The sequence below is a fragment of the Rhipicephalus microplus genome, chromosome 4 (assembly GCF_043290135.1).
Source record: "Rhipicephalus microplus isolate Deutch F79 chromosome 4, USDA_Rmic, whole genome shotgun sequence".
Lineage (NCBI taxonomy): Eukaryota > Metazoa > Arthropoda > Arachnida > Ixodida > Ixodidae > Rhipicephalus > Rhipicephalus microplus.
In genome coordinates, this window is record NC_134703.1 from 221,874,175 (window position 1) to 222,018,353 (window position 144,179).

General features: G+C 44.0%; 1 protein-coding gene across 3 annotated transcripts; it reads left to right on the forward strand.

Annotated features, from left to right (window-relative positions):
- The first annotated feature begins 20,778 nt into the window (after positions 1-20,778).
- Positions 20,779-109,110, forward strand: LOC142814763 (uncharacterized). 3 transcript variants are annotated; one of them, XR_012895084.1, is made up of 6 exons: positions 20,779-20,962; positions 23,703-23,958; positions 39,256-39,301; positions 93,276-93,341; positions 105,203-105,317; positions 105,764-109,110. XR_012895084.1 is itself a non-coding variant. In XM_075894012.1 (4 exons), the coding sequence occupies exon 4, from the start codon at positions 66,711-66,713 to the stop codon at positions 68,073-68,075; it is 1,365 nt and encodes a 454-aa protein (XP_075750127.1). In that variant the 5' UTR covers positions 20,779-20,962; positions 23,703-23,958; positions 39,256-39,301; positions 64,681-66,710. The 3 variants fall into 3 exon arrangements, 1 of the variants encoding a protein (XP_075750127.1); XM_075894012.1 differs by lacking the exons at positions 93,276-93,341; positions 105,203-105,317; positions 105,764-109,110 and adding an exon at positions 64,681-68,075; XR_012895085.1 differs by lacking the exons at positions 39,256-39,301; positions 93,276-93,341; positions 105,203-105,317; positions 105,764-109,110 and adding an exon at positions 26,520-34,104.
- Positions 109,111-144,179: the final 35,069 nt, after the last annotated feature.

Consider the following 144,179-nt stretch of genomic DNA (forward strand, 5'->3'; position numbering starts at 1 on the left):
CGCATAGCTTCGTCATTCATTGGCATCACATAATACCAAATTTAGTATTTGTGAAGCTAGCGAAACGCCCGCGAGCAAATCGTCAGTGTGGCATGTAGTCATGTTGTAACATGACACGCATGTCGTGGTTATCATGCTTGGATGTGTCATTTACTTGTTTTGGTCCGTTTGCTTCACGTAATACCGAGTTTGGTGCATGTGAATCTAGTGAAACGGCTGCGAGTGCAGCATGAGCGTTGCATGTATTCATGTTGTTTCATAAGACGCATCTCATATTTATCATGTTTGCTACAGTATCGTACCTTCGACACCCAATTACGTCCCGTAATACCAATTTTTGTATAAGTGAAGCTAGCGAAATGGCCGCCAGTGCATCATTAGCTTGGCGTGTAGTGATGTTGTTACATGTCATGAATTTCTTGAGTAACATGTTTGCACCAGTCACATACCTTCGTCTTCCATTCACGTACTGTAATACCAAATTTGGTCTATGTGACGCAAGCCAAATGGCCGCGAGCGCATCATGAGCACGACATGTAGTCATGTTGTTACATGACACGAATGTCATGAATTTCACGTTAGGGTCTGTCACTTGTGTTCGTCATGTAGTCGTGTCTTATCATGCCAATTTTGCAACATGTCATATGAACGAAGCTACCGCAGGAGGAGCACAAACATAAAATGCAAATTATTACATTCATGAGATACATGTCATGATAGTCATGTTATGAAATCAAATATGTTCATACCATCATGTTATTTCATACTAAGCTTGATATGGATATTTTTATCAGAACGGCCAGTAGAGCTGAAAGTCGTAGGTGGATAGATAGATAGATAGATAGATAGATAGATAGATAGATAGATAGATACGCTCAAGGTAACCAAAGTTCGCTGAGAAATGTTTCGCGTTTAAAAAGGCAGCAATTATCGAATGGTATTATACACGGAACTGTCTCAGAGAACTTCATACAAACTGCAGTTCAATGAGGATATTCTAGATTGCGCTGTAGCGCTACCCCCCAATTGGCATTTTTAAGGGTTCTGCCTGCGTGCGCGAGGAAGGAGTGCCTCCCTCAGTCACCTGGATAGTCGCCGTACATTGTGGATTGTTGGCCGGGCATGAATGAAGCAGAGCCGCGGGCACGTTGAAGAAGCTTGCGCTCGGCTTCGTTGGATCGCGTCTCATCGGCGTTACCCGCACGCCGTCTGCATTGTCGAAGGCGATCGCACGCATCAACAGTTGGGTGCGATTTGAAGGTTACCACGCGAGCGTCGACCAGCCAAGCATCCAGAGCCCCTAGCGGAACGTTTAAGAAGGATAAAAATCAAGATTTCGCTTTCTTCTCTCCCTAGTTGGCTGTTCTATGCTATGATATTCACCCCGTTACGAACTCGCCCCCCCCCCTTTCTCTCTATTCTTTGTGTTTCATTCGTTGCGATTGATTGATTGATTTGTGGGGTTTAACGTCCCAAAACCACCATATGATTATCAGAGACGCCGTAGTGGAGGGCTCCGAAAATTTTGACCACTTGGGGTTCTTTAACGTGCACCCAAATCTGAGCACACGGGCTTCATTCGTTGCGATCAATCGTAACTTGGTAGGCTGTTATCTTTCCGCACGACAACAACGTAGGTGGGAAAGCTCCTGTCAACCTTCATTTGAGTGACGTGCTATGTCACGCAAAATATAAGCATCGCATCGTAATACTGACTTCACCAGCCAATAGAATTGTGCCAAACGTTTTCGCACAGGGGTGTCAATGCTGCAATGCTAGATGCGACCCCAGACCACATGGCGCAAGAAAATATCTCGACGGCTTACATTAGAGGAACGCCGTCAAACTATTTCTTTGGGAAGGTTTATGTCCCAGCGAGAGATTTTCCGTAAGCTGAACCAGCCACAGAAGACAATCAACCGCATTCTTAGAGCATTTTACCAGGAAAACCGCTTGGAAGATGGCATCATACCTAAGGAGGCCTAGAAAAACAACTGAGGAGAAAGATGCCTTGATAGTAGCTGCCGTGGTCAAAGAACCTTTCTCGACAACGAAGAAAATTAAAGAAGAGCTTGGCCTTTCCCTCAGTCTTTCGGCTATCCGAAGAAGACTTCACGCTGCCGGTCTGAAAAGACACGTGGCGGCTGGAAAGCTGCTTTTGACCAGTGAACTTCGAAGGAAATGTTTCGACTTCGTGTGTCAGCATGAACTTTGGAGGGCTGAAGACTGGCAACAGGTCATCTTCAGTGATGAATTGACGTTCACCTCTTGCTCGAACCAGTGACTTCGTGTTTGGAGTCTGTGGCCGCCGGTGAGGTTTATATTTCTTGTGTATCATTTCACACAGACAGCGGTTCGGCACCGCTATTAGGTTTAGGAGCGTACTCATAATCATCACAATCCGCCGCAGCATCACCCCAACTAACCTAACTGCAGCAAAGGTCTCTCCCATACTACTCTAGGTAACCCGTTTCTGTTGCCGGCCATGGTCCCGTAATTCATTCGAGCTTCCTAACCTCCTTCGTTGAGCTGATTTCCTGCCGTGCCAAGCTGTGCTTGCCTTTTCTTGCAATTCACTCTGCTACCATTAATTACAATTAATTATCCTTCTCTCTCATTTCATGTTCGGCCCACTTCCCCATTTCGACTAGTCAGTAACTCACGTTTTCTCAGATCCACTATGCCATTTTTGTACCTCAACAAAAGGGTTTTTTACATAGTTACCACGCTGTGAATGTTGTGCATAGAGAACGGATTTATCGCTTTTATTGTAGGTACGAGCATGAAAACATTCGCAGTGTCGGTGCAAGCGGGCGTGTATCGGTCAACGTCTGGGGTGCAATAACATATGCCGGTCTGGGTCCGCTCTTCCGCATCCCTGGAAGACTTACGGCCGAAGTCTACAATAAGATCATCGACGATGTTCTCCTACCTTTCGCCATCAATGGACCAATTTCTGACGCATGCTTTTATTTCCAACACGATGGCTGCCCTGTTCACAATGCATCCACAGTGCAAGAAAATTTAAATGCTTCTGGCATTGCACAGCTCTGCTGGCCTCCTAAAAGCCCCGACCTCAATATCCTCGAGAATGTTTGGGGACTATTGGAGGCACAATTGGCTCGCGCCATTTTGACAAACAATGACGCAGACATTTTGTGGAAACATGTTGAGATGGAGTGGAATGCTCTCAGACAAGACCCTCATTTGGTGAAATCTCTGTTTACTTCTATCCCAAAAAGGCTAAACGACGTGAAGGAGAGCTAGGGCGGCGTATCGAAGTATTTATTGGGTTGTAAGCACTGAATGTACTGTGACAGTGAGTTTAGAGAGACCCCTGAGTTTTTTCGTCTCCAATTAAAAATATTTGATATAAATTTTTGTAGTGTCTGCAAAAAACATCTCATTTTCAGATGTTCCTTCGTTATAATGATATGTGGTAAGTCATGCTTTCTCGTCCGAAAATCGCGATGCTCTGAGTCCCCCAAACTTCTCGACGACCGTGACCCAAAAATAAATCGTGTTTGAAACAATCCTTTATATTTTTTGTCAAATACGGGACTCTGCGAAACAAAAAGCAAAATTAAAACTGAAGAGAGCCCGCACCTTATGTAGTCATCACGGGCAGTTTTTGCCACAGCAGCAGTGACGTAATGCACACGCTAGATGCAGCCTTCATGCCGTCCGATTATTGATATTAGCGAAGAATGCGTTGCATGAAATACTACCCCCTTCTAATATCGGAAGCCAGTAACGAAAAAAGAAATGAAAAAACACCTTCCTCGGACGGGAGTGACCGCAGCTTCAGGAATAGCAAAAAGAGTGAGGGAAGATTGCCTACTGCTTTCCTCTTCTGAAAAAATAATTCTGGGCCGTGGTGCTGTTCTCGCTCTTGATCGACGCATACACAGACGAATGCACTGATGGACGCTCGCACTGATGTACAGACCGACAGACAGACAGACAGGCAGGCAGGTGGGTGGGCGGACGGACAGAAGCACGGGGCAATGTATGATAGCTTCGCACTGCTTATTATCATTCACTCCGTAGATATGGTGTGATTTTTTATCTTTGATTGGCCCTCCGCGAACGTGATTTGAAAGCCACGAACACAAAATACCAACCTGAGATCTCTTTAGAGACAAGATCCGTGACCTGTTTTATGATTGATCTGGTCGTCGCAGTAGTTCGGAAAAGTCTCTCGCCACACGGGCCCAGTCTTCTACGGAATCCTACATGTCCTACATTCTTGACGTCTTGGCCCCTTGTAGCAAGGCCGACCACTGCATGCCGGAAGACGAGAGGGTAACCGCGTCCTAAAAGGAATTGCCGATGATGCTTTTAACCTGCTGGTTTTTAACAATGTCACGAGCATCGACACGATCCTTACAGAATGCCGACGTCTCCAACGAGCTAAAGCTCGCCGCATAGCTGATAGCATCGTGCACCTTCCGAACACAGCAGCTACTTCGTGTGACGACCCCTTCCCTCAGGCCCCTCAATGTGACAACCTCACGAGCCTCATTCGTCGAGAGGTTGAGGTAGCACAACCGGTAGCCGCCCCATTGCCGACGCCTGAGCTTTCCCCGACATTGATCTCATTGATACAGGCTGTCATTTGCCAAGAAATATTGAATGTCGTTTTACGTTTTATTCCTCCCATATACTATGCTGATCATTTTATCGTCCCCCTTCTGCTCCTTGCCTTGCTTACCGACAGCGCAACCCGTCAGAATTGCGTACCCTTGATGACAAGCCCGAATGTTTTAACTGTCGGTACGTTTGTACAATCGCTCTGCACTGCCGCAACCACTGGGCTCCAACATCACATTATACCCGCCACCTCACGCTACTTTCGTCCGACAGTCGTCCTCACCATTTCCTTCATCTATGCCGAGCATATTCTTCGCTCTCGCCGCATCATGTCTAGACCTCGCTACGACCAGTCACTGTCCTTTGCTCGTCGTTAGTCCTAGTCACTCCCACCACGCCCAGCTCTCTCCCCGACTTATTCACAACACCTCCGACAGAAACACTTACACTAGACCATGTAGCTTTTAGCTTCCAGAGGTGGAGCTGCATTGATGACCTTAGCATGAAATCCTCGCTTAACGTTAACGACGAACCAGAACCTTTTCGATGTTACTGTTGGCAATGTTCGTGTGAGCGTGTTGATAGATACTCGCGCACATGTGTCCATTATGAGTGCTACCCTTGGCCGCCGACTTAATGAAGTTGTCACGCCAGTTCTCTACCGAGCTGTACGTGTCACCGATGGAGGAACCACCGCAATTCTTAGCATGTGCTCTGACCGAGTCTATGCTGAGAGAGAAGCACTGTCGTTATTTTTGCCGTTATTGAACATTTCCCACGTGAATTCATTCTTGGTGTCGATTTTATAGCCACGAACTCTGTCTTCATAGACTGTTGAGCAGGCTCTCCCCACCTCGATTTACCTCTCCTTCTCGACCCACCTGACACACCGCAAAGCCGCCTCTGCTGCATTGATTTCACACACCTTCCGCCTAACTCTGTGACACACGTCAAATGATCCTCGACACCACCAGTACCTGACGGTAGTTACAGGGTGGACATGATTTTCGCCGTGGTGCTTACGCATGCGGTTGCTATGTGTATATGATTCTGACGATTACTGGAAACCACACCTGCCTTCCACTTGTCAGTCTACCACTCACCGGTCAAGTTCTACCACAGGTTCAAAGCTACCGCTCTTCAAGACGACCACGTAGAGCCCTTCAGAGTGGACGATTGCTGCAGCTCAACCAGTGGTTGAACTTCCTCACGTTCCTCAAGCGTCTACATCGAGCGGATGGTGTCATTGAACTTCACATCTGACCAAGCTGCAGCGCTTTGCCACGTTCGTGAGGGCTATCGTGGCATTTTCGACTTTGCCAGTACCACTTTAGGCCAAACAAGCGTCGTTACTCGTCACATCGATACTGGCCATGCGACTCCAAATTCCCGATGATAGGAATATGTGGGGTTTAATGTCTCTAAACGATCATATAATTATGAGAGACGCCGTAATAGAGGGCTCCGTAAATTTCGACCACCTGGAGGTTGTTTAACGTGCACCAAATCTGAGCAGCATTTTCGCCTCCATCCAAAATGCAGTAACCGAAGTCGGGATTCGATCCCACCACCAGTGGTTAAGCAGTAGAGTACCTCCGATATTTGACCACCGTGGCCACGCCATTCGCTTACGCCCATAGCATATTTCCACGTCGAAGCGTGCAATATTACAACGGTAAGTCGACAAGATGCTTTCTAAAGTCATTATTGAACTTTAATGCAGCCACTGAGGTTCTCCCTTTGTCCTTATAAAAAAAAATTGCAGCATATCCACGGGGTTGATGATAGAGAGTGGGGCGAAGCATACGTCCGTGTATTCGTTCTTGCTTCGGTCCGTCGATGCGTCCATCTATGCGTCCACCCATAAGTCCATCCGCCCATCCGTGCGTGCGTCTGTACGTGCGTCCACACGTCCACCCATGCGTCCGTCCATGCGCTCGTCCATGCATCCACCCTGCGTCCGCCCATGCGTCCACCCGTTCGTGCAGCCATCCATGCGTCCGTCCATGCATCTGTCTGTGTGTCCATTCGTCCATCTAGTCAACACTCTAAGTACAACAATCTCGCATCTTTTCATTATATATTCCGCAAATAGAAGGACCACCATCCAGCAGACATTCCAAGGACTAAACGAGAGGTGGCACACGCCCACTTTCTTACGGCGGGTGCTTCGTGTCCACTTCCAACCTTTAACCACCTCGAGTTCATGGTATATACTAGTTCACTGTATTCATGGCACTGCAGCCCAACGCTCGCTAAACCTTTCTGAAACAAAGGAGGTTACGTCCAGCAAGTATAACGTAGCAACCTTTTCTTCTCAGATACTGCTTAATGTACATGCTAATGGCTGCTAATGGTGAATGAGAAACAGAAGAATTTGGCTTTTAGTTAACGCAAACGCTGCGATTTTTTTATTGTTCAACAACGCACAGGAGAAATCTACCACCAGCACCCCCTTGGAGGTCAAAGCGTAAGACATGTTACGTACTACGAGGGACGAACGGGTGCCGCTTTAAGGAGCTTCGCCCCTAAAACAAGGATGGAACATGGCACTTTTGCGTATATTACCATCAGCTCAACAAGATTACGAAAAAAGATGTTTACCCTCTGCCCCGCATCGACGATGCCCTAGACCCCTTATACGATGCTACTTATTTTTGAACTATCCACTTTCGGGCAGGCTACTGGCAGACAGCCGTCGACAAGATGGACCAGAAGGAGACCGCATTTATCGCTCCTTGTGGTCTTTATCAGTTTAAGGTGATGCTATTTGGTCTCTGCAATACGCCAGCCACTTTTGAAAGAATGATGAACTTATTGCTTCAAGGGTTTGAATGGTCCAGCTGCTTGTGTTACTTTGAAAACGTCATTGGCTTTTCGCCCACATTCGTCTCACATCTTGATTGTTTTCTTCGCTCAACGTCTTATCTCCGTGCTTGGTTTCCTTGTCGATGTCCAAGGCGTGCGTGCAAACAAAAAGAAAGTTCGCGCAGTCACACACTTTTCTGTTCCGAGGACGACAAAGAGATCCGCAGTTTTGAGGAGTTGTGTTCCTATTTCAGATGCTTTCTTAAAGACATCGCGACCTTTGCACATCCCCTCAGAGACCTCTTCGAGAAAGACACCTTGTTTTAAAGGGGCTCTGACCAAGCGTCATTGTTTTTTAAGCTTACGACCCTGCTTACAACACCACCAACCTTGGCTGCCTTTGATCCGTCAGCTCGTACTCAGGTTCGCACGGACGCTAGTGGACACGGCATAGGAGCTCTGCTATTGCGGTACAACGGGGACCCGGGCGTATTGCTTATGCAAGCCGACTGCTATCTTCAGCTGAGCGCAACCGTTCCATGAAAGAGCGCGATTGCCTCGCTCTTGTGTGGGCAGTCGCCAATACCATTGCGGGCGCTCATACAGTGTCGTCACCGACAACCACGCCCTCTGCTGGCTAGCCTCCCTGATAAACTCAACAGGACGTCTCACTCGTTGGCCCCTACGTATACGCCTTCAAGAATACAGATTCTCGGTAATGTATAAAACAGGGCGATGGCATCGAGATGCGGATTGTTTATCCCGCTACCCTGAACTACTATCAGGGACGTTTTACAACGAAAGCTGTTATCATATCGAAACTCGGGTCATGCGCGGCGCCTTATTGGTCCGTCGCTGCCACCGACAGTGTCCGTAACCAAATCGCACGAAGTGAAAAAAAAAAACTATTGTACCGATTGAACAGTGGGGCTCGTACCCGGGTCCGCTGCGTGCCAGTATAGTAACCTACCACTGAGACACGCCGGTACTTAAGACTTGCTGGCAAAGTTGACTTAGGCAGACTTTATATCGGGTTAGCAATCACGTTATTATGACTTAAAAAGCATTTTAGAACAGCGAAAGAACAACCAGTCGTCGCACAATGCGAATGGCGCAATGAGTGGGTCACGCATTAAAAAAGCTTGTTTTTGATTACTTATTAACTCTGGCGCATACCCACCTCAGGCATAACTCCTCTTCGTCGTCAGCCACTGCATGAACGAATGGCACAGGATTACCTGCAGGTGTTTAGCGGATACAACGCTTGTCGCAAAAATGACAAAAAGAACATAGCGAATACCGGCTTACTACCCCGAAGTTTTTATAATAATACCGTATTAGGTATCAAGAAAGTGTGCTTGCAGCAGCTTCCCATTGAGTGTATTTAAAAGGCTATGAAAGGCCGCTCTTCTATAGACGACAGCACGCCGATCTCACACTCAGGCGCCTTCAGCGGTATACCCTCGCTCCCAGAGACGCCATAATTTATTTGCAAATGCCAAGGCACGCCTTGCTAGCATAGCATGCAGTGGCTTTGGGAGTTTAAAATGCGAAAAAGCGCCTGTTTACGCTGCGACCGTTTACAAAATGTCATCTGGGTACTACTGAGCTGTCATCTGGTGCGACAACCAGCGCAAGAGGAAGAGATTGGTGAGCACCACCTGTGAAGTTCACAGCGCATCGCGGGAATCGTGCCGGTGCGGTGTTTTGCAATTTCCGTCCAGAACGAAAAATGCTGAGTTTGGCAACCTTATTGGTTATACCCGCAATCAGCAGGAAACAATACGAGCCCAGTGAATTGTACGAGTAAGAATACTTATTGCGTTTTTTCAAGTGCGACTGCAGCTGTTCCACTTTACAGCAGTGATTTGCGTACAGTATTCCTGTAGTATGCGGCACAAATTTATTTCCGTACTCATTCGCAGGCCGCTTGTCAATAATATAAATAATAATAGTATTAATAATAGACCACATGTATTGTTAATAAAATGACGACTCACGCGTGGAAGCATGCGCCGCGCATGTTTAGTACAGCCATAACAGCCCACGGTCGCAGTGAAAAGAGACGAAGAAATGAGACGAATGAAAACAGAACAGCGCGGGAAGCATGGCTTCCGACTCAGTCGAACTGCGTCATGCCTTGACTGCAACTAGACGAATATACATGTTCTTTCAGCCGGCGTCACTGTAGCTCTTTAAAATCTTGCTCTGGCTGGCACTTTCGTACCACGTGTATGTTCCGAGTGCCAGGTAGGACTGGCAATTGATACACATGTGGTGTATGAGCATACGTTGGAGTCGGATTTTAGCGCTACGTTGACGCCAGCTTACAGCACAAATTCTGCTTTGTTTAACGCTATTCGCGTTTCTTTCAGTCTTTTAATACGTACCTCATAAGGTTGCTGCCGCAGTATAGAAAGCACGTGCTGTTGACATTTCGGACTATCGAGACAGGTCTCCTCGACATTTCACATCAAATCAGCATCAAATTAATGCACAGAAAACGCGCGAAACATGATTAAAGCCCCACTCGGGTTGTGAAGTTTCACGTTTGATTTAGGATACTAATGATCTGAAGTAATAATCAATGGCCATGTGGTTCAGAAGCTAGAAATTTGGATCATTACCTGTAAAATTGCAGGCTAACAACTAAGCATAGAAATTAACTTATGAAGAAAGGCGAGAACGGGTTAACCACGAAAAAATCAATTATTCAAAGACAGAAGAACACTAAAACTAATGAAATGTATGCTTAACAAACCCAACAGTCATATTTTGACAGAGTAGTAGTCAGAATGAAGGAAGCATAGAAACTGCTTGGGAAGGTACAAAAAAGATGCAAGAATAATAAAGACACTGAATCTAGAAAAGATTAGAAAGCAACAGGAGTCAAGAAAGTAGAAGTGCCCGTTGCATGCAGATTCAGGGTCTGAATGTCCAACGAGACGGAATGTCGTATGGGTCACGTGACGGGCGAGACTGAATGTCCAACGTGCCTGAATGTCCAACCGAGACTAAATGTCCAACGAGACTGTCCAACGAGCCTGAATGTTCATCGAGACGGAATGTCCAACGAACCTGAATGTCCAACCGAGACTCAATGTCCATCGAGACGAAATGCCCATGGAGACCATCGGCAGTTTCGTCCGTCAGCCCAGAGACCATGCACCTTCGGAAAAAGCGCAGGGCATAGTGTGCCAAATCTCATGTGCCTACTCCCGCTTCGTACGTTGAAGAAACCGCGAACTTCCCTGAAGGAATGCGGCAGTACAAGAATGACCTCCGTCAATGCAACAGCGTACAGAGCGCAATGGCTTAGCTCTTCGAGCAGTTTGACTACCATGCCAGTCCCGATGGTGCGCTGTCGAGCTTTTTGCCTTGTTTTCTACGCTTCCTTTATTCCTTGGGATGCATAAAGAGAGCGAAAACAGATACGAGAAACTTAAATCTGGGAAACGACTATGCCACCAAGCTTTTTGCAGTATGAACTGCATGAACATAATCATGGGTGACGGACCATCAAAAGTGCTTCGGCACTTCAAAGCTGACTATAATAGGAAAGGCGTCTGAAAAAAAAATACAAAAACACGGGCGTTACTTTGTTGTGTTAGTACGACTGAACTGCAGACGTGTTGGAAAATTAGGGAATATCTCAAACGGTGACTGAAGAATTCGAACAAGTCATTAACGTTTAAACACCCTTCTGATTACCCAGACGTAACAGATTTTTTTTACCACATTGCAGCTGGAAGAAATTTCTTTTTGCGAGTGATAAAGCGTCACATACGGCATAAACGCTGCGTTCTTATCTCCTTCCTTCGTGAAACCTAACCCCTACAATGTTCAAGGTACCCTAAATAACGCAATTGCTGTTTATTATGTAGCAAAGTACATGGCAAAATCTGATGGTCTCTGTCGATGCTACATTTAACAAAACAAAATTTGGTGATATGGTGCATAGCTGTCGTAAGTTTTCAGTGCACAACAATGCCCTGATAAGACGTTCACAATTGCCTGTCCTCTCCTCTCGTTCTTGTGAATAAGTTGTTTAGCATTCATAACTTTCACACTAACCACAATTATTCATGGAAACAGACAGACAGACAAAGAACTTTATTGGGTCCTGAGAAACGCTACTCCTTTTGCGCAATGTCGCGGGCCGCTCCAACGTAGGAACGGGAAGGCCTACCCTCACCGCCACATCGTGGGCTCTCTGAACAGCCCGTAGTTGTGGTAGCAACTCTGAACTTCGTAAGGCAGAGTTCCAATCTTTTTCTGTGAGCCGACTTGGGCCCCGTAACGAGGGGCACTGCCGGAGCATATGTGCTAAGTGACTAACCTCACCACAATCTGGACAAGTAGAATCAAAAGCCTCTGAAGAGACTATGCTGAGGAAAAATAGGCTTCGATAGGACCTGGTCTGGGACATTCTAAACGTGATGGCCTGAGGTCTAGAGAACTTGTGCGGAGGAGCAAATGACCACCTACTCAACTGGTAGTGCCACTTCACTGAATGTTAGTAAAGCGTCCCTGAATATGTCACTGCCAACCTGCGAGCCTACGTCCTCCCCAGCGCGGAGGGTTAGTGCGCGCGCCCGGGAGTAGGCAGTGTCATTCAGGTTTACTAGAGTACAGTAGGGGTTCGAGATGTGCAGGAAACCAGGTAATGGTTTGTGGAGACTGTGCCCTATTTTCAAGTAGTTTAAATACTTCAGTACAGACGGAACCAGAGGCGAAAGCCTTGACTACTGACCTTGAGTCAGTGAAGATTTGTGATCTACTGTCATCCAAAAGGGCTACAGCCAACTGTTCGGCTCTTGAGGGAGTAGAGACCCTAACTGACGCAGCATTAATAATAGAACCCATATGATTGACGGAAATAACAGAAAACCTAGCTGAGAGACCGTACTGAGCGGCATCGACAAAACACACTGAAAGAGGATCATTCCTGGTGTTCTTCAGAAGTGTGATGGCCCTAGCCGGGCACCTTCCTATGTAGTGCTGAGGATGGACGTTTCGTGGAAACGGAGAGACCTGAATGGCAGTACGCTGTTCCTCCGACGGTTGAAGACGGTGATCCTCTACAAGCGCTGAACTGAAGCCTAGGACGGCCGGAATCTTCCTACCAGGAGGCGTAAACGACAAGTGCATTAGCTGTGCAGCCTCTTGGGCTTCAATGATCTCATCTAGGGTGTTATGAACTGCTTGCTGCATAAGCCGTTCAGTACTTGTTCGCGCGGGGTTGCCCAACACCCCCTTCACGCTTTTTCTTATGTTTCTAGTTTATTCATGGAAAACATGAATCGGCATTTCAGGCCAAAAGCAACTCAATGCAACAGATAGAGAAGGGGCGCTGCTCGCGAATCGTGCTGCTTTGTAGCCTTTTAAACTACATGAATTACGAAGCCGGGGCATTGCACTCATTTTTCATTGATTTGGTACAAAACTGTAGATCAAGCTCATTGTGAATCACGAAGTCCCATAATGAAGTTTAAATTGGGCTGACGGGCCTGTCAAGCTGCTTGTATGCAGCTTTTGTCGTCAGCCTTTCAATGTATTCACGATAAATAAATAAATAAATAAATAAATAAATAAATAAATAAAATAAATAAGTTGGCCTGGAGTGTCACATGTGTCCGAACATGCTGCACAGCCCCCTTTCATGCCCTCGTATACAGCCATGTTCGTATATTTCGAGCGATTATGAGACACACAATAATGCAATAATCGAGAATCATTCAGTTTTTCCAATTGTTAGTATCTTGCTTAGCTACACGTTCTTCTCCCCTCTAGAAAAAAATTACGTGAGTTTCATAGCATGCATAAACATGAGTTGCTGTTTCTACTTCATCAAAGACTGTCATCGGTGTGCTCTCTAAACATATCACCTACTAACATCACAAAAACTTACGGGTTTCCCGGAAAGAAACTCCTTATGCCTAGATATTCAAACTGGAATTTTCAAATTCTACCGCCGCAAACATGATTAGCTCCCGGACCAAATACACTGTGAAATGTGCTACATTTAGCAGTGCACAATAAATGTCATTATTATTATTATTATTATTATTATTATTATTATTATTATTATTATGTTTATTATTATTATTATTGGTGTTGTTGTGCAGAAGGAGGTCATCGTGTTTAACCTCGCGTTTAGATTACTATGTACCCTCCCTGAAGGTAGAACATGCACCTTTAACCAATCTCTGTCATTCGGTAAGTTACGTAAACACTGGAAGATTGGCAAGGTAGTCCCAGTATTCAAGGGCAGACGGGCACTCACCCCGATTATATCGACCCATTCACTAACATGCATATCCTACAACCTACTTGAACATATTGTAGCTTCTCATATCTATGAATCGAATAACTTGAATCGAATAACTTTTCCCCCTAATCAGCGTGGCTTCATGAAAGTGGCTACTCATGCGACACTCATGTATTCGAATTCACCTATGACCTTCACTTTAATATAAACCGTAACGATCAAACCAATTGCCTCTTTTTCGACTTCGCCAAAGCTTTCGATACTGTCCCTCTTTGTCGTTCAATATCCAAATTGTCTTTACTCTGTATAGATTCACTAACACTGTCTTGAATACGCAACTTATTCTCTTCCCGTCAGAATTTTACGGTGGTTAACGACATTTCACCTATATTCTGGCATTCCCCAAGGCAGTGTACTGGGTAAATTACTGGTTTTAAATTATCCACGCGTGTTTCTCATTTTCACTTTTGTTTCTTTTGGTTATCGCCCACAAGGCCCGTAAGGAATGCTCAGTGCAAACTGTGCCTGATTGTTCAAGAAGGTTCGCGATAATTGTAGATTGTTCTGTTAAGACCGTGCGCATGAAGCGAACACTCTTGATAATTACAGAGCTTGCGCGACGACCAGTGATAGCGCTAGCGTATTCGACGACACACGTATAAATGCCGACGCGCGTAATCACTTGTAGTTGATCGACGACCGATCCTCTGTTCTCCGCTATCAGTGCCAGTGTCTTGCTAAATTCTGACATTTATTTTACGTGGCCACACGTTCAGCCCAATAAACAATTTATTCTGACCACTCTGTCTGCTTCCTTCATCCACATCACGACCCCGTGACAATATACAATAAATAGTTGCCCACTAACCCTTAAACCTCAGTTAGGTTGTGCATGAATGATTGCGTCATCCACCTCAATATTCAATCTGTTGACTATCATTTTGCTCTTTCAAATAACCTTAGTCTAACCTTCAGCTGGTGTGAAGGTTGGCAAATGCCCCTTACGCCTCTAAGTGTAACTTATTCTTGTTCAGAAGAAAGCGTACTAACTCACCCTTTCTCTATACTATTAAGAGTTCTGTTGGTTCTGTCACACTATCGTACAAATATCTCGGTGTTCACCTTTTATGAGATTTATCTTGGACTACGCACATAGCAGCTGTCCCTTCAAAAGCCTCCCAGTCAGCTATCTTCGTATAAACTTGCTCAACGCTCATTCTAACGTACGCGCATTATATCATCTAACTAATGTTCGCCCACAATTGCAGTATGCTTCATCGACATATCACCATAACAAGACTACCTTGTGCGTATGTTGGAAGCCGTCCAGAATAGGACAGGGAGATTCATTGCTGGTAACTACGACTGTCGTTCAAGCATAACCCTAATGAAACAAGACTTTGCTTTTATGTCACTGGATGATGATATGTCGGGTTTAACGTCCCAAAACCACCATAAGATTATGAGAGACGCCGTAGTGGGGGGCTCCGGAAATTTCGACCACCTGGGGCTCTTTAACGTGCACCCAAACCTGAGCACATGGGCCTACAACATTTCTGCCTCCACTGGAAATGCAGCCGCCACAGCTAATATGTCTCTGCATTAACGCCACGTCAATTCCTTTTTATGTTTATTTCATAGGTACATAAAAAGTAATTAATCCTGCTGTTCACCCCTTCATCTTCTTCTGCAAACATTTCGACGCATTCACAATGCTCGTTGTTTCGTGGGTGTTCGTTGCCAAACACAGGGACCTTATTACTATTATCTCAAGCCATAGCACACTGGAACGGCCTTCCAGAATGCATTGTTTTCATCTCTAATAGTGAAATGTTTTGTGATAATTTGAATTCGTTCCATTTTACTATTATATAAATTTGTTGCACCTTGCTTTTTATTCTTTGTTTTCTTTGTTTGTTTCTTTGTTCTTTTTTACTTTTTGTCTGTATTTTTTGCAGTGCATTTACTGATGCTCCCCTTACTCAATGCCTTTTAATGGGCATGAAAGGTATTTTGAAAAAAAATAATTAAACACTACTGGCATTGAGTATACGCGAACGTAAACTCGTCTTGTCTGACCGCGTTCCGACCTCCATTTTCGCACTCAGGTCATTGAAAGCGCCGTATTTGAGCACGAGCACCTGTGGCTGCAACGTTCGCGTTCACAAATTCTGTGCTCAAACATCCTCGGCTGCATTCTTTGCTAGTCGCGTAGGCAATGTTTCACACGAATCTCACTGTTGCGAGAGCGACATGAGCTGGCACGTGTTGTGGACTACAATACAATGACAGCCCGGCCCCCTAGAGTGATTCACAATTACAGAAATACAAATGACATTTTCGTTCCTGATACTGGGGAGTCCCGTTTTCCGAACGAGACCGATAGTCTTACGAGACGGAACGTCAATGGGTCACGTGACGGGCGAGACTGAACGTCCAACGAGCTTAATGTCCAACAAAGACTGAATGTCCAACAAACTTCAATGTCCAACGAGCCTGAATGTGCAACCGAGATGGAATGTCCAACGAAACAGAATGTCCACCGAGATGGAATGTCCACTATTGGACATTCCGTCTCGATGGACATTCCGTCTCGTTGGACATTCAGGCCACAAGCGTTGCATGCATTGCATGTCAATAAAAACGGTATCACAGCACACTAACGGAGTGAATGATGATCAGTGAGTCGTAGCACCCGTCAGTCTGTCCATGCTTTCATGCGTCCGTCCTTTCATTCGTCCATACGTTCGTCCTTGCATCCGTCCGTGCATTCGTCTGTTCGTACGTGCATCCGTTTATGCGTCCATCCTTGCAGCCGTTCGTCCATTCGTGCGCCCATTCGTCTGTCTGCTTGTAAGACCGCCCATGCTTCGGCTCACTCGTCATCATTCACCTCATAAATATGCTCTGATTTTCAGTTTTTGTTTTTTCTTTGTTCTTGTTTACCTAATTTTTCAATTGATATTTTAAAATTGTTTATGTAAATAAGGTTTTCGTATATTTGTATTGTTATTGTTGAGCACGTTGAGCAAGCGGCTGACTGTTCCATGCTATTGATTTTTGCTGCATTATGGGCTGCTAACGTCCAACCAGAAGGCCGTGGCCGTGGACACGTGTGCTAGGCCAAGCGCACAGCGTCGTCTACGCCTACGAGAGAGGTAAGCACCAGCAGCATTTTCACGTCACCTGCTACCCAAGCTACAAAAAAGACCCCTTCATCTTATCTGCCGCCCAGTTGGTGGTGGCACGTTGAGCAAGCAACTAACTGTTTCATGCTATTGATTTGTGCTGCATAAGTGAGTGCACCAGTACCTAGTATACATCACCACTTTTTTTCTTTTTTTTTCACTATTGCCACTGCCGCCTGAATGTTTATATTGCAATATAGTCTCGCCATGCCTACCGCGACCGATGTTGTAAAGGCTATTAATGGCTTCAAGTGCGAAATGCGCGCCGAAACCCAGATGACGAATCAGCGCATAACATTTTGTTCTAGCACAGCGGATGATTTCAAAAGTGCTCTAGTAGAACTACAAACTACAGGTCAAGAGGACAAGAGACGACTGTGCCGTTTTGAGGCAAGAAAAAAGGACCTAGCCAAAAGGCTTACTAAAGCTGAAAACAAACTCCTAGAACTAGAGCAATACAGCAGACTCAGTAATGTAGAAATAAAGGGTTTGCTACTCACGGTTAAAGACATAGCCACGGAGATGGCTATGACAATTGCGCAGACGTTCAAGGTCTAGCAGACTTTGATATCGCCCATAGCGTCAAGACCAAAAACAGTAATGATGCTAATCTTATCAGATTAACGACTCGAACGAAACAAAACCTTTTTCTTGGTGCTGCAAAGAAAGCAAACCTGTAAACTACTGATATTGGCTTCACGGAGCCCAAAGAGCGGATCTACGTCAATGAACAATTTGACACCACACAACGAACACCTTCTTGGTGCAGGTATCCGAAAGAAAAGAGAAACGTCTTAGAAATGCGTGTGGACAAAGAACGGCAGCATACTGGCACGCAAAACAGAGACTTCCGATGTCTATACAATCAACTGCAAAGCTGATTGCTTGATTGATGTATAGTGCTTAACGTCGCAAAATCACCATATGATTATGAGAGACGCCGTAATGGAGGGTTCCGGAAATTTCAACCACTTGGAATTCTTTAACGTGTACCCAAATCTGCGCACACGGGCCTACAACACTTCCGCCTCCATCGGAAAGGCAGTTGCCGCAGCCGGGATTCAATCCTGTCACCTCAACTGCAAAGCTGATTTATTGAGAATGGCGTAGTTCAACGTCATAATAACTCATACATAACTTGTTTGTTCTTTTCTGAACTCTGAAAAATTACCCGGGTACCACACCTCTTTTTAAGCCTTCACAGCTTAATACACACGCCGACACTAAAAAAACAATTTGAAAATTATACATTTCAACATGCAGTCTGCTGTGAACAAAGTTGATCAACTGGCCCATTTTTCGGCAGGCTTGATTTGTTGATTGATTTGTGGGGTTTAACGTCCCAAAACAACCATATGATTATGAGAGACGCCGTAGTGGAGGGCTCCGGAAATTTTGACCACCTGGGGTTCTTTAACGTGCACCCAAATCTGAGTACACGGGCCTACAACATTTCCGCCTCCATTTTTCGGCAGGCTTAACAAACTCGTTTTCACGTCATCTGTTTAACCGAAATGTGGTATCGTCATGAAACTGATGTTCTGCGCATGCCCGGCTATAATTATTTTTATGGTAACCGTACAGCGAACGTGGGGGAGGTGTCGCGCTACTGTTGAAAAACACGTATGTCTGTGAAGTGCTATCTGATAACTGCTTTTGTAACGCTGATATAGAAATACTTACTGTGCAGTTGGCCTGTCAAACATTTTCTGTCCTTTATCGCCGCCTTCAGAGAAACTTGCCCACATTTTTCGATTACTTTAAACGTGAGATGTTATTTTACATTAGGAAAATTTTCTTCTTGTGTAGCTGAAGACTTCGAAATAGATACGAGCACTTCCAGTCCCGCGCTGCAACAGCTGTCATTGCGCATTCAGGCTGCCGGTTTGCACAGAGTAATTATTAGTCCTACACGAATCACTGCTACTTCCTCTTCACTGCAAGACCCTACTATTACTAATAGCAATAGTGCACTCCTTTTCGGCCGCATAGCAGTCGATAAAAGAGACCTCTTGCCAATTTTTGTGTTTCTGGAAACGGAAATTGATTCAAAAGCAAATGCAAAAACTCAGCGGCAACTTTTTTCTCTATAGGGGCTCGAACAATTCAGGAACCACATTGCTGTACTGAATTGGGCTCCAGTATACAAATAATATACAGCTGCCAGTTTCCTACAGCAAATTTCCGGAAATTTTTTAATACACAACGCGTGTTTTTTTATTGTTGCCATAAATGCATCTAAGAATGCTCGTAAACCCTGGATGACCAGTAAGCTTACGCAACAGCCTAAAAAGAAACCCAAGATGTTTGCGATGCTCATTAAAACTAGAGACACAGACGTACTAGCAAAGTACAAATCACTGCGCAGCCACTTGAAGAGAGAAATTAGAGTAGCCAGAACTACTCGTTACAATAACTTATTCGATAAAAATCTTTCTAAAAATCGAAAGAAAAATAGAGATGCCTAAATGTGATTTCACTTAGAAACGCGATTAGCAGGAATATGACAAGTCTAGTAATTGAAGGCAACGAAACGTACGGCTCACATCTCGCTACCTCATTTGTTAAATTTTTCTCTGAGGTAGGTCACAGTGATTTCAATGCTGGAATCTTTAGTTTTCTATGCGACAAACTAAGACCATCCCTATTTTTTGCACCAACGAATGAAACCGAAGTTTTTTCTCTGTGCAGAAACTTCAAAGATACTTCTACACAGTAAACCGATTCTGACCCTTAAGGGTGCAAAAAGGGTGCCGACACCCTAAGCACACCCTTTGAGCACCCTATTCGCGTCTCAGCACCCTACAAGCGGAACCTAAAGGGTGAACACATCAAAAGGGTGGAAACTAGGGTGCAAAAAGGGTGCAACAACTAATGGGTGCTGATGAGCACCCATTAGGGTGCACAGTCGCCGACAAAGCTTTGTGAGTAACGTGGTCATAAAGCATAACCAACAGCTTTTAGATGTCTAGTGGTTAGACACCATGGTCTCATTAATAGCCCCACCGCAGTAACTGATATCTGAATAGCGATAGTGCCCGGCTGAACGTAAGTTCTGCACTGGTTCTTGCATTCTTGCTGCCTCTTTCTCGTCGCCTCACGGCCGGCGCTGACCAAGCCATGCGCTACAAGCTCACTAGCCAATGGCGGAGTACGCAGCTTGTAGAGCTACAACAGGATTGTGACTTACACATAGCCTCGTTTGCGGCTAACACTGAAAACAAAGCTTCGTCCATGACAGTATATATAAATCATACATTTGTTGATGCAAAGAAATACAAACCAACAAGAGCGTGGTAGATAACACAGTTTTTGTGTTGTACAAATATTTGTTAACCTTACAATGTATCAGTTGACACGTGTTACCAATTTTTATGGCGGGCTATGGACTTTGACGTTCTAATATTATAACATTAAAGAAACGTTTTCTTGATTTTGTTCATAGAAATATTCTTCAAAGCAAGTTAAAATGAGCCTTGACTAAAACATTTTCCTAAAGAAAATTCACTAAAGACAGCTAAAATATTGTTTGCCAACTAATACGCTTATTTTGATGTGACAAATTTTGCTTGCTGCCTGTACTTTGTACTAATATACAACCGCTTTGACACTGTTTTTAACAGCCAGCTTAACCACTCAACCAATGTACAGATGTTAACAAGGTATCGGTATAAGAAATACACAAGCAAGCAAACGTTTCAAATTTCGCGCGCTCTTTCACATTTCAAATTTTGCGCAATTACGCGTAATGTGATTTTGTCATTTTCAAAGGTAAAAAAATATTCTATGCAATACGCACTAGCGTATCTTCTACCTTCACTATTTTTTACTTAAAATTTAAGCAGAAATAATCTATTTACTCATCATATAAAAAGTTATGTGCGCAAATGCGGATCGGTGGCGTCAGCAGGACAAAAATGGCGGTATCTTCCTGGAGGCCGCAACGGCCGTGTGCCGAGCGTTTAAAGTCGATTTTTTAAGTTGTTCAAAGTGTGCTTGCGCTGTCTTTCGTGTTCTGTCGGTGCTGCTTGTTACGAAGATGCACTATACTCAAGAGAGGACCGGCTGCTTTGTACCGTCGAGCGCTCGCCAAACTAAAAAGGTAGGTGGATGTTTCTGCTGTCGACGCTTTGTTTTTTGCTTCTCCGGCCAGGCCGCGGCGGCGTGCCCGATCCAGGCTGTTATGCTCCTCCCGCGGTTAAAACCGAAAGCGCCATAGTATAATAACGTTGTGAACTAAGGTTTTTCTAGCTGGTAGACGATAAGTGAGTTTTTATTAACGTAGCGAGCCTGCTGGCGTGCCTGATTTCATTAGGCTCAAGTCTAAGCTCAGGGACGTTACGCGCGGATGAATTTTTTCTGTGAGGAAGGAGGTTAAAGCAATGTGCGCTGTGATGCTGTAAGTCGGCGGGCGATGCTCTTCACGCTATGAATCTTTATATTTTTGCAATGCCGTCGGACGCCGTTCGGGGACGGCGCATGGAAGCCGTAAGCGTCGTCTGTGTGTCGCGTGCGTTGGAGTATTCCGGTGATTCGCGTTGAATTAGATCTTTCCGTATTTAATTTAGAAGAATGGAGAAGAATAACGTGGTGTCCGCGTTGGTATTTACGCGGCCTTGTTCGTTTTCTGTGCCAAAGAAGTATATGAAGAAAGTTTTATATGTTACTCGTCCTCTTTTCAACAACTACATGATCATTAAATGTGTGTGACTACTATAAGGTAGATGTGTTTTCCTGTGTGACCAAATGTGTTTGCATCCACCGGGCACGTATAACATTAAATTACCATGATATTCAGCTTAATTAAGTGTGCGTAAACTTGACACAGCGTGCTGTAGGTGCGGTTCTCAAAGCGTGCAAATACGCCTGGGTCAATACATTTTCTCTATGAGTGGCCGAATATACGTACCTTAGCTGTGCAAGCGCTCGGTTGAGCAGTAGTTCACTCGTTCGAGTGCAATTTTGGTGGTACTGCTTGTTCCCCCCTGCTCACATATCATTGCATTCTTCTGGTTTGTAAAAGAATTGTGGGCGCTGCAGCCCGCTTTAGAGTTAAAACTTTGCCGAATATCTATACGTCTACAAACATTCTAAAACTAAGTTATACCAAAACTTCCGATGACACTTTCGAATACAAGTGTAATGCTTTACCTGATATCATAAATTCTTTATGACCTCGCTGCAGATTTACAAGTGACCTGTGATATGTGCAGTGTATGAATGCCTAATTTATTGCTCAAAACACAATAAGGTTATACATCACAGTACGCGTGCATATGTTGCTGCTGACATGCAAACTTGTATTTGTATATTGTATTTGTAACTTGTATATTGTATTTATCTAAGAATGAACAAATCTAAACTGCCGTTTTTTGAAGATGTACGCATCAGACCAATTGAATAATATCAAAAATAATGTTCACCAAGTGATTGTTGTTTATTGCCTTGCACCGACGTCACTAAAACCGCCTTGTTAGTACTTAGACCACATGGTAGGATGCAAGATTCATGACGTCATATTGAATGTTAATGTCACATGATATGCAAGGTAAATTGTTATTAGCATACAGAGGCCAATAACGTTATTGTCTCATCGTTATCATAATGAAGCAGGTTAGGCAATATGTGATTCTGCTGCCTTTACGTCATGTTGGGAAACCATTACGTTATGTAGCTATCTGCAGTGTCTGAGATCCTGGTTGCCGGTCAATATTGCAGAAGATTGCCTGCTTCATTGTGATGGCATGGGGTTCAAGATTGATGTTTTGTCTTAGCGTTTCCACTTTTCCTCCCCTATGGTCATTAGACAGCTTGTGCTGTTTGATTAGAAGTGAGGAGTAGTGCCTTTTTAGCCAACCAGAACAATTTAGATCAATGATCACTATGAAGCAGCACACAATATTCATTTAGTGAGCTCAATTTCAGGCAAATTATAAACGTCCGAATATTAGCTGTTTGAAGGAAGCTTTATTCGTTGAACTCATGAGAATAAATGGTAGAGAAGGAAAGGCAGGGAGGTTAGCCAGACCAGCAAAGACGGTCTATCACCCTACACGGGGGAACAGGGAGATTGAAGTCCTGTCGGAGTGGTCTGGTCGCTAAGGTACTCGGTTTCTAACCCGAACGTCGCAGGATGATATTCCGGCCTTGCTGGCTGCTTTTTCGATAAAGGTGAAAATGCTGTAGGCCTGTGTTCTCGGATTTGTGTGCACGTTAAAGAATTCCAGGTGGTCGAAATTTCTGGAGCTCTCCACTACCTTGGTAAAAAATTCATGTGTCAGTATTGCATTATTTTATGCTTTATCTGAAGTGGATGCATATGCGCATATGGACATGTATATGTAGTGGTATTGCAATTTTACGGAATAAAATATTCATATGGTGCATATTGCATGGCATTTACTTAAGAAACACATCACATGGGTATCATAACTACAGAAATGCAAATGTGCCTCTATGGATGCACTCGTGCATATATTTGGTCAGCTTCAAGAAAAGAATTTATCGATTGCAGGCAACAGCATTACTCACGCATGCTTATCTCTTAATTACGTGCAGTCGATACAGCTAAAAGGGGTCTTCATCTAAAAGTTCTAACTTCATCTTCGTGCACGAGTGAGCTATAAAGGTGAACGAAAATTCACATGTATGACATCGACATGAAAAGCTCTGCAGCAGCATGTTTTTCGTTGTATTTACACTGCAGCATGCCCTTTTTGTATTTCTCTGTTGCGTGCCACTAAATATGTTGGCCATGCGTTTCTAGCCATTCACTGCAATTCGGCAAGCAGCGCATGCAGTCTAGACAAACCTCACTAAAATAATTTTTTGCACTGGTGCAGAAATTCTTCGGCACGGTCTGTCATTTCATTTGAGTGAGGCTGCTCATGGAAATTTCCTGACACGGTCAAGGAGCCCAAGCACCAGCGAACTCTGAACCATTGTTTCAAGCATCAGCTCTGTTCAACCTGCTTATGCGCTGTGCCTCACCAAGCTACTGGACGCTGCCTACTTATATGAAGTGCTCTTCATATTCTCCTCAGTTTGGCAGCAGTGTGTGTGGTCTTCACAGTGCTTGCCAAAATAATTTTTGCACAGGTGAGACACTTATTTCCTGCTTTAATTGTGTTAGTATTACTGCATGCACTCCTGCCAAGCAAGAGTACCAATGTTTCCTGTGAATTGTTTGTCATGGTAAACAGAGGATTTCAAGCACAAAATTCATACTGAACTTTGGTCCTTCAAGAAGTGTGGAATGAAGGTGGTGACAGTGTCAACGCGCTCTCTTTAGAAATAAAGGCTTTGCATGAAAAGCCTGTCGCACCTTGAAACAGGCACAAAAAACTTCCAGGTGAAAATAAGCAACTTCAGATGAAAATTGAAGAATTTACACTGTATTCAAGGTTGAACTATCCGACATCAAAGGCGTCTCAGATGAGGGTTTGCTTTTGACGCTGTCCGAAATTTTTGGGCGATGATGGAAAAACCATTACTCGTGATGATATTCACACTGCAGACAGAGTAGGAACAAACAAGCCTAGTTTGAAAAAAAATAATAGTGCATTATGAACGATGTTACAAATGAAATGTTCTGGATAACACAAAAAACTTACGTCTGTCTACAGTGGCCTTTCCTTTTAGATCAAGTAGTCCTATTTATGTCAACGAACACTTGACAAGACAAGGTAAGCAGTTAGTGAGAGCACGAATGCAAAAAAACAAGTTGGATGGAGGTACATTTGAATGCAAAGCACGAAATTTATAGCAAAAAAAATTGGAAACATTAGCAATTTTAAAGACTGCCTTCTTAAAAGTTCTGGCAAAATGCTGTGTTGATGCCTTCAGAGCCACACTTTTCTTGAGCTTGCAATGTCAGTAAACTATGACTGACATGGCAGAATTTTGATACCTAGATAGTGAAAAATTGATACCTAGATAGTGAAAAAGGCCACCAGCTATCTTCAATGCCTTTACCTTAAATGCTCTTAGCATTATAAATAAGACTAGTAGCCTGTGTCTCTATTTTGATGACATGCCGGTAAAATTTGATGCCATTCTTTTGACATAACCCTTGTATTTTTTGTGCGATATAGCCCACCAAAAATACCAGGGTACAATTATCATGGCATTGTGTAGTTCATGAAATGGGGAAATGGAATAGCACTGTACATCTAACGTTAATTTTTGGCCGATGTCAATAGACTTCCGTGTGTTAAGCCCTGTGTTGAGTGTCTAGTAGTCAACTTGGGAGTTTTCTTTTGCAGCAATTAGCGCGCCTGCATTAGGTCATAAGTAGGAATTTTGAGTTTCTGGAAACTAGGTAACTTGATTTTTCGGTCACAGATGCACAGTCGATTTTTCGCTCACAACCAACGGGGCAGATGCCGGCGGCGGGTTTTCTGCGACACGAGCTCTTCAACGCTATCATGTTAAAAAGCTGACATAGGCAGCATTGACCAAATGAATGCAAAGAATAAAGTCAAGTGTCCTAGCAGGAATCCAAACCTAGTATTCTGCTTGGTAATTAAGTATTCTACCACAGAGCCATGCCCGGCCTCGGTTATACTTTCCAAATAGCCTCAAATGTTTGTGTAACATCAACTGCCGTTGCAGTACTGGCTATCAAATTTTATAACTATTACATGTGCACTCCTATGATGCAGCAGTGAGGTCGAGTCAAAGTCAATTGTAGTCAGGCACCATCCTGTGAAGTATTTGTGTAGCAGTGTTGAGGGCTACCATCGGCGCGAGTGCCAGCGCAAACACCAGTGCTTCATACCAGCCTACCACTTCTAGTGTGGCTAATATCCATGTTTCTGTTGGCATCGTTACGAAACAGCAAATAACTGCTAATGTTGTCAAAGGTGTGACATCTCCCCATAACAAATGAAACATATGAGGCTGTTTAACGTATGTGTGTGCGAGAATTTGTACTTATATTGAGCTCCACTTCATAAGATCGCTCAATAAAAAAATTAAAATATGCATGTTTCGCATAACATCGATTACCAAAGTATGTGGGGTCTGCCAAATTTTTAGCATCAATTTTGTAATTTAAATGCTATCATAAACAATTATTCATTGAACATGAACAGCTGGACTGCAACATAATAAGTTTTAGGTATTAGGAAAACTGAATATGTTCATGACTACAGCATACCTAACAGGCAAATACTAGTACTACATACATGACACACTATTGTAGAGCTAGACTAGAATATTGCTTATTGGCACTTTACAATTCTTTAAAAACCCTAATTTACTTCAGTGTCTTATTCGATTTGTTCAAATCGGATGTGCGCAATCACTTGATGAATAGCTTTTTTACTCAAACCTAACTCATGTTTCACGTGTGCATCATGCTGAATCATTGCTCAGATGTTTCTTGTGTATAAATTTCCTTTCTACTATGCTGTTTGTTTATGTGAAATCTGTTGTACGTGCTACCCTCTGTAGGCCCATAGGTACTGTCAAGTTGTTTACACAGTTTTTTGCCTGGGGGACCTCCAACAAGCATGTTTTCCGTTGAAAACAAAGCAAATTTTGATGCTGACTTCTACTCACATCGAACTAAGAACACTCCAGCATGACAACGCATATTGTATCTTGGACAGTCTGTCTTGTGAAACTCTTAGTGATTACTTCTGTCTTTATTTTAGGCTTCCGGGTGCGGATGTGCAGTAGAGAAGGAGCGCCCTGACCACACTTTTGTAAAAGGAACCAAGGTCGCCTGGGCAGCTGAAGATGGATTGTGCAAGTGTTTGAATGATCACATTATATTAATCCAACACCACTTGCATTACTTTGCCAATATTTGTGATTTTGTAACACACAAGTTTAGAAACACACACACATATATAAAAGGAGAGCTGTAAATAGGCCTTGAGCAAGTTTGTAGTCAAAGCTTTTAGCATGATGACCAAAGCATGTTATATAAGCCCACATGTTTTACCACACACCTACTCTCCTATCTATTTTCTTTTTCAATTTTGTGGGCACCGGCAACACCCTCAATAAGCGCCTTTGGACTGCTGGTGCCTCTAACTTATATTTTGTTGTTCTAAATAATTTATTTGTTACCTACTATGCAAGGAGGGAAGTCAGAATGCTAAAAGTTAAAAAAGAAGTCTCGTCACAAAAAAGATGTCTACTCGTAAGAAAAAAGATTTGAAAAAACAGAAGATTGATCCTCACTCACAAAGATCTCACCATTACAATCGATGCAGAAGGTCATAGCTCATGTTTACTATTGTCAATCTTTTTCGGTTGTATGCTATGTACAATAAAATAGTGACTATTGGCATCATGTTAATTTATTTGTCATAAATTTTTGTTGGGGCCTAATATCTTGCATTCTCACATGCATAAAAGCTCACGTCTGCTACACATAATTTAAAAGAGCGCAATGTGGTAAGGTTCTGTATTTAGTGCATATTATCTGTGTGTCTTTCAAAGTGAGTATATGGCATTTGAAATAATCACCAGTATTCGAAACTTGTGAATTTTTAATTTACAGGCATGCATGTTTGTATGATGACCAAGCATCCATAAATTGTGCATGCATGTGTGCAGCAAGGGGCCTTGAATAGATTACATTCATTCTGGACCAAAAATGGGTAGCACAGGCCATATACGCACTCTGGGATCAATTTCATGATTATTAAAACACACATATTTATTCAATATAGCTTGCTTTAAGGTATATATTTACATATTGTCTACTTCCACCTTGAACATTGCACCATGCATCCGGCACTCTGCCGAGCGCTTCTCGAGGGCACTTTGGTAACTAGTACACAAACGTACAGACAGCTGTAAGTGGGCCTCCACTTTGTTGACTGCTGGATAACTTGGTTTCGCCAAATCACACTTCCTTTGTGGTGAAGCTAACTTTGCTCTTGCAACAGTACCAGCTTATCTAAAATTTGACACTGTTCTTTAGAAGTGCAGCTTCTTCTATCCAGAGCAGCCAAAAACGAAAACATGAACAGCACGTGGACAGGGTAAGGCACAATTGCAGCACTTCTCGATAACAGTGCCGGATTCTCTATTTGCCTACACATAGAGAAAGCAAAACACTGGAGCCAACTTACCAGTAGCTTCACTGCAGAGACACTGTGTTTTAAAAGACGATGATGCAAAAGCCCCACCTAGAGCTGTCACTGTGTTTCAGTGCTAGTTTCATAAGCGCCTGCGGAAGGCACTCTGTGGAGGGCCGGCCGCGTGCATGGTGCACGTGTTCAGGGTGGAATGGACGACTTAGTACATGTGTTCAAGTACTAACAAACTGTATGTGGGCTGTCACTCAGCATGGTCTACAGAGTATACAGCAATCTGCATTTTTAGCCATCTCCAGCGTCAACCCTAGATTTGGCCCACTGGTACGTCGATGTGGAGCACCCTTCCAGCACCCATTTGAAAGGGTGTTATGACATCACAGCACCTCTTTTTAAAGGGTGCACTCATTACACCCTTCAAAATTTTTGCTCTGCACCCTTTCCTTAAGGGTGCTGAGCTCTGCACCCTTTCTTAGCACCCTTTTTTGAACACCCAATAGGGAGCAAAGGGTGTTCGTCTGGCGACAAGCTCATTTACACCCTTAAGGGTCAGAATTGGTTTAGTGTGTAGTCTTGATACGCCCAATACTCAAAGTGGGCCAGTGAAGTATAGCTCACAATGGTGGAAGCTTAGGCTAGTTGATGCGTAGTGATATTTGCAAGTTATTTCAGTGTGTGAACTTGAAAAAAAAAGGTACAGGGTAGACAGAAAAAAGCACTGTTTGCAGAACATGAAGATAAAATACAAGCCTAGTCGATGCATCAGTATCAAAGCACGTGTGACGGGTTCTCGATGGCCTCAAAGCCCAGCCAGCGCTTTTTCTGTCTACCCTGTCTTTTTTTCCTAAGTTCGCGCCCTAAAGAACTTGCAGTGAAGTATGTTCTGGATATATTTACGCCTTGTCTAACATACAATTGTAGCACCGCACTTACATCAGCTCATTTTCTAGCTGATATGCAACTAGCTCACCCTGCAGGGTGACCGTGATTTATAAAAAAAAGGATAAGCGAACATTTTAGGAAGATACAGGGCCGTGTCTATTCTTCCGTGTTTCTTTAAGGGGCTTGATTAACGTAACCGCGTTCGTATTAACGACTTTTTTATTAAACACTCCGCAATAACTAATAGTCATTGAGGCTTTTAGCAAAACACACCTACGAAGCATGCGCTACTTCTTCGAAAAGGTTATATATTTACAAATTTTGAGACACAGCTCTTAACTCTTGGTATTTTTGTTAATTTCAGCATAGGCCTTCCACTGCCTAAGTCATAATAATCTTTTTGCAAAATGAGAGTACTACGGTGTACGTCGACACGCCCTTAACCTGTTAAAGTCATACCTGGGCTCATGGTCTGAATATGTAGTCATTAACTATTACGCCTCACCTGCTCTAATTATTCCGAATGGAGTCCCTTCACAGTAGCATTTTCGGGCTGCTGCTAAATAATGTATATATAAATGATATTCATAACGTCAGCTTTCTTGTGAAATTCTTTATATACGCAGACGACACGAGCGTATTTTTTCCCTCTAATGATGTATGACACTTGGAACAAATTGCAAACGACGTGTTTTCATCACTTGCTGTGTGGTAATCAGTTAACTCTTCGAAAATAAACAAACAGAAAACGAGAGCAGTACTTTTCCTACCTAAAGGAAAACAAGTGTTTCTACCGCCCTGCTTATACCTAGGCAATACTGCGATAAAGCACGTGGGCACCTTTAAATCATTAGGAATAACACTCAGAAATGCAGTGTCATGGGATGCACATGCTAATCATCTTTCCTCAACACTCTCCGGATCATCGGAATCACTTCTCGTAACAGATATACTTTTAAAACCAAAACAAAACATACTTTGTACTATGCATTTTTCATTCCCACATAAGCTATTGCCTGCTAGTTTGGGGCAATACAACGTTGTCAAACATACCATAAATACAAACCCCACAGAAGAAAATACTCCGCGCAAGTATATCTTCCACAAAACCAAACATATCTTCCTACAATATAATATTGTACCTGTAAACAAACTATTCGACTACTGATTTAGAGGTTTTGATAAAGCAATCACAAGAACAATTACTCCATTTTATCTAAAATTGTTTCCCTTACGCTTTGCCACTCATCAATTGATACAAGAGTACAAAGTAGTTAAGTATTGCGAAAGTGTAGAAAAATTATGGTTTTTCTATGCTGTGGTATACTCTGCCAAAGTTCTTGAACACATCATTTTATGATTGCCTAAATACTATGTTTCTTTCTGCCCTTCGCCAGAACTATATTCGGCAATATATGTCACTGTAATATCAAATGTTTTCATGTCTCTATATAATGTATCAATCTATGTTATTGTTTTACATTGAAATTACCATTATGAAATATGACACATAGTTCTTCTTGTCATTCTTCAAGGATTCTTACTAGAACTATTTGTACAGTGGTTGTTTCTGCTTAGTGCCCTGCTGCTGACATGGAAGGATAGCCAGGCTCGTCCAGCGGCGTAAAATTCGCTGCTTTTTTTCTCGCCATCTTTAGTTTGTATGCACAAACTGAGATAAAAATTTTTATTGATTATTCATTTTAGTTTTTCTATCACATTTTGATTAAACTATATTACTTTTTGTTTGGTTCTTTGTTCCTTTATTCTTTTTTTCACTTGACATATGTGACCACTTTATTCTACTATCATTGTAAAAAGAACAAAAATTATTTTATTAAAATCGAAAAGAAAAACATTCTTCATATTCAGCTCTCGAAAGTCCTCTCCCATGCATAGCCTGCGGGTTTCTTTCTGCTCTGAATTACAAGTCAAATGCTTATTTTAAATGATTAAATGTTTGATAAAAGTCTTTACAGAATGTTTTAAAAAGATACATGCTGTATTTGATGGCAGTGATTTGCTACAGGTGAAGTTATGAAAACACTAATAAAATTTTCGCATGGTGTTGTACAGAAAACCTCTGTATTATATTGTTGAGCTTAGTACTGGTAGAATACTGATGTGGATTTAGTGGCACCCACATCATGTTATCGGCGGGGGGGGGCAATAAAAAATAAAAAGTAAGGATTTGGAAGAGAGCATGGTCGGTTCACCGTGGTGCCTTCGCAGAAGATTTTGTTCAATTCAAAGGAGAGAAAATGTGTCTTAGAGCAATGGAACGCAGGAATCTGAGTCAGAGGTACGGTTAATCGGAGGACAGCCTGAACAAATGACTCGAGACTTTTTTCTTTGGTCCAATAGGTGCTCAATTTCTAGAACATTGTGGAGACTAAACGAGAACATACCATTCCTCTCTTATTAGAGAGACATAATTGGTCGGATAATTATAATACAGAAGGAGAGCAAAGAAGGTTCTCCTGCGATGGGACAGGCCTTTTGTCTTGGCCCCTATGTGAGGTGAACATTTTTCGCCCTGAATGTAGTCACCCTGGAAACGAGAACAGGATGTCCCCCAAAAACAAAGAAAGTTCAATATCATTCCTAGATGGGCATGTTCATCGCTGGAAGTAACTTGGGAAAGAATTGGGTTGAGATGAAAATAATAAAACAAACGCATCTTTGAACGAGCGTTTTCTACGTACAAAAACAACACGTGTTACACGCTTTAAACTTACTAAATGAACTTGGCGCCACGATTATAGAACACGAAAAAAGAGTGGACACTCCGTGAAATCTGGCATCAGGAAGTACGTCGCGACTACATAGCACTCTAGTGCTCTCAAAAAACACCAGAAGACGCACGTGGGGAAAACAACAGTTGTCCCTAATCAAATGGAATAATGTTTACAAAATAACTAATGCCCACATTTGGCACGTTTTTATACGTAAAAACAATTTATTCAACATATCTTACACGGTTGTTTTTGTTAAGCCACATCGCCAACAACAGCATCTACGCGCTGACAAGTGTGGACGCGCAATGAACCGCTCCCACTACTGTATATATTTTCGATCAGAAACGCATGTAATCTTCAGCGCGTTTTCCATCAATGAACGCAGTTTTTCCAGAGTACCAAGCTGATACCAAGTTAGTGCTGGTGAATGGTATTTTCACCATTTTTCAGGACTTCTCAATTCGACGCTAGGCGTGCTTGTTTGGCGCGTCGAGGCCTACATATTAAATCAATTTCACCCATAAGGGTGTAAATGAGCTTGTTGGCAGATGAGCACCCGGTACTCCCTACGGGGTGTTGAGAAAGGGTGCTAAAAATAGGTGCAAAGCTCAGCACCTTCAAAGAAAGAGTGCGCAGCAAAAATTATTGTAGGGTTTATTGAGTTCATCTTTTGAAAAAGAGTGCTATCAAGCCAGAATACTTCTTCAAATGGGTGCTGAAAGGGTGCTCCTATCTGACGTACCAGCGGGTCAAATATAGGATTCATGCTGGAGATCGCTAGTAATTCAGAGTGCTCTATACTCTGTAGACCATGCTGTGTGACAGGCCCCATACAGTTTGTTTATATCAGATGTACAATCTCCTCCATTATACCTTGAACATTTGCACCATGCAGCCGGCCCTCGACGAGATGTATCTCGCAGGCACCTATGAAACATGCACTGATGAGCAGTGACAGCTCCAGGTGGGGCTTCTGACATCATTTTCTTGAACACCATGGGTCTGCAGTGCAGCTGCTTATAAGTTGGCTTCACCCTTTAGCTCTTTTTATGGGTAGGCAAATAGAGAATCTGGCACAGATGTCAGGAAGTGCCGAAAATGTGTCTTTTATCATCCAGGTGTTGCTCCACGGGTTTTTTTTGTTTTTGTGCTGCTCTGAATAGAGCAAGGTGCTCTTAGTGCATTTCTTGAGAACAGTGCTGAATTTTCGATAAACATGCACTGCTGCAAGAGAAAAATTAGGTTCACCACAAAGGAAGTGTGATTTGGCGAAGCCACCGTTCTCTAGTAGTCAACAAAGTGAAGGTATAGCTGTCAATATATTTGTGCACTAGTTACCGAAGCGCCCTCAGAAGCGCTCAGCGGAGTCCCGACTGCGTGGTGCAATGTTCAAGGTGAAAGCAGACAATGTATAAATATATACTTTCAAACAAGCTAAAATAAATAAATATGTAAGTGCATTTCAATATTCTTGAAACTGATCCCAGAGTGCATATATGACCTATGCTACCCATTTGTGGCTCATAAAGAACGACTTCTATGCAAGGCCCCATTCTACACACATGCATGTCCAATTGATGGATTCTCGGTCACCATACAGACATACATGCCTGCAAGTTAAAATTTGGAAAGTTTGAATACATGTGATAATTTAAACACCCTTATATTCACTTTAAGAGACATACAGATAAAATGCACTAAATCAGAACCTGGCCACATTGCGCCCTTTTAAAGTATGTGTGGCACAGGTGAGCTTTCATGCTTCTGAGAGTGCAAAATATTTGGCACCAAAATAAATTTACGGAATTTAAAGTAACATGATGCAAACAGTCACATACATATTTATGGGTCATAGCATACAACCCTAAAAACATTGACAATAGTAAACATCAGCTACGACCTACAGCACCTACTGCAACGGTGAGATCAGTGTGAGCGACAATAAATCTTTTGTTTTCTTAATTTTTCATGACTGGACATCTTTTTTAACTCCTAACACTATGTCTTCTCCCCTTGCATTGTAGGTAACGAATAAATTATTCAGAATAATAAAACTTTAAGTTAGAGGCTTCAGAAGTCCAAAAGGTTCATATTGATGCAGTTTCCAGTGCACACACAATTTAAAAAGGAAATGGATAGGAAAGTAAATGTGTGGTAAAACATGTGTGCATCATAACATGCTATTGTGATCATGCTAAAAACTATGACTAAAAACTTGCCGAAGACTCAGTTACAGCTCTCCTTTTATATTTTTGTGTCTTTCTGAACTTGTGCATTACAAAATCACAAAAATTGGCAAGGTAATGCAAGTGATGTTAGATTACCATATTGTGATCACTCAAACACTAGCACATTACAAAATGACAGCTGTTTACTTTTGGTTTCACAATCCATCTTCAGCTGCCCAGGTGACTTTGGTTGCTTCGACAGAAGTGCGGTCATGGTGCGCCTTCTTTACAGCCCTTCCGTACCCGGGAGCCTAAATTATGACAGAAATATTCACTAAAAGTTTCTCAAGAAAGAGTATTAAAGATACAATATGCTCCGTCATGCTGGAGTGTTCTTAGTTCTGCGTGAATAGAAGTCAGCATCAAAATCCGCTTTGTTTCTAACCCGAACCACTCTTGTTTAGAATATTCCAGGCAAAAAGCTGTGTAAACAACTTGACAGCACCTGGAGGCCTACAGAGGGCAGCACATACAACAGATTTCACACACACACAAAAAAGGCATAGTAGAAAAAAATATAAAAGTGACAATATACAGAGAACGATCCATCAATGATTCAGCATGATGCACACGTGAAACAATAGTTAGGTTTGAGCAAAAAAGATATTCAAGTAATTGCACACACTCGATTTGAACACACTGAATGAGGAACTGAAATTATTTAAAATTTTTAATGAATTGTAAATTGTCAATACGCACTATTCTAGTCTAGCTCTACTGTAATGTGTCATGTATAAGGTACTAGTGTTTGCCTCTTAGGTATGCTGTAGTCATGAATATATTTAGTTTTCCAAATACCTCAAACTTTAAAAGTGCGAGTCCAGCGAGTGTTCATGTTCAACTAAATGTTTTTTGTAATAGCATTAAAGTTACAAAGTTGATGCTAAAATGTGGCATATCTCACATATTTTGGGAATCGGTGTTATGCAAAGCATAAGGATGCAACCTTTTTATTGAGTGATATGTTACGAAGTGGCGCACAATATATGTACTGTACAAACTCCCACACATACATACATGAAATCGCTACATATATTTTATATTGTTATGGGTAGATGTTACACTCGTGACAATATTACCAGTTCTTTACAGTTGTGTAACAAAGCCAACAGAAACATCAATATTAACCACACTAAAAGTTGTAAGCTCGTATGAAGCACTGGTGTTTGCGTTGGGACTCACGAGGATGGTAGCCCTCAACACTGCTACACAAATACTTCAAAGAATAGCACCTAACAACAATTCACGTTATTTCAGCGTTACGGCTGTATCACATGAGTGCATACGTAATAGTTATAAAATTTGATAGCCAGTCCTGCAACTATAGTTGATGTTACAAGAACATTAGGGTCTCTTTGGAAAGCATATCCTAGGCCAAGCATGGCTCTGTGATATAATACTTCAACGCCAAGCAGGTTCCCAGCAGGGTTTCATTCCTGCTGGGACACCTAAATTTATTTTTTGCATTTAAAAGGTTTGTGCTGCCTACGTCCGCTTTTTTTCGCCGTTCCTGGTATATATAAAACACCCATCGCCTGTGGAACATGCCCGCATACAGTGACACATACCCACCTCTCAGTATGTACCACTGTTTTGTGGAAAGTGTTCGACGGCGTATGCGACCAGACTGCGACATCATTCGTGTCGAAGCTAGTGCGTTGTATTTGTGAACCCGTCTTACCCTCCTGTCCTAGTTTTCATGTACCCAACGTTAAGGGGGTGATGTTGATAGCACCCTGGCATGGGCGGCTAGATAGATGGATATGCAGATAGAAGCCAAAAGTGCTTGCAGTACTCAAATCATGCTCCGCACTTAAAAACATTTAATGTCATCACAGCATATGACAACTTTAGGTGAATCGGTCTCAACTTATAAATAATTGATGCAGACTATACACATCAAAGGCCCTATCACTTGCCCCTGGAGCACCCTGTAATTCAGAATAGTAACTCGACATGCGGAGTGGCTGATGTTTTCACACTGCTTCCTGATGCACAAATTTTCATGAGTTCAATGGGGACGCAATGTGCCCCATAGTCATGCAGTTTCGACCGAACAATGCTGTGATTCACCCAGTTTGTTTTTCTTAAATCGATAATTAAATTTCCTTTTTTCTTTTGATAATTAATTTCTTTTTTGAACAGCAATAAGCCAATTCGGTAGATTTTTCTTTCTACAAGCCACACTACGAAATTCCTTCACTATTTAGTCAAAATTTTAATGAGCCATTCATTATTAACATTTTAAGATACCTTGGGCAAGATGGGCAGAATGAATATCAGCAGTTGGTTCGCCGTTTCTCTAACAACTTCACCTTTATACATGGGTTTCACACATGCAACTTTAAGATCAAGGGGAAATGTATTTGTTTCTAGCATTTAGTTAGCTACTAATAATAGCGAGCCGGCAATGATCTGAGCAACATGCTTAATCAGGACGGCGCTCAGCTCACCCAAGCCATCACTGATGTTATATCTAATCCTACAAATAAAAATCGTGGCTTACTGTTTATCAACCTCGTAGTGATTGACTTCACCAGTGCTGAACGAGTCAGAAGCAGCACACTAGTCTAACTACTGCGACGATTCAGAGGTCTGTAGTCGCCACCATCAGAGGACAAAAACTCGATCATGTCTGTTTGGGTTTCTACATCTGTCCTATGTGGAGCAAAAGCTGCAATGTTAATTAGGCAGTTTACTTTAGCCGTATTAGAGGAATCATTTTCTTTCGGAATTTTCGTCGATTGGAGTAAATTCTGGCTAATATACACAGATTGATACTAACAAATTTTCGCTTTAAGTCATTGAAATGTGGTTTGAATTCTGCAAGCAAGACAGCATCAAGTGACAAAACAAATCGATGGTAAAGTTTGTTTTTATTTTTTGTGCAAAGTTGGTTGTTATCTAAGGCTTACGTATCCTTTTGGTTTTTCTAGTATTACACACCAAGAAAAAGTGTTTTTTTAGCTGAGACAAAGACGAAACCCATAATCAGGATCACTTTTAGTGTTATGCCGTTCCATGTCATTTCATCGTCGCAGTAAAATTTTTTCAGTGAAACGGAGTTAATTTTGTGAGAGCTCAAATTCGAAAGGTTTGTCTGTCTTTGCCGGGCTTGTGGTATAACTGCGAAAATCAGAAGGAGGTCACTGTTATCAAGGAATGAATCAGCAATTAACAGTGGTTGAACGATACGCCAGTGGCACAAATATCAGAAAATGTTCAGCGATATAAAAAGGTAACGTGATGAGGCTTGTGCAGGATAAAGTGCAAAGGACAGATTCAAAATGTTAACTGAATGCGTCACCGTTAGCTTATTGATGTTGATATAACCAACTACTGAAATGCTTTGTGCATTATTGAAGATTAGGTAGTAGTTTATAGAAACTCAAAGAAATCCTTCCTATGTCCTAATAGAGGCGTGCCAATTGATGCAAAAACAACACCCTTAAGTCTTACTACTAGGCACTCAACACAGGCCTAAACACATAGACGTTCATTGACATCGGCCACAAATTCACTTTCGATGTACAGCGCTAATCCTCTTCCCCATTTCACGGCCCACGCAATGCCATCATGATTGTACCGTGGTATTTTGGTGGGCTATATCTCACAAAGAAAACCAGCAATATGTTAAAAGAATGGCATCCACTTTTACCAAAATCTCAAGGAAATAGAGACACAGGCTACTAGTCTTACTTCTAATGCTACGAGCACTTAAGGGTAATGCATTTATGATAGCTGGTGGCCCTTAAGCTCGAGCGTTGAAGATGTCACTATATAAATATCAAACTTCTACCATGTCGGTCGCAGTTTACAGAAATTGCAAGCTAAATAAAAGTGTGGCTGTGAAGGCATCAACACAGCATTCGTTCATATCTTCTAAGCAGCCAGTATTTCAATTACTGATGTTTTTAATTTTGTGGCTATACATTTTTCCCCATGCATCTAAACGGACCTCCGTCCTACTTCTTGTTTTTTTTAATTTGTGCTCTCACTAACTGCTTACCATGTCTTGTCAAATTTTGTTGACATGGATAGGACCACTAAATCTAAAACCAAGAGCCATTGTAGACATACGTGTTTTTGGCCTTAGCCAGAACAACACTTCTTTTGCGACACCGGGCAAAACGCACAACTGTTCTTAAAACCAGGCTTGTTTGTTCCTACTGTCACGAGTGTCAATATTATCAAAAGGTAATGGTGCTTCCATTACCACACAAAAATTTTGGACAGTGTCAAAAGGCAAACCCTCATCTGGGACACTTTTTATGTCAAGATAGTTCGCCCTTGAATTCAGTTTAAATTCTTCAATTTTCATCTGTAGTTGCTTATTTTCACCTGGAAGTTTTTTTTTTTTGGACTCTTTCATGATATGACAGGCTCTTCAAGCAGAGCCTTTATTTTAAAAAAGAGCTCGTTGACACAGTCACTGGCTTCGTTCCAAACCGCTTTAAAGACCAACGTTCACCATCAATATTGCGCTTGAAATCCTCAAGTGCTTTACACAGATCCTTTCTGCTTGCCATGACAAACAATTCACAGGAAACACTGGTACTATTGCTTGGCAGGAGTGCATGCAGTAATACAAATATAGAGTGAGAAATAAGAGTCCCACCCGTGGAAAAATAATTTTGGCGAGCACAATGAAGACTGCACAGACTACTGCCAAACTGAAGAAAATATGGAAATACTTCGTATATGAAGGCAGCGTCAAGTTTTAGTGGGTCACAGCGCATCAGCAGGGTAAACATGGGTGAACACAGCTGATGCTTGGAACAATGGTGCAGAGTTTTCTCGTACTTGGTCCTCTTGAACTTGCCAGAAACTTGCTTTAGGCAGTCTGACTCACACAAAACGACAGACCGTGCCGAAAATTGTCTGCACCTGTGCAAAAAAATCATTTTAGTGATCGTTGTGAAGACTGCAAGAAGCGCTTGTCAAACTGCAGTGAATGGCTAGCAATGTATGGGCAACATATTCAGTGGCTTGCAACCTCAAAAAGGGCATGCTGCAGAATAACTTCAAGAAAAAGAATGTTCTTGCAGAGCTTTTCCTATTTGTGATGTCATAGAACTGAATTTTAATTCGCCCTTTTGGCTCACTCATGCACAAACGTGAAGGTAGAAGTCTTAGACAGAGGCAAGGGCTGTTAGGTGTAAGTGTCGACTATGTGTCATGAAAGAGTTAAGCATGCGTGAGTATTGTTGTTGGCTGCGATCAATAAATTCTCTTCCAGCTAGCCAAATGTATGCATGAGTGCATCCAGAGGGACACATTTTCATTTCAGTAGTTATATATGATAACCATGTGATATGTTTCCTAAGAGAACTCCATGCAATAAGCACCATATGACAATTTTATCACAAAACATCGCAATACCATTGCATATGCATAACAGTATGCGCATCTGCAGCCACTGCAGATAAAACATAAAATAAAGGAATACTGACACAAAAACTTTGCACCTTGTACTTTTTCTTCATCCAGTGGGTATCTCGGACTTACGCTATGGCTAAGAACCTCATCTAAAAAGGTGCGTAATGGCTGTTTATTAAGACGTTTTTAGAGCACTCAGTCGTCTCGGCTTTAAAGGAGCATTGAGATGGGCTGGAGCAGTTCCGGTAACAAGGTAAACGCAACTGGTCTTGTGACACATATCGCTTTTCTTGTCAATGCAAAACAGCTCTTAAATCTCACATGCTCGTTGATCTCTGTATTGACGAAGTATTGTGCACCTTCGATAACCCCCCTCACCAGGGAATTTGTGAGTTTGTCAACTGAATAATTGCTTAGTCACAGTTTTTTCAGACGCAGAAAAGCTTAACAAAAATTACGAGCGACTCTTCTAATTTCCCTCCGTTTGAAGTTTCCTGTGCTACAAATACCCCCATGAATAGGATAAATGCTTGGTTGTAAGTACAGCACTTTGTCTGTCTCTGTCCTTGTCCTGTGTTATGCGCTGTTTTTTACTTCGTTCATGATGTACCAAGCGGCACAAATAAGCACTTTAGTAAAGCAGTATAATCACACATTGGGTAGCCTGCTTCATTGTGATAACGAAGAGGCCACAACGTTATTGGCCTGTGTATGCTAAAAGCAAATAAATATGCATAGGATGTCAAATAATATTTGATATGATATCACGAACCTTGCACCCTACCGTGCAAAGCAAGTACCAACAAGGTAACTTCAGTGATGTTGGTGCATGCCAATACACTACGGTCACTTGGCGAATATTATTTTTGACAATCTTTATATGGTCCGATGCCTACAGCTTCAGAAAAAGCAGTCGAGATTTTTTACGTTTTTAGATAAGTACACTGTCTAATTTTACAATTCAGAAGCAACATGAGCATTGCATAGGCATGCACACGGTGAAGTATGTATAACCTTACTGTGTTTTGAGCAATAAATCAGGTACTCATACCCTGCACATACCACAAGTTCTTTGAAAATTTGTAACAAAGGCCTAAAAAATTTCGTATATCAGATAAAACATTATGCTTGTAATTCGAGAGTAACTTTGGAAGTTGTGGTACAACTACTTAGGCAGCACACCGGCGTTGGACCAATCTTGGACCCGTATCGGCTAACGTCGGCCACAATATTGGCCCAAGTTTGGCATCTCGGCCAAGTGCAACTTCTACCGATGTAGGATCGATGTTCAAGCCGATCTGGGGCTGACGCTTTGCCGTGGCATTTGCCAATAACCAGCCGACGCCGGCCCACTCTACACATGCCAATGAAGGCCCGTCTTTTCGCCGACGTAGTTGCCAACATGCATCCAGCATAGGACCATTCTCGGGCCACTTTGTTGCCAATTAAATTCCCGTATTACGCCAGCATTTGCTTTACGACGAATATCGGCTACCAGTGGTTTGCCAATATTCCACCGTTCTTAATATGGGCTTTTTACTACTGGCATTCCTTAGCACGTAAATTTTATATTACGCCCCCAGAACTTCCCCTAGCAGCTTATAGCAGCCCCGTACGAGCTTCATGGTGTAGTATACTTCAAGTCGACTGACCAATGGATGACTAGCGTAGAAACACTACACGATTCCACTAAATCGTCCATTTTTGCCTTTTTCTTGCTTTGCTATTACCCTCACCACATGTAGAGCATAAGACTGCACAAGTCTAATTACTGTCGAGGTTTCTCCACACATTCTTCCTCGGTTTTGCGAGAAATTGTAACATAGGCTGTTCCATCAAGTATTAGCTGGAAAAGCATTAACTAAAATAACTGCTCGCTGTAAATATTCCGCACACAAGCAATCTATGCATAAGAATACCAGAACGCAATTTTTTTAACTTTTTTTTAATTATACCAAGTCATACAATTTATTTTTCAGTTCAGCTTTTCAAGTTACTGCTCTTCAGTAATGCAGCCCAAACTAGGAGGTGAGTTCCGCAAGGCTCTATGGGCATAGGTCTGGTCAGGGCAGCAGAGGTGGGGCGACGATTTAGAGGCTGCAGCAGGAGATGAGGCAATGACGGTGGGCTTCCCAGGATCCTGCAAACAGCGATTGAGCAGGAAACCAACCATCACAGGCTGTCGCAGATCTCTGCTCTGAGGGGCAGCAACGATCAGGCTGCAAATCTATGAACACATGTGAAGTGCCTTTCCTAACCTCCATCGCGGCCAACTTCAACAGCCACGTCTTGATAAAATGCTGAGCTTTTTCAAACACCTGCATACGTGAATAGAAATAAACACCTCAAAATAGGTTCTAAGCACTGCAGTATAACATATATGCAAGCTAAAACAATAAAAAAACAATAACAGCAGACGTTATCATGAACTATACAGATCAAATGCCATAGGGCCATCAGGAAAAGAAATGAAAAAATAATTCAACAGTCATTGTGAAAAAAAATCTTCCGCAAAAATCTGCCAAAATATTTAGAACTCGGTTTCAATGAAAATTTATTAAAAGAAGCTTGTTTGGCTATTTGACAAATAAACACAAGGTCTTTCATGATTTCTAAACATGAATTACAAGGTTTCAAGCCAGGTGAACTAGTCTACAGCTATAGTCAATGGCTGTATTAATTTATAACAGGACAACAAGACACACGACCGCACGAACTTTCAACTCTGGATTATTCTTGGGCACACATAAGCTAATACTGCACAAGAGGATGACTGACCACCAGATAGACAACACAAGATGAAAGAATCTATGCAAACCTGATTTCAGCACTGACATTTGTGGATTATTGCAAGACTCCTGTATAAATTTTAATATGGTATCACCAAATGCTATGAAAGATCTGCTGATGTGGTTTCCAATGTGGTTATTTTCGCATTAAATCAACCTCCGTAATTCCACGTGGTTTTTGAGACTTGCATTGATCCGAAGTCTTGGTTTCATAGGAGACCAGGACTAAATAAGTGGCTCACCAAAAAACAGCACTTGGCAGAGAGTCGCGACAGCACTCAGCCATTTTCGCCAAGACGACCGACTGCAGGGAGAGCACGCACTTGTGGCGCTACCGTGCTTCATTTTGGAATGAACAGCTCTAGAACCATTGCGCCAGTAATTCTGCACTGTTGTTTAAAAAACTGTGCGAAGGCTTCTCTCACATAAATTGCACTTGAAAACGGAGAGAAGCTCTGCAAAGCGGACTGAATTTATGAATGTGCCATTGAAGAGACAGTGTTGTGCACTGATGAACACCCTCGTGATCATTTTCTGGTTGGGATTTTGAGCTATGGTAGTACCGGCGTATATACCCGTACAGCGACGATACTACACTGCGCACTCTTGTAGTAAAAAAACGAATAAGTAGTGGCAGCGGCGTCACTTCCTTTTTGGCGGTAAATGTATGTACGGGGACGTGGACGTTAATCAAGCATGACCACTGTGATAGTATAACACCGGTGGTGTCGCGGTCTCATGCTTGATAGCGCGGGATGGATCTCCGACCACAATGGCTGCATTTAGATGGGGACAAAATATAAAAAGAACACCCGTGAAATAAATTATCTGTGCGCATTGGAGAACCCCTAGCGGTCACAATCTTGGTACGCACCAGACAGCGTACCTCAGAATGATATCTTGTTGGCACATTAAAGCCTAGGAATTATCGATGTTGAACAGACATGTTCATTTTAGGCCGACACAGGCAAGCGGGAAAAACTGAAACTGTGTGTTAGGTGAACTAAACAACAAGTAAACATAGAAAAAATTTGACACTTCTCTAGCAACGCATAAATTCCGATGTTACTTAGCCACGGCAGCAAGTGAGAAAAACGCTTACCGAATTGGCTGGCTCCATAAAGCTAAGCTTTGAGTAGTCCTCTCCTTTGTTCGAAACAAGAACCCTGTCTTTTGCACAAATTAAGTTAATTAGAGGCACTTCGGCATCGAGTTTTCACCACGAGAGTGTCTTTTATAAGAGTTCAGAGGCGTACGAACGTGGCCCTACACAAGTGTTGTGGGCAACGCAGCTTTCCTTTATACGCAACTTTTTTGAAAAAAAAGACTACCTGCCTATCGTTTTGTTCACTACACGCAGCGGCATCAGAGAGAGTTTGGTGATGATGGTCAAATGAACGGACGCATGGGAACATTGTTGGTCTGGAAGTTCACTACTCAACGCTCATCGGGCCAGATAAAAAAAAAAGTTTACAATGCCGTTTGTTGCATAATATGCTGGTTTCATTTCCGGCAAAACACCGTTTAAACTCGACTGTTTGGCCCTGGTTTCCATTGGTGGCTGTCTTCACTATCGAATAACTATAGCAGACACGTGCCGTCCGGTTTAAAAACAAGCCCGACAGCACTAGAAAAAGAGCGAAGGCAGAATTTTGCTCGGCTGACCGCTTGGATGCAACACTGCCTCCTCTTTCTACATTCTCCCTTTTCTCTATACGTCCTACTTTTACATACTGTTCCACTTGAATACGCAGCAGTACCGCCAGTGCCCTTTGGTTTTTTTTTTTGAGAGCAATGTATTTCCTTAGTGCGCAGGGAACGTTTCAGAAGGAAGATATAGCATAGATTGATATGTGGGGTGTAACGTCCCAAAACAACCATTTAATAATGAGAGACGCCGTAGTGAAGGGCTCCGGAAATTTTGACCACCTGGGGTTCTTTAACGTGCACCCAAATCTGAGCACACGGGCCTAAACCATTTCCTCCTCCATCGGAAACGGAAGATATAGCAGAGAGATAGGACAGAGCGCACACTTACAGCCAATTTTATTGCACAGATGGCGGAAATATATATACGGTCATGAGGGCGAGAAGATCACGCACAGAATAAAGGACATATGATGGCACATGCGCCAAACCACCTTATTCCAGCCCTAAATTGACCACTTAGCTGAAAAGATACTTGTATTCATTACTCGACAGATTGACAGGTATCTTTTCAGTTAAGTTGTCATTTTTAGATTGGGATAAGGTGGTCTGGCGCATGCATAATCATTTGCCTTTTCTTCTGTGCGTGATCTCCTCGCCCTCTTGACCGTATATATATTGTTGCGTGAAGGCACAAGGGAAACTAGGCGTTTTAAAATATATTTACACAGCGCCAACGCGCAAGCCAAGATGGCGAACAAGAGAGAGCGCGCGCACACACAAAATCACCTCGTCTTCCTCAGCGCCTATCTCACTGTTTAAGTGGGGCATTGTCTCGTAACATAACCCCCGGGTGCTGAAGCACCGTCTCGGTGCTTTCTATTGTGTTGCCGAGTGGTAAAGCTTAAGGCGGGATACGTGGACAATGTCTGTAGACAGCGAAGCGGAGGCGGAAGAAGACTCGAGCGGGGCTATCTCGTATGTCACATCTGTCACCTGGCGCAATACGCGGTAGGGTCCCGAGTACCGGGAAAGCAGTTTTTCAGAAAGTCCGACGCGTCTAGTCGGAGTCCACAATAGCACAAGAGAACCTGGTGTAAAGGAAATTTGGCGGTGATGTGAGTCGTAACGATGCCGCTGGTGATCTTGCGATGCTAAAAGGCGCTGACGAGCAACTTCTCGTGCTTTGCGAGCCCTGGTGATAGCATCACGGGTGTATTCAGTCGTGAAGTCGACGGCTGTCGGAAAGATGGTGTCGAAAGGTAAAGTTGGATGACGGCCAAACACCAGATAGAAAGGTGAAAAACCAGCTGCATCATGGCGTGAAGAATTATAGGCAAACGTAACGAAGGGCAATGCAACGTCCCAGTCCTGGTGGTCGGACGATACGTACATAGCGAGCATATCAGTTAAAGTCCGGTTGAATCGTTCAGTGAGTCCGTTAGTTTGCGGGTGGTAAGCTGTCGTAAATTTATGTTTCGTCTCGCAGGAGCGAAGCAGGTCGTCGATAACTCGGGAAAGGAAATAGCGCCCACGATCTGTTAGGAGTTGGCGTGGGGCGCCATGGTGAAGTATGACGTCGTGCAGGAGAAAATCGGCAACGTCTGTGGCGCAGCTGGTTGGCAAAGCCCGCGTGATAGCGTACCGGGTTGTATGATCCGTCGCGACAGCTATCCACTTATTCCCCAAAGTGGATGCAGGGAAAGGGCCTAGGAGGTCAAGACCAAGTCGGAAGAAGGGATCAAAGGGAACGTCAAGTGGTTGAAGGAACCCGGCAGGACTCATAGAAGGTTTTTTGCGGCGTTGACACTGATCGCATGAGGCGACGTAGCTGCGGACCGAGCGATAAAGACTGGGCCAGTAAAATCGACGCTGTACGCGGTCATACGTCCGAGACAGTCCGAGGTGACCGGCAGTGGGAGCGTCATGAAGCTGGCCGATCACGCTCGCACGTAAGTGGGAAGGTACTACAAGGAGCAGTTCGTGTCCATCAGGGCGGACGTTGCAACGGTACAATGTGTCATCCTTAAGCACGAACAATCGAGTAGAAGGATCGGGTGCCGCAGAATGAAGCTTCTCGATGATGTTACGCAAGGTAGGATCTCGGCGCTGTTCCTCACGGATGTTGCTTAAAGCGGAGAGAGACAGCACACATGGCGATTCATCGAACGCTTCAGGTGGGTCCACTGGATTCCGAGATAAGCAGTCAGCGTCATGGTGTAAACGGCCAGATTTGTAGGACACCGAGTAGTTATACTCTTGAAGCCGTAGTGCCCATCGACCAAGGCGCCCAGTGGGGTCCTTCAAGGACGAGAGCCAGCAAAGTGCGTGGTGATCGGTTATGACAGTGAAATGTCGACCATGTAAATAAGGCCGAAATTTTGCTACTGCCCAAACGAGAGCAAGGCATTCCCTTTCGGTGATGGAGTAGTTCCTTTCCGCCTGCGAGAGGAGACGGCTGGCATAGGCGATAACGCGGGCGCAGCCGCTTTGATGCTGAACCAAAACAGCACCGATTCCGTAACCGCTGGCATCTGTGTGTACTTCTGTAGGGGCAGAAACGTCGAAATGGGCCAGAACAGGTGGTTTTGTTAGCGATTCAATAAGTGTAGAGAACGCCGTAGCCTGCGCAGCGCCCCATGTGAATGAGACATCTTTTCTCAATAAGTCTGTGAGAGGACGGGCGACTTCCGCAAAGTTGTTCACAAAACGTCGAAAGTACGAGCACAGACCGAGAAAGCTGCGTACTTCTTTAGTGCAGGTCGGAACAGGGAAGTTACGCACGGCTCGCACTTTATCGGGATCAGGACGTACACCAGAGGAGTCGACAAGGTGGCCCAACATTGTTAGTTGCTGGCGTCCGAAGTGACACTTTGACGAGTTCAGTTGGAGACCGGCATTGCGAAATACGGCCAGTATTGAGGAAACGCGGTCGAGGTGGGTTTCAAAGGTCGGGGAAAAGACGATAACGTCGTCAAGGTAGCATAGACAAATTGACCATTTGAACCCACGCAAAAGAGAGTCCATCATCCGCTCGAAGGTGGCTGGAGCGTTGCATAATCCGAAGGGCATGACCTTAAATTGGTAAAGACCATCGGGGGTGACAAAAGCGGTCTTCTCGCGGTCCATGTCATCGACAGCAATTTGCCAGTAACCTGCTCTTAGATCAATAGAAGAAAAATACTTAGCGCCGTGAAGACAATCTAGGGCGTCGTCTATGCGCGGTAGCGGGTAGACGTCTTTTTTAGTGATCTTGTTCAGATGTCGGTAGTCAACACAGAATCGCCAAGTGTTGTCCTTCTTTTTGACAAGAACAACAGGGGAAGCCCATGGACTACATGATGGTTCAATTATGTCTTTGGCGAGCATGTTGTCGACTTCTGCTTGAATTATGTGACGCTCGGTCGAAGATACGCGGTATGGCCGTCGATGGACAGGGGAGGCATCGCCGGTGTCAATGCGGTGCTTTACCGCACTGGTTTGACCTAGTGGACGATCACAAAAGTCAAATACGTCCCAGTATGACTCAAGAACGCGAAGGAGTTCGTCAGCTTGATGCGGCAAAAGGTCTGACGCGATCATTTTTTTAACATCAGGAGACGGGCTTCCTTGCGAAGATCGAGCATGTGTGAAGTTGGAGTGTCGAGCCTCGTTCGAAGACAGAGCTGATATGACGCATTCTTCAGAAGGAGTCAGCATGGCGAGGGCGATTCCGCGCGGAAGCACTTGCGGACACAGAGCAAAGTTGAGCACAGGAATGCAGGCGCGGTTTGCACGTAACTGAATAACAGTGTGTGGTAAGGTAACACTGTGGGTCAAGAGAAGGGATGTGATGGGCGCGAGCACATAGTCACCATCGGATACAGGTGGCGAGGGCGTAACGGTGATGCAGGTCACAGTTTGCGGTAACAAACGGACATGTTCAGCAGAGCACATACGGGCTTGCGGTCGACTGGGCGGATCAATCGGACACGGTAGGTCAAGTTGCACAGTACCGGCTGAACAGTCGATGAGAGCGGAATGAGTGGACAAAAAGTCAAGGCCGAGGATCACGTCATTGGTGCAATGAGAAAGAACAGTGAAGAGAACTGAAGTTTGACGGCCGGCAATAGTAACGCGTGCAGTACAGACGCCAATAACAGCAGCCGTACTACCATCAGCAACGCGAACGCTGCGTGAAGGGGCTGGAGTAAGTACTTTCTTTAAGCGGTCTCGAATGTGCAGGCTCATCACAGAAATATGGGCGCCAGTGTCTACTAAGGCTTTAACAGATAAACCGTCCACTTCAACGTCGATCAAGTTCTGATTGGTCGGGAGCGTCAACAGAGGAATTGGAGAGCAAGTCGTATCAGCAGCGTCACCTCCAGGAGCTGCAGCCGTTAGTTTTCCGAAGAAAACCGCCGGGCAGAGGACGGGGACGGGGAACGAGGTGGTGGTGGAGATCGGGAAAATCTACGTCGAGGTGAAGGTGAGCGACTGTACTGGGCAGTGGTCGTAGTGGTCGGGTCGTAATTAGCTGAGCCATCACGCCGTGGTGGTTCCTGGTCATAGAGGTGGGCCGGTGAATGGGGTTTGGAGAAGTTTGGGTTTGCCCGATACGGTGAGGTCCACGTGCTTCGGCAATGACGGGAAATGTGTCCCACTCGTTCACATCGGAAGCAAATCGGCCTGTCATCAGGCGTTCTCCACGCATTTGGGTCACGATTACGTGGAGCAGGGCGGCGATACTGCTGTGGGTGGCTCGGGGTAGACGAACTGACAGCGCCGGGACGGTGCACAGAACAGACTGTGTGAACACCCGCGTTGGCTAGTTCCTGGCGAACAACGGTCTGTATTAGCGATATGGTCGGCTGAGGATCACTCGGTGCCAGTGCTCTCAAGGGGGCGGGTGAGATGGCTTCGATTTCACGGCGTACAATTCTCGTGATGTCACTGGAGTGTGAATTGGGCAGGGTCGGTACACAGAGATCCGCACATGTTGACGTCGCAGCAGTGTTGGGAAGGCGCGTAAAGTGGTAAGCAATGCGACGGCTTTTAGCCTCTTGAAACTGTTGGCACTCCGAGATAACATCTTGCACGGTGGAACAGCCTTTGCACACAATGAGGTTAAATGCATCGTCTGCGATGCCCTTGAGCACGTGCGCTACCTTGTCGGCTTCAGCCATGGTTCGGTCAACTTTACGGCAAAGGGTCAGCACATCTTGAATATACGCCAGGTAGGACTCCGTGGACGTCTGAACACGTGTGCCAAGTTCTTTCCTAGCGGCCTGCTTGCAGCCGGCAGATTGACCAAACAACTCGCGTAATTTGGTCTTGCATACGTCCCAGCTTGTGATACCGTCCACATTGTTATTAAACCACGCCTTGGCCGTTCCTTGTAAATAAAAGATGATGTTTGCCAGCATTAAGGTTGGGTCCCACCTGTGATTTGTGCTGAAGAGTTCGTAGAGTTTAAGCCACTCATCCACGTCCTCGCCGTCCGTTCCCGAAAAGTTGCCGGGATCGCGGGGTGGAGCGGCCACGAGATAAACAGGAGAGGTCGGCGCCATTGATGCATTGGGCGTAGCAGTTGAGGAAGCGTCGCTGCCGGTGGACATGTTGGGAGCAGAGACTAGGCGTCCGCTGCGTAACTCCGTCGTGCGTTGTAACCCAGCACCTTCCACCAAAATGTTGCGTGAAGGCACAAGGGAAACTAGGCGTTTTAAAATATATTTACACAGCGCCAACGCGCAAGCCAAGATGGCGAACAAGAGAGAGCGCGCGCACACACAAAATCACCTCGTCTTCCTCAGCGCCTATCTCACTGTTTAAGTGGGGCATTGTCTCGTAACAATATATATTCCCGCCACCTGTGCTATAAAATTGGCTGTAAATGTGTGCTCTGTCCTATCTGTCTGCTATATCTTCCCTCTGAAACATTCTCTGCGCACTAAAAAAGCATATTTCTCTAAGAAATGCAATACCAACCAGCCCAAGTAGCCACTCTTTTGGCTTTGTTACGGTGATGCGCACACGCACCATCTCTACCAGCCGCCACTCTCATCTGCGGGAGCAGCTGAAAAGTGCGCGCTCTCACCGCCAGGGTGGCCTTGGAAACTCCAGCGCTGGTTCTCTATACTAGCAACGTTTAGGATTCAATGGTGCGGGTTCCGGAGAAAAAACCTTCGACAAGGAAAACTTCGACACAGCAAACTTTGAACGACCCCTTTGCCTGGGTTGAGTGACAGAAGTGAAACCTGATAGGCACATAATCAGCACTATAGGGAGGACCCATAATAACTGGAGATGGCCGTACTGTGAGGACGCAATTTTGTACTCAATTGAATCCACTAGGCAAACTAGGTATCTTTGAGGTAAAACATATTGATTGAGGAGGAACATGCATAAATAAATTTTCATAGAACTGTGAGGTTGCTAGAACAGAAATCAGTTGTAGATAACTCAAATGAACTTTTGATTGTGTAACTTTGTGCTCGCATTTTTTTCAATCATATTCAACCAAAATTAACTTTGTCACAAAGCTGCCGCACGTGATGTAGAGTCATTTGCCCCACCTCACCTCCCCACCTCATTAGAGCCATTTGTAATAAAAATGCGAATAAATAGAACACTCCTTAGTGCGAGTTAAGGTTTTATAAACGTTCTGCCATTATTCATTTAGCCTTCATATTTACAATTCTCCAGCAAGAGAAAAAACATAAAGAATCTGTCACAAAGTAACCACATTTCACGGTAGTGCAGGTCTTCAACATCTAGGCTAAACTCACTGCATGTCTTCGGATCATTCTTCCGTAGAAATATTACGACATCCCTTGAATTGGGCACAAGAAAGAGATCATAATAACACTACGCCATGCCCCCAAAAGAACTCATGACTGCAGTTAGGGCGTTACAACCCGAGGTTAACGACAAGGCCAAGTTGAACGAAGTGATAGGAATAAAATGTCAGCGAACCTCTGATGTTTCACTGGAATAAAATCAAATATTGCTTCAAAGCAGTGTTTGCAGTGACTGGTGTTGCACCACCAGTTGGCAATATTTTATTAAAGGTACACTAAAGAGAACCAATGTCTAAGTTTAGACTGACATGCTGCACACCGAGGTCTCTCATGCCACAAGTTCATTATCAGCGGAGAAAACTAGGGTTGAAGTTTATGTTTTATTTTGTGACGATCAAATTTTGAAAATGTATTGTAATTTCGCAGCATTGGCTTGATGAATATTTCTGAAACTTCGTATTTAGGTCCTTCACACCGACTGATGTCAGTGTACCTAAATCTGATGAATTCATATTTACGTAAGACCCAGTACCCGCGTTTGAATTTTATGATGTCGTGTGGTTTCGTGTGAGAAGATCAAGGCGCCATCTCCACCCACATTTTCATTTCGGCGTTATCTCGCTTACCAAGCGTCGTTTCGCGGTACAAGTGGTATTTCCTGGATTGAGAAATTGTGCTTGACTAACACGCGAAAAATGTTTTTGGTTTTAGCGTATTTTAAAGGTGTACTGAGACAGTTTAGAGACATCGCAAAAGGGACATTTTTGTTTCCTCGGTATGCAAGTAGTATTACCATTTACCACACAATAGTCAGCCAGCATGCATAAGATAGTTACTTTGATTTTAAAGTTTTTGTTCCAGAGTATAGGCAAGCAAAGGAGTGGACATTATCGCGACGAGTCAACAACGTTCCTCCGAGTTTGCAAACGGAGTTTCCATGCAGCCTGAATCACAGAAATCACGGTCATGGTCATAGGGACAATGCACACGTGGTTTATACGTACCACGAGCAGATCGCTTATCTGCCTTTAGTACGTAGCAACTTGCAATGTTCCTGCAACGTCGAAAAGCCTTGTCATGTAACGGAGAAGCCACTCACTTGATATCGAAACTGAAAGTGTATTTTAAAAGTAGATGTATTAAAAATATATGCCATGCTTTCCCACGCAACAAAAACTCTCTTCTTGAAACCAATCGTCTTCTATAGAACAACAATTCTTTAATATTGAAAATTCGTCTCCGTACTCTTTTAGGTGATGCCAGTCAGATAAATTGGGACAGTAATAATCGATAGATTGGTAGTATGTATTTCAGTACATGCACGATTACCTGATCAATTGTGAAAGGAACAATATCAACTAATAGATGGCAGATCACAGCCGGTCTATAGGCGCTCGCTCTTTCCCTGCGTTTATAACCTAAGCAGCCGCCGCGAGTAAAATATAGTTGTTTTTATACAGTGACAGCGCACTCCGCATGAGGGCGTCGAGAGCCAACTCTTCAAAACGCATTTTGCCGCATGCACATTGCTTTGTAATTCAGCTGTCCGCGGCCACTTTCTTGTGCCAATTACTTTTCCATTTCTAAGAAGCAGTGAGAAGTGTAGAGGTGTGTGTGGGCGTAGCCTGCATTTTTTGGCACTCATGCATTGTGTAATGAATAAACACACGCAACGGCACAAAATCTTTTTTTAAGGCTTGAACACATTCTATTCGCCCAATTCGAAAATGTTTGAGGCTCGTGTGGTTTGATTTATTATTTAGGTGCACGTTAAAGAATTACACGTGGTGAAAATTCCCAAAGCCTTCCACTATGGCGTCCTTCGTAAACATATCACTGAAATACCTTCCTTGAACAAAACTCCTTGACAATCACAGCTGGTTATTGAGCCATACATTGAAGAATAACTGCTACTGGACTGTCTAGAAAGTGTGGACAAGAGCCACGCAGAAGCATCGGCGCTAACTACTTCTGAAAAGTTTCTCTGAATTCTTCTAGATATTTGCATAAAAATGTTTACCGATCGAATTGACATGTCGTCTGGCTTTGTTTACAAGCCCACACAAAATAATTTCTGGTTAGAAACAATGTCGCTACTTCAGCTAAAATCATGACGATAAAGTTTTGCCAACAGTGCTTTTTTTTTCTTCAGGCGCGATGAAAATATATTAGTACTTATGAGAACATTTTCTGAATCTCTGAAATTGTATTGTTCCCTTGCGTTTGTGGCGAGCCTTATTGCATATGAAAATGTTTCACATTTTTTTATCGGCACTGAAAATTTCATCTAAAATTGTGTGGACTTAGTTTTTTTTCTTTACTACAACGACTTTCCAAAACTGTACCACTACATGCTCTTACATGTTTTTAACTTTTGTGTTTTAATTTTGAACAATTATTTTTATGGACATTCTTAATACTATTGCTATTACTCCTGCTATTGCGAGTGGCATTCACACGTACTTGTGAAAAATAGTGACCGACCATATGATGCTAATACTTTCACCTTTTTGAAGTACTTATTTCAATAAACACGAAATGTGATACCATGAACAAAATTGTGCAAAATTTATCATTTTCATGGGCACTGGCTGCCGGCATGTGCATTCGAAGTAAGCGTGTAAGCGTTCCCAAAACTATTGTTCTCAGAAAAAAAAAAGATTACGTCTGTCACGTCGTCTGCTAGTTAGTGACGGATCATGTGGCCAAGCCTTCTGAACGCGATGAACAATGGTACATGCATGCAGAATGGAATATTTATCAATTTACTCCTGCCTTGAAGTATCAAAAAGAGTGGTCATATATGCTTCCAACCATGTTTCTATTGCATTGGTACCACCGGGAAGTGCGACAGTAGAAATGAACCTGAGCATTATTTGAGTGCGCTAGCCTTTTTTTTCCAATGGACGGTGGTGAGTTAGTTTGGAACAAGATTGCAGTAATAGGTAGAAGCACAGCCTCCTTCCCATACACAGGCCGTAAAAAAAAAAACGAGCGTGCTCCTTCACATTTGCCACCGGTAGATGTACTCGGGACAATAAAGAGAAACAATGACTTGACTTAGATTAACAAACTGTGGTCAGAGAACTCTAATGCTACAAGTTTCACTGTCATCATTTCATTATTAATGAATAAAAATGAAGGTCAAAATTTCAATGTTAAATTTTGTGCGTAAACATTTTCTAGGGGTGCGACAGCCGAACTAGAATTCGGAGCAATTTGTGGAGCAGTAATATGTTACTTTCATAGCACTAAAACTCAAACTCGGAGCATGTTACAAGCGAAAACATTCATTTTTTTTTACCACGAAAAAGCGAATTCCGAGCAGTTTGAGAAAGAAGGCATAGATTTGATATATATATATATATAATATATATATGTGTGTGTGTGTGTGTGTGTGTGTGTGTGTGTGTGTGTGTGTGTGTGTGTGTGTGTGTGTGTGACGCTATGATGACTGGGTGACGTGGCCCGGCTCATACTCCATGTTTATTCTAATCTCACTTCTTCCTTCTCGGCTTCTACCAATCATCGCTTCATACGTCACACGATTCCCCCTCCCCCCGAAAAAAGGCATGGATTACGAACAAGGAAAAGTACACAAGGAGAGGTTGAGAAGTCACAAATGTCAAAATGCACAATTGGTTTTATGGCCCCGTGGTGTTTCGTAACCTCGCAAAGCTTCAGGAAAGAGTGCAGCAGTCCGATTAACGCAGGAGTTCTGGTGGGCGAGGCTGATGGTTGCGTCCTGGATAACGCAAGAATGCTTTGGACGTGGAGATAGCGGAAATCGCAGCTGGCATTCTTGTGAAGAACAAACGAGGTTCGAACGCCTTGCAGAATGGACAATTCGGATATCGTAGGCATGGAATTCTTCGTCTTGGCACAGGTCGTGCAGGCAGCTTGCGTGCACGTTGATCGAGGTTGATTGGGTGCTGCCTGTGTTTCTGCCGAGTACAAGGGGTGCTTTTGTGGCTTTTGGAGATTTTCCTATGGCGATGTCGCAGATGGTTTGATGGAAGGCACATTCTTGATCTTTGGTGGAGAATGTATCCACGACGATGGGTCTTTTTGCAATGTTCTTTGAGCCTTAAAAGTGGTTTCGATGAGGTTTCCTGTCGTCGTTGACAATGTTGAAGTATACGTTGACGTTGTAGTTTCTTGGTTTCGTCGACTTGCTTGTGGTGTGACATTTATCGTGCTGTGTCAGGATTCTAAGCAAGTCCTTCGCAGGCTTCAACGACGTGAACCAATGCAGATGTTTCCGGCACAAAACAATGTGCGGGGTTTTGTGCACTTGAATCTTCTGTATTCATAAATCGTTCATTGTTGGTGGTTGCCTGAAGAATACTTGTGTCATCAGAAGTCGCACCTGTGCTTTTAATTTCATTGTTGGCAGTGAGGTTGCATACTGGATTCACGTCACTTCGATCTTGTAATTGATTAACACTAGACGCTTCTGCAGAAGACTTTCCTTCACAAGATGCTGATTGTGAATGCTTCTGTCTTTGTGACACTGCTGAGCTGAATGCCAAGTCAGTTTGCAAAGTACGCATGCGGCATGAGGTATTAAATGCATCTCGTGGCATGAGGTATTAAATGCATCTCGGTCATCAATAGCGGATTCAATTCTTTTATGCAGCAGGGATTTGAGCATTGATGATATATCCGCGGATGAGGAACCAGGTGGAAGGTTGGGAACACGACCACGTGGTCTTTCCGTGAGCATGTGGCTAACTTCACCTGACGGGAATTGTACATTCATGCTCTGTACTCGAGTGCGTGAAGGCTGCTTATGACTGCGATGACTGAGTTTGAATGCACTGAGAGTGCGTGGGCTAATCGAATCTTCATTATAGTCTTAAAACCAGATGATCATTCCTTCTTTTACCTTTTGCCAAGACTCGTCGTTGTCGAATATGTGGGTGACGTAAAACTTAAATGCCTCACCGGTGACATAGTCACTGAAGTTCGTAACCATCTCCCGTTCCGACCAAGATGCAGTGGTAGCGTGGAGCTCGAACAGGTCGAACCAGTCCTGTACAGGTCCATCGTCCGCTGCTCCGGTGTACTTGGAGATGGGAAGGTCAGTCGATGGTTCTGCCATAATGCCGGTAACTGCTTGCGCTTGAGATCACCTCTTCTGTGGTCGATATTCAGTTGAGGCGTATTGCCGGTGGCTTCGTGAATGATGTATGGCTGACGAGCGGTGGCCAGGTCTTCCTCCTGTCGACTTGTGTGACGCTATGATGACTGGGTGACGTGGCCCGGCTCATACTCCATGTTTATTCTAATCTCACTTCTTCCTTCTCGGCTTCTACCAATCATCGCTTCATACGTCACATAAATATATATATATGCAAGCCATTTACATTCCCTAAATCATGCACAGTGAATGTGAGAACTGCTATTTCATCAAACTAGTATTTTCTTTAATCACTCCACTCAGCAAACAATGATGAGGTCCACATTAGAAGTCACCAGGCAAGTCAAATTGTTTGAGAATTGAAATGTGGATTTCCCAAGATGGTGACCATGAGATCCGTAAAACTGAAAAACAAACTGTGACTTTTTACAGCAGCAGAGATGTAATATTGTACTCCAAATAATTTCGGCAGTAACTTTTGTAGACATCAACGAGCATATTAGTTGTCACTAGTATGTGGCATATACATACTTCGGTCATTGAGCAAACTGTGCAGTGTCTAGAGCCTACAACTATTAGCCCCTTCTAAATAATATAACGCTTGTCCGCAGGCTACCCATGTACTATGGCGAAGGTGGCTTAAGTGGTGTTTATGCACAGGTTAGAACAAGACCAAGAAATTTTGGAGCCACCCCCCCCCCCTCCAATTTTTTTTTCATGAAGGGGTTAGGGTTAGGGCACAACTCTTTGTCTTGCTTGCAAGGCGCGTTTGATCAGTTAAAGAAATAATGGCACACGCCAGTTGGCCTCACAATGGCACTGAATATCTATCGCATGTGGCGTTGCTATGGCAACTGACGTGGTGATGGCATGAACTAAGGCTGGTAGTGTACAAGCTCGATATGCTGAGAGTATGTACACTTCCAGCTTTAGTTCCTAATGATTCCCAACATGCCATGGCCGCACTTGCTGACAAGAAAATTCATATTTCTAACGAAGTGTTGCTGGCTACGGCAACACATCTTTTGTGTTGTAGTTGCGTCGTTCCGACGGTAAATATTTGCTGCTGTCAGCACACCAACAGGTACGCGGCGTTATTACTTCATGTGGTCGATGGAGTTTCGCGAGTGTCTTGACCTAATGAGCAGCTATCTTACACTGTGGTTTAGGGTTAGGGTCTGCCCGCATGAATTGATGATGCCAACTACAAGTGGCCAAAGTGGTCTCCATTTCTCGCTCAAATTAGGGCGAATGAGAAAATTTTGAGGCTGGTCGGGCATTTTGGCGCAGCGTGGCGCAATTTCAGCAAATTTTATGGTTTTGGCACGGCTCGGTGCACAAATGAGAAATTTTATCCAATCTGCAAAATCAGCGCAGCTGTTGCACCCCTGCATTCGATCATCACGTAGCAAATTTCAAATTGTCTGTTTTGTATTTTCACGGCACTGGCTCAATGAAATTTTCCAATAGTCGTATGCTAGGTCTACACTCTAAGTCAAAAGGGTGTTAAAAGGGTGTGTGATTCGTCCTTTTGGGGACTAATGAGGCTGCCACAACCATTAATTCTTTTAAGGACTAACGAAACTGGGTCTAAAGTTAGTCCCCTCAAGGGACTAACATTTAGTCCTCACATTTACACCTTAGTGAGTAACTGTTAGTCCTACAGTTCACCCCAAAGAGCTAACATTTAGACCTCACATTTGCACCTTATAGAGCAACTGGTAATCCCCACACTTACACCTTACCGGGTAACCGTTAGTCCCCACAGTTGCACCTTGCCAGACGAATGATTGATCCACTCAAATACTCCAATCGGATTAACTTTTTGTCCCCAGTTCAAACATTATTTTTTGTTTATTTTACGCCAGGCCCAATACTTTTTCGCCTGTTTTTCTGCGCAGTGAGCAACAAATTCCGCAGAAAAGAACACGCGAAAAAGTAGTTAGCCCCCTATGTGCAACTGCTTTCACAGTCACGGCAACAACGAAAGACAAAAGTGAGACATCAAAATCTTTTATTTTTCTACATACACATTAAGTTTCCCTATTCTTTTAGGTGAATTCATGGTGAAGTGTACAAGTCCAGTCTCGTTGTCAAATCTTGTTCACTCCTTTGGGTGCTCCTCCAACGGAAGCAATAGGTGACAGGCATTGCAGAGGCCAGCGCACGCAGCCTTCTGCCTGTTGTGTTCCCACGGCTGCACGTACAATAATATAGTAAAAATAGTTAGACACAGGTGACAGAAGAAGAATATGCACGCATACGACAAGTACGTGCACGTTAATATAAAAACAAGCGTTAAAATATGACACACAAATAACTTTACCTTCACATCTCGCACAGTCCTTCTGAAGCTGCTCGGACGAGAGAGATGGATGACGGGCATCGCAGACGCCAGCGCACACAGTCTTCAGCACGCTGTGTGCCCACGGCTGCACTATAAGTATGTAAAATAGTGAGTCACACGTGACAGAGGATGAATACAAATGCATATAAGAAATAGGTGCAAGGTTAAATGAAAACATACGTGAGATATGACATGCTAATAATTGCACCGTGATGTCACACATCATCAAAAACTCATTTCGATCCCCGTAGCGCAACAGCTTAAGAGCGGCAGCTGCAGCCACAACTCTGCGAACCTCCGTGCCGCTAACAAGTCGGCGAGTCCTAAGGAAGCGACGTCGTTGAGCTCGAGCAAATGAACGCGAGACCAGACACGGCTTTGCACGTGGAGTGTCTGTGTTTGCCGCCAGCGAACTTCGAACAGGAAAGTGAGCGTACGCTTGGCCGCCGCCACGAACAGCGACGAGCTAGTTTGGAGCTAGCGCCGAAGAAATCGACGGTAATGCGGCGCGCCCTTTTCCACAAACCCGAGCGAGTGCAGCGCACAAACGCAAGTCAGCCGCAGCGGCCAGCAGACGGTTCCGAGCTGCTTGCGACCGACTGTAATGGCGATCGATTTTCAGTGAGTTCCGACGCTAGCGAAAGCCCCGCCAGCCCATGCTGGTGCACTTACAGCGCGTGACATACTACAACCAAGCTCTTTACGAGAACCCGCAACGTGTTTCCGATGACTGCCAACACAGCGACGAGCCCTCAGCCCAATATCGTCAGCCCAGAGCTCATCACGGCGGCGAAGACCGGCGAACACGCGATGAGCGAGCGTACCGGCAACGCCGGCTAGATTTCCCGTGCCTGCCGGATGAACGTGAAACGCCGGTCATCAATGGAGGCACTGCCTACGTAGGGGTAAGGGTCTTTGTACTTGGCCTTTGAGATTTTCAATTTTGGCGTTTGCTACTAATTTCAAAGGATGCCTTGCATTAAAAAAGTTATTTGTTGAATGACGGCGTCACTTACTTAGGGTTATTTATAATTACGTTTACGCCTTTTAAAAACTTTTTTACGTTATTTTTATTGCATATAAGCTCCAAAAACGTAAACACCTATTTGAAGACACCCCTACTTGAGTGGCGCCACCACCGTAGTTCTGACGACCGCCGTTTCCCAAGTGACCGCCGGTAATCCGGCAGGCACGGGAAATCTAGGAGGCGTTGGTACGGGAGGCCGACGGCAATGGCGGCCAATTTCCAGACAGTCGCAAAGCACAGGCGAACTGCAGATGCTGAAGCTGACCTTCGCGATGCATTTTGCGCGTGCGATATACAACACGACCAAGGCCGTTGCCGGCAAGTGCGATCCGTATCGCACACGTGACAAGTAGAGCAGAATAAAGAATGATAACCTACTTGCCTTAGAATCCAGCGCTGTTTTCTTCCCTGAGTCGGACTGAAGTATATATCCGATAGGCCTGCTGACATCTCGGTCGCCATATTGGCTTCCCCAACTGTTGCTGTCATATGTTGGTCGTGACTATCTTGAAGCCAGAGATATACAGTGCGGCGTGGTGACGTGTCGAGGCTTGCTCCAGACTTCATGGGTGCAGCGAAACGCAAAAGCAGCAGCCCACGCTCATCCAAGCGTAGACACAAGCACCACGTCGTAATTCTTAGATCGTCAAATCCAGGTGGCCGTGGTCGAGCACTCCGAGCGCGACACAGCGCGAACCGTCGCCGGCAAAATATGGGGAAAGACTGAACCAGCAGAGGAAGAGAAGGACATGTGTTCTGTGGAGAAGGAGGACTGTCACCATTGCAACGCTTCTCACGCTGCCTGCAATCCCCGGACGGTTCATCGCTTTGGAGACTAAAAGGTTTCGCGCCGCACGCTTCCCTCTGTGGTTTCTCCTCAACGGTCTATCCGTTCATCCCGCGCGCTATTGGGCTCCTTTACTCCTTTTTGGGTAATTTTGCCTTAGAGTGTAGCACCCACTGAACACAATGTACTTCACTTCTATTGAGTAGATTCGATGTGGGACGCCCCAAATAGAAGCCTTCAATATTTCGTACGTCACTGTGTTGGGCACGGCAATATCAGTGGAATCTCCACCTAAATTTTCTTCTTGCATGTTTTCTCTGTTGTTAAGCTTCATGTCGCGGCAAGAGAGGTGTTTTGGGATAGTGAAATTACAGTTACTATTATGCAAAAAAATTGTTTTGCTCTTTAGTGTCTCTTTAAAGAGAACGGAAGCGTACTTTTACGACAGAACTGCCGTAGAAATTAAACCTTCAGCTTTTAGACCTCACGCTAACGCTTTACTCAATCTGGAGTGAGACGGCTGAAACTAAATTGGAAGCAGTTTTTGGAGCAGCGAAATTTCAATTTTGGAGCAGTTAGCAGCCTTTACTAAGTTGTCCTGGGAGCTTAAAAATAGCAATGTTTAGCAACGTGGGAGCACCAGTGCATATTTTAATTGCCTTTTAATACACATTTCACTGAAACAGATTTTGAAGGAAGTTTTTGATCATATTATCGCTAGGTATGAACTGCACTAGTTTTTTACATACCAAACACGTGACCTATCTAACCCTTGCAACACGTGAAATATTACCTAAAAAAGGTTTTGTTGAAAGCTAGGTTCCGCGGAAACATTAAAAAAACACATCACACCCCCCCCCAAAAAAAAATTAAAAAATTGTGATTGCACAAGAATCTTAGTGACGTAACAGTGGTCGTTCACCTAAAAAAAGCCTGACATAATAGCGTCAAGCGCTTTTAAAAAAGAAAAGCATGCTGCACTGCCATTCGTGGCCGCCTCATGCAGAACCACCTCCAAGAATGCAATGCGAGAGCCAAGAAATCTCGCCACATAGGCTATCTCGTAAAGCACGTGCATATGGCACTAAGTGATAAGCGAGTGATACTAATAACGCCTCTCCAATTGAGCAATAACGCGCTATTATTATAGCACAAGTTGGCCAGTTTTATATTTTTTCAATATCTATAGGTCATCGCCATCGAAGAACTCCCAATTATACATCGACTAGTGATTGCTGCTCGCGCCGCTCCGTGACTTGCGTAAAGTGCTCGCGCACCACAGGTGAAAAAATCCCTGTCCACGCCTAAAAAACCGCTCAACATAGAGGCAAGTTTTATTGCAAAAAAAAAGAAAAGAAAGAAAACGAAGTCACTCTGCCACCGACTGAAACACTGATTGAGATAAGCCAAAAGCTCGTATAGCCCAGGGCGGGCACGCATGCAGCGACACCTCTTTAAGCACTTGTTGCGAGTTTCGATTACAGAACGAAGATGTGGCAAATCGCCATTATTGAAAACTGTGCCAAGTAATTGCCGATGCGTAATGAGTCACGAATGAAGCGCCAAGGTGCCCGTTAATATTGTTTACAATGGTTTGAACACTCGTTTTGTCACCACGGCTTCGCATGTAATCAAGTGTTTTTCTCTACCTGCAGACACTGATGTGCAGATTTCACTTGCGATTGTTTTTTTTAAATACCAAATGCAATGAGAAGTCGCCTGTCTAAATAAATTAGTAGCTAATGGGTGTAAACCGGGAATAGGTTGCACACATTCTGCCACTCATGGCACCCATTTTGAGAACCCATGTGCACGTGCCAGAGCATCCGGAAGACGCGTCGGATGCAGGGAAAAAAATTACTCCACGTTTACAGTTACTCGCTCACAGAACACGTACTCGTAGGTGACCGCATGCAGCAGCGTCAACATGAAAGCCACAGTGAGTGGCGGAACGCGCTATGCACGACACAGATGCGGAGAGTCAACCCCGCTATGCTTGCGACCCAACTCGGTGGTTTTCACTAGCCGACAGTGGCGCTAGGACACACAGCCTAGCTAGTAGAAGCAGCATGCTCGATGCACGGCAGCACATTTTTGTGGGGTCATGCATATTTGCTAAAGTGTAAAGATTACGGCGGCACCATGGAAACCTTTGTCACCAGAAAGATGGGAAGTGAAAAAAAAAACACCATTGAGTGCGTCTTATTAGTCAAACTCGCCATTTTTTCCCCATTGAAGCTAAGGTCGGCATCGAAATTCTAGCTTTCGAGGCTGTTTCAAAGCAGTTCGGTGCAATTTTCTTGATTACTATGCTTTTAGAGCACCTTGGCACACAAAAAAACGGAAATGTATCAAAAATGCGCAATGTGAGCAGCTAGTCTCTCTTCTTACTTATGCATGTGTGTTGGCAGTACAGGCCTAGGTCGCGGAGCCTCTTTTGCCTTACACATTAGCTTATTCCAATGTGAATTCGCTGTATCTTTGGTACAGAAGGCTGTGTGCAAGTCATGTGTGCACAAGGTATTGAGCAGTGTTTGCGCTCAGGTTCAGAGGTTTCCAAAAGCAGGGTATCCAAATTATGCGGTCACTAGATCCTGCGAAAAGGTGGTGAGATGGATCAAACAATTCAGCAAACGCGAAGCTTGTGAGAAAAACCATGAAAGCCGCTTTAGCCAGCTGCACTTCATTCAAGTTCTTTATTGATACAAGCTCTCATTAGTACATAAAAATACACAACAGTTGCTAGACTTGTTCACATGATGGCGCACAATTAAGAGTGTCGCATCCAGATATGATGCGGCGGCAGTGATATAAACGGCTCTCAAGAAGCTGCGCAGCACTTGCACACTTGTTAAGCTCAGGACCAAAGGCGAAAGCAAAAATAATGGTGAATATGGTTGCAAACACCGAAGCTTCTCCATTCCTTGTGTTACAGGAGTGGTGTACAAGATTCCTCAGTCATGCGCCACCAGTTATGTTGGTCAGATTGGTAGGTGCATGTTAGATTACGGGGGCACCAATCGAAATGCGGAAAGAATGTCAGAATATCACACTTGTTCGCCTATTGAACACAGCGTCACTGAAAGCTACTGTTTAACAAGATCAGGGGTGCAACAGCCGAAATACAAATTGGAGCAATTTTAAGAGCAGCAAAATATTACTTTTGAAGCACTAAAATCTAAATTTCAAGCAAGTTACAGGGAAAAAATTTATGCAGTTTTCATCACTAGATACCAAATTTTGAGCAGTATAACAAAGAAAGCTTACATTTAGAAAAAAATATGTATGAACCATTCGACATCACCTAAATTGTCCTTTGTAAACATGAGTACTGCTATTTCAATGGAAGTGGTATTTTGAGCCACCCCACTGAGCCAAGAATGATAAATTCCACATTAGCGTTTGCTGTGCCTGTAAAATCATTGGACAGATTCTGAGAATTAGAATATGGATCTGCCAAGCTTGCGACCATATAATTTGGGAGATTCCTGAAACCGATGAGCACAGGTGGTGAGAAAAAAAGTGGTGCACAATTTCATTTGTTTTTTAGGCAAGCAGAAATGTCATACATTGCTCCAAATTATTTCCAGTAGTATATTTGGACATCAGTGATTACACTGATACTCACAATTAGACAGCGTACAAAGGCATGAGTAAGGAACAATATGTGCAGGGTCCCGTGACCACAGACAACAGTCCCTTACAAATCTTAATACGCTTTTTCGCAAAGCGACAGTGTAAAATGGCAAAGGGGGCCTAAACAGGGTTCCCTGCACGGGTTGGAATCTCAAGCCAAGAAATTTTCTAATCACAACACCTCCCGTTCCCCAACTTCCTACCTTGTTTTCTCCCCCGTGGTGTTAGGTATCGCTTCGACTCCCCCTTGAAGGCATGTTAGACCAGGTAAAGTAACAACGGCGTGCACCCGTTGACCTAACGACAGTACCGCAGATGTCCCTCGCCAGGACCATGGCCGGGACGACGCAAATTTAAGACAAAAACAGGTGGGGGCTCAGAGCTTTCAATGTAATAGGGAGTGTCCAGTTTTTTTTAAACTTTATTCCCAAACTATGGGATATTTCACGACAGCTCTTAGAAGATGAATCAGTTTTCGAAGCTTACCAAGTTTTTGTCTGTATATCGAAACAGCATTGAGAGGAAGTTACAGTGGCTATAGGCCTATCCTACAGACGTAACCTATAGGCAAAGAACCCAAAGAACCCTGTGAGCTGAGGTCACAGATGGCAGAGGCATTGCCAGAAATTTTTTCGAAGGGGGCGCCACCTTGATTAGAATGGGTCCTAGCTAGGCAAGTAGATGTGGTAGACCGTTAATTTCTGCACCCCGATATACCATATGAAAATATTGGAAGGGCAGAGGCACGAGCCTGGTGTGCAACCCCCTGGCTACGCTACTGGTGGATGAAAACCAGTGTGGTCGAGTACACAATTAGAGAAGGAGAGCCGGGGAGGAGGGTGGGAGTGGCACAGGCTACTGTAAGGTTACCTTGGCGAGAGAAGTAGCTCTAACTTTAGTGGCACATGTATGACGTAAGAAAGAAGGTTTCGTCCAACGTGCTGGCCGAACACACAGAAGCAACTGACAACGAAATAGCCTTGAATAAGGTGAAATTACCAAAATAATGGGAAAATAATTGGACTTCCAAGCTATATCTAGACTCTCTGACTATTCGGACAACAACGGGGCAAATTCTTGAGTGTAATGACAATGGCAGCAACTTTCTTCAGATATACACACCTACATCCTATTTTGAAATATACATAATTGGACAGTTCGCACATTCAATTTTAGTTGTGAGCGAGGCTCTCGTGTGGGAACCTAAATGTTCCGTTTTTATTTCATCATTCATGGTCGGTGCTCATGTTAACCCCATAGTTGAATAACAACCACAACACAAAAAGAGACAGGTGACAGTGGCACTCAAAGCCGCCGTGAGAGTCCCTCACGTATGTAGCGCACTGTGGCATGCCGCCAGTAACTTTTGCTGTCTTTCCAGATTGTGTAGTCTGCAGAAGTCCGAACACATGAGGCCAGAGCAAAACAACGCTGTTCGAAAATGAAGACACTGCAAAGTCACGGTAAAATCACACATGCAACTGCCAGCTTTCCTTTGCCAGTGCGAGGCGAGATCACGTGACCCAACCCTGCACGTCACAGCGATTGCAGCCCTCGCGCTACCGGTGGTGAGCCTCGCGCTACCGGTGGTGAGCCTCACGCCCAATATGTCAGGGAAACTGCATGGCCGACCCTTGGTACACTGGATGGTGCAGCGAGCAATAGAGGAAGACAAGAGTGGTTGGTGCAGGGTGAATCAGTGGTCGAAAAGACAGTGACAAGAGACTTTTTGAAAACAGTCAACCATTGATTCTTGGCTCTCTAACGCATTTGTAAGTAGTGTAAATAAACATCTTGTATATTATGGAAACTAAATGTCAGTGAATTGCTGAATCAAACCCTTTTATAACATACTCTGTCGTGTCATGCAAATTTTGGTTCATGTCAAACATTAGTTGGCAAAAAATTGGAGCTCACTTAAATTCATTTATACATACTTCGCGCCTGGGACTCATTCTGACCTACCACAGTTTTCCTAAACCAGCTTCGTTCGACCTTAAGCTCGCAAAATTATTATTCACCCTTACTCACTCAAGCACATGGCTTAACTTGAGTATGAGCGAGTCTTGACTCAGTCAACTCATACGTGAGTTGCTGTCCTAAGGTGTCAAGTTAAGGAGACGATCACTGAGCGCCCAAACTTAATATGCTAGATTAAATCGATCGATCAGAGAGATACTACATAGACCGACTGGTAGACAGGTATGGTTAAGGTGCTTTTAGTTCGCTATAAAAATGCTCTGCTTTAAAGAGCAAGTGACTAGGAGGACAGCCCTTAAGGGAAGCGTCACTTTGAGACGTCAGCTTTTGTAGTTTTTATGATTAGAAAGCACTTACGAGACATTTCAAAACTTGCCACTCTTTACTAGCACTGGTGTCCAAGCAATAGCCGGCACACTGCCCTAAAGAAGACTTGGAATGCAAACCACAGGTCAACAGCACGAGAAAAAAAATTCCTTGTTATCATGTCATGACAAGAACACTTGCTAGGCTAAAAAAGAAATATTTGAAAAACTGAGGTGTTTTGGAAACATGATAATAAGGGTTGCAGCGCGAGCACGAATGTGCTAGAAAAAACAGACGAAAGTCGAGGTATGGAAGGCAAAGAGGATAACACGAGCGCTGACTACCAACTGAATTTTATTATTCGCAGCACACATGATAATATATACAACAGGCAACCTTTGAACAGCACACGTGAGCAACGTGACATATTCTGGGAAATATTCTGATAAAAGGAGGTACAAAAATGGCTAACCCTTATCTAAAAGTGCAAACTCTTTGTCATGCAAGGCCACCGAAGGTTGGCTCACGCAACCGTCACAATTTTTTCTAATAAAATACGCTTCAGCTGTTTCCCGAGTTAACTTGTCCATGTGGCGTGCCAGCACACTCACGCCCGGAAATCGAGGCTGGCACCCGCAGCTCTTGCAGTGCAAAACAAGATTTGAACTGATTCCTTTACATATATCATTCATATTGCCACGTTCCATTTCCCAAGCTTTTGTTATCGTCCCAAAACACCACACGATTCTCAGCGCAAACCGCGCCTGCAGGTTTCGAGAGGGTTCCGGACTGTAGTAGATCATTTCGATAAGATCACGCCCACTGTGCGAATGGTACAGATTGTTCTGAAACGTACGCCGTCGCCAGCGGTAGCGCTAGAACATTCGACGGCGGGAGTATAAATGCCGACGCGCTTCGCCGCTTGTCAGTTGTTGATCGAAGGCCGACGCTGCGTTCGCCGCTATCAGTCCGAGACTGCTATCTGTGCAAGACTGCTGCTGTAATTAGACTTTCCCTTTACCGGACACAGGTTCGCCCAAATAAACAGTTAAATCCCGACACGAAGTTTTCTGTCTTTGGCCACGTCACGACCCCGTGGCATCTGGTGGAGGTGCTGCTTCGTTCATGTACCGGACGCCCCCGTCAAGCCGTGAACCCAGCCCCCTTCGCGGAGAAGACACCGACGCCAACCAACAGCAGCGAACGAGCCGCCGACAGCAAAGTCTCCCACCGGAGTACGGCCTGCTACAAGACAAGGCGCGGAAGACCAAGACCATGACCTCGACTGCAGCGACAATGACAACCGGAGCGTCCCAGCCCACGATCGTCATTCATCAACCCAGGGAACCACCAACGTTCCATGCCTCATCGTTTGAAGACCCGGAAACCTGGCTAGAAACATACGACCGTGTGGCCGCCCTCAACCACTGGGACAATGAAGAAAAGCTCCGTCGTGTGTACTTCTACCTGGAAGACACCGCAAGGACCTGGCTAGAGAATCGGGAGTCCACGCTCCGAACGTGGGATGTCTTCTGCGGCGCATTTCTTCAAACGTTCGCAAGCGTCGCTCGCAAAGAGAGGGCCGCTGCTCTACTCGAGACCCGGGTTCAGCTACCAAACGAAAAGGTTGGAATTTTCACAGAGGAGATGACCCGCCTATTCCGTCACGCTGACCCAGACATGCCTGAGGAAAAGAAAGTTCGTTTCCTCATGCGAGGGGTCAAACAGGAGCTCTCCGCGGGACTAATGAGGAATCCACCGAACACCGTCGAAGAATTTGTATCCGAGGCGACCACCATCGAAAAAACGCTGGACATGCGCACCAGACAGTATAATCGTCGCCTGACTCCAGAATGCGCTGCTGCTCAAGCCAGTGACTCCGACGACCTGCGTGAAACGATCCGAGCGATCGTGCGGGAAGAGCTGCGCAAACTGTTGCCTTCGGCGCAGCCTCAAGTGGATTCGATCGCCGACATTGTGCGAGAAGAAGTCCGGCAATCGCTTAGAATTCCCGAAACACTGCCGCCCGAGCCAGAAACTATGAGCTACGCCGCTGCAGTGCGCCACAACGCTCCTCCCCGTCCACGCCAAAACGCCGCCCCGTCACACTTCCGTCGCCAGACGCCACCGCCGCCACCACCCCAACCGACGTCCTACCGTTCCCCAGCGGGCCAACGCAGTGCACCGAGAAAAACGGACGTTTGGCGTGCACCTGACAACCGCCCGCTCTGCTACCACTGCGGCGAGGCCGGACACACATACCGCCGTTGCCAGTACCGACAGATGGGATTGCGTGGCTTCGCCGTCAATGCACCGCGCCCACAGCCAGGAGAACGACCACGTGACATCACCGACTACCTGACAGGAACTCGGTGGACACCACGAAGCCCTTCGCGCTCGCCGTCGCCCAGCCGCCGCCCGTCTCCGCACCACCGACAGTACTCTGGCCCAACGCGGGGCCGGTCTCCTAGCCCGTATCCGGGAAACTAAGGGCAGCAACCGGTGGAGGTGCGGTTGCTGTGCGACGAACTACCGAAGATCCTCCGACGACGACGACGCCGCGACGGAGCTTTCCGAACACAACGTCAACCAGGCAAAGCGCTGACGGCGAAAGCTCACTTACCGAAGGTGGCCTGACGACGCAACATGAAAGCAGCGGAACAAGCCGACGCAGCCGTGACCCGACGCCACGCCCTAACTGTAATGCGAGACGGCGAATTAGCGACCTCGACGTTCTTATCGACGGCAGCAGTGTGACCGCTCTCGTCGATACTGGAGCCGACTATTCTGTCATTAGTGGGTCGTTCGCCGCGAAGTTAAAGAAAGTTAGGACAGCTTGGAAAGGCCCTGAAATCCGCACAGCCGGAGGTCATCTCGTAACGCCTGCAGGAATCTGCACAGCGAGAGTCACCATTAACGGCCGTATTTATCCTACAGACTTCGTAGTCCTACAGCGTTGCTCGAGAGATGTCATCCTTGGCATGGACTTCTTATGCCTCCATGGTGCTGTCATCAACCTAAAAACAAAGTCGATAACGTTATCCACAGAAGAAGCACTACCGCCGCGCACGCCGTCTGGACACCATGCTTTGAATGTGCTGGAAGAACAAGTCACCATTCCGCCTCGCTCAAGCGTCATTATTTCAGTCGGCGCTCCTGAATCACCTGACTTCGAAGGCGTCGTTGAAGGCAGTCAGCATCTGTTGGTCACCCGAAATATTTGCGTCGCAAGAGGAATTGCAGAGTTGCGGGGAGGCAAAGCAACGGTTATGCTCACAAATTTCAGCAATGAGTACAAACATGTGAATAAAGGAACAACGGTCGCATACATCGAAGAAATTGTCGAAGCCACCAGTGCTTTCGCCCTCGCCGATTCTGCGGAACCTGCTCAGAGGAACCAAGCCCCTCCCATAGCTTTCGACGTCAATCCCAGACTTCCGAACGATAAGCAAGAAAAGCTCAACGCCCTGCTCCTGCAATACGAAGATTGCTTTTCGTCGTCATTGAAAATTCGGCAGACCCCAATCACGAAACATCGCATCATAACCGAAGAAAATGCCAGGCCACTCCGTCAGAGTCCGTACAGGGTTTCGACGCGAGAACGTGAGGCCATCAAGAGACAAGTTGATGAAATGCTGCGGGATGACATTATCCAGCCGTCCAAGAGCCCATGGGCATCCCCCGTGGTGTTAGTGAAGAAAAAGGATGGGACCCTACGTTTCTGCGTCGATTATCGCCGCCTGAACAAAATCACAAAAAAGGACGTGTATCCTCTCCCACGAATAGACGACGCACTTGATCGGCTCCATAACGCCAAGTACTTTTCGTCAATGGATCTCAAGACTGGCTATTGGCAAATCGAAGTCGACGAAAGAGACCGAGAGAAGACGGCGTTTATAACACCGGACGGCCTCTTCGAGTTTAAGGTGATGCCCTTCGGCCTTTGCTCAGCGCCTGCAACTTTTCAACGCGTTATGGATACAGTACTGGCAGGATTGAAGTGGCAGACTTGCCTTGTGTACTTGGACGACGTCGTCGTGTTTTCCTCCAGTTTCGACGAGCATCTTCGGCGCCTTGAAGCTGTACTTCAAGCCATCAAGACTTCCGGACTCACACTGAAGCCAGAAAAGTGCAGATTTGCGTATGAAGAGCTCTTGTTTCTGGGGCACGTTATCAGCAAGTCTGGAGTTCGTCCTGATCCACGGAAAACAGCCGCCATCGCCGAATTCCCGCCGCCCACTGACAAGAAAGCCGTGCGCCGATTTCTGGGCCTGTGCGCCTATTATAGGCGGTTCGTGAAAAACTTCGCCCGCATCGCCGATCCTCTCACTAACCTTACCAAGGCCGACGTGGAGTTCAAGTGGGAAACGCCACAAGAACACGCTTTCCAGGAGCTTAAACATCGCCTCCAGACGCCTCCGTTACTTGCCCATTTCGACGAATTCGCCGAGACAGAAATACATACTGACGGAAGCAGCGTAGGTCTTGGCGCCGTCCTTGTGCAGAGGGCTGACGGACTTGAAAGGGTTATTAGTTACGCCAGCCGATCGCTATCCAAAGCAGAAGCAAATTATTCCACAACAGAAAAGGAGTGCCTCGTCATCATCTGGGCTACGTCGAAATTTCGCCCATACCTCTACGGCAGGCCCTTCAAAGTTGTGAGCGACCACCACGCCTTGTGTTGGCTAGCCACATTGAAGGACCCTTCAGGTCGCCTCGCACGATGGAGCCTGAGACTTCAAGAATATGACATTACTGTCATTTACAAGTCTGGCAAAAAACACTCCGACGCCGACTGTCTCTCTCGTGCGCCTGTCGACCAACCGCTACCCGACGACCCGGATGACGACTACTTCTTGGGAACGATAACTACCGACGACTTCGCTGAACGACAGCGGGCCGACCCGGAACTTAAGGCCCTAATTGAATACCTCGAAGACAGGACCGCCGAAGTCCCGAAGGTATTCAAGCGCGCACTTGCGTCGTTTTTTTTTACGAAACGGTCTTCTACAAAAGAAAAACTTTTCACCGCTTCGGGCTAAGTATCTCCTTGTGGTGCCTTCAGCTCTGCGACCAGAACTCCTGCAGGCCCTGCACGACGATCCGACGGCAGCGCACCTCGGTGTTTCTCGCACGCTCGCGAGGATACAAGAAAGGTACTACTGGCCGCGTCTTACCACCGATGTCACTCGTTATGTGAGGACGTGCCGGGACTGTCAGCGACGCAAGACACCGCCGACAAGGCCAGCGGGACTTCTGCAGCCAATTGATCCACCTTGCCGACCTTTCCAGCAGATTGGTATGGACCTACTGGGGCCGTTCCCGACGTCGGCTTTCGGAAACAAGTGGATCGTGGTAGCTACCGACTACCTCACCCGCTACGCCGAGACAAAAGCCCTGCCAAAAGGCAGTGCATCTGAGGTAGCTAAGTTCTTCGTCGAAAATATCGTCCTACGTCACGGCGCCCCGGAGGTCCTTATCACCGACAGAGGAACGGCATTCACTGCCGACTTAACTCAAGCGATCTTGGCATACAGCCAAACAAACCACCGCCGGACGACAGCGTACCACCCACAGACCAACGGCCTCACCGAGCGGCTTAACAAGACGATCGCCGACATACTGTCAATGTACGTCGATGTCGAACACAAGACGTGGGATGCCATTCTTCCGTATGTGACCTTCGCATACAACATGGCGGTGCAGGAGACGACGCAGATATCTCCATACAAATTGGTCTACGGAAGGAGCCCGGCAACGACGCTCGATGCCATGTTACCCAACGTCACCGACGAAGAAAACCTCGATGTGAGCGAGTACCTTCATCGCGCCGAAGAAGCCCGACAACTTGCGCGGCTCCGTATCAAGAATCAACAGACCACCGACAGCCACCGTTACAACCTTCGACGACGCTTCGTGGAATACCAGCCCGGTGAACGTGTTTGGGTGTGGACGCCGATACGCCGACGTGGACTAAGTGAAAAGCTTCTGCGACGGTACTTCGGACCGTACAGGGTGGTTCGACGTCTCGGCCCACTCGATTACGAGGTTGTTCCCGACGGCATCACGAACTCTCAACGACGCCGATCGCGACCTGAAGTCGTCCATGTCACACGCCTAAAGCCGTTTCATGCGCGTTAACAAACTGAAACAGTGTTTTTTTGTATTATTGTTGTATTGTAATTTATTCATTGTACTTTCTTGCATTATTATTGTACGTACCTTCATCTTTAGTTAAAGCATCGAGACGATGCCTTTTTCAGAGGGGGGCAATGCCACGTTCCATTTCCCAAGCTTTTGTTATCGTCCCAAAACACCACACGATTCTCAGCGCAAACCGCACCTGCAGGTTTCGAGAGGGTTCCGGACTGTAGTAGATCATTTCGATAAGATCACGCCCACTGTGCGAATGGTACAGATTGTTCTGGAACGTACGCCGTCGCCAGTGGTAGCGCTAGAACATTCGACGGCGGGAGTATAAATGCCGACGCGCTTCGCCGCTTGTCAGTTGTTGATCGAAGGCCGACGCTGCGTTCGCCGCTATCAGTCCGAGACTGCTATCTGTGCAAGACTGCTGCTGTAATTAGACTTTCCCTTTACCGGACACAGGTTCGCCCAAATAAACAGTTAAATCCCGACACGAAGTTTTCTGTCTTTGGCCACGTCACGACCCCGTGACAATATGTTCTCCTAACCTTATATTAATGCACCGCCCAATTTGGCCTATATACCAACGACCGCACGTTAAAGGAATCATGTAAGCAACACCAACTGCACAATCTACAAATTTATTTATGTGTTTTACGGCGCATGTTCAACTTTTTTTGGTGATTCCTCTAAGTCGCTCATCCGTCATTCTGCAAATCTGGCTTACTTTGCACGGAGCTGATAAAACTACATCCACATCATATCTCGAGCCCACCTTCTTCAAACCATGAGATATATTGTGGAAGTATGGGATGACTGCAACTCTTTTTCGCTCCTTATTTCCTCGTGCATTTTCTTGTTTTTGTTTGATTTTTTGCAACAAGGATTCGCACACTGAAGAAATTACAGATTTTGGAAATCCTGCTGACATTTTGGAAACACCCGACAGCATTGTACAGACCTTGTGTAAAATCTGCTGTCATCTAGCAGACACGAGCGCATTTCTGCAATGTTGAAGGCTGGGCACGCTCCACCTGTGGAGGCACGAAATGTCCATATTAACCTGTGGTGGCAGATAGGGGTGGCAGTGCCAACAAATTTTCGTGTGCCATTTTGCTCAGACTGAGGAAACTGGGATGCCAAAATATATTTGCAGGAAATCAACCTCTATGTTATTTGACTTCCTCGTGGCTGACGCGAAGGGCCAGACCTGTTGCTCAATTTGCTGCTTACAATTGAATACCTGTTTATATTCTCCATTATATCCAGATTTGGGGCAGCATAGGCACACATTACAGCATTCTCTTTCATGCCATGCCAGAATGAAACAGTTTTTGCACCGTGTGCATGCAGGCACTGCAAAACTGGTGTTGTGCATGAGCTTCAAAGCTGCATTGCTCATGCTTCCCTCTGCTGCTGTTTGCAGCATTACTTTAGAGATTACATTGCAACCACAACTACATATTAGCCACGTAGCTTCTGCGTGTCATCGATTCTCATCTAATGGACTGGCTGTGCTCGATCATGTTGCTTACTGATACTTGTTTATTGTGGAGTTTAATAAGGTAACATTTAGTGGTGTGGTTTGCACACGTATTGCTTCACTATGTGTACTTTTCAAGCCTTCCATGTGCTCTTTCACAGGGGGCGGCCAATTTCATAACTGCAAACCGAATGCTGTGACCCTCCCTCTGTTATTATTATTTTTTATACCCCAAAAAGAGCAAATATGTAATTCCAAATGGTGATCCTCCTTCATAAAAATCTTGTATCCACTTTATGTGCCAATGTTAATAGATGTCTGAAGTGTGTCAACACTGTGTAAAGTTGAACAAATGCTGTCCTGGCAAATCTGTCACCCTTAAATGTGGGTGAATTCCCACTGTTTACGCACAAAGGTGGTTTCGCAAATGTTCCGTAGGTGATACAAAACTGCCCTGCTGCAAACGGCGTGAAATTGTAAGGTGCAAATAAGCCCCGAAAGTGATGACGTGAATCCAAATATTTTTCATCTATTGTGCTGTTTACGAGCACATGCCCCCCTTAAAAGGGTGTTCAATAAAATACCAGCTAATCAGCACCCACTTTATGGATACGCTCTTCATTTTTCTTGGCGCCGCCGCGGTGGTTCAGTGGCTAAGGCACTCGGCTGATGACCCGCAGGTCGCGGGTTCGATTCCCGGCTGCAGCGGCTGCATTTCCGATGGAGGCGGAAATGTTGTAGGCCCGTGTGCTCAGATTTGCGCGCACGTTAAAGAATTCCAAGTGGTCGAAATTTCCGGAGCCCTCCACTACGGCGTCTCTCATAATCATATGGTGGTTTTGGGACGTTAAACCCCACAAATCAATCAATTCATTCTTTTTCACGCACAGAAGACTAAAAGTTTAAAAAAAATTTATTTGTGTGTTAATGCTATATATAGCGTACGTTGATGACTACAGCAGCAAAGCATTATTTATTTGAAACCTAAAGAAAGAATTAAAAGTTTCATTTCAAATTAGATGTGTGATGAATCGGAGGGGCTATTTTGTAAGTATTCTATCTAGAACAGGGCCGACATGAAACAAAAGAAATAAATGGAGCCACACTAGATTGGTCAAGGCTATTCTCATGGTCAACACATGAGAATAGCCATGGAAAGAGCATAGGTGGAGGCCGCATTGCGTCAATAAAATGGCGACAAAATGGCATCCGAACAACATGGATTCAAATCAAATGAAGCGTTTGAGCCCAAAGAAGCAAAGTAGCCTGTTTTGCACCTCACGTACCATGATTAAGCTTCGAAAATCTCAACAAAATGACTCCTTCGAAATGCAACACCACCTAGCATATACTCAAGACACCAATAAATTGCTGAAGTCATCCCAGTCTGCAATCTCATGCTTTGAAAAACAACACGTGCCAATATAGATGATGTGCTGTGTTCATTTTATGTTTTTACATGTGTTGAAACCATTTCCGAATTCTCTTAACTTGCCTATAAGCTTTTTGATCCCTCTTGTTCTTTCATTCTATCTACTCTAATTAAAATAAAACGCTTACAAATTAACCCCCACGTCGACATAGGCCGTTTCTAGTGAATGACGCTTTGCAATTGTGTAACAGGGTTTCTTTAGCTCCCAGCTGTGTCTTGCTATAGCCTCTTTTCAGCCGCCCTGCATTGTTCCTCATGAATAGCAAATAACTAAAGCAATCCTTATTTTAAAATCCGCCGACTACTCCGGTCTATTTAAAGGGCCCCCAAAATACCTCTTACAATTTTTTTTCAAACGTTTGAAGTAAATACATGCACCATATGGAAAATGCTGCATGATCAATGGTTCTCCTCGTGACAGCAAAACAAGCCGCCAGTGCTCCACAAATTCCAAGAAACAATCCCCCCATGCCTTTCGGGTGGGCAAGTGACATCAAGAAGTTGAATCTGACGTGCAGAATAAATATCCTGCAATTGGTCAAGCAAGCACCTATGATTTCCTGTTAGCCTGCAAGAAGCTTTCCACGCCACTCGTCGTTTGTCGCGATGCCCGCATGCAGGCACGTGCTTGCAAATCAGGTACTGTGGTCCGTAGGACAGGGTTCACACTGACACTATTCGTATAAGCACCGGCTGACACAGCAACAGCGATTCGCCAACAAGCTCACAGTTGACAGAAGGCGGAGTCGCGGCAACCGTAACAAGGCAGTGTTTGAAGCAATATGCCATTGATAATGTGTGCCGCGTAAGATTGAGAGAGGTGCTCGGCAAGAGAGAAAAGCGGCTTCGCGAGAGGTACCAACGGAGGGTAGAAAAAGAAGAATGAAAGGAATGATTACTGAGCTTAGATAATCAAACGCACTTAACTCCGCTATTACAGCACCGTTACAAAAACTTTAACGGCTTTATGGTGTTGTGCACTTGCGCCCAACTTCTTCACCACAACTGAATTTCCACCTCTGGGTGATTAAATATTGCATCTGGTTTCTGGCTGCATGCATTATAGCAAATATTGCGCGCCAGCACTGTTCAGATATTAAAATAATCTTTGGTTTATGGCTGTGAGATTGGTAGCCTCGAAATAAAGCGGCAAATGTTCAGACCAGTACTGCTATTTCCACTGATACACACTGTCAAACGCGGGACTCTGGTGCAGCATAGCATAATCTACGTTGACTTTATTAGGATGGTGCAGGAAACTTAGTTTCGCAAACTTGTGCGCAGAAGCAGCATCACACTATCAGGAATGGAGGGCATTTACATTATTAAAACCACAGGAAGATAACAGACAAGGCAAACATATGAATTCAGATGAATTATTACTTGAAATTTCACATTTTGTTTCTTACTCACCATGAGTGAATTTTCAAAACGAACTAAAACTAAAAGGTATTGTTGGGCTTGGAAAGCAAGAAAAAACGAAAAAGTAACTCAGATCTCCTTTGTTGTCTGCCAAGCTAACCCCGCCAGTATCAACATATCAGCACGACTTTCTTTGCTGCGAAGTAACTGACATAAATGTTGATGCCACTTTTATTTACTCGTATTGATGCCACAAAGCTTTTAAACGCCGCTGCTCATTATATATAATGTAGTAGCAAGTTACACAAGCCTTGTCTAGCGAACTAACCTCCCACCAGAGAACTGCCTCTAAATGTAACGGGCCATGCTCCACATAAAGGCAACGCTGAACCCACGGCAGACTGCAGTAGTTCGCCTTGTTTTAGGTGCATCGTAAAGACGCGGCTGTGCAAAATGGTTCGACATGTGCTACGTGTATGCATCATTTAGCTCACACTGCCGATCCACTGCACAAGGTTGACACCCAGGTACATAAAATTAGAACTGGTGACAGGCAGGCAATTTTCTAAAAGCTACCCGAGACATATGCAGACGACATAGGCTCCCGTCATGTTGCGGTAAGATTACACAAGTTGCACATTAAAAGGTTACCTGTACTCTACTATGTACCCTCGAATCAAAAGAAAATGATCGATCACTCGGGTCACACGTACGTGACTAGCCGAAACTGTTCGTCCTACTTACTCACCGAATACTCGCACATTACGGCGAGCGGTTGATTAAGGTGCACGTGAAAGGTATGAACAAGAAGGCACTCGTACAGAAGTACAGTAACTTATACTCACAAATGTAATCTGGCTCGTCGCTGGCGTTGCTGAGGCAGCTGAAATTTTCCTTTCTCTGCCCAGAACCCGGATGGCAAAATCAGTGTTGCCAGGTCTTGGTAAGGAAGCGTCGACGAAATCAGACAAAATCGCCCGAACTATGTCCAGGGAAGTATTTATTCACAAGAAAACTAAAAATGATTTCAAGCCTCCTTAACAAAAGTGATAATTAGCACTCAGAAATGTCAAAATCTACTGTCGCTCATCTTGGCGAGCAGGTATCACAACCGAGGTCGTGGTTGGCGAAAAATACTTAAACACATTTTTTAATGAAGTAGCACGCAATTGATAGCTTTTATACAGCACCAGCTGTCTGTATAGCCAACAAAACAAGCGTACTACTTTTTACGACTGTGCTAAGCTTGCGTTGCGTGTCACATGGACACCTATCATAGCGGAGGAAATAAGACGGTCGTGATCTGTGCATCGCATTTTGCGACTCTCAGGCTGTGATTTAGCTAACGTCTTCGCCAAACGTTTGCATGATTCAGTGCCAAACACAACTTGAGGGGTCTGATTACGAACAAAATACACCGTTACAAAGAATCGGCAAGAAAAATCAGGTCATCCTCGCAAAATCGCAAAAACCAGCATCAGCTCATCCGATTGCAGAATATATTTCATTTATTCATGCTAGAGTTCCAGATGGTATGCAGCTGCAGTAGTCTTGAACTCAACATGCGCGAAAAGCCATGGTTGTACGTACGAGAATGACGCGTAAATAACAAGCGAGAATGACGGCCGTAAAGGGGCAAAGGAGTGAGCAATTTTCGTCCTATAATTAAATTAAGTGGTAGTATAAGGTGCTAGGCGTTGCCACAAAGTTGGGTTCAAACTCTACAATTCAATACAATAATACTGGTTCAGCCACACCGTGGATTCCACGCTTCACCCAGAAATAAACACTGGCTACACCCTTGAAAACGTGACCCAGCATGGTCACATGTGTGTGTACTTTTAATCTCAAATACACCTCGCTCTGATTGCGACATACACCAGACCGCGTGAACACAATACGGCAGCTCGTAAAATAGAATAACGGTATACACTTGCATGCTTTATTAGTAAACATTGTGCAAAGCTATAACAGTCCACCTACGCCTGTCCGCTATTAACTTAGTCCTAACAACATTACATGTATACTCTGGAAAAGTACCAGATTATGCTACCATCAAGCGTATAAGCAAAACATTGCAAAAATAAAGAGTACTATGGTAGAGTGTGCACAACACGAGTGCTAATTTTCAACATTTTTGACAGCTTAAACGCTAAAGAAAGCTCTGCATCGGTGCGAAGCGATCGGTCAAATTATTACTTGTGTTTTAAGGCATAGCAACTGTACCTGCTTCTTTTCGTTGCAACAATATTATAGCACACTACATTATCACTGTTTCATATATTAAACCGCAGAGCCAACAAGATAGTATGGGATGGTTCTTCGAGAAAAAGCTCTAGTCTCAGGGCTCTGATGACAGAGAAACAAAGAAGAAATAACTCTGCTTATGGCAACTCAACCATGAAATTCATGTACTACGTAAATTATATTAGAAGTACTATCTCAATTGGGCTACCAATTCAAAAGAGTTTTCGAAGTAGCCACACCAAATTACGCATATATTTACAGATTTTGCCGACTTCACTGAGCGCAATGTGTGCTGTGTGTTGGTGTTACTGTGTTCTGTGAATTGTGCTGAAGTCTAAATCAGGATGCTGACGGCATAGCACCAACAGTCAACTGAGCCTTGCTGTTTCAACCCAGCACCTCACATTCGTATATGATGTCACCGATATATGATGCAGGAATTTCCTCCGATATTGGCCTCATGTGGTTCAATAACAAATCTTTTAAGAAGTGTAGATTTCAAATAACATACTGATAGTAACACCACTCATCGTGTCTGATCTTCTAGATATGTCATGCGGCATGACAAATTTCAGACATACATTTCAGCATTTTCCCCAGCCCTAAATTCCGTCATGCTTGCCTTAACAACCTACTCATGGCGAGTTCAGATGAGCACAGTTCCTCTCTGTATTCTGTAATCCAACATCTGAACAAGGCACATTTGTCAGCATAAGCAGGTGTGCATTTGATGTCCAAAGGCTCACCTGTCCTATCCCCGTGTTCTCCGCATCCAGTATTCAGCTTTACCCAGGCAGATTTATAGGTGTTGAGAGCTTCCCATCTCCGAATACTAGATGCCGATAAGTCCTACAAGCTGCTTCGTATTATTTTTGTGAACTACGTACTATACTAACATTTTGTACCATGGTGCCAGGCCATTATACTTATTACCTCCACTTCAAGCTATCGATACACAGAAATGCTACTATATTGAGCTCCCTTAGACCAAGAACTCCCATAAAAATTTTTGGGGATCAACAGATGCTTGCGCGACAGTATATGCTACTCCCTGATTATCAAATGAGACTTCCAATATACGTCATCGTACGACACCTTGAATGCAATTTGTGCTAGATCACCGACTCGTCAAAGAAGTACATATGGCCGCAAATCAGTTTTCTGACATGTCCTGAAAACTTATGCCCACTATCTGAGCTGTATCACAGCATTTTTTGAGGAGACTGAAGACAATAGATCTTCGAAAATGTCACTGTATCGTGTGGTTGGCCCTGTAAACATCCAGCAATGTGACAATGCAATGTGACATTGTGACAATGTGACTGAATCTTGAATTGCCGCAAAGAAATCTACTCAGGTGGTGCGTACACCCACCTGATGCTATACTACACCTTATGTTATTTGCCTGGGAAAGTCTTTGGATTTCTCGTGTACTTGGGTGTGAAAGACTCACTAATTGTGATATACCTAATTGTGCTTACATGTGGGCATAAATTATGAGTGCTTATTTCATTACACTATTGCATGGAAGAAATTACGTGATATCTTTGTCATAGAGTAAGTGAGTACATCTATTACCAGTACACGTTACACTCCCTCAGTTACAATCGTTGCATCCATATTCCCATGAACTGCAGCAGATGTCAAACATATCCGAAACATATTATAGAAGCTGTCAACATTGTCTTTGATGCCCTGCCACATAGCCCAAACAACATGTTCACTTGTCCCAGAAAAATATACACCTTAAAAACGTGGCGATTGGTTGACATGACAACACATTCTGCCTTCTGCAATAAATATGAGGTTCGACGCTGCTAGAATTTCAGTGCTCCAGGGTCGTTTGCCAGTAACAGGAGACATATTAGCTTCCACACATGCTGTGACCTAAGAAATGACCATTTATGCCCACATGCAAGCACAATTAGGCATATTACTAGACCGTCTTTCTTTCCCAAAATACGTGGGAAATCAAAAGGCTTCCCCTTGCAGATAGCGTCAGGTGTATGGCATCAAGTGTTTTTATGTACTACCTATGTCGAATGCTTTGCAGCACTTCAAGATTCAATCACAATGCCACATTGCTGGACATGTTTGCAGGCCAGACCACTTGATTCAGCGACGTTTCTGGGGATCTTATTGTGCCATTGACAATAGTGCTGCCTTGCATAAGATAAACCTTTAGGCTTCTGTTGATTGCATGGTTCAGCGTTGGATGGAATATATTGTTACTCCAGACATTTCTAGGTCGCACAATGTTGCTCCTGCTTTTGTAGCGGCTGGCTGCATCACTCATGTCATCCTTGGTCCCAACAGATAGAGAAAGCCAATATGGACCGACAGTATTCCACCAAGCCCTACCTCCCAATGAGCAATGGAATTAATGAAACGTATATGCATGACATTCAAGGCAGATATTGGTTGCAACACTGTAAAACTTGCTTTAGGCGTGACAGTAGGTCTACCCAGTGACCATGTTCTTTTACTCTGATCGACACAAAGCCCACATTCCTGCCAGTGACTACACATCTCGTCTTAATTACATCATTAAGAAGCTTCTACCTATAGCTGTGTGACAGCGTATTGGAAGGCACATATGGTAGCAGTGAAATAGACTCTTGTACACGCATGCCTAATGAAATGTAATGGGCTAACCACCCTCATTGGTGTCATGCTGCCTACTTTAAAAAAACCTTTTTCAAGTAACTTTTAGTAAAGTTTTATGAAAACAAGACAGATGATTCACTTCCTATGCAGAAGTGATCATCACTGCACAAATGGCCTGAAACAGCAAAAATATCCTACTTACATAACAAGAATAAACATTCCACACAATTCCATGATGAAAATTGCAAGTTAACTGGTTGTCAAGTCAATCTAGCTAATAAAGCATTTACCAGCATCATTTCTTCAGGCAATGTCAAAATATTGTTTTTGTGTTTTATGCATTTGTTATATCTGAAATAATATTTTATGTGCGAAAAAATGTCCCATTAAATTTGTGACACCTTATTTATGATGGCTACAAAAATTATTGAATAACAGCTGTAATTTTATCATATAATTCAGTAAATTTATAATTTTAATGGTTTTACAAATATTCTAGTTCTCGAGTGCCACAAAGAAAACTGAGAATGTAATTTCAAGTTTTATTGCCTGGTACTTACGCTCAACTGCTATGAAAATTGAAATGTAACTTCATGTTTGCTGTGAGCTTACCCTGCAACCAGACCTCACTCAATAAAGGTGGAGGCACTATTCTAAATACCTGAATTTTCAATCGGTTTGAACAAAAGATGGTGTGGTCTTGCATCTTGAGCTTTGTTTCATTTGTAGATCAACAAGCTCGTGGTTTTAAGTCATGCTTAATTGTCTTTCCTAACTCATACACATCACAAACGCACTGATGCTTGTAAAGCCACAATTGCAAAAATTAAAGATTAAAACAATGCATGTGCACTTGAAAAGCAAAAAGCAATATTCACGTGACCAGTGTGATGAATTCTGTGAACCCTGTCGTACATCATTTTTTATTTTATTTATTTATTACATACTGCAGTCCGTAGACCAAGCAGGAGGGGCACAAACAGGGAGCATAGCGAAAAAAAACGAACAATTTATACAGCAAGTTAGAATACACAAGGCTACTGAAAAACAAGTCATACTAAATAGAATGCTTAGTTATACATATCTAGAAAAAAAAGCGAAAAAACTTCTAGAAATAGTTTCAAGCACAAAAAAGTAAAGCTACACAGTTGATATATTAAGATGAGGTAATCTAGCATTGAAATATCAACAGTGTTGATTACACAAAAGATGCCTGTAGTTTTCAAAGTCGGGAATGCCACGTTCAGGAAAAACATTTGAAGGCAGTGCATTCCATTCGCTAATAGTTCTCGGAAAGAAAGAATGTTTGAAAAGGTTAGTACGTGCAAAGTAAGGTGTCAGATCATGATTGTGAGCATGCCTGGTTTTCCTGGAAGAAGAGGGAGAGATGTATTTACTGGGATCGATATTAAACTGATGATTACGAAGCAGGAAAAGAAAATTGAGTCTGGCGATAGTTCTACGCTGTTTCAAGAGCGGAATCTTGTTGATAGCCATAAGTGACGAAGGTGAATCAAGATTGTGATAGGCATTATAGATGAATCTTACCGCTTTCCTCTGGACCATTTCAAGTTTATAAACATCCTTTTTAAAATACGGGTCCCAGGCTACGCATGCGTACTCTAGACGGGGTCGAATAAATGTATTATATGCAAGAAGTTTGATCTGAGTTGGCGCGTTTTTTAGTTTGTGTCTAAGAAACCCTAGCTTTCTAGAGGCGGAGGAACAAGCGTCGTCAATGTGGTTACTCCACGACAGTCGATTGGTAATATTGACTCCCAAGTATTTAAAATTGCTCACTTCGATCAACAAAATATTATTTAAGGTGTAGCGTGATGCAAAAGGGGTAATTTTATTTGAGATACGCATAAAGACCGATTTACTAATGTTTAACTCCATCGACCAGGTATGGCACCAATCGGAGAGAGTTTAGGTTGTTCTGCAAGTACTCTTGGTCCCTTTCACTTTTAATTGGCTTGTAAAGAATGCAGTCATCTGCAAAAAGCTTTAGGCTTATGACGGGGGTGTCAACACATAAAACGATGTCATTGATAAAGATGAGAAACAAGGCAGGCCCAAGGACACTGCCTTGTGGAACTTCCGAGGTTACAGGTAGAACCCCAGAGCAGCAGCCCTCGACTTGGACAAACTGTTTGCGGCTGGTAAGGTAGGAGCGGATCCAATTAATTACAGTAATGGGTAGGCCAATGTTTGAAAGTTTGGTGAGTAATTTACTATGGCAAACACAGTCGAAAGCTTTTCTAAAATCTAAGAAGATGGCGTCTATTTGGTCGCCCTTATCAAGTGCCCTTGCGAAGTCGTGAATTGTGGTGACAAGTTGAGTGGTAGTCGAGAGGCCCTTCCTAAAACCATGCTGGAAGGGAGTCAGAATACTGTTTTCTTCAAGAAATGACATTATGTAATGCGTGATGATATGCTCAAGAAGTGTACGAGGGCCGGAAGTTATTGATATTAGCCGGTAGTTTTCAACATTTAGGCGATCACTTTTTTAAACACGGGAATAACACGTGCCGTACGCCAATCATCGAAAAGAATTGAATTATGAAACGAAAGACGAAAAATATGGGTGAAGACATGCGCGATAGGTTCGGCGTAACGTTGCAAAAATGCATTAGGTATGCCGTCGGGACCATCGGAAGATTTAGTCTTAACATTCAGTAACAGTGAAAGGACACCTTCGACAGTTATGAAATCGGCAGATATAGTAGACAGAGAAAAGATCTTTGTGTCAGCATGATCTCCCTGAGTGAATACTGAGTGAAAATACTGATTGAATTGGTTTGCAATTTTGACTGGATGGTTAACAATACAGTCATTTACTGATATCTCGGTTGGTGTTTTGTGCGCATCGCTCAAGTACCGCCAGAATCTATCCGGGTTAGTTTTCAAAAAGTTAGGAAGCGAGTGGTTGAAGTATCTTGCCTTAGCTTCGCTTAGCCGAGTTTCAAGCTGGGCCTTCAACGAGACAAGGCTGCAGGGTATTTTTTTTTCTTTTTTCTAGCTCGTTTTAGCTTGCGGTGCAAATGTATGATATCTCTAGTAATCCATGGGTTATTTCGGTTTTTCCTAACCCGTTTGCTTGGCGCAAACTTATCAGTGCAGTAATGTATCGCAGTTTTTATTTCGTTCCAGGCGATCGACACATCATCAGAAAGATTATTACATAAAAACCACAGATAATCCAAAATGGCCTGGTCATCCGCCTTCGAGTAATCCTTAATGACATGTCTGGTCTCTTGTCGGTGTGCTTTGTTTTCACCAATACCGAAAGATAAAAATACTGCTTTATGGTCGGAAATGCCATCTTCAATAAAGACCGTGTATTTGCATACATCGGAATTTAAAAAGACTAAGTCGAGTGTAGAACGGGTGTTTCTAGCCTCTCTGGTGCACTCATTAACAATCTGCACAAGATCGCACATCAAGGCAATGTCAGCGAGAGGGTTTAACATCGTTACATCAGAGCTAGAGCATGGAACGCGCAAGTCAACATTGGGCAAGTTAAAATCACCTGCAAGAATCAGACGATCATTTTTAAACGTGCACATGTGGTCATATAGTCTAGACAGATATTCGTGTGTTGAAGAGGGTGGTCTGTAGATGGCACATACAGTGAAGTAATGGCCCCAGCAGCTTACCTTAAGGAATAAACTTTCGTGCTCATGAATTTGTTGAAGGGGCCGAGCACTAATACAATCTTTGAGAACTATTGCTACACCACCACCTCTTGTTGGCCGGTCACGTCTGAAGATTTGATATCTCGGAGGAATTAGTACCGAATCATTTATGCCTTCGTGCAGCCAGGTTTCTGTGATTATTGTAATGTGAGGGTCGTAGGTGAGTAGAAGGTACTCGAGCTTGTCAACTTTATTTGACAGGCTTTGCGCGTTTACGTTAAGCACTCTCAAACTTTTGGACACACACTGTCGAGCGGGTCAATCAGAACCTGTAGCTTGCGGATTAAGAGCTACACGCACATTTTTGGATTCATGCCAGCCAAATAGTTTGCCATCAATTTTGATCTTGTCGTGAATAAGAGTAACCCGTTTCCTGCTGTCGCGTTCAGCTTTTGCACTTTCCCAAAGCAGGCGGCGCTTGCGCAGCGTGCACTGGCTATAATCATTTTGCACATAAATATTGGAGCCCTTCAATTTATTTGAATTCTTTAAGACTACTTGTTTCTTTAGATAATCTTGAAAGTAAGCTATGACAGGCCTACGACTACCTTGGCGGCCAAGACGGTGAATGCGGACATCAAACGGTCCTCCAAACATTTTGAGAGGTATGCTTGGTCATAACTCTGCCAAGGTATACCACTATAGGAGCCAGAAAGGTTGAATAGGACTGACAGATTAAGTTGGTATAGATTCATGATATTGAAACAGTACAACTAAGAAGATTAAGAACAAATGGGCCACAGGAACCTAAGTGCCCATTCGCGGCTGAAGTTTATTCAAAAATTACAGAACAGATATATACTACATTCACAGGGCAATAAGCCGAATTGACCAGCAATACCAAAAAATAAAAAAAACAAGTAGTGCACAAGAGTGAAGGATTTCTTTACCCTGCAGTGTAAATGAAAGAATGCTGATGCAGAATGGTTTGTCATTTTGACTGTGCCTTCTCAATTAGTTCCTTTTTTTAAACAACATCACAGGACAACTCAGGAAGCCTGTGCTCGCGCACGTTACTCAAAAGTCTTTTATCCTTTTTTGTCTGGCCAATCTAAAAACCAGAAAGCTTACTGCATCTCAAGATTAGTTATAGTAGTTCGTTCCCTACATGTTTATGTGAAAATCCACTAGTTTGAGCTCTTTTCAACTCCACTGTTGCCATTATTTTCTGCCTGAGTAGTTATTTTTTGAGTCAACTCTAGTGCACTGAAATAATGCTACTATTCAGACTCCCGGTTGCTTTAGTGCAATAAACTGAATTCGTCGCTGACAGTAAGTCAATGGAACAAATTTTCCCGCAGTTCACTGAATCAAACACACATTCAAGGCAAATGAAGTAAGGGGACAGCTAGTGATGGCAGTTTTCATATGAAAAAGTTGTTTGGAGCAAGGCACAGGATTAGTTTTAAGAATGGCCACATTAATTGATGAACATGTGAGCCCTATCTATATACATTTAAGAATAATAGAAATAATGAACATGAAAGCCGAGTTTAACAGGGGCTATACAAGAAAGCACGTTGATTGTCATTCTCTGATCAGCTTCCAAGCTTCACTTTAGCTTGAACAAGCCTGGCTTTATCAACTAATTGCATGTAGAAAAATAGTAGAAACACAGTACAAATATTTCTATCTAATATACACTGTGTCATTAGAGCAACAATATGTTTGTTTATTTCTAACACAATTCATATTTGGAATAATTAAGAGACGTCTCAAAGTGTACATGCCTCTCTTACTGACATTTATGTCTTTCATGCCTATAATTAGGCCCAACTACTACACTAACATGTCAACGTAAATACAACAAATGGCCCTGACGTGAAAAGTCGTCAAAGATGACCACGTAGGCTATTGCTCATTTATTCGAAGAACACCATTTGCATGCAGCCCCACCAGTGCCCTCTGTCTCCTTTAATTTGAACACACTCCCAGCAACGGTGAAGGTGGTGAGCTTACTAGAGAGAAATATGGTGAGACGGTTTCTATAAACCTGGAAGCAAAAGTATTTTAATCACGTAAAGGAGAGATGTGTGTGTGTATATTCCCCCGTTTCACATCATGGCGATGGGCAGCAGGGCATCAGAACAATCTTACTGTGTTTGTGAGGTCGAGATTTCGGTTGGGAACCTTGAGTGTTCCCAGTGTTTAGGATTTCTTGCGGCAATCACTCTAGCATAAGTTATTGGTTGAAGGTTAACGTGCTTGTGTCGCATTGTAGTCTGCTTTCATGTCTCGTTCACTTGCAGTCAGCACGTTCAAGAGTTGTACTGTTGAAGAAGGTATGTTCAAGAGGGTATGTTCAAGAGTTGTACTGAAGCCATCGTTAGGAATCCGGGTCCAAGTATGCATGCGTAGTCTACCTGAAACTTAGAGAGTTTCTTTGCAGAAGAGTCAAGTGCACGGTAATAAAATGAATTACAAAAGAACGGAAATAAACTTGAAAGTACTGTGTCAAACCATCACAATGACCACACCACGCCTTCAAGGTGGTATGCCTGCGCTACACAGTTACTTCAGTGTCGTTTTAGAAGGCACCCAAAAAGGCCAAGTTCTTGGCCAGCTCAAAACGAACGCTTTTAACAAACTTAAACTCTAAATACCAAAATAGTGGGTACTAAAGAAGTGAAAAAGCCGACAAGCTATTCAAGACAAGAGCGACTTTAGTTGAAACACGCGGCCTAATCGCGACTTAGCTGCTTCATACGGGAAACATTAAAGAAGTTTGAAGTGCTCAGAGCATCTCAAAACTTATATATAGTGTAATATCACCACCTAGCGACTCGCGAAGCAGTCGGAAGACCTAAGTTGTGCAGAAAGGTTGCTGGTGGACGCGCCAGAGCGCCAGTGCCTCAAGGATTGGGCTGATTTGAAGAGACACACACGGCAAACAATACAGACGGGCTGAATTGTGCGTATAGCGCACCTTTTGAAGATGGGCCCAACTCTACATAAACTGCAAGAAAATGTGGCTCATTTGTTTTGAAGACACTGAGTATATAGACCGCATAGTTCAGTCGATACCTTAGCTGAAAATTGCCAAAAATATTGTCATGCCACCATTCAAAATAATAAATCGCACCGGACTTTCCAAATGCGCTAATTCGGTGAAAAGCAGCCACTACTGGCGACCCTGCTTTGGTCTGCAACTGCGTTGCCACCGTCAACGCCCTTATTAAAACGTGGCAGTGGTCTGATAAAGCCAAGCGCCGCGTATCACTTAGCGATTCATTTGGCTGCTCAACACTACCGCAACCTCCCAGGTAACGCAGAACGTTGAGTCAACGTGGTTTGAATGTGACGATTGTGAGGCAACGTAATATGGTAAAAGATAACATTGCACCGACGTTTATAGTATTACGCTGCCATATCACAGTGTTTTAATGTTGTAGCAACATTCAAATTGTGACTTTGTCCTAACGTGTTGTTTGTAATGAGGCAACAACATTCACATTATCACGTTGCTCTAGTATGATGGTGTCATTGTAGCAACAATAATCAAATAATCACATTGCATCAACATTGTGACATCACAGACATCACAACAACATTGCAGACATCAAGCCCATGTTGAGCAGCGAACGTAGAGACAACATGGAGAACATATTCGTTGAAACATCCAATAACACACATGGTAACTTTTTCAACTTCGTGTACTCATTTGATTATTCGCCGACAGTGGCTAGTTAGTGTGGTTGAATAAGCAATAGATGAAGCATGAACAATACAGACAGCAGTCCAGCCAATGTTCTTCGCACACTAATCCTTCTATCAATCTGATTTCCTCATACAGCTTCACTCTGTGTTCTTATTTATTTATTTCTTCGACAATTCACGATTGCCATAGTGCAGGAGACGAAAAACACCACCATGAGTCACCTGATTAGGCCTCTAAAGCTCCGCATCATACGTTCTTCACACAATGTGACTGCATTAAAAAACGAAACACAAGAACACTATCACATGGTGGAGATTATTGCGTTGCCTTCTTACGTCTGTTACCAGATACACTTAACACGGTGAATTCTAATGTAAGAAAGATATGTGCAAGTGCAAGCCTTTTAGGACCCCGGATTTCCAGGCTACAAAATGCCTGCTGTAGGCAGGCTTCATCTTAAGATGTATGCATGCAGACTTGAAGAATAAATTACCTGTTCACTTTAATTATTACTGTGTGTTTGTAAAAAAGCATGAGAACCAGTACTTTATGAAGTGAGCAAGCAGTAGCAAAATCAAACTTTTCATCAAATATGATGAATCACCACAATCATGCTTTAAAGAGTGCTTGCAGATTAAACACACAAGAGACAGATCTACTAAAACGGAACCTACCTTCTTGCATAATGAAAGGCAACAGCCACATCAAACCCTACGACTGGCAAGAAGTGGAACCAATAGCCAACATGGAGCTAGAGAAAAAGCTGTTTCACAGAGCCCTTACTCTTGGGGAACATAAAAAGCAATGCAATAATTTGAGCAATAGACGCAAACTGGAAAATCAGCAACTAGATATAGTAATAAAGTAAAATCACGGTAGGGATCGAGATACTTGCTTTTCAACCGAAAAGCATGTATCTGGTTCACTACCCTGCACTTGGGAAGGGAGACAGAAAGGTAAGGAAAACGACACGAGAGAGGAAAAGAGAGCAGCAGGAAGCGAAAACACCCACAAGCACACTAGAATGTCGCAAACGTTTGATGAGGTGGGTCGATCACAGAAATTTGAGAAGGACGGACGAAGTCGCAATACATGCATGGACATGCTGAGCTTTCAGACAAAAAAGGGTGCCAATTCTGGTTCGAAACTGCCTTGACTACTGTTTGCAGTACTCAAGTATCTGGTAGCGTCTGTGTTTGATGAAATTGTGATAGAGCAGCTATTTCACGTGCTGTGCTCTAACAACTTTCTTGGGAACTTGCATAGTCATAAAACCATTTCATGTGTTCCTAATAACTGCGTGTAAGTTAACACCGGCCAAAAATTAGGAAATCGTAAAAAAGTGCGTTAATCGGTTAGTGCCAAAGCTTTCGTTCACGGCACACACAGCAAATACCATGCCTGCAGAACACACTGTCTGCAAGAAATATAAATATCAAACTGCACCGCGATAAAAGCCACACTAATAGAGAAGGACAATCCCTCACAACAAACACAGTAGACACCAACATAGAGAAAGCACGCCTGCTGAAAACACTGTGTTATTGGTAAAAAAAACCTAAACCACAAATTGCAGTATTGTGAAAGGGCACACTGTAATCTGCAAAAAATATCACCCACGGGAAATCTGGTAGAGACCAACAAGGTGATGCCAAGCCTGCACAACACACTATGAAGCACACAAATCACACCAGACCACTGCAGTCCTTTCAATTGCCATTTGTCCAAAGCCTGGCTTTAGCTTAGCTTTGACTGTAAGCTTGTTATGACAGCTTGAACAAAGGCACCTACCGATTGTGATTCCCTCGCTCGAGTAGGTCGAGCGAGAAGGCACACAACTGAGGCAAAGCGGCTAATGAGATGCCATTCTTTCTTAACATGACTTCACGCAGCTTTCTGTGTAGAATATGTAGAAATAGCACCACGTTTATGCAGCTGTCCGGACGCCTGATACATTAGGTCAACTGTAGTGTTTTTTCAATTGGTCACATTACAAATGACTGAAGTATATGTCAAACGTGTGCTACTTTCTCCTTAACATGCTACCTTGCACTTCATTGCTGTAAGCTCTGGCTATTACTGGTCCCACAACAACACCTTTTTCCTATGGAATTCGAGGTCTGAACGGTTGCAGTCTTAAAGGAGTCTTCTTTCTTCAGTAAAGGAAGCTTCGATGCTTTCTCTCTGTAGTAGTTCCTTATTAATTCCACTTTTTCTACTAAGTCTGCTAGTGCAGGGTAGGTTTTTTAATCAGCATGTTTGTTGTCGACAGAGTAGGTATGGTAACCTGTCAGCAGTTAGGCGAGCTTCTCTTTTTGTTTCAGCGTGGTGTACATGCATAAGTAGCACCACGTTTATGCAGCTGTCTGGACGACTAACATATTTGGTCAACTGCAGTGTTTTTCTAGCTGGTCACAACACAACAAAGCCTTAGCTGCATTTATCACACTGTCAATAAAGTAAAGTGAGGCTGATTTCAGCTGGAAGTTGTGTGCTAGCTGCCACTGCTTGATGAGCTTGGCGAGCTCTGTACATGACAATTGTGGACTATTCTCGCTTGTTCACACATATGGTAATTAATGCCTGGGGAGTTCTGTTGTCCGATCATCTTGTCGCGCTGCTGCTCATTGTTACATTCATGCACTTCTAGGATATAGGCAGTGGGGGAAGAGCCGAGACGTTATTTAGCTTGCCCCTTTAAGCAGTGGAGGGTGTAGTGGATATACCCTTTGTTGCGTGTCAGCGTAGAGTGTGCATGAAGTGGTAATTTCTGGTTGTGGAGTCGCCTCAGTTGGAGGACTGATATCTAAACTGTTGTAGATGAAGGCAACAAGTCCGCTGACTACAGAAAGTCGGAGGATCACCGTCCGTTCGATAGATGCAGTTTCTTAACTTTCAACGGTGAGATAAAGCTGAAATCGCTGTGTGAACAGCATCCAATTCGCCCACAAATGGCCGATCATGCACTTACGCGCTCAGATGTCTCTGCTGTGGACGTTATTTTGTGTAGGAAGACTCGCATCAAGTGAGCTCACTGATGATTCTTAACAGTTGCGCGGAAGTACTCTGCTGTTTTCACTAGAGGTTGTCGTTATCGGTCACACTTGAACGACTCCTCACGCTTGACTAGCCACCCTTACTTGACACCTTTGACCGAGAATGCAGCGCAAAAACACACAAAAATAAGATGCTCTATGCTATTGCATTACGATAATGATGATGATGATAGTGAGTCGAATTCGAAATTGCACAAGTTTTGATGTCAACTTTGTTTTTAAGGTGGTTTTGTAACAGTAAAAAATGACAGGTAAGGCAGCATAAAAAAGTCAAATAAAAGGTGTTTGCAAAGGACTGAATTACCTGTACGCACTAAAATATTCGTAGGACAATGCTATGACCTAATGAGGCTTGTTTAGCAGGCAAGTGGTTGATTGTGCACGCCTGTGTATTGCAGTGTGTGAAACTCGGCTGATCTAACTGCCGCCAGGTTGCGCGCCATTGGCGGCGTCTCCTGTCACAAGTCATCTACATCACCATAGGTTCACTAAAAATTGGGAAGCTCACTTACACGCTCATTTGAATTTGGACTCAACAAAATTTGCATGAGCCGGTCTCACACTCACGAAAATTTTCTTCAACCAGACTCACTCATACTCAAACTTCTCAAAATAATATTCACTCGTTATCATTCAGACGCACACTCCCGGCTCGATCTGAATGTGAAAGAATATCGATCAACTAACGACTCATATAAGTCCACCAAAGCGTCGGTGCTCTTTAACACGAATATCTCACGTCGTTGGTGCTCTTCTTGGCACCTTTTGACACTGTGCACTCTATTACGAGTTTGAGTGAACGATACTGTTTAGCAGACGTGAGTCACGGGGAGTGTAAACGTTAATCTAGACAAGGCTGATAGTAATGCTGAGGATCAGTAGAAAAAAATCAATAGATCAGACAAAAAAAGCAATGCAAACACTCAAGAAATATGTTTTGCACATTGAACTCACACTCATGAAAACTTTCTTTAACTGGACTGACTCGGAACGAAACTCGCAAGAATAACATTCACGCAAACTCACACCCGAGGTTCGATCTCAACCTTGTCGACTCTCGAATTTGGCGACCTGTGTACGTTATCACTGGCTTCACTCACTGCCGAAATGTGCACCTGCTGGCTTCTGAGAGAATCCTGTTGCGAGTACCTCGAAAAGTACACAAAAGGAAGCTCTCAGTGACAAAGCCTGTTTGAAATTGCACCGCAAATATATGTTCTTAGAGCATACGGTCATATTGCGGCTGCGCGTGATTATTTCACAGCAGATCCTGTTTCACAGGGCACGTAGTGGAGTTCGCAGTGTCAAATTGAACCCTTTTTTGCAGAGTTTGCTGCAAAAGAAAAAGAGTTAGCTGTCGGGTTTGTTGGTGCTTTGACATAACAAACCATCGTTAGGGAGCTCCTACACACTACACACAGAAAGAGACACACGAGGATTGGCGCAAACTACTAACTGGCTTTATTCAAAAAACATCCACATCTTTATATATCAACGCCCTGCGCAGGGCCACTACCATAACAACCACGAAAATTTAAACCAGACAGAAAGAAATTAGAATTCAGCATTGTACAGCACATTGGAAGTTTCACTGACGCACTCGTCAATTGCTTTTTTTGCACCCTCAAGATGAGTTTTCATGATGGTTTCTATGTTGCGCTCATCAGATGTCATTAAAACAAAAATTAAGTCATGATGAAAAATATTGTTACAGTCTGCACGTAGAATATCTAAAATTACCTAGTTATCAAACAAGCATTAGCCTTTCAGAGTGGCACTGACTTTATTTGTCTCGGAGGCTATACATTGTCAACATCGTGTCTCGCCTGGCACCATGGGCTGTTATAGTCACGTGATAGCATTTAGAGCCCAAAATAATGGAGGGTTCCGCCGCGGTCTCTTCCTCAGTAGTTTACAATGTGCGATTTCAGTTTATATAGAGTCTGCGTCGCTGCATTTATCGGCTTTGTGTTCTGCTGTGCCCCCTCTTGTCCGTGTAGAACTAAGGAAGGCGTTCGGCAGCGGCAACGGCTTCCACCTAACCACTCCTCACGCTGCATGATCGGGTAAGTAGCGGAGTTTACAGTCTTCACATTTATAAACATTTTTGCCATCGCATGTTTCGTCGCACTAATTGTAACGTAAGTCACGTTCACTGCCAGTGTCACACGGGCACTTTTGATCGTGATCTGGCTCCCGAATTGTGGTTTGACTCTCGTTTCGGCGAAACTCAATCCAGATTAATTTCCGCCGCTTAGCGACGATCATTGTTGATCGCGATCAAGAAATCAGACCCGTCCTCGTTCTGTTCTTGCGCTATAACTATCGTCATGTCATGCCAAAAGCCCATACTGCCACATTGCCAAATTAACGCTTCTGACGAGCAAAAGTGCTCGTGTGACATCGATGCAATCTACTGTATGCAACCAAAATTCATAAATGTGTCATTTTTGTGTTCATTCACCTTCAATAAGTTGATTTGTGTAGTTTATACGATATATGCACTAAAAAGTAAATATATTCTGAACTATTCTATTCTCAAAATCATTATTAGGTTGCTGTGTATAATTATGTCCACAAAATTGGCCCTTTGAATAAGTGGCAGCCCCTTGTTCGTTTAAAGAATGGTTTCACCATGTTTTCTCGGGGCACCAGTTTTGCCGTAAACTCTTCCGTCACGTATGTTATCATGGCTTTCTGCGTTTAGCTCAAGTCAGCGTTATTATTTTTGTACACGTTTTTCTGTTTTATAGCATTAATATAATTTTTCTCCAATTAGTCTGTGAGGAGAACAAGTATGATTCTATTAGGGAGTTAAAACAACCGCACTTTCTGCAAATCGTATCCCTATTGAAGTGGTGACGTGTAGCACAAGTAATCATTTGCTTTAACCACTTGCAAATAATTGAAAAGTGAATAAATGAATGCAACTTTGTTAATAATTGCGTATTGATATTTAAAAATATTCTTTGTGTACAAGTAATCGATCTCAACACTCGAATGCTAACCACTTCAATGCTGACCATACCCTGAATGACTTAATGTTTAAAAATTACCAGAGGGGAATAACCCCTTGATAAAGACTACTTGAAAGTACAACACTGTCTTTAAATACACCTACAATCTCAATTATAGATTCCGAAATGCCTATTTACTGTTGTTTGTATGCTATCAAGGTTCCATGGAGTCTATCATTGGAACAGTGTCCCGTCTGACCCATGTACCTCCTGCTGCATGTCAATGATTGCGCACATCATGCCTTTAACACAGGTTACATACGTCTGCCTGTGATGAGGGCTGCAGTGTTTCCTTCCTTTCATCTGATCGGTGAATCTGTGTAGGTCAGAAAGTTTCGGGGGCCATAAACACTACTTCAACTCCAGCACTTTCTCCCTATTTTCTAGTAGAGTTTGTGAGAAACACTGCGCATGCTAAGTGCGACAGCCGTCTTCTTTTCTTGCAGCCCTTCAGATGGTCTGTAGCTCCTTTCTACGCCTAGAGTACCTCGAATGCCTACGCAAATCCTCAGCTAGAGGCAACTCGGCTGGAGTTGAACCTGCAATATGAAGTTTAGACACATGCTTGGAAATTGCTTCTACCACTTTGCGTTAAAGTTATGCGTTCAGAACACTCTGCAAGGTCATGTGCATGCTGTCCTCTTGTCCCCTTTTGTGTGCCCCAACGAGAAAGGCAGCAGTGGCTTCCATGGACGAGACCTATACCGCCAACTTGCCCATCATTTTGTAAAAAGCTGTGTTAAGCACAGGGATTCAATTGTGAAACATTCGGAAATCTCACGTGTTGCCACAAGATGCTAGAGCTTGTGCTGCAAAACCTTCATGCTTGGCTCAACAACCTACTTGCAGTCCATAGATTCTGCCAAATTAAAGAGTAAAAAATTATCCACATAGCAGAAGATTGTACAGCACCGAAACCTAGCAATCTGTTATTGTTCCTTTAAAGACTGGTCAAGTTCAGGTCTCGAAGAAATGATACAATGCTTGATTGAATACTAATACTGTGCCGTTTGAAGTACACCTTTATGATTTAGCCAGGAAAGGTAGACTCAAGTAACAGCGTGAGAAACACTTCCAAACACCTGCCAGTGACATTCGACACTTTTCAGGGAAATATACTGCTCAAAGGAATTCGATAGCATCCTTGACGCAGAGCAGTAGATCCTTTGCGCTGGCAGGCTGTTTATATTTGCTTATTCATTGCATTGATTTCAATGTCTTGTACGTGGCCTGTGCTGAGAGAAAAAATAACAATAAAAGGTTGATGACTTCTAGTGCTTTAAAATCCTCCTGCTCTGTAGATAATTTTTTGGCGTTTTACTAGGCATAATCAGTAGGCTGAGAGTAGAATGTCGTGCTCACTTTGAAGCTTTCTTAGGATGTGCCCGAACGTATTGAAAGAGCGTAGCTGCTTCTTGAATGAGGCACGAATAAATTCTTGAACTTAAGGTGGTTTCTTTGAGATGAACACTCACATTGGTGGTATGAACCTTGTGCTTCGAAGCCACTGCTGCTTTTGTGTCGTGGTATTCTAAAGTGGCTAAAATGCGGCACATGCATTTGCCTTCGTGGAATGCTCTGTGGCAATCGACTCATCACAAACAAAGCGGATGATGCATTCTCTGAGTAAACATCCCTATTTGGGATTGCGGGTTTCACTCAAGATGTGTTGTTGTTGGTAGCTGTGAGTTTGCTTGCGTATGTGATGGATCCTAGGCGTGAAGAGAAGTGGCTGGTCACATCGAATGCCCGAAAAAGGGATAAGGCAACCGTGTACATTGCATGTACAGTGTCTCTCGCAGACTCAAGGAGGTAGGCAGAAAGTGTTGAAGCACAGGCAGTCTACTTTCTTGCCTGTAGAGATCCATCTCCTGAATGACCTAAAAAGGTGCACATCTGATCACAGGAAGAAGTCTGTAACATGGTTTAAACACATGGTGAACACAATTCTTTTAACAAACAAAATGAGCCCTTCAAAGTTCATTTTGTCCATTCATTGCGATGGTCTTGTTCCCGTAGACCTGATGCCTTTAGGTAGTGTAGGAGGGCTTATTGTCAGCTACCAGCACGTAAAAAGATCACGTGCTACGAACCGGGCCCACTAACGCTCCCAGGTTTACGTGCTCGGAAACACTCGATAATGTCGACAAGAGTGCAGCCGTCGCTTTAGCTCATTTGATAAGAACATCGAATGCATTATCCGAAGGTTGTCTTTGCCGGTGGAAAGTTGTGTGTTTGTCCACCCTAATTTCTGAACATTTTTATCGTAATTACTGTATTATAGTAAAAAACTACAAATAACGTCTCCTGTATTTTTTATTGGCTGATTGTCTGTTCGCATTGAAGGATTGTATCTACATCTGTACTGCTTTGTAATAAATTTCTGTTAAAAGACGGTGCTGCATCTTAGTATCTTTTGTTCCTCTAATTGCATTTGCTCGGAGCAGCCTCTGCAGATAAGTTAACTTGGGGGATAGATATGCGGAAGCACGGTTGTTGTCTACAAAATATCAACAAGTGATATATGCTGAAACACACCTAAAACCAACTTTAGAGTGCTTATTATACCATTACCTGCAGAACACCCCTTTGTTTTCTGTGTAAACAACCCACTGCCTTCTACGCTAAAAATTTGTGTTGGCTTCCACAACCCTTGCAAGTGCTCTCCTAGCAGACTTTTTCAAATGAAGAGAGAGCAGACTTGCATGGGAGCACAAAGGTTGATGTTCTTGCTTTGGCTGTGCGTTTTCATGGGTTATGCATATTTACATCTCAGAGGCAATTATCGCTGCACCCAGAAAGCATTCATTGAAGAAAATTGTCTCTGTGGTGACCACGTTCATGTGTTTTTTGTTCATGTAGCCAGCTAAGTTCACATGAAAACCACATTACATCCAATCTCACTTGTTTAGCGCCCTCTGAAATTAAAATCGTGACTGAGCACTGTAAAACATTTTTCAAGGTAACTAACTGTTTCCTCTATGATGAGTGTGTCATTAACTACTTATTGCAACCGAAAAAAACGCTATGCAAATTTTTTGTATGAGTGCTCAGGCTGTGTCTATGATAGATAATTGAGCCCTTAAATGCTACTTATGTTCTGTGACATGATTGATTGATATGTGGGGTTTAACGTCCCGAAACTAAAATATGAATATGAGAGACGCCATAGTGGAGAGCTCCGGAAATTTCGACCACCTGGGGTTTTTTATTTGTTCTGTGACATACAGGAAAGTCAGTGGCTTAGACAGGAACCTTACATAATGATACACTCTCTGAGCGCCGTTGCCGTCTTTCAAGAGTAGTTTAAAGGTTTCTTAGAATACCTGCGTGGGTTGATGGTTTAGGCTCATTTTAGAAGACAGTGTCTTTCTTGCACTTAGTCAAGGTCAAAGGGCCAGGGAGATAGTAGAAGTGGAGGAGATTGCAAATTCAACTGATGCATGCATAGGCATGCTATCGTTGCACCTTTGAGAAAAAGAGCATTCTTTTTTTTTTTTGGTGGGAGATAGAGATGCCAGCACTCAGGCTGCGTCTTTTTCGTTTCGCTTATCCTGATATTTTTATTCTGGTGCATAGTTTGATGCTTTTATTTCTTGTATTTTTTCTGTATACAGCTTACCCTTGCTGCAACTAGATGGACAGGTGAAGAGAAAAATTTAGGTGTTGCAAGGGTTTTGTTATTGGAAAATAACACAGTACTTACTGAAATACGCAAAGATGCATACCAACGGGGAATGAAAATGAAGGCAGAACAGAAAAGGCGTCACTCGGAACAGAATTTCTTTTTGGAAAATCAGCGAAACATATAGGCTAGCAATTATGCGCGTGCACATTGCCTCACATTCTAGTAAAAAAAAACATGCAAAAGATTGACAACAAAAGAATTATGACAAAAAAGCCACTAAACAAAAAAATTCTAATACAGAAAAATTCGTCACCACGCAGAGTGCGCGATATAACACTAGTATGCGCAGCTCCCTTTTTTTAAAATGTAGAATGCTTCCATAACTTCACGTGGCAATGTATCATTACCCTTTCCAAGGACGGATACACTGGAAAACCTAGCCTCACATTTGCAGGAATTACAATGTGCTGGCAAATAAGCCGAAAGTTTATTTTTCACAGTTTAATCCTCCACCCTAAATTTTTGCTTTATGCACCGCCACATTTGCCTGCACACTGTGATTCCTTTCAGTGTATTCGTCCTTGGAAAGAGTAATGACACCTTAACATGCAAAATTACGGAAGTTTACTACATTAAAAAGAAGAGAGATACGTATGTTAGTATTACATCTGTGTCTCTGCATGGTGGGGAATTTCATTCTTTAGAGTCTTTTTCATTTAGTGGCTTTTTTATCATAATTCTTTCATTGTCAATCTTATCGCATGTTTTTTGACTAGCATGTCAGGCAATGTGCGTGTGCAAGTTATCTACGCTTATATATTTCACTGATTTTGCGAGAATAAAGTAGGTTGCGAGTGACGTCCTTTCTTTTCTATCCTCAATTTCCTTTCTTGATGGTATGCATCTTTTTAGAATTATATAAGCATGTATCCACTAATCAAACAAAATGATTCTTTAAGCTGGCGCTCCCACTCCGGCAGCACCCACTCTGCATTAAAGTCACGGTTTGCTGACGTTCTACGCTCAGTCTATTGATGTGAATTGTATTGCCTTAGAGAGCTTACATTCTCCACTTTCTAATGACAGCTAGTATTGTCACCTAGTCCGAAGCGATATTGCATAGCATTTAAAACAGTGCGAGCAAAGACCAGTGGTTTCGCTGCACAAGCCTTCGTTGCACTAGAGGAGTGGCAAAAGTGTTCAACATAACCAATTGACATTTCCTGAGCCTCTTCATAACGCATTATGCAAGGTTTTCATGAAGAGATATAGCCAGTAAAGCAATCAAAAGTCATGCAGGCATATATCAAAATTGGCAGAGCGATGTAAGTTTATGAGTGAAGAATTTTTTTTTCCTTTTCCGTAGAACGACAATATTGAATGGGTGTCCTGGCTATAGTGTGCCTAATGTCTGTGCAAAGTTGTCATGCATTCTGACGAATGTCTCATGAAAATTACCTGCTTGAATTCACAAATTTATGAATCCACTTGTTGAGGAATTACCAAAGAGGTGGAAAAAACTGTTCAAGCTGAAAATCTGAAATTTTCAATATTGAAGCAGCAGGCCTTTCTATGCAGAAAAAATTGTCAAAAGGTAATTAGAAAAATGTAAGACAGAGGGAATTAAGCTCAATTTTCTGCTTTCCAGGTTTGTGTGAATTTACTTTTATGCTTTTATTGCTACTTCACAATTATCGCACATTAGCAGGATTATGTCATGATTTGTAATTATCAGTGCTAACTAACTTTGTGTAGCAGCACTTCACTCAAAAGATTTTCAACAAATAATAAATATTGTGAATTTTTTTGGTGGTGGCATGATCTGTGAAAAGACCCATGAAGTTGTCTCGTGTCAGTTCTGACGTTTGTCAAAAGTGATGGCGCTTAACGTAGCCTATGCCACCGAAACACTTATGGGTTAGTTCTACAGATTTCTGAATTCAGTGTCTAGTCCAGTGGCTGAATTTTGTCGCTACATCTGCAATACACAATGTAACCCTGAGAGACTGCTGAAAAAAACGAAAGAGACGGAGTGACAGAAAGAAAAAGAAGGGAAGGAAGCGTGCCACATTCCTGGCCAAGTGGTTTGGCATTTGTGCCGAGGATTTCAGGACCTGCTTGGCTGCTCGCCTTTGTAGCCAGGGGATTGCAAAAGCGTTTCTAAAGTACACAGAGAACTTGACCTTGCCTTCTCCTATGTTCGAGACTCGCAGGACATTACCTGGTGGTCTTTCCTTCGCGGGTAGGTGAGAAATGTTTGGCAGTGTGTGTTCCAAGTGACACTGGTTGAGGGGTAGTATAACATTGGACCTTTATCTAAAGAGTAGCCTGCACATGTAAAGAGCTGGCGACATGACGCGCGTCACCTTTCTTTCTTTGGAGAGGAGGGGAGGTCAGAAGGCCAAGCGGCCTCTATCAACGTTGCACAGAGTGGCAACAGTTGCAAACTGGGAGGTAGCTTGAATAGTCTGCAAATCATTCCTGAAAAACACTAGGCCCCCGAGAGTTTTTTACCAGTGCGTGGGGGATAACTTCAGGGGGTACGGGCCCCCAGTTTCGATTTCAGTGACCTCCATAGAGTCGTTCTCCAGACTTAAAAAGGGCCCATAGACAAGTTTGTGTATAGTTTGTGGGCAAGTTGGTGCAAAACAAACTTGCATGTGTGAAGTAACTATATTAAAAACTGAGAGTTAAAGAGCCATATTTTCCAGACTGCAGCAGAAAGTGCGGATGGCTGCGTGAGCTCTATAGCGTTCCCAGTCACGCGCAGCGAAACGTAATGTCAAGTGTCTTGACGCCTTCTGAAGTTTTGAAACAATATTTTTAGTGTACCATTTTCTTGATAAAAATGCGTTTACTAGCGTAATACTTACTCTCAAATTACGGTAACACAAGTATTGCGAATGATCGTCGTGTCCTCGAAGATCATTGATGTGATTCCATTTGCTTGTTGTAGTGGGCAGTGACTGGTCTAGCAAAGAGGTAGCAAGAATAAAGTTTCAACTGGATGAAATAGACAAGACGGTCACCATTTACTTCTAGCAAAGCTAAGCTTTGGCAAATAGTCTGTTTGCTCATGTAGGTCATGTTGTATCTTACTTTCTAAGCACCCGGGCTTCACTGACCAAAGCGGGACCTACCGCATTTACTCTCAGCATTGGCCGCCATAGACACCTAGAAAATGAGACGTTCGCTGAAAAACGTAGACACACTCCAGCTCGTTTCTGCGATGAACTTGTTCGAGGGCTCACTGGCTGCAGCCACAAATGTGTGAGCCGCCTATTCCCCTGCACCTCCCAATAGACAAATGCGATACCCAGACTAGTTTTGCAGCTTCCTTTCGCTTAGCCGAGGGTCCCAATAAGCTAGCGTGCTGTGCAGACACTCAAGATTGTAAAAGCACAACGGGGGTGGAAAGGGGGAAAGACAAATTCAAGTTTGAAACAAAAAAATTGGAACCTTGAAAAAAAAACTGTGTGAGCTTTTACTATAGACATATCACATGCTACTGCTCAGGGTACTCACATAGGTGAGCACTAATTAAGCAATCGTTTCGTGTGATCACTTCGTATACCACATCACTGTGCTGCTGTTCTAAAACTGGAATGAAAATATCTGCCGTACCATGTGCACAAACTGGTCAGATTCTGGCAGGTCTACCGTCGCATTAGTGCAATCCCAGTAAGTGCGCAGGTGGAGTGCGAAATTTCTGTCCCAATAAGACTCCCAAAAACCCATATGCGTTTGTCTAAGAGGATTTGAATGCCGAAGCAGTCATCCTTCTCTGCTTTTCAGTGGACTGTATTCCTTCGCCAAAGGCTTTCTACACCTCTTGCTGTTTGTCAGTTTCTCGGGAATCTGCCCAATTTAGACCAAGCGGTGATGTCCCTTGATGATGTCATGCATTCAAAAATTCTGGTGATCTATTCTATTAACCAATTATTTTATTTAGCAATTGTGTAGAGAGCGACATGCACTTTTCACGCTTGAAAAGGCCTTTAAACTTTCAAACCATGTGTACTCTGCTGAACATTTTGTAGAAGTGTGCGAATATTATTAACTTTTCACACTGAATTGAATACTGCTTAAGGCATATCAAATTAAATACCCACTTGTTGAATCAGAAATATGCATGAATCTGATATCATTAAATTCGTTGTTCAATATTCAGTTGGTGCAATTTGCATCTGTCTTACAAATTAATTGTAGTGCGAGAAACCTCATTTTATACCTGAAAGAATTGACTCTCATATGTTTCACTAAATCTGATCAGTGCATTCGTGTATGTAAGTGTGAGACCGCCCTCTAAGTATGAATGTGGCGCTGCTTAACCTCATCTTTCCCTCTGTCTGCTCACCACGCTTGCACCACATCATGACCGATGTCACCCCGATCCCCATTCATATTCTTGATGGTTTCAATGGTTTCAAGTAGCTACGGGAGAAATAAAAAGAAATTGACAACCGATACATCTGTTTGGCGATGCATGAGACTAGTAATGTTTTGGCTGGCAAAGCTTTCCGCCGTTCATGCCCATGAAATCACCATTTTTCGCTCACTGCAAGGCAATAAAAAGGGGATTTGTGTAATAATAGCCAAGAAGTAGTAAAAGATAGTTTCCCTGGTAGCTTATGTATGTAGCGACATAAGTATCAAGCGGACCATGCGCAACACCCGCAGTATATGTGCAGAGGGGTCCACTATTGAAGGGAATTGCGGAGCACGTGTCATCTACTCTGGTGTTTTTTATAAACTGCCACATCTAGTGGCCATGTGATTAAGTAGAGGAGGTGACATTTAACATCCCGTGAAACGGGTTTGCTTACCTCGCCGGCTGTCACTCGTGTCTCTCCACTCAATAAATTCTCCCTGTAGGGTTCCTAGAATGAATATGCATAGCACCGGCAGTGAATCATGCTACTGTTCGGAGACAAAAGCCCCGAAAAGGGGGCCATCTTAGCACTTCTATTGAAGGAAGAGTGCACGTAAAGCAGAGGTGGAGAAAGGGAAGTAACGAGACAGGAAGCTTACATATGCCGCAGGGACGTCTTACATCATGCCCATCAAAGTGGTGCCTCACAAAGACTGGTGTCTAGCTGCGGCCTGCTAGCAATGTCTAAAAAATATAGGCATATCTTCAGAAACACTGAAAATAAACGTTTTATTTGGAACAGAAGCTGCTCTCAAGTGAAAATATATGCTTTCGTCTCTTTTTTTCCTGTTTTGTTCAGTTTGCTTTAAGCTCCGACAGAGGCATTATAGAGTAATGCATATTAGAGTAATTTGGGTAGTAGAGAGACGGTATGTTGTGAATGGAATGTCGTAAATTGAAAGTATTCTGTTGCTTTTCACGAGGCAAAATGTTGGTAAGAGAAGTTATACGAGTATAATGAAGGCTAGGCATTGTACGTGAGTTAGTCATATTTTGTTGTGAATTTGCAGCTTAACATGATAGTCAAGGGAATGCCTCTGCGAAGCCACTGATACAGTGCCCTTATGACGAGGAAGTACATATTTTTTAAAATTTTATACGACAATGTGTAGAGCTAAAAACTAAGCTCGTCCTAAAAAAAGTTGATAATTCAACTTCAGGTAAATGCATGGAATTGGGTCAAGTTTGTTTTGATGCTTTAAACTTAGAAGGAGAAATCTGGTAGAGTGAGCGGCACTCGTTGAGCAAACTACTCACCAAAAATTTGGCGGTCAAATGTTGCACTTCTTGAATTAACACAGGTGGTGTAGCCAAATAGAAGAGACACTTATATAACAATTTCCAAGAAAATAGTTCACTGGCCATAGCATATTTATGGGATGGTAGATCAACAGTAGTCAACACATGGCATGAATGCTGAGTAGCAATATTTATTTTTGCCTCAAGAGGGAAATATGTGCGCAAAGATAGAAAGCAAGTCTATGAATATTTGGTTTTTGTTTGAATAAAAATTTTTTCTCAGGGAATACTTGAACATATGCCAAGTTAACACAAAAAACTCTGGTTCTTAGTGAACATAATATATACTCCATTTTTACATAATAAAATATAACAAATCTACACAGACATTTCGCCTTCTATGTGAGTGGCATCCTCAGTGTGCCCTGGCACCAAATGTGTGGAGGTGACTGAATTCACGGATTGTTTCGTATGTGTCTACTCATCCATATTGAGACCGTGATTGTTGTTGGACGCTGATTGGTCACGATGGCCTAACAGCGATTTGAAATGCTTTCTCTTCCCTCTTTTTTGTTCCCGAGCCAGCGTCATCTAATCCCGGAAGTCGAAGGCATGCCCCATGTTCAAGCAGTGTTTGACGAGTTTTGTCTGAGAATGCGTGGCTTTTGTGAAGTCCTCTATGTATTCAATAAAACTTGTTTACCACTTCTTGCCAGTTTTGCCTATATAAGTGGTGTCGCAGTCACCCCACAAAAACTTGTAAAGAACCCTCTTTTGATCGCTTGCTGGGCTGCTCTCTTTAGGCCTAGAGAGAACATTTACCAAGGTACATTGAGGCTTGAAAATTGTTTTAGTTCCCAGGGGACGAATTTCTATTCGAAAAAAGTCGGAAAAACCTTCAACGTAAGGTACAGAAACAGGGGGTTTTGTGTTTTCTTGCGACATACTTATTGTTCTCTTTCGCAAGTGTTTCTGGGTGTCGTTGATAAACCTGCTCAGATATGGCTTCATTACATTTCACCAACAAGGTTTTCCATTCATATGACTGCAAGTGCTGATCAGTGATGTATGCGACACCACATGCATGAGTGAAATAGGCAAGAAGTGACCAACAAGGCTCAAGGAGCACAAAGGAGACAATGCAAAAGCCACCCATGCCACGCATTATAAGACAAAACTCGTCGAACACTATTCGACAACGGGACATGCCTTCGACTTCAGTATTGAGACAACGCTATCTCGGGAACAATAGCGGGGCAAGAGAAATCTTCTCGAGCCATGATTTGTTATTGTGACAACTTGGTGCACGACAACAACTGTGACCGCATGCTAAGCGACATGCTAGACAAACAGCAAGCTATGTAAACTCCGCTCATTTGGCTCCAGGGCCTACCGATAATGCCAGCTGCATATTTGGCGAAACGTCTATGTAGTTTTTGCTATATTTTGCTTTGTTAGGGGTGAGTCTAAATTTTTAATCATGAACTGGCCTGTCTTTTGGAACACTTTTACATCTGCTTCTTAGTTATAACTGCTTCGTACGGTGGTGTAGAAAAACATGCTGATTATTTTATTTTGATGTTTTGGATGAATTTTGTTATTTTGTTTTAGGTACATATGCACGTGCCGGAAGAAGAAAATGAGCAACAAAACTACATCTTACTTTGTCACCAATGCAGCTGATGAGTTACAGAAAAAATACGCCGCTGTGAGTGCGAACTGTTTGGTAAGTACCATATTTTATGAAAATTTAAATCTGCTAACAATTTCCTTTGCGCATCAATTATGTTAATTACCTCAACGAACATAGTCACCCTCAAAATAACTAGGTAGACTGAAAATGTTTTGGCTGAAGAACTGAAATAAGACTGTAAATAGGCTCAAAATGTTGATTCTTTGCCATCATTGATGAGTAAGGAGCCAGCGATTCAGCTCAAAATAAAGCTTCACAAATTTCGTGTCTACGCTATTTAGGTTTTCTCAGTTCTATGTTTTTTCCCTGCTAGATTGTTGCATAGCTTTCTGTTAGTCCTTGCACAACTTTCATGGGTGTTGCAGACAAATTTAGTCAGCCGATTTTCTGCAATTTTTAGAGAAGTGTTCACACTTATTTAATTTGTTTGCTTGATAAGCTACTAGTATGGGCCTAATAACTTCCTGTTCGTAATGCAGACGCTCATTGCCAACCGATTGCCTCGCATCATGGCTTGATCTATGGTCGTCACAGCCATAACTCTGCAATTGCTGTTTGCTGGCATCGTCGACAGTGTACCCCTCTTAGACGTACCCTGATTGGCGAGCTTGTTCACTCAAGTCGAACAACATTGGCGAAGTCTCTAGCAAAGACTGGCAAATTAAACATGCTGCTCAGTTTGCATATGCGAACTTCACTGGGCCTGTGAACTGTTGTGGTGGCATGGCTGTTAGTTGCTTCTCTGATGGTGATGCAGGTTGGTGTCCATTTGTCATTCTACTCTGAAAAATTGCTTTTCTAGTGCCTGCTACTGTTCCTGTGCCCACAAATATGATTTTATGTATAACATTAGTTGACATTCTTGGTGTTATATTTTTGTGAGAAATAGGATACTCGATCATACTACTTGTTTTGAATACCTTTAAAAAATCAACTTCCTTCGTAACGACTTCCGCAAACAAGTGAGAGTACTTTGCCACTTTTCCAAAGGTGCGCATAATTACTCGCTACAAAGTGTCAACATGGAAGCTGCATTCACTGCAAATCTAAAAAAAGTTGAAATGCTAAAATTAGAGGCACACACAACACAAGAAATGCATAAATAAAAAATACTAGACAGTTATGCAGAGCAGCACCTAAGAATCTAAAGGTATCTTGAGCTCACCTCTAGATACAAATGAATTAGATCTGTACTGAATGAACAAGAGTAATTGTGTCAAGGCATTTTAATCATTTATGGCCCAATGAACACAAGGACAACAACTTGGTAATGAACTGAACAGAAAATAGTTGCATGCCTTGTGCATTCATTTCGTGATCAATATTTCTCGCTTGGTTGTGGCTGGGAGGTCACTGTTTTGCGCGAATTACACTGAGCAGTTGCTCCACTGATCGCGTTTCTCTTTTTCTGACCACATGTCGACTACCTTAACTTTCAAATGCGTATTTTGTTATTTAATCAATCGGCCAAATTAATTAGCTGCTTATCGCTGAATGCGTGTCAGGCAGTAACCATGAAGTTCAGTTGCTTTCAATCTGATAAGCTTTTTTTGATGTGCAACATGTTTTGCTACACAGATATTGGCAGGTTTTTCTATTTTGGTAAAAACAAGTTCTTGTTTTGAACCTTTTAAGCTCCGTCAAAAGAAGCTGTCAAGTTAATGGCTGTCTATGATATTCGTCTCCTCCTATGTATTTAACACATAGCAGTTTCACCAGTGTCTTCTTTCTTGCATATTCACTTTCCCACTGATATTGTAAATACTCTAGATAAAAGCCTTTTTAGTCAAACTTTTGCTAAAAATGTATAAACAAGCTGTGTTTTCATTTTGCTCCTGTATTTGTTTTTAACGACACAGAAGCTGACATAGTATTCAAGAAACTTGCAAAATGTCTTGTTCATACTTATTACTGAATGCTTAAAGTGTGTTTTGTAACACTCCCATTCATTTCTTGCTCAGTGATAATGACAAATAAATAAGTAAGTAATCTTCAAAAATATATGTCTTCTTTTTTTCATATGGCATTCAGGCACTTCGGCATGTTTTTTCTTGCCTAAGGTGTGTGACTGCATGTCCTTATGGTTGCTGCAATTTCGCAAATAAAAATACTGCACCCTCAACATATGCTCACTTATTGTAGTCGTTGCTTTACACAGAGAAAAACCACTTTTTTCAATTTTCTGGAAAAATGCACTATATATAGTGTGAGCGCGACAAGCGAATGACTCTTTATTCTCTTTGTAACCATCATCACCTGTACATCTTCTTCGTTTAAAAATATCATCATCCGCGTGATTTGGCTCGAGTCTGGCCGAATAAACTGGTTCCTCACAAGTGGTGGACTGTGCTTTTCGTTCCCTCAAATTCTCTCGCCCGTTCTCGCGGTTCCTCACAATATATCAATTGTGTTGGATGCTTTGGGATTAGAAAAGTGTGTTTTCGGTCTCACGGACATGCACAAGTGTGTTTTGTCGTTTTATAGCTTGGCTGTTTCAACACAACTTGTTTGTGCATGTATGAATGCGTTGATAAAGAGCTGTTAGGAAACAGTTTTTGTGCATGGGCAATAATCATGCAATTTTTCACACCATACCAGAGCTTTATTCCTAGCCAAAAGCTTCGGCGCGGTTCCCGTAACAAGTCAACATGCCTTTTAATAATAACGCACGCACCGTAGCATATATTTTCTGCACACGTTGCATGAAAGTTGACACCTCACACAGCAGTGTTGACATCACGTTGCTGGTATGTTGACATCACGTTGCAGGTATGTTGCGAAAACATTGCCGTAATGTTGAAACTGTGATCTTGGACGTTGCAATATCATCCTGAATGTTACAAGCAACGTTATCATGTGATCGAAAAAGAGGACGTTAAGCGCTTTTAGGCAACGTTGCTGACTGACATCTGGGCGCTTTCATTCAACGTTGAGATAACATTCTACGTCACTTGGGCTCATCGTGGGAGCCGCACGCCAACCATCCATTCATGTTAACGTGGCGCGCATTCGATGTCTGGAAATCGGAGCCACAGGTTCTGTTCCTATTTACCTAACTGGTTTCACCACGCACGCCTCTGAGTCTGACCCACATCAACAATCAGTGCAGTTCATTCAAGCTGTGATAATGCAGGAGCTATCAAAACTCGGCCTTTCATGAGCGCATCCCTTGACAAGTCCTAAGATACGGCTTTTATTTATTTATTTATTTATTTATTTATTTACTTATTTATTTATTTAGCAATACTGCTAGCCCCATCGTGGGGCTATAGCAGAGTGGGTGTACATAGTACAACAAAATCAACAGTACAATACTGCAGTCAACACAGAACAAAGCACTTCAAACAACATAAAAATATTTCACGTGAAAAAAAAACAAAAAAACTAGTCAGATATAATTTTTTCAAATGCCTCGATACTGGCTGTTTCAATAATTTTGCTGTCGAGCTCATTCCATTCTTTGGCAGTGCGCGGAAAAAAGGAATACTTGAAAGTATTATTATTGGGCTGGAAAGGAACGACAGTGTGTTTGTGACGTTGTCTGGTAGAGTAACCGGAAGAGAACCTTAAGTATTCACCTGTGTTACTATTTAATCGACCATTAACTATCTTAAAGAAGAACAACAAACGGGAAATTCTATTTCTTTTTGAAGTCCGTTTATCCTGATTTGGCAACTAATTCAGAGACTGACGTTGGGCCGTATTTCTTGAAAATAAATCGGACAGCCGTGTTTTGGATTCTATCTAGTTTATGGATATTGACATTGGTGTAAGGATCCCAGATAATGTTTCCATAATTAAAAATGGGTTGGATAAGAGATTTGTACGCCAGAATTTTAGTGTCGTATGATGAATAGCGAAGAGAACGTCTCAAAAAGTGTATTTTCATCATTGCATTATTAGATATGTAGTTGATATGTCGATCCCAGTGGAGGTTGCTACATATATGCAAGCCTAGATACTTGTACTCTGTTACTGGATTTAGGATATTTCCATCAGCTGTGTAATTGTAAACAAGAGGACACTCCTTATTTGTTATCGACATGGCCACACTTTTTTGATAGTTTACACACATTTGCCAAGAATTACACCACTTCATGAGTTTCTCAATTTCTGTGTTAAGCTTTACTTGGTCTTTAACTGTGTAAATAAGAGAATACAACGCACAATCATCCGCATATAATCGTATTTTAACACTGCAATTATCAACAATATCAATAATGAACACCAAAAACAACAACGGGCCGAGCACAGAGCCCTGGGGAACCCCTGAGCCAACAGGTAACATGTTTGAGGGAGTGTCTTTAAAAACAACGTATTGCTGCGGGATGTTAGATATGATTTAATCCAGCTACACAGTTCCCTGTTTTTTAATAATGTGTTCAGTTTGATGAGCAATTTAGAATGGAAAATCTTGTCAAATGCTTTAGCAAAATCTAAAAAAATTACGTCTATCTGTTTTCTCTCATTATTAGCTGCGGCGAAGTCATGTGTCATTTCAACCAGTTGAGTTACAGTAGAAAAGCCATGACGGAACCCATGTTGCATTGGTGTTAATATTGAGTAATTTTCCAAGAAGAGCGTAAGATGCTTATGAATAAGATGCTCGAGAATTTTACAACACGTGCATGTTAAAGCTATAGGTCGATAGTTAGAAATAAGCTGCCTATCGTCATTTTTAAACAGTGGCTCTATCTTGGAAATTTTCCAGTCGTCAGGCAAAGTAACCGTCAAAAGGAATGTACGGTAAATAATTAACAAAAATTTAGATGACCACTCAGCGTATCGTTTAAGGAATGCATTAGGTATATTATTGAGTCCGTATGACTTTTTCACATCTAAATTAAGCAAGAGGTTAAATATTCCACTTTCTGTTATTTCCAAATCTTCAATCGGAGGCAATGTCTGGAAATTGTCAAATAAAGGTAAGCTGCCATCATCTTTGGAAAAAACGGATTCAAAGTGGGTGTTGAATGCATCAGAAATCTTAGCAGCATCGGATGTGAAATCATTGCCTATGTTAAATGTATTAGTACTTGAGGTCTTCGGTGTGATGGTCCTCCAAAACTTAGCTGGTGCCTCCTTTACCAGCGTGCCTAAACGGACGTTATAGAAGTTGAAATGTTCCTGCTTCATCTTTTTCTTAAGTTCATGAGAGAGCATTGCCACTTCAGCGATACGTTTTTGACTACTGTTCTTCTTAATTTATTTCCTGGCACGGTTTAGTTTTCTTTTAATGTGAATGCTATCACGCGTTATCCAAGGATTCGCAGAATTGATTTTTCTATACTTGACTGGTACAAAGAGCTGAATGCAGGCGTGATTTGTATTTTTGAATTTCAGCCATAATGAATTGACGTCATACACTTCAGTGATCATACTACTGCAAAGTTCATCGTAGGCTATTTCCAGTCTGTCTAATATCGACGTATCATCAGCAGCTGAGAAGTCAGGAAAATGAGATACGTTAACGATGGGTTTCTGCAGTAATGAAGAGATCTCTATTAAAACACATTTATGGTCGGAAATTCCCTCAACTATTTCACATTTAGAAACACCACGAATACTTGAACTAACAAAAACAAGGTCAAGCACAGATTTACTAGTTCTGTGAACACGTGTGAAGTCTTTAACTAGTTGGGTTAAACCAAATTGAAATGCAATATCAATTAATGCTTCATTATTATTTGCGTCACTTCTGTCAGCCGAAAGAGTGTTGCAGTTAATGCCGGGGAGGTTAAAATCGCCACACAAAATAAATTTAGTGCTATCAGTTGTATTGCAATCAATGTACTTTCTATGATTCTCTAGTACTTCTAAATCACTCGCTGGGGGTCGGTATACAACACCAACGATCACATTTTGGCCCTCATGAAATAGCTTACAGAAGAGTGCTTCAACGTCTACAGCATCAGACATTCTGGCCATGTTCAAATTTTTCTTGAAGAGAAGGGCAACTCCCCCACCACGAGAGTTACGATCACGACGATAAACATAAAAGTTTGGGGGAGTGAATTCGTTATCATAAACACCACTGTGCAGCCAGGTTTCAGTAAGCGCGATAACATCAGGCTCATGAATTGCCACCAAGTGTTCAAGATCAAGACCCTTATTCACTATGCTTCGACAGTTCACATTAAGCAGCTTTAAGGAATTGCAACCGGTTGTTCGTAATGTATGATGGCGTTTAGGAACACGAACAATAGAACCGCTGGTTTCGTCCCACATGTAAAGAACATCATTAATGGACACTTTGTCGAAGATAATTAAGCCTCACTCGCTGTTTATTTTTTCTATATTCTGTGATGCAGTCCCACAATTTTGATCTAATATCTCTCACTTTCTGAGAAAAGTCTTCTGTGACATAATAGTTTGATCCCTTGAGCTTAGCGCAGTTTTTTAGAATTGTAAGTTTTTCACGGAAGTCAAGTTTTTTCACGATGACAGGCCGCGTTTTATCAGGCCGTTTACTACCAAGTCTGTGACATCTTTCTATTCCTGATTTAGTAAGGCCGAGCTGGTCGAGCAAAAAAGTTTGAGTTACGCTCTTCCGTAATGATGCAGGAGTTTCGCTAGCGGGTTCTTCAAGACCATGAATAATAATGTTGTTACGACGACCGCGATTTTCTAGATCATCAATTTTATCCACCATAGCAACAACCATTTTTTGTAGATTGCTGACTTCGGATTCAACGGCTTCCAGTTTGCCTTGCGTCAAGGATAAATTGGCAAGAGCCGATTCCAACGAATCAAGCCTACCCTTACATTCGGTTAGTGTGTCAGATAATGTATTCTGTGCAGCACTGAAGTCATTCATGCGCTTGATAATTGCTTTCTGGCCTGTTAGAACATTGAGTATCAGGTCGCGATCACTCAAAGCGGAGAGCGATGCTTTGAACTCGGTTACCCCTTCATCGCTATCAGAATTAGGCCCCGGATTTTGCTCGACATCCCCACATTGTACAATCAAGTCAACAAAAACGCACAATATGGAACAAACATTATTTAGCACATGGGGGCAAGGTAGCAGCACTAAGCAAACATTATTACTACGAACACACTTAGCATTGGGCAGATAACTAACCTGCACAAGAAAGAAGACGTGCTTGTTCAGCATTGCTGTCAACGTGCTGCCCCATTGCCCACTGAAGTGCCAGAGGGACGTCGGCCGGTATAAGTAGCTGTCAAGTCGTGACGTCACTCCGAAGAGAACGGTGTAGTCAGTAGCTTCCACACGTTGATACTGCATCGGCTCGATGAAATCGCAGATTGTCGATTGTTCTCCAGGACACGCTCCTCGATTCTCTCCTCCACTGAAAGTATTTTCACACCCTTAAAGGTGCGATTTCGTCTTACAGACATCTTTTTAGGGTATTTAGAAACACCCTAAAACGTAGGGTGTAAGGAGACGTAAGACCCTACTTTTAAAGATGTTTATGAAAACCCCTAAACTATGGGTATTAGATCAAGCTTCACATGTGCGAGTGCGGTGTGACACATAAAACACCATTGAAACGATGGTAGTTACGTGTACAAGCATACTTGGTCAAATTATGTGCCATTAACGGAAGAAAAAAGGAGAGACACACAAGTGGAAATGATTCGTCCTGTGTTTATCCTCCTTTGTTGTCCCTTTCATGGCACTCCATTCCATCAAATATGCATCACCAACTGGCCCAAGCGTCAACTGTTCTATAAAACAGTGAAAGCACACAGGATGAATCATTTCCTTCAGTGTGCCTCTCCCTTTGTTGTCTCGTCAACTGCACTTCAATTAATGAAGTATGAATACACGTGAGACTCTCATCGTTAAAAGGGTGTTTTTATGTGTTACACCCCACTCGCACGGGTTTAGCTCGACCTAACGCCAAAAAACTAGGGGTGTTCATAATCACCTATAAAAGTAGGGTGTAACGTCTTCTCACACCCCACTTTTTCGGATTTTTCTAAACAACCTAAAAGAGTGTTGCCTATGGGACAAAAATTCACCTCTAGGGGTGTAAAAAGTTTTGCAACGTACATTGCACTTTCCCAGCACTTCGCACTGGCGAACACCCGACGACCAGCCTATCTGTAATTTCTGCCGCCAGCTTGGGCAAGTTTGTCACTGTTGCTGCCACCCTTGGTCAAACCCACCATGCCATACCTTCCCTACCCCTTTCTACATGCACATTATGGCCTCTAGAGGTTTACCTGCTGCAACTTTCAAGTACTACTTGTCATCTCACGAGCCCTTCTCCAATGACGCCCCTTCGGCTAGTCGCCGCTACTTCCGCTTCCCTTCGCTGCAACGCCGCCAATCCCGCTCTCCACAGCCTCTGTGCTTGTGCTCGCCGAGCTTATCGTGATGATGGTAAAAAGAAAACTAGATGCTGCAGGTTATGGAGGTGAAGCTGCGTTGCCAACGAATCCTGAAAATCTCCTACAAACACTTCCCATACGCCAAAGCCTGCTCGAAGTAAAAGTTGAGCATGTTCTGCAACCACCATCAATGACATAGGTGCCCACTCGTATATTTGGAGTGCTCCTCTACACCGTCCCTTCCAGAAGATTATGACCTCGCCTGTGATACAGGCAATACGTGATACCAATGATGGTATTATAGAAGTCATTGGAATGGTAATGTTCAGCAAAATGAGCCTGGAACGAGAAAACTCCCATTTTCGTCAAATTACTGCTACTATTTTTCTGGTATGCTAAGCCTAGATCTTCTACTCCTCACTGATTACCCTGAAAAGACTGCCAGCCACTTGAGTCATACCACTGTTGTTCGCCTGGCACCTCGAGCCGTCATGTACGTGTGTTAATTATCGGCCCCTTCTGTGCCTGGCGTTGATGACATCGTTACGCTGAATACTGACGTTCGACTGACGTGCAGCATGCAGTGTTACTGTGCCTTATATAACGTCAACATAAATGATAAGTGTGTGTTGCTTCAGCTCCTTAGTTTCCCCTTCACTTAACAAGTGTCTCTATTCCAACTACTTACTGCCATAAAAGATTAGGACATTAGCGTTGTCACTGAATTCGCTCCTGATCAAGATGCAGCCTTAGAGTGATCGTCTTCTGACGATGCTATTTTTCCAAACATTAATTGATTGGATCTTATGCTTTACCAGGCCGGCGCTCACTGCCAGGTTTTTGCCTCATACAGTCGACGATTATGATCTAACTTTGGGCAGACTAATACGACCCCTCACTGAATCAGTGATTCCGCGCCCATTCACTGTCGACTTACGGCGTGTCCGAGCGAGAAGCAGTTCAGAAAGAAGTGGCCGAAATGCTTGCGTTAAACGGAACCGAACCATCACTAAACCCTGGGGCCACTAACCACGTGGTCTTAGTAAAAAAGATGGCTTATGGCATTTTTGCATTGATCATTCGCACCTCAACAAAATTACCGAGAAAGACGTATTTCCTCTACCACGGAGTGACGATGCACTCGACTGAGTTACCAGCGCCACATTCTTTTCATTTCTCGACCTACGATCTGGCTAATCTGGCAAATTGCTGTACATGACATATCAATCGAGGGCTGCGGCGGCTGCATTTTCGATGGAGGCGCAAATGTTGTAGGGCCGTGTACTTAGATTTGGGTGCACGTTAAAGAACCCCAGGTGGTCAAAATTTCCGGAGCCCTCCACTACGGCGTCTCTCATAATCAAATGGTGGTTTTGGGACGTTAAACCCCACAAATCAATCAATCAATATCAATCGAGAGAACACCACCTTCGTTACCTCTGACGGCCTTTGCCGATTCAAGATCATTCTTTCACTTTGCGTAACGCTCCAGCATTCTTCGAAAGAATGATGGACACGCTGCTGCTTCAAGGATTTATATGGTCGACACGTTTGCATTACCAGTGGCATACCAAGTCTGTCGCAAGAGGAGGGGGGCTAACCTACCTCACTTGTCAGCCGGGATATATATATATATATATATATATATATATATATATATATATATATATATATATATATATATATATATATATATATAGAGAGAGAGAGAGAGAGAGAGAGAGGGGGGCAGGCATGGTGGTTAAGTGGCCGTAGCGTTGCATATAGTCCAGTAGATCCTCCGTGAGCGGTCACAACGTGGTTTATTTTGACGTTTCAGCCTAGAGTCTGGCCTTCATCAGGATCCTGATCATCATCATCATCATGACTCCTTCATCCTGATGAATGCAAGACTCTAGGTTGAAACGTCGAAATAAACCACGTTGTGACCCCTCACGGAGGATCTACTTGACTATATATATGTATATATATATATATATATATATATATATATATATATATATATATATATATATATATATATATATAACCACTTCATCTGCGAAACTTCAAGTCTCGACATCCCAGGCGGCAGTTTCCTGGTGACCATAGACGTCTGCTCACTGTACACCAACATACCCCACCATGGCGGAATAGCGGCTACGGTTTCTGAATATGTAAAATCTGACTCATCAACTAGTGTAAGTGGCGAGGTACTGCTTACACTTCTTTAACTTGTACTAAATTATAACCATATTAAGTTCAATGGCAAGCAATTCCTTCAAGTCAGTGGCACTGCAATGGGCACGAAAATGGCCCCAAACTTCGCGAGCACCTTTAGGGCTTCACTTGAAATCCCATTCATTGAGGGACGCACCTTGAAATCTTTCTGCTACAGAAGATACTTCGACAATATTTTTATGATATGGAAACATGATGAGGGAAGTCTTTTCCGCATCATAGAGGATTTTAACAAGTGCCACCTGTCAATCAAATTCACGCACAAAATTTCCAAAACTAGAGTTAACTTTTTGGACATCACTGTCACGGTCAAAAATGACCGCTTGTCAAGAAACCTTTACAAAAAGCCTACAGACCGTCAAATGTACCTACATTTAAACAGCAGCCGCCCAAAGCATTGCAAAACGGGTATTCCATATTCTCCGGCCTACCGTTACCGAAGAATATGCACCGATATGCGGGAATTTGACGGACACGCGGAACACCTAAAGCATTCCTTATTGAAACAAAATTATCCGGAAGACATTATTGACGATACCATACTACGTGCTCGCAACGTGAACAGGAATGATATAATTAAGGGACCAAACAGAGTATCTAAAACGACTTCCCAAACGAACCTTGTACTAACTTACTCCTCATCAGCGCCACGAATCAACAACATACTTTCCCGCCATTTCAACATAATCAGGCAAAGCGAACGACTAACTTCTATTTTCGCGAAGCCACCTCACGTGGTGTACCGCAGGGATAAAAATCTGAAGGACATTCTTGTCAGAGCGAAAACAAACACCCCCGAAATTCAATCAGGGTGCCATCCCTGCGGAAAAGCTCGATGCAAGGTATGCCCACAGATGGTCACAACACGTGAATCCAAAGCGAACTTCTCGGATTTCAAATTCTGCATAACTAAAAGCCTTAATTGTGACTCCAGTAACGTAATATACATGCTACATTGCAACATCTGCGGACAAGAATATATCGGCCAAACAGACACGCCATTTCGGCTGCGGTTCAATAATCACCGGTACCACGGCACTTTACTGCCGAAGCTACCTTTATCTAGACATCTGCGCCTGCCAAACCACAGTTTTGAAAATATCAGCGTAACTCTTTTGCAGTCCGGTTTTTCAAACAGGTGCAAGCGCGAACAGCGTGAGGCATATTTCATTTTCAAATTTCGAACATTAGTAGCCGGCATCAACGAGGACCCCGGAAAACTGTCCTGCCTCCGAGAAGTAAGCCAGGAGGAAATTGATGACAAAGATTGATAGCTGGAGACCATGCTTGTTTTTTCTGACTGACTCGTACGTGTACACTGTCCTTTCTTGTTTTTCTTCTTTTTTTCCTTTTTTTCTTTTTTTCACATGCTCATACAAGGTGTTTATGTTCGCCTACCACTTGATGACCATTGAAGGGAAACGAACGAAGATTAAAGGTAAAGAGCCGACCGACCCATCAGGGGAAACCCTTTCTTTACGCACGCCGTCACGGACCCCTCCCACCACCACGGCGACAATCTTGGGTGGCCCGACACACGTCGAGAACTGAACAGCACGTGATAAGAAGCGAATGTGGACGTACACGAACAGTTGGTTTCGTGCTCAGTGTTGACATTGGTTCTTCCTCTGAGCTCAGTGGTTAGAGCATCGAACGCGTTATTCGAAGGTCGTAGGTTCAATTCCTGCTCACGGTTGGTTATTTTTTCATCCACTCTTCTTTCTTCTTAATTGATTGATTGATTTGTGGGGTTTAACGTCCCGAAACCACCATATGATTATGAGAGACGCCGTAGTGGAGGGCTCCGGAAATTTTGACCACCTGGGGTTCTTTAACGTGCACCCAAATTTGAGCACACGGGCCTTCGACATTTCCGCCTCCATCGGAAATGCAGCCGCCGCAGCCGGGATTTGAACCCGCGACCTGCGGGTCAGCAGCCCAGTACCTTAGCCACTAGACCACCGCGGCGAGGCTTCTTCTTAATTACATTCCATTGTTTATAATAACTTGCCCTGTACATTCCTTGGCATTACTGTCTGTTAGCTCTTATTGATATTGTGTTAAAACACGGAAAAACGAGCCCTTAGGTATACACTTCTTTCTCTTATTTATATATATATATATATATATTTATATATACATATATATATATATATATATATATATATATATATATATATATATATATATTGATGTGAATTTGCATACTTAGAAGTGACACAGCATGCTCTCTGGGATGCCACGAAATTCATTCACACCTATACAAACCGAGGAATGGCACGCTTACCCAGTTTTTGCGCCCAATGTGCGACGTTGTTTTTGCTATCACGCCTGTTTCTACGATTATACTTTGGCGGTTAACATGTACAGATTCCACAATAGTTTGTTTATTAAATTCATCAATAATGTTACTTGTCCGGACGGAGATATACGAAGGGTCAAAAAAGCTACATCCACATTGAATGGGGCTATTAATTCAAAACGCCAAAACATAAATTCGGCAAACTCATTTTGGTAACCCACAGTAAAGAATAATTACTCCTCTAAAGGCGCGTTTTAATTTTGTGTTATATGCCAATCCTCTTGAAAGAGGAACCAACCATGATTTTTGAATGTATGAGTGCTGTTATAACTTTTCATAATAAGTATTGCACTTTGTTGCATAAATTCAGGCTTGTGTGTAAATAATTTGTTTTGATTTCTAATAGTCTGCACTCTGTTTTGCGAGCATGTAATTAATATTGCTAATGTTTTATAACTTTTATTAGCTTGTTATGAAATTCTCCACCTTTTTTGAAATGTGTGATTTGCGATGTTAGAGCGTATCACTCTCTTCACACTCATTGAATTTGTATTAACATTTCTTAGGGGACCCCAGGAACCTGCACAAATATGACAATATCAACGGTTTATTCCTACCTTTCCTTTGAAAGAACAAATGGTGGGCAATTTTAACGTTAAACTCTCTTTCGTCGCTTCCTTTCGAAATAGTCACTAGCTGTATATCACTGTTCTTAACAGTCTTCGTCATGCACACTGCACCAGCTTATTATGCCCGGCAACAAATAATGGGAAAATTATTCATCGCATAGTGAACACTTATGCACGGCCACGTAAAAAATAATGGAATAAACTATTTTCGATATGGCGCATCGTTTGCCACTGGTTCTTCAGATTTTAAAATGCCCCATCGCGGTGGGCTTCTGGCTAAGGTACTCGGCTGCTTGAGCGCCGGTCTCGGAATCGGATTCCGGCTGCAGCGGCTGCATTTTCGATGGAGGTGCGGGAGGTGATGGAGGTGCTGGAAGTGCCTTGCCCACCCAGCTCACCGTTTGTCGACTGCCCCGGCCGCCGTCAGGACTCTCGTGCGACTGTCTTTGAGGTGATGTCGTTGCCCTTGTCTTGAATTTGGCCCGTGACCTGGATCTGTGTTTACGAGTAGACCTTGATCTGGATGTGGATCTGGGTTCATGTTAAGTCCCTTTTCTTTTACCTTCGACGAGTCGCGGCAAGGAGCTGGAACGATCTCTGCGTCGTCTTCCTGTGTCCTGGGTGACGTTGCGATTCTTTTACGTTGGATTTCCTTCCCTTTATGCCTGTGTTGCTCTAGTGTTCAACAAAATGTTAGTTTCTCTTTGTCCATCATCTTGTCATTGTTCTTTCCCCCACCATCTTTTCTTCAAAAGGTACGGGGTCCTAAACCGTTCTTTACATTTTTGTTCCCTGTAAGATGACCTTTCCCACAAAGGCTGCACCTAGGGTTGCACTGGTGGTTATCAGTTGAATTGAGCACCCCACAACCACGACATTTCTTGCTGTCAGGCTGTGGGCAGACATCCGCCCGATGCCCAATTCGTTCACAAGTAGTGGATGTTTCATATTGCTTCTTGTATAGGAAGCTCCTATATTCGACACCATGGTAGTATACGAAATGCGGCACAAAAAAAATCCTTCGAAAACAATGACCACTGAGTCCGTAAGTCCTATACGTCGTGCATGTAGAATCATCAAGTTCCTCTGATTGACCAAGCTTTTTTCTATGTCTTCTTGATTAACATATTTTGGTATTCCGTGGATAACCCCTTTGGATGTGTTTTCTGGTGCTGTTACATAGGCGGCTGTAGCGTAGCTCTTCTGATGGATCTTAATTTCCTTGATGCTGCTGTATTCCTTCGCATTGACCAGACTAAGTGTGCTCATGATCATGGTCGCATGTTGATTCTGAGAGTATCTTCCCCAGCAATGTCAGGCTGTACTTTTGCCGCTCATAGGGAAACGTCTTTTATGAGTGCTAGACTCTGTCACGTCAATTCCAGACCACCTCCTGGGCGTATTACTACCTTGTAATCATCTTCTGGTAGCTGCGGTTCTTTTGGCACTAACCGGCGATGCAAAAAATCCTTCAGTCTCCGAGACGCCTCCTTCGACGCACCTCCCGCGTTCGTGGCTGGTACCGCGTTGCTCTTGTCTTTTGCCTTCTTGCGTCGTTCATGAGCCACAACCCATCCTTGAGTGTCAATGTACTCCTCGGGAAACAGCTTCTTTTCCTCAATTTCCACAACATTCATTCCATTTTGCAGGCTTCAAACGAGCCCGGGGCTTGGCTTGTCGCCTAGAGACCAGCGCGTCGATGGCACTGCGTTGGCAAGGCGATGGCGTAGCTAGGGCGACGTCGTTTTGGGAACTCGAAAAAAGTGTCGTGGCTCAAAAAAGTAGGCCCACCTGGTATATATATCCTGGCATCGGACAAATCGGGTGATCGTCTGGCGACAACTGTGATGGTCTTGAATCCCGTGGTTGTCCTTATTCAGCCGCGAAAATGAAAACTGGCAGAGCCCATCCGAGAGGCGTCCGAGTGGCTCGGCCCCCTAGCGGCCTCCTCCGGCTCAGTGATGGAATAATTTTTTTTCTGCTTGCGACAGAAGGCGACTAGCGTAGGCTATGAGACGGTTAGTGCCATTGTGTATCTGAGCGAGAATTGCACCAACGCCATGGCCGCTTGCATCGGTGCGAAGCTCTGTTCGAGCCGCTGGATCAAATTGAGCCAACACAGGTGGTGATGTGAAGGCGGTAATCAACGACGCGAAGGAATGTTCTTCGTCCCTTCCCCAAGAAAAGGCCACATTCTTTTTGAGGAGATCCGTGAGGGGCCTAGCAATATCCGCGAAGTTGAAGACAAAGTGACGGTAGTATGAGCAGAGATTCTTTGTGAAGAAAATTATTTTCAGGAAGCGGAAAATACTTTGAGTGGTCTACAAAAAGTTTGCTCGCGTCATCCGTACCTGCATGAATAAGTCACAGCAAATAAAAGCACGAGCAAGTGAGGTAAATTAATATAGGGCCTCTGTTCAGTGCTTGCCTGCTCGGCGATACTACAGTACAAGATGCGAAAACGTCGCAAAGGCGACCCGAAACGCAAAGATCCTACAAAGAAAATCATCACAGTGGAAATGTTGCGAAAATTTTACTATGCTGTAACATTGCCTCGTAACATTTTCATTCTCCGGTAAGAACATAATTGAGTGATTACTGGTATGATGAAAATTCGCCTTACTTGTTGGTTTTCCCACCGCGCAGCCAGAACCAGTGTCGAAAGTGGAGGGAAGGGGCTCAGCTCCCCTCCCCCCCCCCATTTTTCTCAGTAGGCGGGTTCGCACTGCCCTTGGCCCTCCGGGCTGATACGCCTATGTGTGTTACTTGGACGACGTAGACATCTTTTCCGACACCTTGGGCTTCCAACTTGAGCACTTTTTGATCATTATATTCATATTCCGATGGGCTGGCCTCAAGCTCGATTTTTCAAAGTGCCACTTCGGTGTTCATCAAATTACTGTTACCGGCCTACACTCAGAATTGAGAAAATTGCACTCTTCAACGAACTTCCCCTTTTCACGCTCTCTTCATGAAGTTCGAAGCGTCGTGGGCCAGCGCTGCTAATATCGGCGGTTCGTGAAAAATTTTGCGGCACTCGCACGGTCACTCACTGACAATCTCAAACAATACATCCTGATTTGTTTGGGCTCATTCGAAGCTGACGCCTTTTTTCAGCTTATCGTCCCATTAAAAACACCAAAATATTGCGCATTTTGACCCCGATACTCTTAAAGAAGTTCACACAGACGCGAGTTGTCTTGTTATTGGTGTAGTTTTGGCACGAACTCAGTGGGGTGACGATCGTGTATTTGCGTAGGCAAGTTCTCTCCTTTCAAAGTCAGAACGCAATGAGTATACCAGAGCGGGAATGTCTCGCTCTTGTGTGGGCTCTTTTGATTCCGACGTGTATGGCCACCCTTTCTGTGTCTTCACAGATCATCATGCGCTGTGTTGGCTTTCTACACTGAAGGACCCCACTGAACCACTTGGCCGTTGAGCATTGCGCATCCAGGAGTACTCCTGCTGAGCTTCGTAGAAGTCTGGACATCTTCACCTGGATGCTCATTGCTTGCACCACTACACTGTTGACCAACCAGACGGATAAGGCATGAGGCTTAGCTTCGGCGTCATGTCCGTGTCTCAGTTATTTTAGATTGGTGATAAACAACGTTGTCGTGCTTCTCTGCGACCACTCATGGACCGTCTCAAATATGCTCCAAATGACCCGTCACTTATAATGTTCACCCTGTTGAATGACACGCTATACTGTCGTAGCCTCCAGTCAGATGACCCTTTGCTCAGTAATGTATGCTGTCGAGCTAGTTGGTGCGTACCTGTCTAAAGCATCGTTAGCGCAAACTGAAAAAAAGGTGTGCGCCTTTCCGAGTCTCTTTTCCCGTCTTCTTTCAAGTTTGCGCCAACGATGTTTTACAGAGGCACGCACCAACTAGCCCGACAGCATACATTACTGAGCTAGTGGCCGGCTAGTGGCGCCAGACGCACCCACTAGCCCGACAGCATATGTTACTGAGCTATCTTTTCTGTACAGTGGGCCCTTCTTCCTTCTGTATCTCTCATCCGGATGCTTCTCTTCGTGTGGCCCTTATAGCTTCAACATCATGCAGAGCAAGGACGATCACGTACTGCCTGAACAATCATTTTCTTTCCGTGGAAGTCGCGAACCTGTTTACATGATGCCTTCGGTGGGATATGTGAAGCGTGTGTCCAAAAATTAGCGCTCCGAACCTTTGAGGCAAGTTAGGCTAATGTCTGACTGAAGGAAAGTATGCTGCTTTAGCAAAAGACGGCCTAGTGCTGCGCACGTGGAATTTCCACGCCTAAGAATTCTGGCTGCTCAAACAACAAAATACCAGTAGCAATGGTGTCTTCAAGTGCTTCCCAGGTGTAGGAAGATGAATATCCGAACGGTAGAAATACAAGTGATGGGCGACGTACAAGTGCCAGATGAGGTGGCGCACACACTTAACAATTGGCCGAAATTTAGCCTTCGGCCATCCATTCCTGTGCATGAGCTACTTTATTTGAACAGACATATGGCCAGCAGGGCTAAGGCTGAAGACCAGGAGAGATGCGTTGTGGATATAGCTGATAGCTCGATAAGGACTGTTTTCAAAGGAAGTCGTAAAAGGCGTGACCCCGTGGATGGATTGGTTTGCTTCCTCAGCATGGAACTTTGCATGTATGAACGAACTTCCTGTAACGTGAATGTGTGTGCGCGTAACCATTGGTGAAATTTGAGAATGTTTGTATGGGCATCCGACGAAGAGAAGGACGACGAAAAGAAGCCAAGCCAGAGACAAGTGGTGATAGGTGGCGACAGGTAGCACGTGCGGCAGTGACAGAAGAGGAAAAAGAAAAAGAGAGGCGCGTGGGGAACGCACAGAGAGCCGATCAAAAGCTAGCCGAAGAACACGCCGGACCAGGACGCTGTTCATGGAGGTTTTCGTGGTTTGCTAACAGATGGCCTGCTGTTCACCTGGTGGCCCTGACGGTAGCTCCAGCTGGGACACGCCGGACCAGGGCGCTGCCTGTGGAGCTCATCCTGTTTGTTCTTCGGGATCGAGGTGTGGCAGCAGTGTTACCTGTCCGGGGTTACTTACACCGGTTGTGCCTTTTCATACGTCGGCGTGCGCGTCGGGGACGACGGGTTGTGGATCGCCGCCGCCACCTGAGACGGCTTAAAGCAGTCCACCAACGTGAGGCCTGACGAAGGCCTTGTCTCCTGCTTCGACTACATGCGCTACCTGCGTGCCTGAGCTCACTACAGAGAAGGGGCATCACCCTGCGTGGACTGTCGCCTCCTCGGGACGCTGATTCAACCAACTGCGAGTTACGTTTAAGGTGTAGCCACGTAGAATGGACAGTAGCTGCTCGAACTTTAGGCAGTTTAAGTCCTTGTCTTTGTGATAATCGATCGAGTCCCTTGTTCTTGTAAATGTTTTTCATTGTATACTCCGGCGTCATCCCACATCGTTCATTTCGTTGACCACGCACGGGCAAACGTGACAAATCACCCCTGTCGTTACAGTACTGTCTAGCATGCACGAGATCGGACGAAGCTATGTCGTGCATCTTTGAGGCTCACGTAACTTGTGTGTGGTATACGACAGTGCACAAGAAGAGAATGCTAGTTGAAATAGGAAAGGAGATGGTACTCCGTGGAGAGGCGCTCCTAGCATGGGTTAGCGCAGAGCAGAAAAGCTCAGAAACCGGCAACTTAATGAGCGGTAAGAAACTAAGGTAGTGGCACAGAAGGAACACGCGAGAGACTTGGGGTGTATGGAGGCAGAGCGGGTGCTCTTGGAAGCACAAAGGCATGTGTTAGAGGCAGAAAAGGTGTTTGCAAAAACCACAAGTAGCGAGACCGGTGGTGGTCAGAGTTCCTGCAGTACTAACAAGATTACTCCTCCTGTCACGTAGTTTATTTACGTACAGACCTACTGGAAGGCCAAGGAACGCCAGAAGGGCGAGGAATGTTAACAGGCCGAAAATACAAAACAAGCGCAAGCTCAGGTCGCACGTGTGCACCAACGCTGTGGCTTGCCGTTTCTTCCTTTTTCGTAATCGTTCGCATAGTTTCCTACATTGGCTCCCGGTGAATAGCGTAGCCAACCTGGCGACTTAAGGCGTAGCCACTATGGCGGGGTCGTAATATGGCTTCAGGCGACTCACATGCACAATTTCTCGGCCATGACGGCGTAAGTCATGAGACTGTGTCCAAGGCTCAATCTCATAATTCACTGGTGACGTACGGGCGAGAGTGTGGTAGGGCCCGTGGTATCGTGCCAGTAATTTCGCGGAAAGGCCAGGAGTACTCGGTGAAATCCAGAGCCAAACAAGAGCACCAGTCGTGAAAGTAGAGAGATGTCGGTCGGTGTCATGCCGTAGCTTCTGGTGGCCTTGGTCCTCGGTTGTCAGTGAACGGGCCAATCGTCTGCAATCTTCTGCGTATCTGGCAACATCAGAAATTGCAGTGTACTCAGAGGAGTCGGGCGTGTATGGGAGGATAGTGTCCAGCGTGCACGATGGTTTGCGTCCGTACAACAGAAAGAAAGAGTAAAACCCTGTTGTCGCATGCGTAGCGGTGTTATACGCATACGTGACGAATGGAAGGACAGTGTCCCAATTGGTCTGGTCTGAAGCTCTGTACATCATCAACATATCACCGAGAGTGCGATTAAATCGTTCTGTGAGGCCATTCGTCTGCGGGTGATATGCTGTCGTCATGCGATGAACTATGTTGCACTGAGCGAGCAAGGCTTGAATGACGCCAGACTAGAAAACACGCCCCCGGTCGCTCAAAAGTTTGCGGGAAGCACCATGGCGAAGAACAAAGTTGCGCAAGATGAAAAACGCGACTTCCCTCGCGGTTGCGGTGGGTAGTGCTGCCGTCTCCGCGTAACGCGTGAGGTGGCCCACGCCGACAATTATCCACCTAATTCCAGAAGACGACGTGGAAGGTGGTCCATATAAGTCGATACCGACGTGGTCAAATGGACGCGCTGGACAAGGCAGAGGCTGAAGTGCACCGGCAGGGCGTTGAGGTGGGGCTTTACGTCGCTGGCATGTAGTACAAGCACGTACGTACTTGCAAACAAATGTGTACATGCCGCGCCAGTAGTACCGCTGATGTAGACGGTTGTACGTTTTGAGAGCGCCGGCGTGAGCGCTTTGTGGGTCGTTGTGGAAAGCTGTACAGATTTCCGAACGCATGTGGTTGGGTACCACTAACAGCCACCTCCGACCTTCAGACGTGTTATTCCTCCAATAGAGGGGGTCGTCTCGAATAGCGAAATGTGTGGCTTGACGGCGGATAGTTCTTGAGACCGAATTACCTGACGGATCAGTCAGAAAGGCGAGGAGTTGAGAAATCGACGCATCTTTGCATTGTTCCGATGCCATCTGTGAAGTCGATTGGTGTTATGACAGCTGAAGAAGGTGACGAGGTGGTTGGGTAAGCCGGTAGTGGCGAGCGGGATAGCGCATCAGCGTCGGAGTGCTTGCGGCCAGATCGGTATACAACACGAATGTCGTATTCGTGTCGGCAAAGCGCCCAACGACCAAGGCGCCCCGACGGGTCTTTGAGCGATGATAGCCAGCATAGAGCGTGGTGGTCCGTAATGACCTCGAAAGGGCGGCCATAAAGGTATGGGCGGAACTTCGTCAAAGCCCAGACAATTGTTAGGCACTCTTTCTCCTTGACGGAATAATTACACTCGGCTTTCTTGAAGGTTCGACTCGCGTAAGCGACCACGTATTCTTGGTATTCTGGTTTTTGTTGAGCCAATACAGCACCAAGACCGACACCACTGCCGTCGGTGTGGACCTCCGTAGGCGCATCGGGGATAAAGTGACGTAGTATTGGAGGTGATTCTAATAACCGCGCCAAAGCGTGGTGAAGGATTCGTCGCGCTCTTTTGACCAAGCAGAAATGCCTGTGGAAGTTGTCAACAGGTTGGTAAGAGGCACGATAATGGAAGAGAAGTTCCGCACAAATCGACGAAAGTATGAGCACAGGCCGATAAAACTTCGAAGCGTCTTGATGGAATTGGGCTTCGGATAGTCGGCCACGGCGCGGAGTTTCGCTGGATCTGGGAGAACATCCTCTTTGCAGACGACGTGACCCAGTATAATGAGCTGACGTGCGGCAAAATGGCACTTCTTGATGTTAAGTTGAAGGCCAGCAGAGGTGAGACACGTGAGAATAGCACGAAGATGAACAAGGTGAGCCGAAAAGTCGCGAGAAAAAACAACGATGTCGTCTAGGCAGCAGAGGCACGTGTTCCACTTGTAGTCACGAAGGATGGTGTCCATCATCCGTTCGAAGGTAGCTGGGGCGTTGCAGAGTCCAAACGGCATGACGTTAAACTCATACAGCCCATCAGGTGTTACAAATGCAGTGTTGGATCGGTCAGAATCAGCCATTGGAACTTGCCAATATCCTGAGCGTAAATCTAAAGAGGAGGAATATTCTGCTCCTTGCAAGCAATCGGGAGCATCGTCGACACGTGGCAATGGGTACGCATCCTTCAGAGTTATCTTAGTGAGCCGGCGGTAGTCGACACGGAATCGGATAGACCCATCCTTTTTGCGCACAAGTACAACAGGGTACGACCAAGGGCTCTGCGATGGCTGGATGACACCACGCTTGAGCATATCGTCGACTTGTTCGTTGATAATACGGCGCTCTTCCACTGAAACTCGATATGGTCGTTGGCGTCAGGGAGTATGAGTACCGGTGTCAATGCGGTGCATGATGTTCGCTGTGCGACCCAAAGGTGGTTGAGCGCAATCGAACGCAAAACGGAACTCTCGAAGAAGGGACAAGAGTTCGCGTCTTTGTGTCGGCGATAGCTCAGTGGCAACAGAGGGCTGGAATGAGTCTGGCGCGGGCAGTGTGGCCCCAGGTGGCGTCATAGCATTGAGCTGGAGGTGAGGTGGGTGTTCGGCAAACTCCAGAGGGCGCAAGAGGTCAACGTCTTGTATGTTACCCAAACATTTTCCGCGAAGTAAGGTAACTGGCGACGATAGCGAGTTCGCAACGAGCATGGCGGTAGCACCGGATTCCACGGTGAGAATGGCAAAGGGCAGGTATAAGCTACGGCGGCAGGTAAATACGTCAGATGGAGTGAACAAAACAGTTCCGGCCGGAGCGGCCGTACAGGTCAGGGCTACAAGGGTGCATGTTCTCGGTGCTATTTCTGTGTCTGCAACAACGACAAGTTTGTAAGCTTCAGAAAGAGAATCTGCCAAACAAGAGCTTGGCAGTGGTATAAGGGCAACTTCTGCACGTGAGCAATTTATGATGGCCCGATGACGCGAAATAAAGTCCCATCCAATAATGACTTCGTGGAAGCTTGATGCCAGCACAACAAATTCAATGGCATAAAGTTCACCTTGGATAATGACCCGTGCAGTGCACACAGCTGTAGGTTCTATGCACTGCGAGCTGGCCGTGCGGAGCATCAGGCCCGAAAGGGGTGTCGTCACCTTTTTAAACTTGCGGCATAAGGTCTCACAGATTATGGAAACGGCGGCTCCTGTGTCGATAAGTGCTTGTGCGGCGGTCCCCTCAACATTGACGTCGATAACGTTTTGCGGCGAGAAAGATGGAGGCTTTAAGCAGTTCGAATGGTATGCAGCTGTTGCCTCCGGAGCTGCCGTGATCAGTTTCTCTCTTTCGTAGCAGGTCGGCGACGCATAGGTGACAGGGAGCGTCGTCGGGGCGATGGTGACCGATGGTTTGCGAAGGGTCGATGACCCTCATTGGTGTACCTTGATGGCGTCCTAGACGACGACGAAATTGGGTTGTCCACGGTGTCAACAGGAGGGGGATCTCGGCGACAGTGGCGGGCGACGTGCCCAGCGATACCGCAGTCGAAACAGATCGGCCTATTATCCGGCGTCCTCCAAGCGTCTTCTCGACGGTAAAATGGAGCTGAAGATCTCGCGTAGGGATACGGCGCGGCAATTGGGGTTGTAGGCACGACATAGGGCGGCGTGGCAGGTTGAGCATACGTCATACGCTGTTGCGTAGGCCGAGCAGCGACGGCGACGTACGTGAGAGGCGTAGTGACAGGTGGTTGCTGATGCATCGGTTGAAGGGCCTCAGCGACTTGGGTTAGAATGGCGTGTTGGAGGTCTGGTGCTAAAGCTTGCGCGGGCTCGTGTGTCAGTGGCAGCAGTGACAGCTGGCGCGCTACCTCTTCACGGACGAAGCCCTTGATTGTCGAAAGCAGCGCCTGCTGATCGGTAGGATGGGCAGCTAGGTGCAAGCTTGCGAGCGTGTCTGGCGTCGTGAGGGCTTGACGAGCAATAGCGCGCTGCCTACGCAACTCATCGAAGCTCGGACAGGGAGAAACGAGCGCAGATATTGTGGGGGGATTTCTCGCGAGCAACAACTGAAAGGCGCCGTCGTCAGTGCCTTTCAAAATGTGCCTGATTTTTTCTTCTTCAGGCATGGTAGAGTTGACGCGGTTGCATAGATGCAACACATCTTCAATGTAGCCCGTATAGGTCTCGCCTGGTTGCTGCGCACGGTGACGTAAACGGTGCTCGGCTTGAAGCTTGCGTGCCGCAGGTCGTCCAAAGACGTCCGTAATAGCACTCTTGAATGCAGACTACGTAGTAATGTCAGCTGCGTGGTTATTAAACCACAGTTGCGCGGTGTCCGCAAGGTAGAACGTGACGTAGCCCAGCTTACTTGGGTCATCCCATTTGTTACTTGCGCCGACTTTGTCGTACCTCGCCAACCAATCTTCGACATCCGACTCAGGGGAGCCCGTGAAGATAGGAGGGTCTTGTTGAGGATACATGACGTCGCAAGTGACGTGGACGGTCGAAGGTCCCACCTGGAGAGGCGTCTCGGTGGCCATGTTCGTGTCACGTAGAAAGGGAAGCTTACGGGAACGAAGTTCTAGGTTTGTACGGGAGTCCACACACCTCCACCAGATGTCACGTAGTTTATTTACGTACAGACCTACTGGAAGGCCAAGGAACGCCTGAAGAGCGAGGAACGTTGTCAGGCCGAAAATACAAAACAAGCGCAAGCTCGGGTCGCGCGTGTGCACCAATGCTGTGGCTTGCCGTTTCTTGCTTCTTCGTCGTCGTTCGCATAGTTTCCTACACTCCGATTAACGAGAATAAAGATGATCTAGACGCTTACATTCAAAGGTTTGAGAGAGTAGCATTTAGCCAAGTCTGGTCCAAGACAAGTGGGCCTTGTCATTGAGTCTCTGCTTGATGGGCAAAGCACTGACGGCTGTAGGTCGGATGTCCATGGAAGACACTACCGACTACGCTAAGCTGAAGCACACCCTACTGCAGTGGTTCCACTACACGGAAAGAGACTACCATGTAAAATTTCGGGATGCCAAACGTAAAAACACTGAAACACCACGACAGTTTGCTGGTCATGTTCTTGACTACTTCGACCATTGGCATGAGCTGGCTAAGACATCGAAAACGTATGAAGCGCTGTGAGACAAGACAGTGTTTGAGCAGTTTTTACGTTGCTGTGAAAAAAAGCCTGTGATTTTTCTGAAGGAAAGAGCATGTTACAACCTCGATACACTGGTAATGGCAGCTGACAACACTTGAAGGCCCAAGGGATTAGTAATCTAGCGAAAGGCAAGGAAGCAAAAGAAGAGAAGGCCGTCTGGTCGTTATAAAGCAGCTGCGACGACAGAAAGCAAAAACCTCTCTGCTTTCTGTGCAGCAAGTCAAGACATGAAGCTTCCGACTGTTGGAGCAGATCTAAAGCACCAAAGGCATCAAAATGCTGGAAATGCAAGAAGACGGTCCACAGTGCAGACGTGTGCCTTACTAGCTCTTCAAGCATGAAGCTTCATATACTCCTCTGAGACACGAGGGAGTACAGAGGGAACAGGAAAAACAGATGCTTCGTCACCACAAAGCATGCAACGCGCATGGGATTTTTGACGTTACTGAAAGAGATACAACGTGCTGCAGAGTGCTGCGGAAGATGGCTGCTGCAAGGAAGATGTAACAGCAAAGGAAACTACCAACACCACAAGGTTATATTTCAGTCCTGAAGAACTGCAGGAATTGCAGAAAACATCCGACACTGGAGGCTTGTTTTCAAGCAATAAACCAACTGGAGGATGTGATCAAGAAGATGGCTACAAATTTCGAGCTGAAAAGGAATCACAGAATACCTGTAAGATGGCTCACGAAACGCTTCAGAAGACAAGTGCATCAGCGATAATATACTGCTGCAACAGGACGCGAAAACTCGCACAGCTCTCGCAGGTGACCAAGTGTTGCTGCTCTGTTCATCCGACAAGAATGAGCTCATGCGCACTAGGGAAGGTCCCGTCGCAATCATAGAGAAGCGCAATGACTATAATTATTTGGTAGACCTGGGTGCGCGAGTTGGCTTGTTTTCATGCCTCATACCAGCTTCATCAAAAGAGATGAGCGGACGCAAACCAAATAGAATCATTGATAGAGTGTGTTAGAAAGAACGTGTATCCCCTTTGTTCTAATTAGTCGTGACTTTATGATGAACACATTTTGAATAGTAATATGTGTCACTAGTATACAGCACTGGAGACAAGTTGTTTTATTGAAACAACTTTCTTGAGTGGGGGATAATTGTAATGCATGGACAAACTTTCTGTGGCATAAATGTATGTGTGTGTAAAGAATTGTTGAAATTTGGAAATGTTCGTACGTGCATCAGAGGAAGAGAAAGACGATGACAAGAAGCCGAGCCAGCGACAGGTGGTGATAGGTGGCGACAGTTGGCACTTCTGTCGGGTAAACAAGAGGAAAAAAAAGAAAAAAAGAAGAGAGGCACGTGGGGAACGTGCAGAGAGCCGATCAAGAACTAGCCGAAGGACACGCCGGACCAGGGTGCTGTCCTTGGAGATTATTGTTGCATGCTATAAGAGGGCCTGGTGCTCGCCTGGTGGTCCTGACGGTGGCTTTAGCAAGAACACACCGGACCAGGGTGCTGTCCGTGGAGCACCTCCTTTCTGTTCACCAGAGATCGAAATCCGAGAGCAGTGGTACCTGTCCAGGGCTACCGACACCGGGTGCGTCTCCTGATACTTCGGCGTGCGCGACTAGGATGACGCGTTCCGGATCGCCGCCGCCACCTGAGATGGCTCAAATTCATCTACGAACGTTAGGCCTGACAGAGGCCTTGTCTCCTGCTGTGACTGCACGCGCCATCTGCGTGCCTGAGCTTGCTACGGACAAGAAGCATCGCCGTGCGTGTACTGTTGCCTTCTCGGGACGCTGGTTCAACCAATTGCGAGCTATCGTGTAGCCATGTGGATTGGACAGTAGCCCCTTCAACTTTAGGCAGTTTAAGTCTGTACTTGTGTGCTTGTCTTGGAATAGTCTATTGAGTCCCTGGTTCTTGTAAATGTTGTTCAGTATCTACTCCAGCGTCCTCTCGTATCGTTCATTACGTTGACCCCGCACGGGCAAACATGAAGAACCACCCTTGTCGTCACACTCAGGAAGAATGATTTGCGCGTGCTAATGTCGGACAAAGAAGGTGAGTTTGTGCTCGTGAAGAAAAAAAATCTTCGAAGCCAAGGCAACTGACTCGATACAAAAGAACTTCTAGGAAGTACGGGTTTCTGCCCCAAAGGTAAAGTCTAAGGCTGTTGCCTTGTTGAATGAGCACGGACTGACTATGCTGCCAAAGGGAAATAATGAGTTCAAAAGAGATAAGCTGACGGTATTTTTTAGCACTAAAACTCACAACCCTGAGATGCCCTTTATGTATATTGTCAGCAAAAATAGCACGTGACAGGTTGTAGTGAGTTGTTACCTTTTGAAATAATTCCACACTCTTTGGTTAGAAGGCACATTCGCTGTCAAGAATTCCTGTGACATAACTGAGTGCCTTCACAACAATAGCTCCGTAGGACATTTTTTCTGTCGATGTCGAGGATCCTTTTAGATGCGGAGCATCTTATACTCGCGCCTTGTAGTGCACCGTCCGCGCCGTCCGCGCCGTCCGCACCGCTTCTCGAACATTCGACAGCTGACGCGCGCGCATGCGCCGTCGCGCCGTCGCCCACTCTTCCACCATCTGTGCATCCCTTCCTCCTCTACACACCGCGCGCGCTTCACTCCTCCACCATCTGTGCACCCTTCCTCCTCTACACACCGCGTTCGACATCTACAATTCTCCTGATTCTCCAGTGGACGCGCATGTGGCGTCGTGCTTCGAGAACATTCAACAGCTGACAGTGCATGCGCCGTCGTGCTGTATATATACTCAAGGTCGGCACTCACTCGCTCAGTTGCCGCTCGTCGGTTGGTTTGTACGGCGCGTCGACGTCCAAGGTCGCGGTGAAATGAATTCCAACGAATCCACAAACACAATGATCGACGTCCCTTCGACCAGCGCCGCCCTTTCGCATACGTGTGTACGTGTTCACTCATTTAACACCCCCTCCTACAACCACGTTAACCAATTTAGCCATCGACCCAAGTAAGTCGCATATTAACACCCCATTTCACAACCACGTTAACCAATTTAGCCATCGACCCAAGTAAGTCGCACTTTAACACCCCGTTAACCAATTATATGGTCCGCATCCTCCTCAGTGTTCACCCGAGGGAAGCTGCGGGCAATTTTTTATTCTGTACCACACAGGGAGTTATTCGGGTGCGTGCAGGCGTACATAGAAGACAATGGGTCTGTGCCTTTTATTAACCTTTCCGGAGTTTCAGTAGATAGTTTTGTCCCTCTTGAAAGTTTATCTTGGAGCAACGTTCATTTCGTTCGAAGACGAGTTCTTTGTACAAAAATAGTATTTGTAATGGTTGTGTAGCCCCTGTGTTGTGTAATATCATAGTGGCGCAGATTGACTGACACCTGGACACTGTTTTGTCCAAAGACAAAGTGGTACGCATTTTTAGACATGTGGGTGATTGACTGGCTGCTTTGAAAAAGGAGTCAGATGAACCTACTCTGAATGTGTCACTTTTGTTTTAGATAAGTTTAGATCGTTTGGACAAGGGCTGAAGTTTACCCACGAGCTTGCCGTCAATGACAAATTGCAGTTTTTAAATATTCATTCTATTGTTGACAAAAACCATTTGTGCTGAATCACCCTTGTGCTCAGAAGGCTTTTTTGCCTTATCATTCCGCTCATTCTAAAATAGTAATAAAGGCCATTGCCAGTACGAGCCTATAGTTGACTCTTACTAGGTCTTCCCACGACGTTCTTGAGGAAAGTTTCATGGTGCAAATTTCCAGGCTCGTGTCTGTGGATTTTTCTTCATAGGTGTTACCGTCAGAATGTGAAGCTCCACTGCAAAAATTTTGACATGACGCCACTGGCAATGCAGGCGCAGCAAGAACAAATACAGAAGTGGCCTGCTGTCATTCCCTAGGTAAAATAAAGGGCTCAATCATTGAAGAACGTCGTCTCTCGTTTTTAGGTCCCTGTCGTTTTCTCGGCACCTCAGAGGCTTTCGTGTAATTGTGCTCATTCTTGTGGGGTACCAAATTCTGATTGTGTAAAGAAGCTTGAACGGAAGTTTTTGAGTTGTTTGGTAGGTGTTTTAAACTTGGTCCCACTCAGTTGTTTCAAGGTGTACATTGGCCAGTCTGGCCAATGTATAAACAATCGCTTAAGAGAACATGCGCTGTCCATGAGAAATGACACGGGTTCGCATTAGCCGTATCATTGTAAGGAGTGCTCCTGTGAACCACGCACTAAACCGATTCTGTGAACCACACACTAAACCGATTAGGGTGCTCTTCAGCACCCTAATGGGTGCTGATGAGCACCCATGAGGGTGCAGAGTCGCCGACAAAACTTTGTGAGAAACGTGGTCATAGAGCATAACCAACAGCAGGTCCCCTGGTTAGACACCATGGTGCCATTAGTAGCCCCACCACAGTAAAGGATATCTCAATAGCGGTAGTGCCCTGCTGAACGTAGTTCTGCACTGGTTCTGGCATTCGTGCTGCCTCTTTCTCGTCGTCTCACGGCCGGCGATGACCACGCTATTCACTACAAGCTCACTAGCCAATAGCGGAGTTTGCAGCCTGTAGAGCTATAACAGGATTGTGACTAGAAAATATAGAGCTCTCGGTCTCGTTTGCGCCTAACATTGCAAACAAAACTTTGTCCTTGGCAGTATATGTAAATCATACATTTGTTATTGCAAAGAAATACAAACCAACAAGATCTTGGTAGAGGAACTAGTTTTTGCTTTATACAAATATTTGTTAACCTTACAATGTATCAGTTGACCGTGTTACCAATTTTTATGGCGGGCTATGGACTTTGACGTTCTATATTTATAAAAAAAGAAGTGTCGTCTTGCTTTTGTTCACAGCAATATTATTTAAAGCAAGTTAAATTGAGCCCTGACTAAAACTTTCCTAAAAAATTCACTTAAGACAGCTAAAATAATGTTTGTCAATCAGTACACTTATTTTGTTGTCACAAATTTTGCTTGCTGCCTGTAATTTTTATTAATCTACTATTATTTTAACACCGTTTTAACAGCCAGATTAACTACTCAACCAATGTACAGATGTTAACAAGGTATTAGTATAAGAAATACACAAACAAGCAAACGTTTCATATTTCGCGCGAATACGTGTTATCTTTTTTTTCTAAGTTAAAACAATTGTATGCATTACATACCTAATTATCTTATTATTTCACTACTTTTTGCAATACTTTTAAGCAGAAACAATCTATTTACTTATCATATAAAAATTATGTGTGCAAATGCGGATCGCTGGCGTCAGAAGGTCAGAAATGGCAGAATCTTCCTGGAGGCCACTACGGCCGTTTACGGAGCGTTCAAAGTCAATTTTTGTTGATGTTCAAAGTGTGCTTGCGCTGTCTTTCGTGTTATGTCGGTGCTGCTTGTTACGAAGATGCGCTATACTCAAAAGAGGACCGGCTGCTTCGTGTCGCCGAGCGCTCGCCAAACTATAAAAAGGTAGGTGGATGTTTCTGCTGTCGACACTTTGTTTTTTTTTTGCTTCTCCCGCCAAGGCCGCAGCGCGCCCGATCCAGGCGGCTGTGCTTTCTCTCGCGTCGTCGGCTCCTCCCGCGGTGAATACCGAGAGCGCTATAGTATAATAACGTTATGAACTAAGGTTTTTATAGCTAGTAGACGACAAGTGAGTTTTTATCAACGTAGCGAGTCTGTTGGCGTGTCTGATTTCATTAGGCTTAGGTCTAAGCTCAGGAACATTACGCGTGGATGAATTTTTTTTTGTAGGGAGGGGGATTAGAGCAATGCGCGCTCTGTGGCTATGATTCGGTGGGCGATGCTCTGAACGCTATGAATCACTACATTTTTGCTATGCTGTCGGACGCCGTTGGGGGACTGCGCCTGTTAGCCGTAAGCGTCATCTGCGTGTGGCGTGCGTTGGAGGGTTCTGGTCATTCGCATTGAAATAGATCTGAAGCAGATCTTTGCGTATTTATCTCAGAAGAATGAAGAATAATGACGTGGTGTCCGCGTTGATATTTAGAAGAAGTATACGAAGAAAGTTTTATATGGTACGCGTCCTCTTTTCAACAGCTACATGGTCATTAAATGTGTGTGACTACTATAAGGTAGATTTGTTTTCCTGTGCGACCAAATGTGTTTGCATCTACCGAGCACGTATATATAAATTACCATGATATTCAGCTTAATTAACTGTGCGTAACCTTGACACAGCGTGCTCTAGCTGCAGTTCTCAAAGCGTGCAATTACGCCTGGGTTAATACAATTTCTGTAGGAGTGGCCGAATAGCCGTACTTTAGCTGTGCAAGCACTAGTTTGAGCAGTAGTTCACTCGTTCGTGCGCAATTTCGGTGGTACTGCTTGTTCCCCCCTGTTCACCTATCATTGCATTGTTCTGGTTTTTAGGAATTGTGTGCGCTTCACCCCGCTTTGGCGTTAAAACTTTGCCGAGTACCTTTACGTCTACAAACATTCTAAAACATAGTTGTACCACAACTTCTAATGACATTCTCGAAAACAAGTGTAACGCTTTATCTGATATCGTAAATTATTGATGCCCTTGCTGCAGAGTTTCAAGTGACCTCTGGTATGCGCAGTGAATGAATACCTAATTTATTGCTCAAAACACAATAAGGTCATAGATCAAGGTATGCATGCCCAAAGCGTGCATATGTTGCTGCTGAAATGCAAACTTAGACATAGTATTTATTTAAGAATGAACAAATCTCAACTGTCGTTTTTGAAGATGTAGGCATCAGACCAATTGATTATTATCAAAAATGATCTTCACCAAGTGATTGTTGTTTATAGGCTTGCACCGACGTCACTAAAACCACTTTGTTGGTACTTAGACCACACGGTAGGATGCAACATTTATGACCTCATATAAATGCTATTGTCCCATGATTTTCAAGGTAAATTGTTGTTAGCATACAGAGGCCAATAACGTTGTGACCTCATCGTTATCATAATGAAGCAGGTTAGGCCCAATGTGATTTTGCTGACTTTACGTCGTGTTGGGAAACCATTACGTTATGTAGCTATCTCTAGTTTCTGAGATCCGGGTTGCTGGTCATTATACTGAAGCTTGCCTGCTTTATTGTGATGGCATGTGTTTCAAGATTCATGTTTTGTAATAACATTTCCACTTTTTCCCCTACGGTGATTAGACAGCTTGTGCTGTTGAGTGAGGAGTAGTGCTTTTTTAGCCTACCAGAATAATTTAAATCAATGATCACAATGAAGCAGCACACAATATTCGTTTAGTGAACTCGATTTCAGGTAAATTATAATCGTGCGAATGTTAGCCGCTTGAAGGAAGCTTCATTCGTTGAACTCTTGAAAAGGAAAGGCAGGGAGGTTAGCCAGACCAGCAAAGCCGGTCTGCCACCCTACACGGGGGAACAGGGAGATTGAAGTTCTGTCGCAGTGGTCTAGTCGCTAATGTACTCGGTATCTGACTCGAAGATCGCAGGATGAAATCCCGGCTTTGGTGGCTGCTCTTTCGATGAAGGTAAAAACGCTGTAGGCCTGTGTGCTCAGATTTTGGTGCACGTTAAAGAACCCAGGTGGTCGAAATTTCCGGAGCCCTCCACTACCTTGGTAAAAATTTCATTTGTCAGTATTGCTTTCTTTTACGTTTTACCTGCAGTGGATGCATAGGCGCACACTGTCATTTATATGCAGTGGTATTGCAGTTTTACTTAATAAAATAATCATAAGGTGCATATTGCATGACATTCACTTAAGAAACATCACATGAGTGCCATAACTACAGAAATGCAATGGTGCTTCTATGGATGCACTCGTGCATATATTTGGCCAGCTTCAAGAAAAGAATTCATTGATCGCAGGCAACATTACTCACGCATGCTTATCTCTTAATTACACGCAGTTCATACTTACAGCTAAAAGCGGGTGCCTTCGTCTAAGAGTTCTAACTTCATGTTCGTGCATGAGCGAGCTATAAGGGTGAAGGAAAATTCACATTTATGGCATCGTCCTGAAAAGCTCTGCCACAGCATGTTTTTTGTTGTATTTATTCTGCAGCGTGCGCTTTTTGTATTTCTTAGTTGCATGCCACTAAATATATGCTGGCCATGCGTTGCTAGTCATTCACTGCAATTCGGCAAGCAGCGCATGCAGCCTTCACAAAGCTCCCCAAAATAATTTTTTGCACCGGTGCAGAAATTCTTCGGCACAGTGTGTCATTTCATGTGAGTGAGGCTGCTCAAAGAAAGTTCCTGACAAGGTCAAGGAGCCCAAGCACCAGCAAACTCCGAACCATTGTTCAAAGCATCAGCTGTGTTCACCCTGCTCATAGGCTGTGCCTCACCAAGCTACTGGACGCTGCCTACTTATTTGAAGTGCTCTCCATATTCCCCTCAGTTTGGCAGCAGTGTGTGTGGTCTTCACAGTTCTTGCCAAAATCATTTTTGCACAGGTTGGATACTAATTTCTTGCTCTAAATGTGCTAGTATTACTGCATGCACTCCTGCCAAGCAAAATTACCAACGTTTCCTGTGAATTGTTTGTCATAGCAAGCAGAGGATTTCAAGCACAAAATTCATGCTGAGCTTTGGCCCTTCATGTAGTGTGGAACGAAGCTGGTGACAGTGTCAACGCGCTCTCTTTAAAAATAAATGCTTTGCATGAAAAGCCTGTCGCACCTTGAAACAGGCACAAAAACTTCCAGGGGAAAATGAGCAACTTCAGATGAAAATTGAGGAATTTACACTGTATTCAAGATCGAGCTCTCTTGACATCAAAGGCGTCCCAGATGGGGGTTAGCCTTTTGACACTGTCCAAAGTTATTGTGTGATGATGTAAAAACCATTAACTCGTCATGATATTGAAACTACAGACATAGTAGGAACAAACAAGCCTAGTTTGGGAAAGATAGTAGTGCGCTATACCCGATGTGGCAAATGAATTATTCTGGATAAGACAAAAACGTTGCTGTCTACAGTGGCCTTAAGTTTTAGTATAAGTTGTCCTATTTATGTCAACGAACACTTGACAAGACAGGGTAAGCAGTTAGTGAGAGCACGAATGCAAAAAAACGTGCAATGGAGGTTCGTTTGGATGCAAGGCAAGAAATTTATAGCGAAAAAATGGAAACATTAGCAATTTTAAGGACTGCCTTCTTGGAAGATCTGGCAAAACGCTATGTTGATGCCTTCACAGCCACACTTTTCTTCAGTTTGCAATGTCGGTAAACTATGACTGACATGGCAGAATTTTGATATCTAGATAGTGAAAAAATCAACGCTCGAACCTAAAGGCCACCAGCTATCCTAAATGCATTTACTTAAAAGCTCTTAGTATTAAAAATAAGACTAGTAGCCTGTGTGTCTATTTTGATGACATGTGGGTAAAAGTTGATGCCATTATTTTGACATAATTTATGGTTTTTTGCTGTGATATAGCCCACCAAAAATACCAGTGTACAATTATCATGACATTGCATGGTCCATGCAATGGGGAAGAGGAATAGCGCCGTACATCAAAAGGTAATTATTGGCCGATGTCAATGAACTTCCGTGTGTTTAGCCCTGTGTTGAGTGTCTCATAGTACGACTTGAGGGGTTTTGTTTTGCAGCAATTCGCACGCCTCCATTAGGTCATAAGTAGAAATTCTTGGAGTTTCTGGAAACTTGGTAACTTGATTTTTCGGTCACAGATGCACGGACGATTTTCGCTCACAACCAACGGGGCAGACGTAGGCTTTCTGCGACACGAGCTCTTCGACGCTATTGTGTTAAAAATCTGAAATAGGCAGAATTGACCAAAACAATGAAAAGAATAAAGTTAAGTGTCCTAGCAGGAATCGAAACTTAGCGTTTTGCTTGGCAAATAAGTATTCTACCACAGAGCCGAGTCCGGCCTCGGTTATACTTTACGAATAGTCTCCAATCTTTTTGTAACATCAAATGTCGTTGCAGTACTGGCTATCAAATTTTAGAACTATTACATATGCACTCCTATGATGCAGCCGTGAGGGCGAATCAAAGTTAATTGTAGTCAGGCACCATCTTGTGAGGTATATGTGTACCAGTGTTGAGGGCTACCATCCTCACGAGTCACATAGCAAACACCAATGCTTCATACTAGCCTAACACTTCTAGTGTGACTAATATCCATGTTTCTGTTGGCGTCGTTACGAAACTGCAAATAACTGCTCATGGTGTCATGGTTGTAACATCTCCCCATCACAAATGAAACATTTAAACATTTGCGGCTGTTTAATGTATGTGTGTGCGAGAATGTGTACAAATATTGAGCTCCACTTCATAAGATCGCTCAATAAAAAAATTAAAATACATTCACCTTGCATCCGAATGTTTCGCATAACGTCGATTTCGAAAGTATGTGGGATTTGCCGAATTTTGGCATCAATTTTGTAACCAAAATGCTACCATAAACAATTATTTATTGAACATGAGCAGCTAAATTGCAACATACTAAGCTTTACGTATTAGGAAAACTGAATGTATTCATGACAACAGCATACATAACAGGCAAATACTAGTACTACATACACGACACACTATAGTAGAGCTAGACTAGAATATTGCTTATTGGCACTTCACAATACATTGAAAACCCTGATTAACTTCAGGGCCTTATTCGGTTTGCTCAAATCGGATGTGCGCAATTACTTGATGAATAGCTTTGTTACTCAAACCTAACTCGTGTTTCACGTGTGCATCATACTAAATCGTTGCTCAGATGTTTCTTCTATATATATTTTCTTTCTACTATGCTGTTGTTTTTGTATGTGAAATTTGTTTTATGTGCTACCCTCTGTAGACCCCCAGGCACTGTCGAGTTGTTTACACAGCTTTTTGCCTGGGGGACCCCCAACAAGCATGTTTCCCGTTGAAAACAAAGCGGATTTTGATGCTGACTCTACTCACACAGAACTAAGAACACTCCAGCATGACCAATCATATTGTATCTTGGACAATCTGTCTTGTGAAACTCTTGGTGATTACTTCTGTCTTTGTTTTAGGCTTCCGGGTGCGGATGTGCTGTAGAGATGGAGCGCACTGACCACACTTCTGTCAAAGGAACCAAAGTCGCCATGGCAGCTGAAGATGGATTGTGCAAGTGTTTGAATGATCACATTATAATAATCCAACACCACTTGCATTACCTTGTCAATATTTGTGATTTTGTAACGCAAAAGTTTAGAAACACACACACATATATAAAGGGAGAGCTGTAAATAAGCCTTGACCAAGTTTGTAGTCAAGGCTTTTAGCATGATGACCAAAGCATGTTATATAAGCCCACATGTTTTACCACACACCTACTTTCCCATCTGTTTTGGTTTTCAATTGTGTGGGCACTGGCAACACCTTGAATAAGCGCCCTTGGACTGCTGGTGCCTCTGACTTGTATTTTGTTGTTCTAAATAATTTATTTGTTACCTACTATGCAAGGAGGGAAGTCAGAATGTTAAACGTTAAAAAAGAAGTCTCGTCACAAAAAAAGTGTCTACTCATAAGAAAAAGATTAGAAAAACAGAAGATTGATCCTGACTCACACAGATCTCACCATTAGAATTGATACAATAGGTCATAGCTCATGTTTACTATTGTCAATCTTTTTGGGTTGTATGCTATGTACAATAATATAGTGACTATTTGCATCATGTTAATTTATTTGTCATAAACTTTCTTTGGGGCCTAATATTCTGCATTCTCATATGCGTAAACGTTTACTTCTCCTACACATAATTTACAAGAACGCAATGTGGTAAGATTCTGTATTTAGTGCATATTACCTGTGTGTCTTTTAAAGTGAGTATGTGGCTTTTGAAATAATCACCAGTATTCCAAACCTATGAATTTTTAATTTGCAGGCATGCATGTATGTACGGTGACCAAGCATCTATAAATTGGGCATGCATGTGTGCAGGAAGGAGCCTTGAATAGATTACAGTCATTCTGGACCGAAATTGTGTAGCACTGGCCATATACGCACTCTGGGATCAATTTAATGATTATTGAAACACACATCTTTATCAAATATAGTTTGCTTTAAGGTGTATAATTGCATATTGTCTACTTCCACCTTGAACATTGCACCATGCATCCGGCACTCTGCTGAGCGCTTCTCGAAGACACTTTGGTAACTAGTACACAAACGTACAGACAGCTGTAAGTGGGGCCTCCACTTTGTTGACTGCTGGAGAACGCCAGCTTCACCAAATCACACTTCCCTTGCGGTGAAGCTAATTTTGCTCTTGCAACAGTACGAGCTTATCTGAAATTCGGCACTGTTCTTAATAAATGCAGTAAGTGCGGCTTGTTCTATCCAGAGCAGCAAAAAACAAAAGCCCGAGGAGCAGCACCTGGACAGGTTAAGGCACAATAGCAGCACTTCTCGATAACAGTGCCGGATTCTCTATTTTCCCACACATAGAGAAAGCAAAACACTGCAGCCAACTTACCAGTAGATTCACTGCAGAGCCACTGTGTTTCAAAAGACGATGATCGAAAAGCCCCACCTAGAGCTGTCACTGTGTTTCAGTGCTAGTTTCATAAGCGCTTGCGGAAGGCATTCTGTGGAGGGCCGGCCGCGTGCATGGCGCCCATTTTCAGGGTGGAATGGACGACATAGTACATGTGTTCAAGTACTAACAAACCGTATGTGGGCTGTCACTCAGCATGGTCTACAGAGTATACAGCAATCTGCATTTTTAGCCATCTCCAGCATCAATCCTAGATTTGGCCCACTGGTACGTCGATGTGGAACACCCTTCCAGCACCCATTTGAAAGGGTGTTATGACATCACAGCACCTTTTTAAAGGGTGCACTCATTCACCTTTAAAGTTTTGCTCTGCACTTTTTATTAAAGGTGCTGAGCTCTGCACCCTTTCTCAGCACCTTTTTTTGAACACCCAATAGAGAGCAAAGGGTGTAATGCAGTAATGATTAGAATGCTCGTTTCTCCAGAATGCTCGTCTGGCAACAAGCTCATTTACACCCTTTAGGGTCAGAATTGGTTTAGTGTGAAGGTTGTGATTAGAGTTGTTTGGACTTTTTTGAGTGGTTGTATGCATGCGTGAGAGTTTTCATAAGGTGAGCTTCGGTTCAATAAAAGCCAGTTGCGAGTGTGCACCTTTCCGCGTCTCTTCTCTCGTCTTGCTTCATGTTCGCACCTACGACGCTTTCCACGGCACTCAGTTTCTACTCTTCGTGCCAAAATATCTGCGTTCAACCTTGCTGCTTGAGCTTTACGACGAACCAACTGCTGGCTCTCTGAATGTAGCTCGCACGTATGATTGGTTTGGTCACCGCTTTTTTTGTGTGTGGTCTTGCCGGTCCTTTCGCCGTTACGTGTGTTCTTGCGATAAATTCCAAAGCAGGAAGTGACCTAATACGCCCTTCGCTGCACTTAGTCCACCCATATCTATTTCTACAAAACTTTTATCCGTGTTGGCTGGCCGTGAGGGCCTCCACTGGAGTGGCCAGCGCGGCGATCGTTTTCATGTCACGAGTGGGATGCTTTTGCTCACATTGATGCATAGTTTTCGCGGAGCGCAGCGCACGAGTGAGATCGCAGAGCGAGGTATTCGTGCCTGAGCGTTTAAAGCGAAGTTTGGTTTCTGGAGGTATCATTGCCATGCTAGCAGTGTTAGGTTGCGTACTAGCAGTTTTTGATAATTATATAATATCTGAGGTTTGACGGCCAAGTACAACAATATGATTATGAGGAACGTCGTTGTGGAATGTTCCGAAAATATTGGCCATCTAGTGTTCTTTAATGTGCACGGCCCTCCATAATATCGCCTCTCTTAATGTCACTACCCTGTCGCAGCCGAGATCAAACCCGTGACGTCAGAAGCCGAGCACCGTAACCGCCACGAAACCACGGTCCACTGCAAGAGCTTTAGCTTGATGGTGCACTGTTGAAGTCTCAGTGCCAGGCATGTGCGACAGATGCCCCGGTAACTTTCATCTTTGCCCCAAATGCGAAGAAGTGCGGTACAC

What these genes read in the sequence shown, in the direction of transcription:
- LOC142814763 (XM_075894012.1), top strand. Translation starts at nt 66,711, where the DNA reads ATGTACCGGACGCCCCCGTCAAGCCGTGAACCCAGCCCCCTTCGCGGA.